General features: G+C 34.7%; 22 protein-coding genes across 22 annotated transcripts; all 22 read left to right on the top strand.

The window, feature by feature from the left end:
* Positions 1 to 2840: 2840 nt before the first annotated feature.
* LOC130408217 (somatostatin receptor type 5-like) lies at positions 2841 to 3695 on the top strand. Its single transcript, XM_056731698.1, has one exon. The coding sequence runs from the start codon at positions 2841 to 2843 to the stop codon at positions 3693 to 3695; it is 855 nt and encodes a 284-aa protein (XP_056587676.1).
* A 5329-nt stretch (positions 3696 to 9024) lies between these two features.
* LOC130408216 (somatostatin receptor type 5-like) lies at positions 9025 to 9879 on the top strand. Its single transcript, XM_056731697.1, has one exon. The coding sequence runs from the start codon at positions 9025 to 9027 to the stop codon at positions 9877 to 9879; it is 855 nt and encodes a 284-aa protein (XP_056587675.1).
* Positions 9880 to 11602: 1723 nt separating this feature from the next.
* On the top strand, positions 11603 to 12448 carry LOC130408215 (G-protein coupled receptor 4-like). Its single transcript, XM_056731696.1, has one exon. It carries the CDS (start codon positions 11603 to 11605, stop codon positions 12446 to 12448), a length of 846 nt encoding a protein of 281 aa, XP_056587674.1.
* Positions 12449 to 13671: 1223 nt separating this feature from the next.
* LOC130408214 (somatostatin receptor type 1-like) lies at positions 13672 to 14493 on the top strand. The gene has a single exon (XM_056731694.1). It carries the CDS (start codon positions 13672 to 13674, stop codon positions 14491 to 14493), a length of 822 nt encoding a protein of 273 aa, XP_056587672.1.
* Positions 14494 to 17196: 2703 nt separating this feature from the next.
* On the top strand, positions 17197 to 17853 carry LOC130408213 (C-C chemokine receptor type 8-like). Its single transcript, XM_056731693.1, has one exon. It carries the CDS (start codon positions 17197 to 17199, stop codon positions 17851 to 17853), a length of 657 nt encoding a protein of 218 aa, XP_056587671.1.
* Positions 17854 to 19027: 1174 nt separating this feature from the next.
* Positions 19028 to 19873, top strand: LOC130408212 (chemokine XC receptor 1-like). Its single transcript, XM_056731692.1, has one exon. It carries the CDS (start codon positions 19028 to 19030, stop codon positions 19871 to 19873), a length of 846 nt encoding a protein of 281 aa, XP_056587670.1.
* Positions 19874 to 24384: 4511 nt separating this feature from the next.
* Positions 24385 to 25227, top strand: LOC130408210 (C-C chemokine receptor type 8-like). Its single transcript, XM_056731691.1, has one exon. The coding sequence runs from the start codon at positions 24385 to 24387 to the stop codon at positions 25225 to 25227; it is 843 nt and encodes a 280-aa protein (XP_056587669.1).
* Positions 25228 to 26769: 1542 nt separating this feature from the next.
* LOC130408209 (chemokine XC receptor 1-like) lies at positions 26770 to 27585 on the top strand. The gene has a single exon (XM_056731690.1). The coding sequence runs from the start codon at positions 26770 to 26772 to the stop codon at positions 27583 to 27585; it is 816 nt and encodes a 271-aa protein (XP_056587668.1).
* A 2254-nt stretch (positions 27586 to 29839) lies between these two features.
* On the top strand, positions 29840 to 30820 carry LOC130408208 (chemokine XC receptor 1-like). Its single transcript, XM_056731689.1, has 2 exons — positions 29840 to 30534; positions 30805 to 30820. The coding sequence occupies exons 1-2, from the start codon at positions 29840 to 29842 to the stop codon at positions 30818 to 30820; spliced, it is 711 nt and encodes a 236-aa protein (XP_056587667.1).
* Positions 30821 to 33550: 2730 nt separating this feature from the next.
* Positions 33551 to 34387, top strand: LOC130408207 (chemokine XC receptor 1-like). Its single transcript, XM_056731688.1, has one exon. It carries the CDS (start codon positions 33551 to 33553, stop codon positions 34385 to 34387), a length of 837 nt encoding a protein of 278 aa, XP_056587666.1.
* Positions 34388 to 35632: 1245 nt separating this feature from the next.
* On the top strand, positions 35633 to 36924 carry LOC130408206 (C-C chemokine receptor type 8-like). Its single transcript, XM_056731687.1, has one exon. The coding sequence runs from the start codon at positions 35633 to 35635 to the stop codon at positions 36455 to 36457; it is 825 nt and encodes a 274-aa protein (XP_056587665.1). The 3' UTR covers positions 36458 to 36924.
* Positions 36925 to 38584: 1660 nt separating this feature from the next.
* Positions 38585 to 41885, top strand: LOC130408205 (somatostatin receptor type 5-like). Its single transcript, XM_056731686.1, has 2 exons — positions 38585 to 39298; positions 41865 to 41885. The coding sequence occupies exons 1-2, from the start codon at positions 38585 to 38587 to the stop codon at positions 41883 to 41885; spliced, it is 735 nt and encodes a 244-aa protein (XP_056587664.1).
* A 1360-nt stretch (positions 41886 to 43245) lies between these two features.
* LOC130408204 (C-C chemokine receptor type 8-like) lies at positions 43246 to 44025 on the top strand. The gene has a single exon (XM_056731685.1). It carries the CDS (start codon positions 43246 to 43248, stop codon positions 44023 to 44025), a length of 780 nt encoding a protein of 259 aa, XP_056587663.1.
* Positions 44026 to 45502: 1477 nt separating this feature from the next.
* Positions 45503 to 46357, top strand: LOC130408202 (chemokine XC receptor 1-like). Its single transcript, XM_056731683.1, has one exon. The coding sequence runs from the start codon at positions 45503 to 45505 to the stop codon at positions 46355 to 46357; it is 855 nt and encodes a 284-aa protein (XP_056587661.1).
* A 7946-nt stretch (positions 46358 to 54303) lies between these two features.
* On the top strand, positions 54304 to 56536 carry LOC130408199 (chemokine XC receptor 1-like). The gene is made up of 2 exons (XM_056731682.1): positions 54304 to 54993; positions 56375 to 56536. The coding sequence occupies exons 1-2, from the start codon at positions 54304 to 54306 to the stop codon at positions 56534 to 56536; spliced, it is 852 nt and encodes a 283-aa protein (XP_056587660.1).
* Positions 56537 to 59968: 3432 nt separating this feature from the next.
* On the top strand, positions 59969 to 68115 carry LOC130408198 (proteinase-activated receptor 3-like). The gene is made up of 2 exons (XM_056731681.1): positions 59969 to 60696; positions 68091 to 68115. Exons 1-2 carry the CDS (start codon positions 59969 to 59971, stop codon positions 68113 to 68115), a joined length of 753 nt encoding a protein of 250 aa, XP_056587659.1.
* Positions 68116 to 70361: 2246 nt separating this feature from the next.
* Positions 70362 to 71165, top strand: LOC130408197 (somatostatin receptor type 4-like). The gene has a single exon (XM_056731680.1). The coding sequence runs from the start codon at positions 70362 to 70364 to the stop codon at positions 71163 to 71165; it is 804 nt and encodes a 267-aa protein (XP_056587658.1).
* A 1331-nt stretch (positions 71166 to 72496) lies between these two features.
* LOC130408196 (G-protein coupled receptor 4-like) lies at positions 72497 to 73336 on the top strand. The gene has a single exon (XM_056731679.1). It carries the CDS (start codon positions 72497 to 72499, stop codon positions 73334 to 73336), a length of 840 nt encoding a protein of 279 aa, XP_056587657.1.
* A 15264-nt stretch (positions 73337 to 88600) lies between these two features.
* Positions 88601 to 89443, top strand: LOC130408194 (C-C chemokine receptor type 8-like). The gene has a single exon (XM_056731676.1). It carries the CDS (start codon positions 88601 to 88603, stop codon positions 89441 to 89443), a length of 843 nt encoding a protein of 280 aa, XP_056587654.1.
* A 1319-nt stretch (positions 89444 to 90762) lies between these two features.
* Positions 90763 to 92064, top strand: LOC130408192 (C-C chemokine receptor type 8-like). Its single transcript, XM_056731675.1, has 2 exons — positions 90763 to 91507; positions 92027 to 92064. The coding sequence occupies exons 1-2, from the start codon at positions 90763 to 90765 to the stop codon at positions 92062 to 92064; spliced, it is 783 nt and encodes a 260-aa protein (XP_056587653.1).
* Positions 92065 to 94358: 2294 nt separating this feature from the next.
* Positions 94359 to 95198, top strand: LOC130408191 (somatostatin receptor type 1-like). Its single transcript, XM_056731673.1, has one exon. The coding sequence runs from the start codon at positions 94359 to 94361 to the stop codon at positions 95196 to 95198; it is 840 nt and encodes a 279-aa protein (XP_056587651.1).
* Positions 95199 to 99877: 4679 nt separating this feature from the next.
* Positions 99878 to 100720, top strand: LOC130408189 (C-C chemokine receptor type 8-like). The gene has a single exon (XM_056731671.1). It carries the CDS (start codon positions 99878 to 99880, stop codon positions 100718 to 100720), a length of 843 nt encoding a protein of 280 aa, XP_056587649.1.
* The last annotated feature ends 21176 nt before the right edge of the window (positions 100721 to 121896 follow it).

Genomic DNA, 121896 nt, shown 5'->3' with positions numbered 1-121896 from the left:
ATCTTGCGAATGTAATTCTTCTCTGTTAGAGATTCAGCTTGGGTTTGCGAGCGATTTGAGAAGTGTGTGATACAGAAGACTCTTTAGGAACGGAAAGTTCCGTGTCCTTACGGATGAAATTGGATTGAACTATGAGTAAAGGATTAAGACCTGTGATGTGCATTTTCAGCGTACAGTAGCTGTGTGCTGTCAATGAATGACTGCAATGATCTTTTGCGTACGTTACTATTGGGAGAATCAAATAAACTTATTTGATAAAATAATAAAAATGGTATCCCCATCCCTCCAAAACAATCTATTTTTTGTGTCTCATTTCACAGGTTTGCGTCTGAAATGAAAGAGTTAAGTTTTATAAATCTCAATAGTTGGTTCATCTTTACTCCAAGTATAAACTGCATTTATTTTGCATAGGCTTTCATATCAATCAATTGAACTTATTTGTATGTTAATGCAAGTAATTTATAATGATTATAAATCTTCCTTATTTTCCAGGTAAAGTGCACATTTCTGTTCAAATGTTGATTCATTCTGTTTTTCTTAACCTCATTTTTTTACTTGATATTTACATTCATGATTTGAGGTTTTAAGTGACGTGTAGTATTTCATGTCCTAATGCAATTTGAAATCAGCATCAAAACGCAGCAGACTTCATACATCCAGTAAAACTGGACTTCAACTCTTCAGTTAATGACAACTATTTTTATTTCCAATATATTTATGTTTGATTATTAAGTGTTTAAAAGATGTGTTGATGTTGTTTCACATGCACAGTATGGATTAGCTGACAATAAACATTTCTTTTTATAGAAAACTGTTGACCGTCTGAGCGGAGAAGAACATGAACATCTCAACAGCGAACTACAAACTCCACGGCTCCTTACCCTGGACCACTGGCCTGTCTGGAAATGACATTTTACATTATCAATGTGGTTTTTGGTCTTCCTACACACTCTTGTATTCTCTGGCTCATCATCACGAGCGGTGGAGTCACATCAGAGTTTTTTATTCTCAATCTCTCTATCTGTGAGATCGGTAACTGTGTCAGCTCTATCTTTGCTATACTGATACATTGGATTTTAAGTCTCAAGACATTAGCAATGATTTTTTTGGACTGTTCTTCACCAGTCGTCCTCTGTTTCAGTGTCTGATGTGTGTCGAGCGTTACCTGGCGGTGGTTCATCCTGTAACCTTTCTGAAGTACAAACCTCTCAGATATAAATTGATCTCCTCCGCCGCTGCCTGGATCGTGTGTCTTGGATCCTGTTTGTCCTTCCTTCTCTTATTCGAATATTATATGGTAACGTATGTGGTGTTGTTCTCTACGACGTTCATTCTCTTTCTCTCCGTCCAGTTGTTTTGTTGTCTGGCTGTTCTCAGAGCTCTGAAGCGGTCAGGACCGGGAGAGAGAGGGAGAGAGGAGGGAAATAACATGAAGAGAAGAGCTTTTCATCTTATTCTCATAACTGTTGTCACCATGGTTATGGCATATGTCCCGTATAATTTCTTGAGATTTTTTGCTGTTATGACAACACAGTTTATTGAGGCATTTTGGCACATTGGTTTGATTTGTTTTGTTCTGTGTGGTTTTGTTCAGCCGGTGCTTTATCTGAACCGAGGTGGAAAACTCATCTGCTTATGTTCAACATAAAACATAAAACCTGCATTGTGATGTTTCGTTTAGAACATTGTGTTTTACTTTGTTTTTTTATCTTAAGGGACCCCTTACTTAAACTGAACTGACAATAAAATATTTAATGTTGTCATTTGCATTAGTATGTGTGCTTGTGTCTTGTTTTAAAAGATGTTTATCATATTTCCATCATCATTTTGAAATGATCACTCCGGACATTTGCATTTCAGGTGTTTAAAGAACAGGTGCTTGCCAGTTTACATGAAGAGATTGATTCGGAGTTTACTTATGTGATAAATCCTTCATAAAAGATTTGATAGACCATTTTTACAGTGTTTCATACGTGTTCCCGCCTATACGATATTTAGGAGGTTAAATGAATTGATCAAAACAGAGGCTCGAGGGAGATATTTATTTCAGCACCCCACACAGGACTATGGGAGAGAGACAATAAGATACCCAAGATAACAGGTGAGATGATCCTCCTAAACCTGCAGAACTTTATGTAAAGAATTAACATTATGAAATAAAAAATGATGCTGGTGTTTCTACCACTGTATTTTCTTAACTTAAATGTTTACATATTTTATGTTTTCTGTGATGTGAGGAATTTCGTATTTTGACAAATACACAGTCAAGCTCCAGGGATTTTCATGAAATCAGAAAGTCTCTTCCTTTCGCAAGCACCATAAAAAAAATATTTCACATTGTTTTTTGTTTCTGCTAATATCTGTAGATACAATTTAGGGTTTAAAGAAAGTTCATATGTTTTAGCAATTGAGTCAAATGGGACTGAGATATTTGCTGTTTTATTGAACCAAATTAAAGTAAAGTTAGGAGAAATATTAATAAATATGATTTTTATATGGATGTATGAATTGATATGTTCCTAAAAAAATTGTGTTCATTCGACATCAGAAATTGTTTTATTAGGTATAATTTCAATATCACATATAGTATTGTACATAATGTCATATGATATTTAAACGTAGTGGCTGATATTTTGGTATTGAAATGAAAACTGTTAAGAACCACAAACAAGATTTTAAAACAAACAAAAAAAACGTTGGGTTGTTTTACCCATAGCTGCGGGTAAAGTTGCTTTAAATGAAGGTTAAAAATGAATGCATGTTAACATTGATCTGTTTTAACTTCATACAGCATAAACCACCAGATAACTCTTTCTTCAGGTGAATCAACCTATGAGAAGATGAACGAGGAGAAGATAAACGTTACAGTGAACTTCACATCATTTCAAGCGTACACTAACTCCTCCTTTCCTTTCGGACTAATAGAAAGTCTGGAGATTTGTGTGCATATCTTCAGTTTATTCTTTGGACTTCCTACACACTTCTATGTTATGTGGCTTATCATAACAGGATCTAGAACGATGCCCCCATCCGAGTTCTTCATCCTCAATTTCTCTGTTTGTGAGATTGTTAGCTGTCTAAATTATTTGGCTATAATACTGTCGGCCTGGGTTTTAAGTCTCAGAAAAGTTACACGGTTTATAACAGAACTAGTCATGACCGGCCGTCCTCTGTTTCAGTGTCTGATCTGTGTCGAGCGTTACCTGGCAGTGGTTTATCCTGTAACCTTTCTGAAGTACAAACTTATCAGATATCGAGTGATCTTTGCAGCCGCTGCCTGGATCATGAGTCTTGGATCTTGTTTGTTCTGCATGTTCATTGCAGTTTTACAAGTCTTTGTTGGACATTCGTGGTTTTTGTCGGTTCAGTTTCTCGTCTTTCTCTCCATCCAGTTGTTCTGTTGTCTGGCTGTTCTCAGAGCTCTGAAGCAGTCAGGACCAGGAGAGAGAGGGAGAGAGAGAGAGGAGGAAAACCACATGAAGAGAAAAGCGTTTCATCTCATTCTAATAACTACTGTGAGCATGGTTATTGCGTATATCTCATATGCTGTTTTGGGATTTTTTGCTGTAATGACAACACAGGTTATTAATGCATTCTGGCTGATTGGTTTGATTTGTTTTGTTCTGTGTGGTTTTGTTCAGCCTGTGCTGTATCTGAAGAGAGCTGGAAAACTCAACCGCTTCTTTTCAACATAAACCTGTTGAACAATTACACTACACAGTAACTTTAGAGAAGTTTAGAGAACTTTTTGCTTACAGGACTGACCTGCATGTCGATAAAATATGAAATGGTGTCAGTTAAATACATTTTAGGTTTAGAGATTTTTCCTTTTTTAACATCATGGATGTTTATCATAATTCCAATTATCAATCCAAACATTTGCATTTCAGGTGTTTAATGGGCAGGTGCTGGACACTTTACATGACAAGATTGATTAGGACGGCTTGATTTTGTTTAACTACCTAGTAAAACATTTGACAGGCCATTTTTAAGCGTTTTATTAGTTTTTCCACCTATACAGTATTTGAGAGGTAAATGTAAATTCATTTGAGATATTTAACTAATGAAGCTATTTGCTGTTTTATTAAACCAAATTCACGCGTATTTAAAATCCATTCAGGTGAAATATTAATAAACATGATTTTTATAGCCCAATCTTAAAATAAACAAATGAAAACAACTACATTTGACATTAAAGAGCATTTTTGTGGTATGATTTCAATATAACTTACCGTATATAAAGATATATAATGTTTAAATATAAAGGCTGTTATTTTGGTTTTGAAATGAAAACTGTAAAGAACCACAAGCAGGATTTTTTGTAAATGTTCATTCATGGATATTTTCAACCTTTCTCTTTCTCTGTCCATCGTACCCACATGCATGTCTTGTTACTCTGACCCCCATCATCAGCAAATGCTTCAAGAGGTTAAAGATTAGCATGTTGCCATGGAGATTCTGGCCTTAACTTGAAGTCCTATCATAACACAGATGTATGGTGTTTTCTTTCACACAATTTACAAATGTTGACTGAATTTGACTCTTTGTAAATTTGAATATCCGTGTGCCACCTGTCAAAGCTCACCCATAGTTTAATAAACACACATTCAAAAAGACACATAGTCACTGAACATTCACGTGATTACATGCTACTCTATTACATGTTAATATTTAAAATACATTTCAAACCTTTCCATATAATTTCAAAGAACCTCCTCATGGTCCACAAGAAAATCATTTTTGCATGATTAAAAAACATAATGTACAAGCAAATAAAAATATCTACTTTAATATTCTTCACATAACGTTGTCTGTCTTTTTTTTACCTAATTTGTCTTCAAATATTTGCATATCTGGTTTTAAAATGCACATGATGTCACGCACAAGTTCATGTGACACATTTGAAGTCAGTCAGTCACAGCACAAAGAATAATACATACATCAATTGAGACCGGACATGTACTCTTTAGGTAAACTTCTCTTTCAAAACGACATAACTTTTTCTGCTGATATCAGTTTATTCTTTGATAGCATAACTAATTATTTTATACTTTGTTTCTAAAAGTTATAGGATGTTTGTGCAACATATATGTATTGAATGTTTAGAACATTAGGATTTCAAACGGAAACTGTATAGATGACCTGTGTAGTTATAATGGATTACAAAATGGCTTATTTAGTTTTTTAATGCATTCCGAATGACACCAATCAGTTCACAAATGTCTCATCTGCAATGTTATTGATGTTTTTGTAATAGAGTATCTGAGCTGAGAAAACAATCCAGGAGAGATGAATCACTCCACGGGGAACTTCACATCTGAAGCGTACGCTAACTCCACGACTCTATACTTTGGACTAATAGAATGTGTGGAGATTTGTGTGCTAAGCTTGGGTTTTTTGTTTGGTCTTCCTACACACTTCTGTGTTACATGGCTCATCTTCACAAAATCAAGAACGATACCTCCATCAGAGTTCTTCATCCTCAATCTCTCTTTCTGTGAGATTGTTAACTGTCTGACTTGTTTGGCTTTAATACTGTCGACCTGGTTTTTGAGTCTTAACAATATAACACAGTTTTTATCAGGACTGGGCCTCACAGGCCGTCCTCTGTTTCAGTGTCTGATCTGTGTGGAGCGTTACCTGGCAGTGGTTCATCCTGTAACCTTTCTGAAGTACAAGCCTCTCAGATACAGACTGATGTGTTCTGCCGCTGCCTGGATCATAAGTCTTGGATCTTGTTTATTCTGCATGTTCATTGCAATCTTACAAGACATTGTTGGACATTCGTGGTTCTTCTCTGTTCAGTTCCTCATCCTCCTCTCAGTCCAGATGTTCTGTTGTCTGGCTGTTCTAAGAGCTCTGAGGCAGTCAGGACCAGGAGAGAGAGGGAGAGAGAGAGAGGAGGAAAACCACATGAAGAAAAGAGCGTTTCATCTCATTCTCATAACTACTGTGAGCACTGTTCTCTCATATGGTCCAGTTATTGTGACTGGGCTGTTTTTCATTATCTTACGTCAGCCATTTACTCGGGCAGCTTGGCTTCCTTGTTTGTTTTTGTATATTCTCTCTGGTTTTATGCAGTCTGCTCTTTATATATACAGGGCTGAAAAACACCCCTGATTCTGTTCCTCAAAACCAGGAGGAAAATGTTAGAGAATTACTTTTTCTGCTTTTATTACTGCGCTCAAAAACACATTGTTTTCCTGGTGCAGATAGCTGCTCTGTCCTTTCCAATAAAGGTGTAAAAAAACCCATAAAAAAATTGCCCATGGTTTGAACAGTTTTTATTTTTACATTTGTGCTGTTGACTTAAACATAACATCCTTTCACGACACAGACATATAGCCTAATGTTAACTAAATAAAAATAAAGGCGTTTCACAATATCATAGATCTTTCATTGTCTAAATTGTTCCATGTTTTCTTGCATACTTTTGACAAATGTTGACTCTCTGTATATTTCACTTTCTGTACAATGTGAATTTCTGTGTGACGTCTGTGAAAACGAGAAGATTAAACATCAACTTTAAGAGCTATATGTAAAAATTCAGTTTAATATTTTTCATATATGCATCAATAATCCTTATTTATTTTTTCATTAGTAGAATCATAAGAGTTTAAATAAATAATGTTAAATAATAATTGCTGTTCAAAATTCTTTAAGCAAACTTTAAAAAACTTTAAACGTCATTTAAGTTTACGGTTTTACATTACGGTTGGATTCAGATAGCCTAACTCAATCTGTCTTTCTTACATTCGTTTAATTTGACATATTACACAATTCTGTCACATGGTTCATTAGCATCAGGAAGTCAGGAGTACTTCGTTCTCAATCGGTCTGTTTGTGAGGTTATTATTTTTCGGAACTGTTTGACTTCTATACTGTCTGTCTGGTTATCGGGTTGTCTTAAAACAGCACAAATCAGGGCTTAGCATCACTGGTCACCCTCTGTTTGAGTGTCTGATCTGAGCGCAGTGTTGGGCAAGTTACTCTAAAAAAGTAATTAATACTACTTACTTATTACATATTCAATAGTGTATTTCGATTACTACAAAAGTATTTAATTACTATTAATATTGACTTTCAATATCCAAAATCAACCTTGGTTAAGTGATTTGAGGATAGACATGTAAACGGCTCGTATTGACTTTAAATCAGCACCACTTTAAAAGATCTCAAAACTCCAGACTTTTGATAACACCTAGAATAACTAAATCAACCAAAGGTGGCAGAGCTTTCTCATATTATTCGAGGGTCAGACATACTCTCCCAATTTCAATCTAGATTTAAGACACATCTATTCAGCCAAGTATTCACCTTATGCATAACATGCTAAATAAATACTAATTAATGTAATGAACAGCAGCTGTGCTAATTATTCTCTTTCTGCCCTTCTCCTCCGCCTCGGGATACACATCTAGGACAGATAACCCCAGGCCCAGATGAACATCATATGCAGCAGTCAGGTCTAGGAGAGAGAGGGAGAGGGGAGGAAAACCACATGAAGAGGTGTTTTTCCTATCTCATAACTACTGTAAACATGATTTTCATGTATACTCCTCTTATTATAACTGGATTCGTTACTATTCTGACACAACAGAAGTTTCGGGGACTTTGGTTTCTTTACGTTACTTTTTACACTCTGCCTGGTTTTGTGCAGCCTGATCTTTATCTGCAAAAAGCTGGAAAACTCTCCAGCATTGTATATGAACATGGATCACATGTCAGTAAGAGGGTCGTAGGACAATCCATTGCCTATGGTTTGTGCATAAAATCAATTGTCCTTTTTTAATGGCCAGGTCATGTTGGTTTTGAGTGTGTTCAATGATATGTTTGTTTTGTTTATATGTCCAATAAAATACTTTGTTAAAACCCAGCATCGCATTTTTTCATTGAGGAGATTATTTATACCTCGACGTCCTGTTATGACAGAGATACAGTATATTAACAGAGTTCTAGATGCTATAAATATTTATTTCTTCTGGACTCATTTGTTTTTCCATCAACAAAATGCAAACATTTCACCGAAGCAACAAAGAGCAGTTTCATGTAAAGATTTACAATAATAACAACTTACAAAGTAATTTTTCCTGAACACTGCTGTCTGTGAGACTTTTATCTAAATGGTTTATTGCCACAGAAATTCAAACTTCATGTCCGGCTGTATATATTTCCTAAAATAATTCTCAATTGTCAGTCCAAACATTTGCATTTCAGGCGATTAATGTGCAGGTGCTAACCTGTTTAAATGAAGAGATGGATTTGGAAGTCTGCTTATTGTTAGTTCTTGCATTTTTTATTTTGCCTTTCATGAATTAGCCCGTCAATACAATCTTTTGGGTTAAATGCAAATTCATTCATCCAAACAGGGCCTTGAGAGAGATATTGAACTCAAGCACTATTTTACCCCTACATGAGACATGTTGAAGGGAGACAATTAGAGCAAGAAAGATGACAGATATGTATGTTCCTCCCAAATCTTTATGAACTTTATGTATAAAATTAACATTATAAAATAGGAATTGTTTTTTTTAAATGTTGATACAGACTGTTCGTCCCTAATTTTTTACCCCAAATATTTACATATGTGACGTGTAGCATAGGAAGTATTTTGCATTGTGAATATTTCAAAGTCGATCTCTATAGGGTTTATAAAGATTCTGCTTGGCTCTTTCTGTCGCAAGTAGCTACAGCTACAAATGTACCTTCATTCGTTGTTTCTTCTAAATGATAATTAATATTGTTACTGTGGTTGTTGTAGGGGTTAAAGAAATAAATAAATGAAGCGATTTAGTCAAATGGTACTGTGTTATTTGCTGTTCTATTAAACCATATGAATGTTTATTTAAAATCAAGAGAGGTAATCATGGATATGATTTTTATGTGCATGTGTTGTGAATTTAAACATCGTGTTTACATTCATATGTCCATCTGTATTACATTTCTTTTATATGAATTTTCTCATATATAAACACTTTTTGTGGTGATTGTTTTTTCCTTGGCATCCAGGCAAACCAGGAAAAGATGCAAAACTCAACAGTAAACTTCAGCACATCTGGAGCATCTACCAACATCATAACTTATTCATTCGGACAAATAGGCAATCTGGAGATTTGTGTCTACAGCTTAAGTCTATTGTTTGGTCTTCCGACACACTCCTATGTGATCTGGCTCATCATGACGGGATCTAAAAGTCGAATTGCATCCGAGTGTTTCTTCCTCAACTTGTCTGCCTGTGAGATTGGAATCTGTCTGGATGGTCTTTTCTTTGTACTGACAAAATGTGTTTCAGTTCTCTCCCATTTATCAGTGTTTTTACAAGGATTAGCTATCACCGGCCGTCCTCTGTTTGAGTGTCTGATCTGTCTCGAGCGTTACCTGGCAGTGGTTCATCCTGTAACCTTTCTGAAGTACAAACCTCTCAGATACAGACTCATGTGTTCAGCCGCTGCCTGGTTCATTTGTCTCTGCTCCTGTTTGTGCTGCACACTCATTTTAACCTTATATACTACTGAGATTTATACATGTTTCTACTTGCAACAGTTTTTTTTCATCCTCTCCATAAACCTGTTCTGTTGTGTGGCTGTTCTCAGAGCTCTAAAGCAGTCAGGACCAGGAGAGAGAGGGAGAGAGAGAGAGAGAGAGGAGGAAAACCACATGAAGAAAAGAGCGTTTTATCTTATTTTTATAACTACCGTGAGCATGATCATCACCTACGTACCATATATCATTTTGGGAATCTCTTTTATTTTGAAAACACCGTTTATTTATGGATTCTGGTTTGCTGGTTTGATTTGTTTTTTTGTGGGTGGTTTTGTACACCCTGTTCTTTATCTGCACCGTGCTGGAAAACTCTCTCGCATCTGTCCTCCCATGTAACATGTGCATATGTTAGTGAAGTTAGTGAACACTCTATTTTGCGTATCATTAGGATCATGAACTGTTATTGTCTTCAATTAATCCCGGAACCATACATGTTTAATTTTGATGGTTGCTATGCTGTTGCCTTAAACGTCCTATCACGATACCGATGTGTAGTGCTTTCTTTCACACTATTTTCAAGTGTTGACTTTCTCGGTGCAAATTTAAATATTTCCTACACATTTATGTTATTTTGTTCATTGTGATACCTTCATCTGAGTTCTTTGTCCTCAATCTGTCACTGAATTGTTTGGCTTTTATACTGTCAACCTGGTATTGCACTTTATATGTATATGCTCTTTGTTCGCTATTTTGTTTTATGTAGTGACCTGTATATTGCTTATGAGGTGACCTTGGGTGTTCTGAAAGGCGCCATGACATAAAATGCATTATTATTATTATTTTGCGCAAGGCATGACCGCCAATAAAATAATTGGAAAGATTTAATTAAATGACATTATTGGAAACATTTTTGATTTAAGCATAAAATCTCATGCTCTGTATCATTTTTAAAACACAGATTGTGTTTTTTCTGAGAGTGTTATGATGCTATGACTTTGTTAGTTAGTTAATACATATAACTCATTTAATTTTCACAGTTGCCACAAAGATACAAAGACCTTTTACTTGACATCCCATTATGACAAATTTTATGTAGTGTTTTCCCAGACACAAGTTTTAACGTTTATCTAAAGTGGGAATTGTAATATCTGTGTGCCACCTGTAAAAGCAAGACGACTGAACATTCAGGCATCACTCACTTGAGAATTTATTTCAAACATTTATTTTAAAAATATATATAATAATAAAATATTCTATTGAAATACCTTTGTCACATTTTTTTTATTCTCAATGAATTTTATTTGTGTGCATCATTCCATCCCTTTTTTCCATTAATAAAAAAGACCATAAACTGTGTTAAATTACAAACATAAGTCAATATCATTTTCTGTTCTTTTTGACACACATCATAGGGAGGCACTAATACAAAAAGTGCTAAACCAAGTTACCAGGTTTCACAATGCTGCAACTAAACCTCTCAGGAAGTCTTTTTTGTACATTATTTTCAGAAGAACAGCCGGCATGTTTTCTGTCATGTTTCACTAAATTTGAAAGATCATTCAACACGACTGTATGGGAATTTGTACTTGTTTTACTAGGTGGCTAGTTGGTAGAAATAGGTATGGTCTTATTCATACAACACAGAATGATTTGATTTCGCACTAGTGACGGAGTGGGGTTAGTGGAGGGGCTTCAGTATGGTGTTTTTTTAAATAAACCTATGTTTTTGGATTATTAATATCGTACAAATTCCAACAAATTGGCAACCTTGTGATGGTTACCAATGAGATCATGTTGATACGTTTCATCAGTAAGCAAGTGTGAAGAAGAATGAGCGGAATGTGAATTATTTGCATTTGTGGTTAGCTGATGAACTGGTTCACATATATTTCACTAAAAGCTTTGAAATCAGTCTGCAAGACACAGCACAGAGATTTAAAAACATCCACAGAGACCGGACATTCACTCTTTAGGTAAAGAAATCCTCTTTAAAAATGAATGAAGGAATTCTCAGCTGATGATTATGTGTATGTAAAAGAATGTTACTGTGCTTGTATAGTAAAGGACTCATTTCATTTATTTTGTTATAGTGTCTGAGCTGAAATCAAACACGGAGGAGATGAATAACTCCACAGCGATCTTCACTACATCTGAAGTATTTTCTGACTCCATGACTCCTTTCATTGGACTAATAGAAATTCTGCAGATTTGTGTGTACAGTTTCGGTTTATTGTTTGGACTTCCTACACAATTCTATGTTGTATGGCTGATTGTCAAAGAATCAGGAACGATACTTCCATCAGAGTTTTTCAGTCTCAATCTGTCTGTTTGTGAGATTGTTAATTTTCTGAATTGTTTGCTTTTTATGCTGTCAGTTTTATTTTCAAGTTTCATAAAAATAGCCCATTCCCTATCAGGGCTAGGCATCACTGGTCGTCCTCTGTTTGAGTGTCTGATCTGTGTGGAGCGTTACCTGGCGGTGGTTCATCCTGTAACCTTTCTGAAGTACAAACCTCTCAGATATCGCTTGATCTGCTCCACCGCTGCCTGGATCATAAGTCTTGGATCCTGTTCCGCGACCAGGTTTCTCGGAGGCACGCAAAACTTTACTGGGCATTCGTGGTTCTTCTCGGTGCAGTTTGTCGTCTTTCTCTCTGTACAGTTGTTTTGTTGTCTGGCTGTTCTGAGAGCTCTGAAGCAGTCTGGACCAGGAGAGAGAGGGAGAGAGAGAGAGGAGGAAAACCACATGAAGAGAAGAGCCTTTAATCTCATTCTAATAATTACAGTAAACATGATTATCATAAATGTTCCAATGATTGTAAGTGGAGTCATTACCATTTTCATGCAACAGAATATTCCGGCACTTTGGATACCGTCTAATATTTGTTATGTTCTGGCTGGTTTTGTGCACCCTGCTCTTTATCTCTACAGAGCTGGAAAACTCTCCCGCCTCTTTTGCGCATAAATGTTTTTAATCTTCAGATGAAATGAAAAGTGATAGTTCACATTCACCAAAAAACATTTTTTTTAACTAAAGAAATAATTTACTCATCCTCATTTGAAACGTGTATGACTTTTTGTCTTCCTCAGAAAACAAAAAGATATTTTGAAGAATGTTGGTAAATAAATAGTAAATAATTCAAAGGATCATCAGTTATTGCTTGCGAATGAAATCCTTTGTTGTTATGTTTTATTTAAAACACGATTTAGTCTGTTCTGAGTGTGTTTATAAGATATAGTTGAATGCTAATGATAAAAATCTTCATCAAAGACCAAACGTCACATGTGTGAGTTGCTGTCTTAAATTTGACCTCCTACATGACACAGATCTATAGTGTTGGTTTTCACACATTGTTTTTAAATGTTGAGTTTTTCTGAACAGTAAAAACATTGAAATATCCATGTGCCTCCTGCGAAAGGTCACTTCGAGATTTATAAACAATGTCAGAAGACAAAAAAATTCATAATTATTGCTGCAAATATAAAAATACTCTTTACCATTTAAAAAAAACTACTTCTTTAAATGGCCTCTTGCATAGGTTAAAAAAATAAAAATGAATTACAATATACCATTAATGCAAATTCTATAAACAAGAATTATGAGCTGTCAAATGAAGAAATCCCGGTTGCAGTAAATGTCATTTTTTACCTTAAATGTGATTCTCTATCTGTCTTTTTGAAGCTTATTTATCATTTACAAATATTTGCATTTCAGTTTTATATGACTTTGAAATCAGTCTACAAAACCGCAGCTCAGAGATTTATCTACACTCACAGAGACTTAATATTTGCTCCACAGGTGATAAACTTCTCTTTTAAAATGAATGTTTTGGATATTTGAAGTATTTGCATATCTTGTTTTGCACTATATATGTCCTCAGGTTGATGAAATCAGGAACGTTTATTGTTGGGACAGACCGGCCTACGAAACACAACCAAAATATTACAGTAAATACATTCAAAGAGACCCCATATTCATTCTTCAGGTGATACACATTTATTTTGTCATTAATTAGAAAACTTTCAATAGAAAAATAGAACCGTTTAATACATTTATGTTTTAAATGTTGTATTTAAATTGGAAATAACAAGCAGAAATATTTTTGTGTGTGTCATTTAATATCACAGCAGAAATCACAGCAGAAATATTACATGAACTTCTGAACTGAAAAGACAAACAAGAAGAAGATGAATAACTCCACAGTGGATTTCATCACACCTCCTTTAAATAAGGATGTAAACACTATGGAAATTAGCATGATGAGCATACAAATCTTGTTTGGTTTTCCTACACAATCCTATGTGATATGGCTCATCATCAAAGGAACAGGAAATGGAATTACAATGGAGTTCTTTCTCCTCAATTCTGCTGTCTGTGAGATTTTGGTCTGTCTTTATTGTTTAATGCTCATACTGTCAAAATTGTGGTTGAGTTTCATTCTGTTTGGGCTATTTTTGCAAGGATTATTATTTGCCGGCCGAGCTTTGTTCCAGTGTTTGATCTGTGTCGAGCGTTACCTGGCAGTGGTTCATCCTGTTATCTTTCTAAAGTACAAACCTCTCAGATACAGAGTGATGTGTTGCACCTCTGTTTGGTTATTTTGTCTCGGATCTTGTTTCTTCTGCGTGTTTTCTTTAATGTCATTCAACACAAATGCACAGGCATGGTTTTTCTCAATTCTCTTCCTCGTTCTACTCCCCATTCAGTTGTTTTGCCTTTCGGCTGTTCTCAGAGCTCTGAAGCAGTCAGGACCAGGGGAGAAAGGCAGTGAAAGAGAGAAGGAAAATCAAATGAAGAGAAGAGCATTTTATCTCATTCTAATTACTACTGTAAATATGGTTTTCATGTACGCTCCATTTATTTTCACTGGATTCTTTACTATTGTGACACAAGCGTATGTTCAAGCAGTTTGGATACCTGCCATGGTGTCTTATGGAGTGGGTGGTTATTTACAGCCCGTTCTTTACTTACACAGATGTGGTAAACTCGCCTGCTGTGCTTCAACCTAAAACATATTTCAGTTTCTTGAAAAATACATGTTTCTTTTCTCTCTTTCTGCAACTTTTCGGCTTGTTTTTGCACTTCAGTGGTGTGTTTTGAAAGCCTTATGTAAGTTTTATCTATGATGGGAACAGGGTGAGTCTTATTAAACTAAACTTATATTTAAACATGTGCTCTTTAAAGACTTAGTTTTAAAAAAAGTAAGTAAAATAAATATTTCTATCAGAGTTCACCAAAACGATGAAGTACATATAAATACATAATTAATTAATTACAAAAATACTTTTTTATTTTCATCAAATAAATTTAAATGTTAGCTAGAGAAATTTAAAAAAACACTTAAGCGATTTTAAAAGATTTATTTGAGGTAATATATACAGTATGTTTATTTTTGTGATATTTACTTAGCCTTTAGATTATTGACTTAACCTGTTTTCTTCGTTAACCTTATTTTGATCCGTTAATTTGTTACATTTCTCTCTTCCCATATATATATATACAGCACAAATATTACATGAGCTGAAAAGACGAAGATGAAAAACTCCACAGAGAACTACATCACACCTCAATTTAATAAGAATATAAACTGTCTAGAAATTTGAATAATAAGCCTACATATTGTAGGTAATGTAATAAAGCTTATCGTCCAAGTAAAAAGAGTAACTATGTAGTTCTTCCTCCTTTATACTGCTATCTGGGTGCTATCTGTGTGATTTTTGTCTTGATGCTTTATTGTTTATAGTCTTTGTTTTCTCACTTGTGCTGATGTTTTGTTTCGTGTTCGCACATGGCCTGGTTGACAGCCTACCATGTGCTTTCTTGTCACTGTGGTGTGACCCCGCCCCCTCTTTAATTGTCTTGTTATTGTTTCACTTTCCTCACCAGTTCCTGCTCATTGTCTTCTCTCTCTCCCATCCTGTTCCTTGTTTACATTCCCTGTGTTCTCTTGTCCTGTGTCGGATCATTTTAGATGTTTTACCACTCGACTACCCTGTGTCGTTACTACTGCCTAGTACTGACTGCCTTAGTCCTAGCCCGGTTTTTATTTAATTTTTTGTAACCACAGAGACTGCCCAGTCTGGAACGTCCTGTCTAGTTTTTGCTACATTCTCCCGAGAAACACCCTTGTCCTGTTTTGGTCCCCGAGCTGTTGCCAACTGCTCAGTGTCCTGCCCCTTCTGTGCCCTTAGTCTGCAGCTCCGACTATCACGCCTCCCAAGTAATCTCTGCTCCTGGCCTACAAGACCACCACTGGTTCAGCACCACCTTATCTTCACTCGCTACTGCAGACATATGTACCGCCAGATCCCTACGCTCTGCAAACGAACAGCGTCTTGTGGTGCCATCCCAAAAAGGTAAAGAATCTCTCGCGCGCACCTTCTCCGGATCTGTTCCACCTATGTGGAATGATCTGCCTGCTGCTACAAAATCTGCAGATTCTGTAACCATCTTTAAAAAACGTCTGAAAACACATCTCTTCCGTCAACATCTCACTGATCTGTTCTAACTCTATTTTCTTCTCTACTCCTTAAAAAAAAAAAAAAAATGAATGAATGAATGAATGAACGGTTCTGAATACTGTGTTAGGTTATATGAGACCAGTCCTCTTGATTTTTCACTTATGCTTTTGTTGTACTTATGCTGTCCCAATTGCTTCCATTGCCTACCCCACCTGTAAGTGACTTTGCTAAATGACTAAATGTAAATGTAAATGTAATCAACTGGTCGAACTTCCCTCCCCACAAACTATTCCCTGTTCATTTGTGATTAATAAAATTCCTTGTTACCCCGTAACTGCCATGAGACTCGAACTGGCTACCTTCTGGTCACGAGTCCGACTCTCTAAACATTAGGCCACAACGATTTGGTTGTTGTACCTAGATGCTCTCATTAGTTTGTTTAATTTTCAATAAACTTTTCATCAATTATTATGTTCAATTTGACAATCTATCATTTTCACACCTGTTGAAAAAATGCTTGGTCCCAAAATTTCCGTGATGGTGTGTTTGAAATGAATAAATTCGTTTTAACTACTTTGCATATCTAGATTTAAATATCACCTGTGACTGATGAAGTCAGTCCCATTCCTTATTAGAACTGGAGTCTACGAAAAAGGACAGAGATTTACGTCAACAGAGACCGAACTTACATTTTCAGGTGATAAACATTTATTTATTAATTTAATTGGTTTGCTATAAACGAAATGCCTATCAATAGTAAAATTGAGTGGCTTTATACATTCACATTTTGGAAGCGAATGATTGCAAATCTTTATTTTTTAATAAAGAAAAACACAAATTTATATTAATGAATAGAAATTTCCAACCCAGTTTAATTTTTGTAATGCAATTCCTTTCTGGGTAAATTGGAAATTAAGCAGAATTACTCATAGAGGCCCATTGAAAAAAAGTAGTTATATTGTTCTTCTCTTTCTGTAATTAATATGGAAGTTTTGGGATGTTTTAAACTTGTCTTGAACATCCACATTTCTCTCTTCCCATATATCGCAGCATAAATATTACATGAATTTCTGAGCTGAGAAGACGAAAAAGAAGAAGATGAATAACTCCACAGCGTACATCCCACCTTTTTTAAATAAGGAATTTAACAGTCTGGAAATTTGTTTAATGGGCATAAATATCCTGATTGGTTTTCCCACACAATCCTATGTGATATGGCTCATCATCAAAGGAACAGGAAATGGAATTACAATGGAGTTCTTCTTGCTTAATACTGCTATTTCTGATGTTTTATTTTTCCTTGATGGTTTATTCTTTCTACTGTCTAAATTGTGGTTAGGTTTCATTTTGTTGGCACTGTTTTTTCAAGGTTTACTATTTGCCGGTCGTCCTCTGTTTCAGTGTTTGATCTGTATGGAGCGTTATCTGGCAGTGGTTCATCCTGTAACCTTTCTGAAGTACAAACCTCTCAGATATAGAGTGATGTGTTGCACCGCTGCTTGGTTAATTTGTCTCGGATCATGTTTCTTCTGCTTGTTTACTTTAATGTCAGGCAACACAACTGCACATGTATTGCATTTCTCGATTCTTTTCCTTATCCTGCTCCCCATTCAGTTGTTCTGCCTTTCGGCCGTTCTCAGAGCTCTGAAGCAGTCCGGACCGGGAGCGAGAGAAAGAGAGGAAAACCTTATGAAGAAAAGAGCATTTTATCTTATTCTGTTGACAACTATAAACATGATTTTCATGTATGTTCCATTCATTATCAGTGGATTCATTACCATTGTGATACATGCATACATTCCAGAAGTTTGGATTCCTGCTATGTTATCATATGGACTGGGGGGGTTTTTACAGCCTGTTTTTTATCTACACAGATGTGGTAAACTCACCTGCTGTGCTTCAATCTAAAACATATTTAAGTTTTAGGAAAAATGTATGAAATACATGTTTTTATTGTCTCTTTTAGTAAACTGAATTTATTTAGGCTACTAATCCTGTCAAACGATTTAATTTGTGAATTTGTGGCGGAATATCTTAAACCAGGACTAAGCCTTAGTTTAAATAAACAATTTAAGTAGTTTTAACAAACAATGTATTTAATCATTCTTTTTAATGACACTGAAATGTTAGATCAAATTTGGTTGTTGTACATGGGTGTCAAAATCTTTGTTTGATTTTCAATAAAAGTTTCATCAATTATTCTGACATGACAACGTAGCCTATCATTTTTTTCCACTCTTTTAAAATAATGCTTGGTCCTAAGATTTTTTAATATAAGGTGTTGATTTGGTCAAGGCATGTTTGAATTGAATATCGATCATGTTTTCCATTAGTTTCCACTACTTTGCATATCTGGTTTTATATATGATCTGTGGCTGATGAAGTAAGGCACTTTTATTCTTGGACAAGCAGTCTACAAAACACAGCACAGAGATTAAAATACATCCACAGAGACAGGACATTCATTCTTCAGGTGATAAACGTTTATTCATTTTATTGTTCTGCCATAAACAAAATTAAATAATTTCACTGTCAATAGTATTAAAAAAGGATTTTGTGCAAATAACTTGAATTAGCTTTTAGGCAAATGGGCCGGATTGATATAAATATTGACAATTCATTTAGAATCCGATCAATTTAGAAGAGAAATGTGACAAATGATGAAATATTGTTTCATCCTGTAAGCATTTTACGACAAGCAAAATGTTATATAAAAGAAAAGCTATATTTTGTTTTCTAACTGCATTTAATATGAGAATGCAGTTTTCCTAAGGATGTTTTGGAGAATAAGCTGAACTAATCATGATGCTTTATTGTAAAAATCTGTAGTAATATTATACTTATACACTCCTAAAAACAACGGTTCCTAAAAGTGTTAAGGAGTGTTGTGATTGTTTATTATATAATAATTTACTATTGTTATTACAGAATGTAATGTATTAAACATTTCTCTTTAAATCATCCTTATGTTGACGTTTGACTGGTACATTTCCATTTCTTTCCTTCCTCCAAAAAAATCAATGTAGACGTATCATTTGAATATTTCTGAACAGCTGAGCTGAGAAGACAATCTAAAACGAAGATGGATATTGCTACAGTGAACTTCACCACTATGGAAGGATCTACTAACTTCACAAGTCTTTTATCTCAGAATTTAACCATTGTGGATATGTATATTTTCAGCATTATTGTGCTGTTTGGTTTTCCCACACAATCCTATATAATATGGCTCATCGTCACAGGAGCAGGAAGTGGAATTTCATCAGAGTTCTTCCTGTTTAATCTCTGTATCTGTGAGATGTTTAACTATCTGGTTTGTTTAATGTTTTTACTGTCAAAATGGTCTTTAGGTTTCATGATGTTTGGACTTCTTTTACAAGGATTACTCATCACCGGTCGTCCTCTGTTTCAGTGTCTGATCTGTGTGGAGCGTTACCTGGCAGTGGTTCATCCTGTAATCTTTCTGAAGTACAAACCTCTCAGATACAAAGTCATGTGCTCTTCCGCTGCCTGGATCATTTGTACCGCTTCCTGTTTGTTCTGCTTCTTCCTTTTTATCTCAAACACAGTTGCAGCACACTCATGTTTTTTCGTGATATTCTTTCTTACCATCCTCTCCATTCAGTTGTTTTGCCTTTTGGCTGTTCTCAGAGCACTTAAACAGTCAGGACCAGGAGAGAGAATGGGAGAGAGAGAGGATACAAGCCACATAAAGAGAAAAGCGTTTTATCTCATTCTCATAACTACAGTGAGCATGATTATCATATATGTGCCAATATCTGTCTCAGGATTTTTAACTGCTATGACAAACAAGTACATTGCAGAATTATGGTATCCTGCATTTCTGTCTTACATGCTGGGTGGTTTTTTACAGCCTGTTTTTTATTTACACAGATGTGGTAAACTTTTCTGCTATGCTTCTTCCTAAAACATTGCTGATATTTGTCTTTGACGTTTTTGAAATTCTTTGATTTAATCTTTGTTCATGCACTTTTGTCATGCAGACTGTTATTTTGTGACTCTTATGTTCCTGTTTTCAGACTTCTTCTTTTCTCACCTGTGTTTCTAACTCTCATTAGCTTCTGTGTATTTCAAGGGATAGTTCAGCCAAAACTCAAATTTCTCCGTCCATCTGAGATGTAGGTAACATTTTTCTTGAGTAGAACCATGAAGAAGATTGTTTGGTAAATCCGCAGCCCTCTCTGCTTCGTATGATGGGAGTCTATGGGGTCCATCTGACTAAGAGTTCCTAAAGCACATAATTCCAAAAAGCGGCTCCTGGTGACATGTTCACATTTCGTGAAGCGAATCGTTTGATATTTTCATAAAACTGAACATCATTTTTATAGTGTTTTTAGCAATAATGTGCAGCCTCTGAACAGAATAGCAATCTTTTTCTTGTAGTATTCGGTGGCGTATGGCATACCAGCGTCTGGTATGTTAAGCCCCACCTGCGAAAAGGGAGTGATGAGGCTGTTTAATATGGCTAATATTATTAAAAATGACGTTCAAATTAATGAAAAATATCCAGCGAGTCATTTCATCAAACGTCAACATGTCGGAGCCGCTTTTTGGAATTATGTGCTTTAGGAACTCAGGTGGACACCATAGACTCCCATTATATGAAGCAGAGAAGGCTGCAGATTTACCAAACAATCTTCTTTATGGTTCTACTCAAGAAAAAATGTCACCTACATCACAGATGGCCTGAGGGTGAGTCATTTCTAAATATGTTTATTTAGTAATCAATCAAATATTAAATGTAGTGAAGTTCTTTATTGCAATATGTTCAGTATTTTGGTTTCTACTAAGAATAACAAACCTCCATTTGGTAATCCATATCTTAAAATAAATATATTACAATATAAGATCTTTGATTGTGTGAAAATATTTTCATTTTATCAAAACAGCAGACAGACTGCCTTTCTGTACTGGAGTAAAACTAACAGCAGCAATTGTAATTGTTGTTTGACACATATGGGTCTTTCTGCTAAGTGGCAATTCAATATTTTGGCCATATATTATTCTTTTCTTAAATTTCTGTTACAGGGAATAATTGTCTGCACTGTAGTTACAAAGTCAATAAACCAGCACTTTAGTAACCATGAACTGTTTATGTTCTTTTGAAGACGCATAACAAGGCAACTGTTGGACAGTTGGGCCAGACCATGAATTCGGAGACGAATTCCAATGAAGTTACAAAATAAGAGATGGGAGACATAAGCTTGTTCCACATTCACATTTAATGGGACAGTTCACCCAAAAATTAAATGCTTTCATCCAATTACTCATCCCCATGTCATTTCAAACCTGTATGACTTTCTTCCTTCCGTAGAACACAAAAGAAGATATTTTGTAGAAAGTTTGTAACCGAACAGCACAGGACCCCATTCACTTCTAATGTATAGACATAAAACCAATGCAAGTGAAAGGGGTCCAGCTAAAAACTTTTTTTAAAATATCTTTTTTTTTTGTTCTGCAGAAGAAAGAAAGTCCTACAGGTTTATAATGAAAAGAGGTTGGATAAATGATAAATACATTTTGTTTTTAGGTGAACTATCCGTTCTCTTCGGTAGTATCTTAAGACCAAATGTAACTAATTTCTAACTTGCAGATTTTGGAAAAAATCCAAATTCCTAATTTTAAGACTTCCTCATTTTTACTTTAATAGTATTTCACAAGTGCTTTAGTGCTAAAATCAGTTACATGTGAGGCTGACAATTTACAGAACATATACTCAACATTCTTCAACATATTTATTTAAATTCTTGGTTGAATATGGCACCATAGTTCCTTGGTTTATATATTTCTATGATTAAAGCACTGAAACAAACCCTTATGAGCCAATTGCTGTGGCCATTGGTCTGCTGACATCCAAAGTTACGAGGTTAACCCTGCCCTTTCTCTATGCAAAATATATTTATTATTATTTTATATCAACCTATGTAACCATGGGAATTCATGGGAGAGAATCCTCATTTAATTTCGAAGTAACAGTAAAACAGTAAAAAAACAGTGACATGACCATTTGAGGAGGTGTGTACCTGCATCTTAGCTCATAAAAATAATATAGGAATAATAAATTAATAAATTGGGAATTGTAAAAGAACAAACAACTTTATATAACAAGATAAAGGAAAAACCTAACCGGTTTTACTGGTGTGCATTATATGCCAAAAAGGAGTATTAAAATGCAAGTTTTCATGGAAAGATAAAAAAGTAAATGTTTTGGTTGGTACTCCCCTTGTAGCTGTTTGTTTTTGATTTACCACTTATGTTTTTACTATTTTAAGCATTTCAATTTCTGACTTTATTTATGATGAGCAGTGGTAGAAGTCAGGCACATTTATTCTGGGGACAGCATTGAAGTTAGGCCAAATAAAACACAGCAAAGGAGATTTTAATATCCGCAGAGACCAGACATTCATTCTTCAGGTGATAAATGTTATTTTTATTCATTAAAATGTTTTTTATACGTTTTTAACTTTATTTTATGTATTTTTTTTACCTTTATGTAAATAATAGCATAATTTGGTTTTCTTTTCCATATTATGAGAATGATTTGGAAATTAATCTGAAATATTCATGATAAGTAATATTACTGTTCTTGTAAATACCTTTAATAATATTATTGTTTTTTTATTTTATAATTGTGGCATTACATAATTGGATGTATTAATCATTCCTTATAAATGTGCCTTATTTTGACTTTATGTTTGATTGCTACATTTGCATTTCTCTGACAACTTCAGCTTTTAACTCAAGTAAAAAAGTCTTATATGCATTTGCAAAGATGTTTTTTTTAATCAGATTTGGTTGTTGCAAGTCTTAGCTTTTAATTTGTTTAATAGTCAATATTCTTTAGTCACTTTCCCTATTTTACAAAGATTATCGTGTTGTTAAACATGACAGCCCATGACACAGTTTTTACTCTGTTTATTCAATGCTGGGTCTCAAAATTTCCATGACCGGTGTTGAATATGCGACAGCTGTGCTGAATTAGGATTTTGCTTGGAAGGCCAAATGGGTGAGTATTATTGTTTTTAGTAAATTATTTTGATTTTAATGCTGAAACAGTGTTGATGTTGTCGGTAAGAGAAACACAATTGCTAAGGGTCAATATTATATGAAAAAGTTGAATGTTCTTCACCTTAAAGAATTGTCAGTTGACTAATTTATTTGTATTTATTCATTAGCCATCACATTAAAATATTTCCATACAGAGTTGAACTAAAAATGTTTTGTTCAGATTTTCAAAACTGCCTTCTTTTGCTTAGTTAGCTCATAAGTTCATTGTTTTTCTAAGCATTAAATATTTGCATGTTTGATGACAACTTTAGAGTCAGTCAGCAAAACACGGAACAGCGACTCGACTTTCACACTAAATGTGACAAACCTTTTTGTGTCATTTCGTTCATTTGATTTTCTCTTAACAGTACACAACAATATTGTGATCATTTGCAGGTATATCTTGAGATTTGTGTGTTTGACTTTGTGTTGTTTGTGAACCCCATTCAGATGATTTATGTGTGTAAATTTGACATATATCACGACACAAACAAATCCATTTATCCAATCTGTCATCCTTTTGAAATGTGCGGTCAAAATGTTCATATCAGGTGATCAATAACACACCTGTAATGGCTGGAATGTGATGAATGGAGATTTTTTGAAGGCTAGTCATTTTTTATGTAGGCATTTTTTTAATGCTATGACATGACATGACATAACATTATATTTGATTTTCTTACTGTTATATTATTTTCAATTAAAAAATTTGTAATGTAAGATTTTCTGTTAAGAAAAAAAGACACACTTTTCTGTTTCAGTTTTTCATCCTTTTAAACCGTTTTCTATGTTGCACATATTTGCATATCTGGTGTTTAATATTAGGTGTAGCTTGTGGAGTCATGCACAAATGTCACTGTGAAGTGTTCGACGTCATTCTACAAAAGAAAGCGCAGAGATTTATATACATCTACAGGGACTCAACATTCACTTTTCAGGTAACAAACTCCTCTTTTTAATTCAAATTTTTGTTTTTGTGCAATTATGAATTGTAAAACGTTAATGGTAAACGAGAAAATGGGATTTTGCAAAAGAACAACAAAATAGCTTCTGACCCCATCGGTTTTTAATGTTTGGACACAAAACCACTCAAACATTTCTCAAAATATTAACTCATATGAATCAAACGTAAAAATCATTTACAGGTTTAAATGAATTTGGGGTAAAGAAATCATAACAGAATGTATACATTTTAAAAGAACTGCTTTATCGCTGTAACATAATTTAACAATAGCGTGCTCATAAAATGGAGACTTTGTAGCAGGACAGACTGAACATGTTTTTAATATTAACTGTATGTTTTCGTCTAATACTGATAGTGAATCACGTACAGATCGTTCAAAGAAAATTTCTTATGAGAGAAAAAAGAACATGAATAACTCTGCAGTGAACTTCTCATCAAACGGAGATTCCAGAACTGTGTCCATTGGACTAGTGGACTGTCTTGAGATATGTGTGTACCTCATGAATCTCCTGTTTAGTCTTCCTACACACTCCTATGTGATGCGGCTCATCGTCACAGGAACAGGAACAGGAAGTGGAATTGTGTCTGAGTTCTTCATCCTCAATCTCTCTGCTTGTGAGATTGGTATCTGTCTGAACAGTTTGATCTTTGTACTGATGATGTGGTTTCAGAGTTTGTCAAGATTTGAACAGTTTTTAATAGGATTTTCCATCACCGGTCGTCCTCTGTTTCAGTGTCTGATGTGTGTCGAGCGTTACCTGGCTGTGATTCATCCTGTAACCTTCCTGAAGTACAAACCTCTCAGATACAGACTGATCTGCTGCACCGCTGCCTGGATCTTTTGTCTCAGCTCCTGTTTTCTCTGCATGTTTACTATAGATTGGCAATATGCTGTATATGTATGGTTTTTGACAATGCAGCTACTTTTTTTCCTCTTTGTCAAGTTATTTTGCCTTTCGGTTGTTCTCAGAACTCTGAAGCGGTCAGGACCAGGAGAGAGAGGGAGAGATAAGGAAAACCACATGAAGAGACGAGCGTTTAATCTCATCCTCATAACTACCGTGACAACAGTTCTCATGTTTGGTCCGATGACTATTACAGGATTCTATTACGTTGTGACAGACGATTACATAGATAGGCCAGAAGTTTGGCTTTCTGGTATTCTTTGCTTTATGCTGACTGGTTTTGTTCAGCCTGTTCTTTATCTGCAGCGTACTGGACAATTCTCCTGGTTCAGCTGTAAAATTTGACTAAACCAAGCTACATTATTTTAAAATTGTTATAGCTGTATTTAAACATTGTTTATCACTTCAATTGAATCCTTGTGTTTATGTTTTCAGTAGTTTGTTTTTATGATTCCAGGAATGACATTTACATTAAGGAGTTTAAATAGGATACGTTACCTCCAAAATCCTTGTGATTTCATTTTAAATTACAACCAGATTACATTTATGTATTTATAATGTATCATTTTTTCTCAATAAAATACTTTATCGACCTATCATGTACCTAGTGTCATATTTTTCCATGATTTTGCATAGTTTTCGAGCACTTTATTTTATGATTTGCATATCACATAGTTATGCATTCATGGAAAAAATCCATCAATAAATCAGCGTTAGATGTAGATATCAAAACAGATGTCTAACATAGTTTTGCAGTGCATCTGAAAACACATCTCTTCCGTCAACACCTGACTGATCAGTTCTGACTTCTATTTCTTCTCTAATCTTCATAAAAAAAAAAAAACTCTAACTTACCTCTGTATACTGTGTTAGGTTATATGAGACTAGTCTTCTTTTTTGATTGCACTTATGCTTTTGTTGTTCTTATACTGTCCCAAATGCTTCCATTGCCTACCCCACCTGTAAGTCACTTTGGATAAAAGCGTCTGCTAAATGACTAAATGAAAATGTAAATGTTTGGGACGACTTCCCATCACTATTCCTGTGATCATTAATTTATTGAGAAATGTGATCATTCCAGTGATCATTTATTAATTTAATAAAATAAACTTTGATAATAACACTTTTTAACGACTTTTTTTTTCGCTAAGTACTGCATTTGTTTTTTTTCAATGTTTGCATATCCAATATGTTTGTGACATGTGTTAAGGGAGGCATACAAATCCCTGTGACAGTTTTCAAATCAGTCTTCAAATCTCAGGGATTGACTCACATCCAGAGAGACAAAATCCACTCCTCAGGTGACGATATATAACCTATCTTAAAAAGATCATTGTTGACCATAGAAATTTTTAAGAACTAAGTATTTTTCAAAACTGTTCTAGTTTGAAGAATTTGTGTTTTTACTTAAATTGTAGATTAATAGTAAAATTTCTTATTTTTGTTGTCTTATTTTGACTTTTATTCTACATGTGATCCAAAATATGAGGCATTTTCCTATAATTGCCTTTAAATGTCATATCATTAGTATACATTTGTATAAATTTAGTTCAGAAACGATGTGCACATTTAACTTTATGTTGCTTCGATTTCTTTTCTAAAGTACAGAAAACCCTACAGTATTAGAACTCAATTTGTGAATAGTGTGCATGCAAAATAATTTTATTCTTTAAATTGTATTAAATTGATTAATCAAATAATCTATATTCCTATAATTCCATTTAAAAATACAAGTATGAAACACTAGCTGAATGTTGAGTAGTATGCATAAAATATATTGAATGATTCAGATCTTCACTATGTATGTCTTTTCTCACACAGATCACGATTACAAATCATTCATGTTTTGTTTGTGAGTTTCTGGGCTGAGACGAAAAGGAGAAAACTATGAACTCTACAGTGAACTCTACAGGGTCCAGTGACGTAATGCTGAGACTGCAGATGTCTCTGTACAGCATCAATGTTCTGTTCGGTCTTCCGACACACTCACTTATCATATGGCTCATCGTCACAGGAACGGGAAGTGGAATTGCATCAGACTTCTTCATTCTTAATCTTTCTGTTTGTGAGATTGGTATCTGTCTGAATAGTGTTTTAGCATTTTTTTATGCTCTTCGGTTTTCAAATTTCTCAGGATTAATGTACTTTTTATCAGGACTGGGCATCACCGGTCGTCCTGTGTTTCAGTGTCTGATGTGTGTGGAGCGTTACCTGGCAGTGATTCATCCTGTAACCTTTCTGAAGTACAAACCTCTCAGATACAGACTGATCTGCTCCTCCGCTGCCTGGTTCATTACTCTTGTCTCATGTTCATGCTGCATGTTTAGTACAATCTCACTGAAACATGCTTTTTTTGTAGGGTTTTACTCAGTTCAGTTCCCCGTCTTTCTCTCCATTCAGTTGTTCTGTTGTCTGGCTGTTCTCAGAGCTCTGAAGCAGTCAGGACCAGGAGAGAGAGGGAGAGAGAGAGAGGAGGAAAACCACAGGAAGAGAAGAGCGTTTAATATCATTTTTATAACTACTGTGAACTTCATTGTCATTTATCTCCCATTTGCAACGTCAGGATTTTGTTTTATTCTGTCAAACCATCATATTGTTGAACTTGATTTAGCTTTTTTTTTTCTTTTTTCTTTTGCTGGCTTTGTTCAACCTGTTCTCTATCTGCATCGTGCTGGAAAACTCCGCTACCTGTGTTCACCATAAAATCTGCAAATGTTTTTGAATATCTTTTATCGTGTCGCATACGGCCCATTAACTGTTTCAAGATTGTTAGCATTTTGCCACTCCTGTGGATATTATGACAGTTTGGGTTTTAGTTTTGATCTGTTTATTTGATCTGTTTTCATTCAGTGTGTTCTTTATCTGCAGCGCACTGGAAAATATAAATCTCCTGTTTATCAAAAAATCTGTAAATGTAAAATTTCCACTGGACCAAGACCCTCTGTGCTGTATATATTTGCATATCTGGTGTTCAATATTAGGTGTAGAAAGTGGAGTCACGCAAAAATGTCTGTCGGACGTCTTTGAAGTCATTCTACAAAAGAAAGCGCATAGATTTATATACATCTACATGGACTTAACATTCACTTTTCAGGTGACAAACTTTGTTTTATGCTCAACAACGCATTGTAAAACGTAAAGGGTAAATGAGAAACTTAGATTTTGTATGTGAATTTATACGCCATTGAATCTATAGAATGAAAGGCATGGTTCACAAAAAAATAAACTTATGTCATTTCAAACATGTACGACTTGCACAAGAAGATATTTTTAAAAATAATAAAGTTTTCAAACAGCACTGGACCCCATTGATTTCTGTTTTATGGACACAAACCGCTGATACATTTCTCAAAATATCTCTTTTGATAAAACAAAACGGCATTTTAAGAAATGAAAATAATTTACAGGTTTTTAATGAATTTAGGGTTAATAAAAGATACCAGAATGTATATTTTTGTGGGAATTGCTTAATCCCTTTAAAATGATTTAATAATCGCTCTAAAAATGTGAAATGTTTATAGGCATTTTTCGAAAAGGATATGTTTTATGTTTTCATGTCATACTTATAGTGAATCAGATATCTTTCAAAGACAAAATCTTATGTATGCACTAAGAAGAGAATCAAGAACATGAATAAATAGTAATTTTCACCGTTAATAATTTTAAACTCTCCACAAATCCAGTTTCAATCTCTGCCTTGTTCACGAAGGAATCTTTGGAGAAATGAATAATTTAAATGGCATAAGTTAACTCTGAAATCCTTGTGATATTCCTTTTAAATTACAACCAGATTACATTTATGAGGTTCATAATATACTTATTTTTCAATAAAATACTTTATCGACCTATCAATAACCTAGTGTCATATTTTTCCACGATTTTGCATAGTTTTTGAGCACTTTATTTTATGATTTGCATAGATCACATAGTCATGAATTCATGGAAAAAATCCATCAATAAGTCAGCGTTAGATGTAGATATCAAAACAGATGTCTATCAAAGTTTTGCAGTGCTTCATTTTTAAATGTGTATATCTGGTGAATGTGATGTGTGCCAATTTGGAAGTTTATTAGATTTATAATGATTGTTTGGGACGACTTCCCATCACTATTCCTGTGATCGTTTATTAATTGAGAAATGAAAATAAAATAAACTTTGATAATAACAAAGAAATTGTTTTACTCATGAAATGGAAGCGTGTTGACTGTGTTAACTGCCTTTCACGTAAATACTATTTGCTTTGCTAAACACTAACTTTTGTTTGCATATTCAATATGTTTGTGACATGTGTTAAGCATATAAATCCCTGTGACAGTTTTCAAATCAGTCTTCAAATCTCAGGGATTGACTCACATCCAGAGAGACAAAATCCACTCCTCAGGTGATGATATATAACCTATCTTAAAAAGATCATTGTTGACCATAGAAATTTTTAAGAACTAAGTATTTTTCAAAACTGTACTAGTTTGAAGAATTTGTGTTTTTTCTTAAATTGTAGATTAATAGTAAAATTTCTCATTTTTGTTGTCTTATTTTGACTTTTATTCTACATGTGATCCAAAATATGAGGCATTTTCCTATAATTGCCTTTAAATGTCATATCATTAGTATACATTTGTATAAATTTAGTTCAGAAACGATGTGCACATTTAACTTTATGTTGCTTTGATTTCTTTTCTAAAGTACAGAAAACCCTACAGTATTAGAACTCAATTTGTGAATAGTGTGCATGCAAAATAATTGTATTTTTTAAATTGTAGATTAATCAAATAATCTATATTCCTATAATTCCATTTAAAAAACAAGTATGAAACACTAGCTGAATGTTAAGTAGTATGCAAAAAATATATTGAATGATTCAAATCTTCACTATGTATGTCTTTTCTCACACAGATCACGATTACAATATCATTCATGTTTTGTTTGTGAGTTTCTGGCATTAGAAGACAAATAGAAAATGAAGAACTCTACAGTGAACTCCACCACATCTAAAGGTCTACTTGAGTCCAATGACGTAATGCTGAGACTGCAGATGTCTCTGTACAGCATCAATGTTCTGTTCAGTCTTCCTACACACTCCTTTATCATATGGCTCATCATCACAGGAACGGGAAGTGGAATTGCATCAGACTTCTTCATTCTTAATCTCTCTGTTTGTGAAATTGGTTACTGTCTGAATAATGTGATTGCATTATTTGATTATTCTCTTTGGTTTTCAAATTTCTCAGGATTAATATACTTTTTATCAGGACTGGGCATCACTGGTCGTCCTGTGTTTCAGTGTCTGATGTGTGTGGAGCGTTACCTGGCAGTGATTCATCCTGTAACCTTTCTGAAGTACAAACCTCTCAGATACAGACTGATCTGCTCCTCCGCTGCCTGGTTCATTACTCTTGTCTCATGTTCATGCTGCATGTTTAGTACAATCTCACTGAAACATGCTTTTTTTGTAGAGTTCTACTCAGTTCAGTTCCTCGTCTTTCTCTCCATCCAGTTGTTCTGTTGTCTGGCTGTTCTCAGAGCTCTGAAGCAGTCAGGACCAGGTGAGAGAGGGAGAGAGAGAGAGGAGGAAAACCACATGAAGAAAAGAGCGTTTAATATCATTTTTATAACTAGTGTGAACTTCATTGTCATTTATCTCCCATTTGCAACGTCAGGATTTTATTTTATTCTGTCAAACCATTATATTTTTGAACTTGATTCAGCTTGTTTTTTTCTTTTTTCTTTTGCTGGCTTTGTTCAACCTGTTCTCTATCTGCATCGTGCTGGAAAACTCCGCTACCTCTGTTCACCATAAAATCTGCAAATGTTTTTGAAAATAAACTGTTTCAAGATTGTTAGCATTTTGCCACTCCTGTGGATATTATGATAGTTTGGGTTTTAGTTTTGATCTGTTTATTTTTGGTGGCTGGTTTTATTCAGCCTGTTCTTCATCTGAAGCGCACTGGATCCCAAAAAAATCTGTAAATGTAAAATTCCCACTAGACCAAGACTCTCTGTGCTGTATATATTTGCATATCTGGTGTTTAATATTAGGTGTATCTTGAGGAGTCATGCACAAATGTCCTTGAAGTCAGTCTACAAAAGAAAGCGCATAGATTTATATGCTGTACATCTACATGTCTGAATGTGTAGAATTAAAGGTATAGTTCAATCAAATTAAATAACCCTCATGTCATTCCAAACATGTAGACCTAAAAAAGAAGATGTTTTGAAAAACATTTAATTGCCAAAAGGCACAAGGCCCCATTGATTTCTGCTGTATGCTAACAAAACCACTTAGACATTTCTCATAATACCTCGTTTGATAAAACAAAACGTCATTTTAAGAAAGGAAAATCATTTACAGGTTTGTAATGAATTTAGGGTTAATAAATGATAACAGAATGAATATTTTTGCGTGAACTACTTTATCTCTTATTAAGATCATTGAATAATCGTTCTAAGGATGTGAAATGTTTGGATATGGATATGTTTTCAACAATGTTTTCATATCATACTTATAGTGAATCAATTATCTTTCGAAGACAAGACTTCAGGTCGTCTTTGTTTTGTGCTGGCTGGTTTTGTTTAGCCTGTTCTTTATCTGCAGCGCACTGGAAAATTATTTTGAGTCATCTGTAAAATTTGACTAAATGAAGCTACCGCATTTGACTCTTTTGACCAATATTATAACTATTTTTGAACATTATTAATCACTATAACTGTATCTTTGCTCTAAGTTTGGAATTATTAGTAGTCCAGGAATATCATGTATATTTAATATCTTAAATGGCATAATTTACCTCCGAAATCAATTATAGACTTGAGTTTGTCCTGTTTATTCACGACCAGATGACATTTATGAGGTTTATTATAGGCTGTATGATTATTGTCAGATGTTTTCAATAAAATGCTTTAATAACCTATCAATTTCCTAGTGTCATATTTTTGGACATGTTTTTGTCCACATTTACATCATCAACCACAGAATTTGGTAATATCACAAGTTTTGAACGCTTAGTTTATGATTTGCGGGGGACATAGTCATGCATGCATGCATGGTAATACAATGGCTTTTCCAAAAAAATCCATCAACAAGTCAGTGTGACATGTAGATATCAAAACAGATGTCTATCATAGTTTTGCAATGCTTCATTTTAAAATTTGTATATCTGGTGATGTGAGCAAATTTGGAAGTTTGTTAGATTCATAATGATTGTTTGGGATGATTTCCCACATTCCTGTGATTATTTATTATTTAAAAAATGAATATTACATAAGCCTTGTGTAAGAATATTACTTTTTGTCCCCTGGTCTAGGTATTAATATTCTAAGGTTGAAGAGTCTAGTCGATGGAACACACAGAGTTTCAGATCTGGGAACCAAGAATGATACAGACACAGATGTGCAGTTCAATATGAGTTCAATATTTATATTCATAAAACAGGAAGTATGTCATTGAAACTATGTCATTGACCTATTAATATTATTCACGTGGGTTAGTTCCTTGTTCTTAGAACTTCTTAGAAGTACATTAGTATTTTTAGCAAAAGGCAGCACGATCTGCTGAACATTCTGTTAACTTGGTCAGTGCTTGAACACAAGTAAGGTTAGACATAATTCATGTACAATAATCATTGAAATACATTTCTCATAATATGATTTGTGAACAATAATAATTGCAATACATTTCACACAATATGTGTGGGACACAGGCAAAACCCAAATTCTCACATTATGATAACATACTATCCAAAAAAAAGTCCGTAAAAATAGGGCACAATATATTGTATTAACATGAAGGAATTTTCGATATTCATTTTTTAAGATTGTTTTACGTGTACTCACATTTTGCTATGCATTAAATGACATTTTAGCATTAATGGAAATGTGCATATAATAAAGGAAAATGTACTCGTCATTTTCTGCCAGTACATTATCCGTTTTTTACTGAGATTTTTTTACAGCGCAAAACCTGCTTTTTCATTTACTCGTATAAGACTATTTATCTTGATTAGCACTACATTTGTTTTCTTTAAATGTTTGCATATCCAATATGTTTTTTGACATATTGTGACATGTGTAAAGTCAGGCATATAAATCCCTTTGACAGGTATCAAATCAGTCAAGGAATTATTCACATCCAGAGAGACAAAATCCACATCTCAGGTGATAAAATATAACATACCTTTAAAAAATCATTGTTGACAATGGAAATTTGTTAGAATCAAGTAGTTTCAATTTTGAACAGATTTTTTAAATGTGCTACTTTTTACAAAACTTATGTTGCTTTATTTTGACATTTATTAATGTGATCCAAATTATGATATTGCTTCAATGGCTCCTTATAATTGTATCTTCTTCAATTTAAGGAAAAAATCATTAGTAAAAATTATTATAGATTTAATTGAGAAACTATAGGTGCAAATTTGGATTATGTTGGTTTGATTTCTGGTCCAAACTTCAAAAAAACCTACATTACAACATGTCACTAATCCGATATACCCATTTGTGAAAAGTGTACATACAATAATGTTTTATATTAAAAATGTTGTGTAGATGAAACAGATGCTATATTCCTAAAAAAGTGGTTGAATAATACAAATTTGTTTTCTTGCACAGACCACGATTACAATACAATTTCGATTTTGTTTGTGAGTTTCTGGCCTTAGACGAAAAGAAGGAAATGAAGAACTCTACAGTGAACTTCACCACATCTGAAGCTTCATTTGAGTCCAGTGATGTACTGCTGAGACTGCAGATGTCTGTGTACAGCATCAATGTTCTATTCGGTCTTCCGACACACTCCTTTATTATATGGCTCATCATCACAGGAACGGGAAGTGGAATTCCTTCGGACTTCTTCATTCTTAATCTCTCTGTTTGTGAGATTGGTATCTGTTTAAATAGTGTGATCACATTATTTTTGTATTATTTTTCGATTTCAAATCTATTAGGATTAATAAACTTTTTAATAGGACTGAGCATCACCGGTCGTCCTCTGTTTCAGTGTCTGATCTGTGTCGAGCGTTACCTGGCAGTGGTTCATCCTGTAACCTTTCTGAAGTACAAACCTCTCAGATATAGAATCATGTGCTGCACTGCTGCGTGGATCATAAATCTTGCCTCCTGTTTGTGCATGTTTGGTATAATCTCATCGAATATTGTTTTTTTTGTAAAGTGTTACTCTATTCAGTTCCTCATCTTTCTCTCTATCCAGTTGTTCTGTTGTCTGGCTGTTCTCAGAGCTCTGAAGCAGTCAGGACCAGGAGAGAAAGGGAGAGAGAGAGAGGAGGAAAACCACATGAAGAGAAGAGCGTTTCATCTCATTCTCATTACTGCTGTGAATTTGGTTGTCACTTATCTCCCATTTACAATATCCGGATTCTATTATGGTCTTTCAAAACAGTATATTTTAGAACTTTTCACCTTTTCTTTTCATTTGTTCATTTTTGGTGGCTTTGTTCAGCCTTTTCTTTATCTGCATCGTGCTGGAAAACTCTGCTTCTTGTGTTCACCATAAAATCAGCATGTGTTCTCATTTTTTTAAATATTTTATCAAACCACATATTTTCCTGAGCTGGATGTGTTCATAAGTTTGTTTTTTCAATAAAACACTTATTAATGAACCCACTGTCATCTGTTTGCATATTGAGTGTTGCCACAGATCTTATTGTTTTAAACCTGACATAATGTCATGACTCAAATTGCGCTAATATTGCTTGAAATTTTTACATATCAGGTGTTGAATGTGTGACACACCTGTGCTGACCACAAACTCTGACATGTGTTTTTTGACAAATATAGATTGCTTTGAAAAGCTTATAAAAGCAGAATATCACGTTTTTTTATTTTTGGCTAAATAACACTGCATTAAGAGCAATACTACATAATTGTGGTATAAAAAAACACAATCACAATTTATAAATCAAGATTGTTCATTAGGTTGTAAAAGTATACTTTAAATTGGTCAAATTTCATATTTTCCTTTAAACATTTGCATATCTGGTGTGTATTCTAACACAGCACCATTTGAAGTCTGCACAAAATTCCCCTGGACAGCCTTTAAATCAGTCTACTAAACACTGCATTGAGATTTATATAGACCCACGGAGATCAAGAATTCACGCTGCAGGTATTACCTCTCTTATTTGATATATTTTCTGCTAAACAGTCTCAAAAGTGTATTTTTGAAGGGAGGGGTGTGTTAATATTTAGCTATGTAGTTAAAACTAAAGGGTATTGTTGAACAAGGAACACATTTATTGTTATGCAGTAATAGTAAATCCAATGAGAACAAAGGATATTATCTGACACTGGCACATGCCAGGCCCGAAGTTAACTTCCGGTCTATGTTTGTTGATCTGCCTTGCTGGGCTATAATATATAATATAACAATATATTTTTATTTTATTCATATTTATACATATTTATATCATATTTTATTGTATAATAACTGTACTAAATAAACAATTGGTTGAATTTTATTGTATATACATTTTATCAAATAAACAATTTGTCAAATGGGTGGTTTAACTTTGTTGCAATTAAGTTTAGTGAAGTATTGGTGCTTTTACTGGTAAGCCAAAATAATACTAGCTAGACATACTTTTAACTTGCTAACTAATGTCATTTACTTGTTTAGATTTTGCTTTGTTTTCAGAATTAATCTACACAGTTTGGGCAACACAAATCTTTCTACCAATCGATCACTTTTGTGTTTTGCCAACACAGATCTCAAAGAAACATTGAAATGAACAACTCTGCAATGAATGTCACTACGTTTTCCACAACAAATTCAACTGGACTACACAATAGTCTGCAAGTGGGAATTTATATCATCAACCTCTTGTTTAGTTTTCCTGCTCACTCCTATGTGATACGACTCATCATCACCGGAGCCGGAAGTGGAATTGCAGCGGAGTTCTTCGTCCTCACTTCCTCGGTTTGCGAGATCGCTATCTGTCTGAAAACTTTGATCTTTGTACTGTCAGTGTGGCTTCAGAGTTTGTCAATATTGGATCAGTTTTTTGTAGGCTTTACCACTACTGGTCGTCCTCTGTTTCAGTGTCTGATCTGTGTGGAGCGTTACCTGGCAGTGGTTCATCCTGTAACCTTTCTGAAGTACAAGCCTCTCAGATACAGACTGATCTGCTGCACTGCTGCCTGGATATTTTGTTTTGGATCTTGTGTGTTTTGTATGTTTACTTTAAGCTCGTACCAAAGCGCCTATTTATTGTTGTTTATCATGCAGCTAACAGTCTTCCTCTCCATCAAGTATTTTTGCCTTTCGGCTGTTCTCAGAGCTCTGAAGCAGTCAGGACCAGGAGAGAGAGGGAGAGAGAGAGAGGAGGAAAACCCCATGAAGAGAAGAGCGTTTCATCTCATTCTAATAACTACTGTAAGCACAATTATCGCATATGGCCCATTTACTATTGCATCAATCATAAGCATTGTGCAAATCCCTTATTTGAATATTATGACAGTTTGGGTTTCAGCTTTGATCTGTTTTTTTCTGGCTGGTTTTGTTCAGCCGGTTCTATATCTGCAACGCACTGGAAAAATACCTTTCTTCTATTCCCCAAAAGTTTAAAATTCCACTAACTATTATTACTTTGTGGAAAAAGGGCAATATAAATATAATAGTCCTGTCAGTTTTGCCATTGACTGTCATATAAAACCATTTGTTGTGTTAAACTTTACATTTGTCTTTAAAAGTTTTTGCATATGATGTTTTGGTGTATGAATTCAAACATATATATTCCTTGTGACTGAAATCAGATTAGAAAAAGTATTTACATCTCCAGTCATTGTAAAAAATACAAGCTTTCAACATGCTTGCTATATCGTTAGAACGCTTGAAAGTTCCCGGATGTGTTCTTGACATCAAGGATGTAAGGAATGCATAATCCTTAGAACATTACATCAACCTCACCACAAATGAAGATTCAGTTCTGTCTGGTCTGACGTACAACAGTCTGACTATTTGTTTTTCAAGCATCAAATTACCGGTCTTTCAACATACTGCTATGTTGAATTGTATATTGTGACAGAGGGAGGAATTGCATCAGAGTTCTTTATTCTAAATCTCTCTGTTTGTGAAATCGAGTATGAATAGTTTGTTCTCATTATTACTTCATTGTCCTTTGTTTGCAAGTGTCGCCGTATTAAAACTTTATCTGCACATTGCCTGGAAATTGTTCTGCTTTTTTTCACCATAAAACTTGCAGTTGGGTTTATTTCACAAAGATAAATTTCTATATTATTTATGGTTATTTTAATATTCACTTTTCCTTTCATGTGTAAAATATTCCTGTTTTGTTGTTCATTTCTGTATTGATGTCATTCTGGTCTCAGACATGTTAAACTGTCATGAAGACTGTTGTTTAATTTCTGTGCCACTAGCATCACCAAATTGCAAAAATAGACGTTTGGTTGTTTTTTTTATGTTGATTGTTCTGTTTCCGAACAGATCTTGACCCCACACACATTATTGGTCAAAACAAAGTTGCTTATATTTTTTAGTGGCAGGACTGAATTGTTGACTTATATACTGTACATATTTTTGCATATTAAGCTGGGATGTATATGTAAATGAATTAAAGGAAAAAAATACTGCTTTTGGTTAGGTTGGCATCTCAACTTTGCATGTTCAATTATTATATTTCTCATTGTGGATTCTACTTCTTCGTCTTGCGCTTATTTAATACAGCCAAATCCATTACACGTGAACACATTGGATTTGTAAGACACAAATTGCAGAGTCATTTTTGTGTGTTTGTATTTTTCAGATTTTCCTATTTCAAGTTATGAAAATTGGCAAAGCAAGTGTTTATGTGTGCCATAGATGCAAAACCAGTTTCTAAATGATTAACTTTTCAATTAAATGACAGCAAAACCATGGTTGTGGTATTTTTTATTGGTAACTTTTCCATCTCTGGAAGTGTAACCCTTATGCATTAGGATATTTTATTTAGCACTGGTTTCAAATTTTAGCGAAGAAGCGGTGGAAAAGAACAATTATTATCGACTAAGGAAGCCAAACAACTTTCAGGAGAAAACTCAAAACTCAATGAACATTGAATGCATTGAACCAATCAAATAGAAGATGATGGCAATAACTCTGAGGGTGTTTCTTTTTTCAGTAAAAAATAAGTTGATACTTGTGTTGCTTGATGAACAATTTCAATGTTAATTCAAGACAAGCTTAACCTTCAAATCCAAAATGCAAGAGGCCAAAACGTTCCACTTAAAAGTTTCCACATATAAAAAGCATTTTCCATTTCAATGTTTATTCAAATGAGACTATTTTTATTAAAACAATTCTAAAGATATTTGCATAAATATGTGGTGTTTAATACAATATTTAAAATGAAGTCATGCACATATTCTTGTGACAGGTTTTGAGTCAGTCTACAAAACACACAGAGACTAAGGTCCCAAACTCTTTTTCCCGTTTTATCCATGTTGAAAAGTCATGAGCACGTTAATGCAGTACCTTAACAATTGAGTATTTATTGTACATTTATTACACCAAGAATTTGTATGAACCCAATTTGAAGTAAGTTTTTTTATATAATAAAATAGATTTGTTTCACACTCAGTCAGCATGTTAAAATAACGAATTGCCATTGGAGAAATAAATCGGTAAGGTTTATCATAATGATAAATATTTGTATATTTTCAGCTTCTGAGCTAAAAGACGGCATACAAGGAGAAGATGAATAACTCTTTTGTGAACTTCACCACAACTGAAGAATCTACATACTCAACAAAGTTCATTAATCTTATGGATCGTCTGGACATTTGTGTTTCATGCATCAATTTCCTATTTGGTCTTCCAACACATATCTACATTGTATGGCTTATAGTAAAAGGAACAAAAAGTGCAATTGCGTCAGAGTTCTTAATCCTCAATCTCTCTGTTTGTGAAATTGGCAACTGTCTGAATAGTTTGCTTTCATTATTTATCTATTGTACTTTGTTTAAAAGTCTTGAAGCATTTACAGACTTTTTATTAGTACTATCCATCACCGGTCGTCCTCTATTTCAGTGTCTGATCTGTGTCGAGCGTTACCTGGCAGTGATTCATCCTGTAACTTTTCTGAAGTACAAACCTCTCAGATATCGAGTGATCTGCTCCACAGCTGCCTGGCTCAATTGTCTCAGCTTTGGATTACTCTACATGGTATGTTTAACTTTCAGGGACAACTTTTATAAAATTACTTTCTACTTGGTGCAGTTCCTTGTCTTCCTCTCCATCCAATCGTTTTGTTGTCTGGCTGTTCTCAGAGCTCTGAATCAGTCAGGACCAGGAGAGAGAGGGAGAGAGAGAGAAAAGGAAAACCACATGAAAAGAAAAGCATTTTATCTCATTCTAGTAACTGCTGTGAGCATGCTTTTTGCATATATGCCTTTTACAGTTGCAGGATTTGTTGGTTTTATGACGAAACACTTTATTCAGGAGCTGTTTTTCATTGGTTTTGCCTGTTTTATTTTGGCTGGTTTCGTTCAGCCTTTTCTTTATCTATATCGGGTTGGAATTCTTTCCTGCTTATGTTTACCATAAAATTTGCAATTGTGGAAGTTTCCCACGTACTCTGTTATTGTTTTATTTAATATGTTATGTTTCTAAATTTAAAAGAATGATTCTCATTGTGCAGTTCATTTTGTATTTTTTATTCATCATACGTGACCCTGGATAACAAAACCAGTATAATGGGTCAATTTTTCGAAATTGAGATTTTTACATCATCTGAAGGCTGAATAAACAATATGCATATTGATATGTGAGTTGTTAGAATATGACGATATCTGGCTGAGATACAACCGTTTAAAACTCAGTAATCTGAGAGTGCAAAAAATGAAAATATTGAGAAAATTACATTTGAAGTTATAAATCAGAGGCTCCGTTACAGGCCATCGACTCAAAAAAAAATTATACATATTTTAGGTTGGAAATTCACAAAATATCTTCATGGAACATGATATTTAATTATTATCCTAATGATTTTTGGCATTAAAGAAAAATGTATAGTTTTGACCCATACAATGTTTTTTTGTCTTTTACTAAAAATGTTCCCGTGCTAGACTGGTTTCACTTTGAGGGTCCCAATATTATATAGCGTTTGCACTTACAACCTTCAGATTGTTTTACAGAAATTGGTCGTGATGGTTGTAAAACACGCAATTTTGATTTGCAAAAAATGCATAAGTAATAAACAATTCATCTCTGATTTAAGTGTTGCAACAGAAGTTATTTTCTATTGTATTTGAAATCACATCGAAATACAGATACCGTTGACTAGGCCTACATTCAGTTGTCGATGCAGCTTTTGCATGTCTGGTGTTTAAAGTCGGCATGAAATTAAAAAAGATCATTCTAAACGTTTTACACAGTGATGAAGTAATTGTAACAAATTATTTATCCGTGCAAATATTTTTTTTAATTAATTTGCACTTTAATCAAAAACAATGACCTCTTCCCCTCTTAACCGCATCTCTTAACCTCTGGTCACGAGGAATCGCGACAGGGCGGGCTACAGTGACTGACAGATTGCAAATTGTCGTTCAAAACTTTTCACCTTTTAACTATCTAATTAGTTGTCAGTGGATGAAATCGAGTCCCGCCCAACATTTTTTCTCATTTCAGAAGTCTTTTCACTTGGCTATCCGTCACGATACGAAATAAAAGACAGTTTCTAATGGAAAGTTCTAATATTAAACGACAACCTTAGAAGTTTGTAGCCCCCAAATTGGGACACAGTTTGCAAAGAGATCTGTGATTGACAGTCTCAAATTTCTCTTGCTGTATTTTGATGTCACACAAATTAAATTACATATTAAACAATGTGCCCAACTCTTCTTAATGTGACCTTGAATAATATTTCGGGAATGAGATGCAATTTGTAATGGCGTTCTAAACTAAAGGTATCGCTAATGGTGTAAAAATCACAGAATCCATTCGCAAAAGGCCCTTTTAGCTAAATTACGTGCGATCAGTGATGCATGCAAGGATTATTTAATGCAATTTCTGTTTATGACTGGATTAGAGTTCTCCTAAGGAACTTCCAAGCAAATATGTCAGGGAATTTCAACTTGACTAGATTGTAAGTAACTTGATTGATATAATTTGCTATAATTTTAATGTAATACACAATATCATTAATCAGAAGTAGGAACCCCTGCAGTTAAAAATAATTGAGCTCTTCAAAACACAGTAGAAATTTATGGATTTAATGAATAAACGGGAATAGTTTGTTTTTTAATCAAAACTATAACTGTGTCTTCTGCAGAACTAGTGATGGTGAAATCATTTAATTCTATGGGAATAAGGCCCAAAACACAGTACAAAAGGGAATTTTGTAATGGCTTCAATGGAAAAAGATATAATTCATAATGCTATTTCAATGAAAACCAACAGAATTTCTGAAACGGTTTCTATTCTTATAAAAAATGTTAGCATGCACTGCTGTCGTATAATGTTGTGAAAACTATTAATCGTATTAATTCTTCATCTTATTTATAAAATTGGTGTGTCATTTTTATACTGCTGATGTGAATTGGTGCAAAAAGCTAAAGTTGATATTGAACAGTATAACCATGTTTACGCTTTTCAGAAAAAAAATATATTAATAGAAAAAAAGTTGTTTAATCGTTATTATGTATATTTTGTTGTTTTGGTGAACACAAAGAAAGATTTTGGAAGAATGTTCATAACTCTGAGGCACTATAAAGTACCATAATAGGAAAACTTTTAACGTAATCGATATTAAAGATTGCAAGAATATTTTCACATACTGTTTGTTTTGAAAGCTATAAAATTACGCCTTTTGAGTTTTGAGTTTCAATTGAGTTTCTGTCTACTACAATGACCATCCAACTTAAATTATACATGCTCTGTTGTGTTTGTGGGCTTGTTTGTAGATGATTACCTCTAAATGTTTGTAAATTTGCACACTGAGTACACCTGGTACTCCTTTTTTGCTTTAATACTTCAGGTGGATCCACGTAGCATCTGAATAGGGTTCAAAAGAAAGTGTTTTATTATTTTTAATAAATCAATAACATAGGTTTTGTCATTTTCATATTCTCCGAAGAGAAATTTAGTGCATTTTCTTATTCAAATCGTTTCACTATTTGAATAGGAGACAATCAATACGTCATTTTTTCCTTATTTACATGTGTTTCTTTTAGCATGGAACATGCAGGACAATACATATTCAGGTTCATGCACTGGAAAAAAACATCAGATGTATTAACATGCAGACAGTCTGGACCGAATTCACTTTTCAGGTGACAAACGCTTTTTTCAGTTGTTTATTTTGCTATTATGTTATGCGAAAATGCTCTTTGTGATTGACACCATATATTAATTTAATGGATGGGGGAGTTTAATCGTCTATTTAGAAAGATGTAAATCAATTTGAAATAAATGAACATGCTCGAAACGTAAACTACTTTACTGATCAAATTGAACAAAATATATTAGAAGATTGTATCATAAATGTATCATGTCTTCATGGATAAATATGCCGCAACAGGAATTGTTCTCCCAGTGAACAAAATTATATTCATTGTTTTTTTGACCATCATTCAGAAACCTGTGAAAGAGAAAAAGCAATACTGTACATATTAATACATTTGTAAACCAAGTATTCTGAATCCAAATGTGAGCTATATGGTAGCTTTCAACAGACAATAAACTTTTGATGACTAAAATATTGATATCTGCCCAAGCACGTTAATAAACTAGAAACAAGTTCTTTTTGATAAATGGACCACAAAATAGTTTGAGATGTTTTGTTTTTCAAGTAAAGGGCTAAATGAGGATTATGAGTAAAAATTTATTTTTTGCAACTCCTTATTTCCTCTTTTATATCGCATGTTGCATGGAAAACTGTTTGATTTAATAATTTGAGTAAAAAATAAAAAAGAAATGTATTACCTATTGCATGTTTGTATTTTCAAATAATTAACAATTGATTATTTTAAATATTTGCTTTTATGTTGTATGATTGGAGCATACAACATCTTGCGCATGTTATACCCATCTACCAAACACAACAAAGAGTTTTACATACATCCACAAATGTTGACGTTCATTGTTCAGGTGAGAAACATTCAATTAATTTTTGAAATACCCATTTCCTGTTCAAAAGGTTATGGAAACTCACTTATGATATTTGACGGTAAACCCAGGATGATTCTACTTAAATACAAAGATGTGTTAAAAATGCACCATATATCTTAAAATTATTTATTGTTCCCTAGATAACATCGCCAGTATTTATTCTGCAGTGAAAAGACAAAAAGAAGATGGATAACTCTACTTTGAACATAACTACACTTGAAGCATCTACAAACTTTACAATTGGGTCTATGACACTTAGTGATAGTTCGAACATTTTTCTTTGCTGCATCAATGTCCTGTTCGGTTTTCCAACAAACTCCTATATTATTTGGCTTATCGTCACAGGAACAAAAAGTTCAATTATATCGAAATTTTTCCACCTCAATCTTTCAGTTTGTGAGATTGGTAACTGTCTGAATTCGTTATTTGTTATTCTGTTACTTTTGTCATCAAGTCTTGCACCACTCTCCAATTTTTTTCAAGGACTTGGCATCACTGGTCGTCCTCTTTTTCAGTGTCTGATCTCTGTTGAGCGTTACATTGCAGTGGTTCATCCTGTAACCTTTCTGAAGTACAAGAGTCTCAGATATAGATGCATGTTCTCAACATGTGCCTGGATAACTTGTCTTGCTTCTTGTTGTTGGTGCATCTTTATTTTTTCTGTATTAAACGGTATTTTTACATTGTTCTTTTTGGTTCAGTTCCTCGTCTTCCTTTCAATTCAGTTGTTTAGCCTTATGGCTGTTCTCAGAGCTCTAAAGAAGCCAGGACCAGGAGAGAGAGGGAAAGGGAGAGAAGAGGAAAACCACATGAAGAGAAGAGCGTTTTATCTTATACTAATAACTACTTTCAACATGGTTATTCTTTATGTCCCATTTATTGTCTCAGGATTTGTTTTTATTTTCACAAACCTTACATCTTTTGGATTTTGGTTTTCTTCTGTGTTTTGTTATGTTTTGGCAGGTTTTGTACAGCCTGTTCTTTTTCTGCAGAGAGCCGGAAAACTCTCCTGCTTCTGCTCTGCATAAAGTATACTATGGTTCATTTAAGAAATGCAATAATATTTGTTATTATATTTTAAGTAAGTAAATGCATGTTTTATTGATGAATTGTTGATCTGTATATCAAATTCTCTTTGGAGATACTGTGAGTTTGATCAATTCTGCACCAGTTCAAAGAAAATAGTTGATTTGTTTTGTTGGATAAATGTAAAATGTCACTGAGTTTACTAAACCAGGAAATATGAGGTGTCAGGGTTTAAGATGATGATTCAAGCACAAGAACCGTGTCTGAACTAAACTCTTTCATTTAACAATAAATTTAAAAATTGTTTGAATTTCATGGCTACTTTTATTTACTACTTTTATTGTTTTATCTTCTTGCTTAAAAACGGACCTTCCTTTTTATCAAGTTAAGCAGGAAAACTTAATTTGTACAACTCTTAAGGGTTTTGGCTACTACTTATATGAGCTGTAACAGTGCACTTCAATGACAACCAGAGGAAAAGGACTGTGAAATGAAAGATCTAAAGGCCTACTTAAAATACTGTAAATAGCTCCAAAATGTTTGAATTTTAATTCAAATCAGCTATTGATTTATTTGAATATAGTAATATCTGTTAAGACTTTTTTGCATTTGTACTTTTTGCATATGCAGCGTAATGCAGACCATGACATGAGACCATTTTGTGTACTTGTGACTCTAAAAAGAAACTTGTTAGGTCAGGAGTGCACAGCCATAGAATGTAGACGACTCTGTTGTCGCACAAATCTGATCATCTCTATGTTAAAGTGGATTGTGGAGACATATCTGTAAATTCAACACATCTTAATATCGACAATCCACTTGTAATAAAGTTTGTACTTTGTTTTTAATAAATTGCTTTATTATCACCACTCTCGAGGTTTGACACTGATTCTTTTATTGGACTCATTATACAGATTACTTGAAATCATCATTCTTTCTAAGATTTGTCAAATATTTGGCCTCAAAATTTAATATCAGTATTCAAAAAATTGCATAGCCGGGGTTTATTACTTGAGACATTTTGAAGCCCAATTTCGAAATCCTGGCAGACAGTAAGGTATGAAGTCCCGGCCATCACATGAAACACATTTTCCTTCTTTTTATTTCGATCATATTACATTTAAAATAGTTTTCTATTTGACTGGTTCGACACAGAACTGAAAAGTTTTTTTTCCTGTTTTAGTGTTTACTCAGAGAATCTAATTTTTCATTTGAAATATTTGCATCTGTCACATACAACACCTAGCACATATATCTTTGCTTCTGTTCTGACGTGTCACTATAAAACACACCTCAGGGATTTATGAAGATCTATAGCAGTTGGCCACCTGTTTTATTTCACTGCGACAGTGTTTCTAATTCTAGGTATTGTAAAGGGTAAGTTTGTAAGTTTTTTTAGAATGACTTTACACTTCTTCGCTTTAGATAACATCTGCAATATTTATTTAACTAGTTTCTGAGCTGTGAAGACAAAGGAATATGGATAACGCAACAGAGAACTTCACTACACCTCAAGCATCCACAAACTCCACATCTCCTTCGTCTGGGCCGGCAACACTTGAAGACGGATTCGAAATGTTTATCTGCTGTTTGAATGTCCTGTTTGGTGTTCCCATACACTCCTATGTAATCTGGCTCATCGTCACAGAAAGAGGAAGTTCCTTTATTTCCAGATTTTTTATTCTCAATCTTTCAGTGTGTGAGATTGGTAACTGTCTGCATGGTTTGGTTGTTCTTCCAGCATTTATGTTTTCAAGTCTCACAGCAGTAAGCCATTTTTTGCTAGGACTAAGCATCACCGGTCGTCCTCTGTTTCAGTGTCTGATGTGTGTCGAGCGTTACCTGGCGGTGGTTCATCCTGTAACCTTTCTGAAGTACAAACCTCTCAGATACAGACTGATCTGCTCCGCCGCTGCCTGGATCATTAGTCTTGGCTCCTGTTTGAGCTGCTTCTTCATTTTGATCTCATTTGATTTCTTTATTTTTACATGGTTCTTCTCAGTTCAGTTCCTCATCTTCCTCTCTATTCAATTGTTTTGCCTTACTGCTGTTCTCAGAGCTCTGAAGCAGTCAGGACCAGGAGAGAGAGGGAGAGAGAGAGAGGAGGAAAACCACATGAAGAGAAGAGCGTTTCATCTCATTTTGATAACTACTGTGAACACGCTTATTCTTTTTGTGCCCTTTGTTATCTTTGGATTTGTTATTATTTTGACAAAACGGTATCTTATTGCATTTTATTTTCCTGCTTTGTTTTGTTATGTTGTTGCTGGTTTCATACAACCTGTTGTTTATCTACGCAGTGCTGGAAAACTCTCCTGCCTCTGTTTAGCATAAAGTCTGCTACTGCAACATAAATCCTATTTTGCTCTTTCATTACAAAATTGTTCATTTATAAAATCTTTGTCACTTTTTTATTGTTTCCATACTAGCCAGTGTATTCAGGTAACCTAGGTGCATGTGTTTGGCAAGCATCCTTTTCCTTGTAACATGTAAATGATTTGATACACTAAATAAATATTTTTTTTCTGACGATTTATGTAATATTTTAGTCTGTTTGGATCTATGGATGTTAAGTTTATGTTGTGTTACAGAAATTCAGAAAAAAATTAATTTGTTAATGTATAGCCAAATTTGAAAATATTGTATTTAACTGTGAAATTGTAAGATTTGCATATTAATCCAGTGATATTTGGAGATGTTTAAATAAACCAAATCTATAGAATACACATTATTGAATATATATACATAACGTTTAACAATAACATCTTACATTATTTTATTTAAAGATTATTTCTATATAAAATGTTAAATTATAATGTTAATAATAAAATTAGCTGTGCATGCTAAATTGCGATGGGTGAGATTGGAAATGTAATTGTTATATTGCTGTAAAATGATAATATATTATACATGTTCTGTGCTTTCACGTCTACTTGACACTCATCAAAAACGCTCACATGTCCAGACAACCCCTAAAGCTCGGTAACATTTCTTAAAAATGATCTAACCCTGCAACAAAACTTGCTCCGGTGCAGGTTATCTTCAGAGAGTAAGTTCCTATGGTCACTTACATACCCTGAAAGTTAACTCTGTTTTTGGAACCGAAAGTTATCAGCTCTTTCCCTTAAATTGACCAATGTCACATAACCAGCTTTCTGAATTCCCCCCTGAACCCATCAAAACAATCACTTAATACACATCCTAACCTGAATATGCAGTCTTTGTACACAGAACATCCCTAGACCATTGAACAAGTTTAAGATTAGTAAGATTTAGAATTGAAAGTTTATTTATGACAATCTGTAGTAATTTACATATATAATAATTTAGTTCTGAGTTGCTTTTGAGTTTTGAGTTATCTTATTACATTTTATGTGTTAAAACAATAATGTTATTTCAAGGGTCTGGCAAATGAAGGCAAGTTGTAAAATTACAGTTTTTTGCAAAGAGAGCAATAAATGAGGATTAAAAAGGATGCGACCAAATTGTAAATTGGTGCGACCGACTGGGAAAGTGAGCCCTGAAATGTACTGACCGTTCACCTCTCACATTATTTTTTGACCCTAAACAAACTTTGTAACACAACAGACTTCACAGAACACATTCTGATTATTTACTAACTGAGATTGAGCAAACAATTTAAAGGATGTTAATAGTGAAGTATTTTAACTTCAGAGCAATTGCATTTCTTTACTCTTGTCCACTTATTCAGCCTCCTCCCACAGTTTAACATTGAAATGTCTTTCTCCAAATTACAATTAGAATTTCAGGATAGGCCGTTTCCACCTCTTTTAACATTAGGAAAGCCAAGCGTTTTTAGCAATAAAGTCAAAAGAATCAAACAAAAATAAAATGTATATGTAGTTGAAAGGGATATATATACTAGGCTACATGATATCTTGGACTTGTTACTGGGCCTAACATTTTAAACCTCCATCACAGCATCCATTCATCCTCTGCTGCATATTAATTACATACATGAAGAATTACACCATTTTTTCTAAAATTATGACCAATGTAGTAGTTTCTAGAATTAAAAGAGCTCCATCAATACGACTTTATCATTAATTGTGGCAAACAAAGCTGATTCAATGAAATGTCCGTTTTCAGATAACCAAACAAAGGTAGATTTCTTTAAGGAACATACAGAGAAAGAACAAAAAAGAGGTTTTATACTGCCTTCAAAAAAAGCAATGTGATCGAATACATATACACAACCAGGGGCGTAGTTTATGGGGGGGACGGGGGGAGGTAACCCCCCCAATATTCAAATGCATCAGTTACAACCCCTCCAATATTTCAACATGAAAATCACAGTAGATCAAATGAAAAATATGTAGAATTACTTCGTGACAATAATTTTGTTCCTAAACAAATGTGAGTGTGTCATAATAAATTAGGCAAAAAACACTCCCCCTCCATTGAACTGATTGGTAACGCCCAACCAATGAGTCGCACTTTCACCAAAAAAAAAACGCGGTGTTTGTTTGAATGGGAGAGCACACGGGTAACTTAACGTACGCCAAAAATGAAGAGAAGCGCTGCACAGCGGACTATATTTAACTGCTGGTCAGAGAGGGATGCAAAATAAAAAATGTACTTAGAATGAGGTATGAGAATATTGTGTAATAATTGCTAAGTACACACCATATATGTTAGCTAGCTAATCCATTGAAATGTATTTAAGTATAACTATCATTATAACAAGTTACCAAAGCAGCCATCTGTTTTGCTAGTTCATTTTTCAATAGTGTCTGTAATTATCAATGACAAAAGCATTCACAATGATGTTTGTTTTCTTCCTAAAATAATCTGATTTTTTAACGAATTGGATGAATGAATAATTTAAGTGTCTCACTCATTAAAACAGTGAATCGCTGCCGCCTACTGGCGCTTTCAATACTTAATTTCTTTCTTTTTATAATCTCTTCTATGTTAGACCATGAATGAAGATTGTACACGAATTTCATAACGTTATGAGGTGTATAATCTCTAACCAAGATTTTTTTACATATTTGAGGTAAATATAGCAGCAGGGTAGAAAAGTCACAGTATTTTGAGCTTTCATTTATCCTGTGTAATTATAATCACTGTTCTGTGCCTTTGAGTAAGTGGTGTATCTAAATTTCACGTTTACAGTCGTTCAAGAGCCGATGTGTTTCCCTTTTAAAAAAAATGAATTAGGGTAGAATGTAAAAATCTTAAAATATATATCGTAATGTTGTCTCTTTCATATTTGTTTATGTTGAATTTGTAATCAGTTAAAGCATATAGATGGATGGATGGATGGATATAGAAATAAATTATCCAATGACAATACACATTAAAAAAATAAAATAAAATAACAGGCAGCATACAACCCCAGAAAGCACACGTACGTCTGCAAGATGTCTTTTAAAGATCACTTCATCCGGAAAGCATCTGCTGTTTACTAACATCTGATAGACATCTATAAGATGTCAGTTTAACATACATTCTAAATTATTACATCTTAAAGAGTTCTTCTAACAGGAAACGTCCTATAGACGTATTGCAGATGAGCAAACACTCTAAAAAATACGTCGTCCAGATGTAAACACACACATCAAATAGACGTCTCCGTGATGTTCGTGTGCTATTTGGGACGTTCAACCCCCCCAATGTTCAAACCAAATCTACGCCCTTGTACACAACACAATTTGGGTAAAATACCACGGAAGACACGTTAAAATAACAGTTACAAACATCTCAACAAATCTACACTTACTGTAACAAAGATAGCCATCATGTATATATTTAAAATATTATAGTATAAAAGTAGTGCATATATTAAAATAAATTATATACTTCATTAATTAATTGTTTTAGCGTTTATCGTTTCATAAACACATAACTTCAGTCATTTAATTTTATAATTTTTATCCCGCACCTTATAGCCACTTTACTCTCATTGGTTAGTGAGATTGGGATTGACAGCTCCCTGACCGGGAAGTCATTCATTTTTATTGACACAAAAGTAATCCCATAACTCTCCGTATGACGTCATCCACAAGACAGCAAATCCTGTGGCACTTTCAACCTTAAAAAGAGTAACGACATTCCATTGAGAGAACATTTGGCACCCATGTTAGAGTAGATATTAGTCAGACCGTCTTGGATGTCGAAGACTTTTCTGTTTCGTGTTTTTGTTTATATTGAGATTAGAATCATTATTTTATAAAGTAGAGTGTGTTTTATTATATTGAGTTCTTTGTTTTGGTACCCCTTAATGTCCCCATTTTTGTATGTTTTTGACATATGTTTCTGATGTAAATATTGTATAAATTAAGTATTAGTAATTTACCCTAAACACTTGTAAACAAAATATTTTAATTGTATCCCTCTTTTGGTCATCATTTGTCTCTTCTTGGTCCTTATTACTATTCCCCCTGAAAACAGTTTGTTTACCATACTAGTTACCTTACCGGTTTCTGCGGGACGTAACATCCTTAAATAAAAAAGTAACTCTGGGGTATTTTCACATTCTATGCAAAAAACAGTAAGTTCTAAAAAACTATTTTCACACATTTTTCTTTTTTCACATACTGTTTGTTTGAAAGCTATAAAATTACGCCTGCATTGATAAATTATAACTATATTTTAACTGCATTTAATTTATTTAATAAACATGCTTCGAATAGTTTGTGCATTGTTTTTTTTTGCTAATAAATTGCTTTGAAATTACTACCTTCACCTTTTCTGTTTTGAGTTTTTTAACATTAAACACATTTATTACAGATATTATTATTATTCTCTTTGATGTTGGCACCATATTAGTGCCCAAACATCTGCATACAGTAGCAGACTTTAAAATTGTCCCGTATATTTGACCAGAGTTTCTGTCTACTCTACTTGGTCAGCTACGATGACCATCCAACTTAAATTCTACATGCTCTGTTGTGTTTGAGGGCTTGTTTGTAGATGATTACCTCTAAATGTTTGCACACTGAGTACACGTGGTACTTCTATTTTGCCTTAATACTTCAGGTGCATCCACGTAGCATCTGAATAGGGTTCAAAAGAAAGTGTTTTATCATTTTTAATAAATCAATAACATATGTTTTCTCATTTTCATATTCTCCGAAGAGAAATTTAGTGCATTTTCTTATTCAAATTGTTTCACTATTTGAATAGGAGACAATCAATACGTAATTTTTTCCTTATTTACATGTGTTTCTTTTAGCATGGAACATGCAGGACAATACATATTCAGGTTCATGCACTGGACAAAAACATCAGATGTATTAACATGCAGACAGTCTGGACCGAATTCACTTTTCAGGTGACAAACGCTTTTTTCAGTTGTTTATTTTGCTATTATGTTATGCGAAAATGTTCTTTGTGATTGACACCATATATTAATTTAATGGATGGGGGAGTTTAATCGTCTATTTAGAAAGATGTAAATCAATTTGAAATAAATGAACATGCTCGAAAGTACCTAAAGTAAACTACTTTACTGATCAAAATGAACAAAATATATTATAAGATTGTGTGTATCATGCCGTCATGGATAAATATGCCGAATCACAGATTATAGTGCAATAGGAATTGTTCTCCATTCCATACCATTCCATTTTCTACCGCTTATCCGAACTACCTTGGGTCACGGGGAGCCTGTGCCTAGAATTGTTCTCAACTCAACTCAACTTTATTTATATAGCGCTTTTTACAATTTTATTGTAACAAAGCAGCTGTACATGAGACACATTTAATACAAGTCTGAATTCTAAAGCAGCCCCCCCGGCCAGGCAGATAGTGCAAAACAATATGCAAACGGTGGTGAGGAACCCAAAACTCCCATCGAGAAAAAAAACCTCAGGGGAACCCAGGCCCAACCAGGGGATTCCAGTTCCCCTCTGGCAAAAGCTGCTGCCTCTGCACAAGCTCATCAGTGCTTGCACAACAAGGCTTAATAAAAATATAAAAATTAAAGATTATCATTAACAATCTAATAGCATTTGAAATGTTGTAGGAAAAACAAAGTTGTCGCGTGCTTTATCCAGCTCTATCCTCTTAGCACTTGTCAGGTAACCGCTTCCCATTCTCAGCTCTGCCATCAGGTCTGGGCATGAACTGCATCCTGCGGTAACCTTGGAACAAAGAGACAAGACTGGCTGAGAGTAGAGTACTGTTCTGAACTCTTTGATGCAACAAGTACATCATTTGTTGTTGGATGTGTTCCTGGTTCCGGTTGATCTAAATAATGCAGCCTAAATCCTCTGAGGATTAATATTATGGGGGTGTAGTGTATGCAAGATTAAAAAGATGAGTCTTTAGTCTAGATTTAAACTGACAGAGTGTGTCTGCCTCCAGGACCGTGCAGGGAAGAATATTCCAAAGTTTAGGCGCTAGATAAGAAAAGGATCTACCACCTGCACTTGATTTTGAAATTCTAGGTATTACCAACTGACAGGACCCCTTAGAGCGTAATGTTACCTTCAGGTAACCTTAAGGCTGTTCTCAGAGCTCTGAAGAAGTCAGGACCAGGAGAGAGAGGGAAAGGGAGAGAGAGGAAAACCACATGAAGAGAAAAGCGTTTTATCTTATACGTTATAATTTCTTATATCTTAAACTACTTTCAGCATGGTTATTCTTTATGTCCCATTTATTGTCTCAGGATTTGTTTTTATTTTCACAAACCTTAGATCTTTTGGATTTTGGTTTTCTTCTGTGTTTTGTTATGTTTTGGCATGTACAGCCTGTACTTTTTCTGCAGAGAGCTGGAAAACTCTTCTGCCTCGGCTCTGCATAAAGTATTCTATTGTTCATTTAAGAAATGCAATAATATTTGTAATTATATTTTAAGTAAGTAAATGCATGTATATGATGTTTTATTGATGAATTGTTGATCTGTATATATAATTCTCTTTGGAGATACTGTGAGTTTTATCAATTCTGCACCAGTTCAAAGAAAATAGTTGATTTGTTTTGTTGGATAAATGTAATATGTCACTGAGTTTACTCAACCCGGAAATATGAGGTGTCCGGGTTTAAGATGACGATTCAAGCACAAGAACCGTGTCTGAACTAAACTCTTTCATTTAACAATATCAAAGGACAATTCGTTGCATTGTTTGAATTTCATGGCTACTTTTATTTACTACTTTTATTGTTTTATCTTCTTGCTTAAAAACGGACCTTCCTTTTTATCAAGTTAAGCAGGAAAACTTAATTTGTACAACTCTTTAGGTTTTGACTACTACTTATATGAGCTGTAACAGTGCACTTCAATGACAACCAGAGGAAAAGGACTGTGAAATGAAAGATCTAAAGGCCTACTTAAAATACTGTAAATAGCTCCAAAATGTTTGAATTTTAATTCAAATCAGCTATTGATTTGATTGATTTGAATATAGTAATATCTGTTAAAACTTTTTAGCATTTGTACTTTTTGCATATGCAGCGTAATGCAGACCATGACATGAGACCATTTTGTGTACTTGTGACGCTAAAAAGAAACTTGTTAGGTCAGGAGTGCACAGCCATAGAATGTAGACGACTCTGTTGTCGCACAAATCTGATCATCTCTATGTGAAAGTGGATTGTGGAGACATCTCTGTAAATTCAACACATCTTAATATCGTCAATCCACTTGTAATAAAGTTTGTATTTTGTTTTTTAATAAATTGCTTTATTATCACCACTCTCGAGGTTTGACACTGTCTCTTTTATTAGACTTTAAATCATCATACAGATTACTTGAAATCATCATTCTTTCTAAGATTTGTCAAATGTTTGGCCACAAAATGTAATATCAGTATTCAACAAAATGCGTAGCCGGGGTTTATTACTTGAGACATTTTGAAGCCCAATTTCGAAATCCTGGCAGACAGTAAGGTATGAAGTCCCGTCCATCACATGAAACACATTTTCCTTCTTTTTACTTCGATCATATTACATTTAAAATAGTTTTCTATTTGACTGGTTCGACACAGAACTGAAAAGGTTTTTTTCCTGCTTAAGTGTTTACTTAGAGAATCTAATTTTTCATTTGAAATATTGGCATCTGTCACATACAACACCTAGCACATATATCTTTGCTTCTGTTCTGACGTGTCACTATAAAACACACCTCAGGGATTTATGAAGATCTATAGCAGTTGGCCACCTGTTTTATTTCACTGCGACAGTGTTTCTAATTCTAGGTATTGTAAAGGGTAAGTTTGTAAGTTTTTTTAGAATGACTTTACACTTCTTCGCTTTAGATAACATCTGCAATATTTATTTAACTAGTTTCTGAGCTGTGAAGACAAAGGAATATGGATAACGCAACAGAGAACTTCACTACACCTCAAGCATCCACAAACTCCACATCTCCTTCGTCTGGGCCGGCAACACTTGAAGACGGATTCGAAATGTTTATCTGCTGTTTGAATGTCCTGTTTGGTGTTCCCATACACTCCTATGTAATCTGGCTCATCGTCACAGAAAGAGGAAGTTCCTTTATTTCCAGATTTTTTATTCTCAATCTTTCAGTGTGTGAGATTGGTAACTGTCTGCATGCTTTGGTTGTTCTTCCAGCATTTATGTTTTCAGGTCTCACAGCAGTAAGCCATTTTTTGCAAGGACTAGGCATCACTGGTCGTCCTCTGTTTCAGTGTCTGATGTGTGTGGAGCGTTACCTGGCGGTGGTTCATCCTGTAACCTTTCTGAAGTACAAACCTCTCAGATACAGACTGATCTGCTCCGCCGCTGCCTGGATCATTACTCTTGGCTCCTGTTTGAGCTCCTTCTTCATTTTGATCTCATTTGATTTCTTTATTTTTACATGGTTCTTCTCAGTTCAGTTCCTCATCTTCCTCTCTATTCAATTGTTTTGCCTTACTGCTGTTCTCAGAGCTCTGAAGCAGTCAGGACCAGGAGAGAGAGAGAGAGAGGAGGAAAACCACATGAAGAGAAGAGCGTTTCATCTTATTCTGATAACTACTGTGAACACGCTTATTCTTTATGTGCCCTTTGTCATCTTAGGATTTGTTATTATTTCGACAAAAAAGTATCTTATTGCAATTTGGTTTCCTGCTGCGTTTTGTTATGTTGTTGCTAGTTTTATACAACCTGTTGTTTATCTACGCAGCGCTGGAAAACTCTCCTGCCTCTGTTTAGCATAAAGCCTGCTACTGCAACATAAATCTTATTTTGCTCTTTCATTACAAAATTGTTCATTGTTCAGTGAATTCAGGTAACCTAGGTGCATGTGTAGTCAAGTACAGGACCTGCCATTTTTGGAGACCGTTGGGTCCTAACCATCATTACATTTGCATAGGGTCCAGAGGAACTTTGCAGATACTAATCCACCGGTGACAACGGATGCCATTTAAATGACCTTTTTTATTATTTGTAAAGTACTGTGATTTTAACACGTTTTCAAATGTAGTGACAATCTGTACATGAAACAAATTCACAATTTAAAACATGCATGGTTTTATCAAACATGTTTAAATAAATGTAACATTTTTGTCATATTGCTATAATAGTGAACCCTCTTTTAAAAGTTGTATGAACTAATCAGACGAAGGCAAGCAAGTAGAGTGTCGAGAAGAAAGAGAAACAGGTCAGTCAGTCTGAGGAGAGATTTTTACACTACCGTAATTTATGAAGAAATACTTATTTGATATGATTTATTTGCTAAATGTTATTTGTGACTTACTAATTACCCTTAACAGGGAGATTGAAATGAGTAGATTTATTAGCTGGATTTTGAATTACGCTACTCTACCTGGATTCAAGTCAAGATGGCGCTCTGCTCAAAGCAAAATACTTTAGACTTGACTGGTAGGAAATTTCTCCAAATCTGTTACGTTTTCAAGTTGTTTGTATAACATGGCTGGACTACACTTTTCTTTTTATTCTTACTTATTGGATGATTAAATCTCGATGTAGCAATGCAAGGTTTTGATAAACAGCTCTGCTGAATGTAGCCAGGCAGGGATGTTGAGGTGGGTGATGCAGGGGTGCTAAACTTCCACAAAATGACCAAGATAGAAGCTTATATACACTATATTGATATATATTTCAAGAATACGCTATTGACAAAAACATCAGACAGTTATTTGAACTGGTCCAATATACTCACTGAGCAGCAGTTTCAATAGTTTTAGTTTTGTCCAATGTTACTGCTGTTTACTGAAATTGTTTGAGTAATATTTTGTGTAGCTTAATATTGTAATGCCCTCGTTAGGTAACGTTAATTAAGAAATTCAATTGGAAAGCGACCTTTCCCTTGTGACATGTAAATGATTTGATTCACTAAATAAATAGTTTTTTCTGACGATTTATGTAATATTGGAGTCTGTTTGGATCTATGGATGTTAAATTCATGTTGTGTAATAGAAATTCCAAAAAAAAATAGTCCGGTTCCGCGACATGCTGCCGCTCGTTCCTCAACCAGCCGAGAGGCTCTTCCTCGCGGTGCTATGCGGTGGTGCTGGACGTCCGGTGGACGGCCCGATCCTCCTTCGCCTCCTGGTGGTTGGCGATGGCTCCTCCGTGTGAGGGCATCGGCAGCGAGTCAGTCCGCCGTTTCCTGCTCCTCACCATCATGGCTGTTGGCAGCAGGATTCCTCGCTCCAGAACCACCGCCTCGGGCAGCCACTGGCGGACGCCCTTCGTCCGCGCTGCCCGAACTCCTCAGGCCTGCGATGCCCCTCAGCAGCGAGGGCTTTTCCGACAGCATGTCTCTCCTTCCTCCCGGGTTTCGGCACCAATGTAATACATTTCATTAAAAGGAAGGAAGTCGGGAACCGAAAGACATTCAAAACATTTAATAACAGCAATAAAAACAGCGGTCGGCCCCTCACGGACGACCGCCGGCGAACAAAATATAAATACAAATCACAAGACCATAACTATAAACTTCACATAAGTTCGGGCCCGGACCTCTCTCTTCGGCGGTCCGGTCGCTCGTTCCTTTTATATGCTCCCAATCTCCTACGTGATTCGAGCCCGGTGTGCGCACAGCTGGCGCTAATTCACAATTACTCACCGGACTCGAACCACGGTCTCGCCACGCCTACTCTACTACATTAGAATATACATTATTTAATATAAATACATAAATATTAACAATAACATCTTACATTATTTTATTTAATGATTATTTCTATATAAAATGTTAAATTATAATGTTAATAATAAAATTAGCTGTGCATGCTAAATTGCGATGGGTGAGATTGGAAATGTAATTGTTATATTGCTGTAAAATGATTATACATGTTCTGTGCTTTCACGTCCACTTGACACTCATCAAAAACGCACACATGTGCAGACAACCCCTAAAGCTCAGTAACATTTCTTTAAAATGAAATAACCCTGCAACAAAACCTGCTCCGGTGCAGGTTATCTTCAGAGATTAAGTTCCTATGGTCACTTACATACCCTGAAAGTTAACTCTGTTTTTGGAACCGAAAGTTATCAGCTCTTTCCCTTAAATTGACCAATGTCACATAACCAGCTTTCTGAATTCCCCCCTGAACCCATCAAAACAATCACTTAATACACATCCTAACCTGAATATGCAGTCTTTGTACACAGAACATCCCTAGACCATTGAACAAGTTTAAGATTAGTAAGATTTAGAATTGAAAGTTTATTTATGACAATCTGTAGTAAATTACATTTTAGTTCTGAGTTGCTTTTGAGTTTTGCTTATTACATTTTATGTGTTAAAACAATAATGTTATTTCAAGGGTCTGCCTAATGAAGGCAAGTTGTAAAATTACAGTTTTTTGAAAAGAGGGCAATAAATGAGGATTAAAAAGGATGCGACCAAATTGTAAATTGGTGCGACCGACTGGGAAAGTGAGCCCTGAAATGTACTGACCCTTCACCTCTCACATTATTTTTGACCCCAAACAAACTTTGTAACACACCAGACTTCACAGAACACATTCTGATTATTTACTTACTGAAATTGAGCAAACAATTTAAAGGATGTTGATAGTGAAGTATTTTAACTTCAGAGCAATTGCATTTCTTTACTCTTGTCCACTTATTTAGCCTCCTCCCACAGTTTAACATTGAAATGTCTTTCTCCAAATTACAATTAGAATTTCAGGATAGGCCGTTTCCACCTCTTTTAACATTATGAAAGCCAAGCATTTTAGCAAAAAAAGTTAATAGAATCAAACACAAATAATATGTATATGTAGTTGAAAGGGATATATATATACATATACTGTATATAGGCTACATGATATCTTGGACTTGTTACTGGGCCTAACATTTTAAACCTCCATCACAGCATCCATTCATCCTCTGCTGTATATTAATTACATACATGAAGAATTACACCATTTTTTCTAAAATTATGACCAATGTAGTAGTTTCTAGAATTAAAAGAGCTCCATCAATACGACTTTATCAGCAATTGTGGCAAATAAAGCTGATTCAATGCAATGTCCGTTTTCAGATAACCAAACAAAGGTAGATTTCTTTAAGGAACATACAGAGAAATAACAAAAAAGAGGTTTTATACTGCCTTCAAAAAAAGCAATGTGATCGAATACATATACACAACACAATTTGGGAAAAATACAATGGTAGACACGTTAAAATAACAGTTACAAACATCTCAACAAAACTACACTTTCTGTAACAGAGAAAGCCATCATGAGTATTTAAAATATTATAGTATAAAAGTAGTGCATATATTAAAATAAATTATATACTTAAGTAAATAATAAATTTATAGCGTTTATCGTTTTATAAACACATAACTTGAGTCATTTAATATTATGATTTTTATCCCGCACTTTATGCACCGATGCAGATTTCTGGATCTATCACTGGATAGGATTTTCCTTGATGTTATCTGCATGTGTGGCACACTTGTTAGGGAAGAAAGGGCAACATGTTTTTGAGCACATTCACACACAGCTGTAATTCAAGTGAAACATATTTCCAGAATGCACCACATGAAACATGGATTTTGTCTTCTAACCTTGCTTTTGATTAACATGTTGAGAGAGACAGATCAGAAACCGACGTGTTCAACTTCATTAAGCGACCCTGTGAAATTTGACTTTGCACGATATAAAAAATGTATCACCCTGCATTTTTCATAAGGCAGCATGTCAGATTAGATTGCATTCTCTTTGCCATGGCAACCATTTCTTTCTGTGTGTGATCCCTAACATTTTTACACACGCATGAACTTGACTGTTGTACATGTAACATGACCTGGATGTGTGATTTTCACAATATTTTGTGCAGAAGACAAACATAATGTTTTTTATTCAAATTACGTTATTGGCATATGATTTGTTTGCATAGCACTGCTGTCCTTCTGAAACCTCAAATCTCCATATTTCATGATTTATTATTTTTTGCCATAAATCATTATCATTAGTCATTGTGTATGTTTGTTGCTGGGTTTTTACATTTCCTGAAAAACAGCGAACTTGGACATCCAAGGTTTCAGAAGGACAGTGACAACATGCCGCATTATACAGAACAACACATACATAGGAGAGAATGTTTGTGTAGATGACACAAATACTGTACATCACAGAGACTCATCTGCATGCAGAGATACTGGGCCAGATTCACAATTCAGGTAACAATCTATTTTTCTTTCATTCATTTTTTCTCCTTTTATTATTATGTGAAAATATCTATTGCCATCATCAATCAATTAATGTGTAATAAAATTGCTTTTCCCGAAAATAGAAACTCTATTTCACACAAATGCAAAGAAACCTGAACTTATTTTATTAAAACGATTATTCTATTTCTCAGTCTGATGTTAAAAAAGTTGATCACTTCTCTACGATACTTACATTTATTTTTAAAAAAGGAACACTTATTTTCTTTTTAATTTGGTGTACTGTATGATTAGATTCTGCAATGTTTCGACAATTCTCGGATTTGTTTTGATTTCTGCATTTACTCTTTCAATAGATCACAGATAAAGAAGATATAAAGGACATGAATAACTCCACATTGATCCTCAGCATAAATGAGACGTCTATGAATGCTACGACTCCTTTTATTGGGCTCGTGAACATAATAGAAATATGTGTCCTCAGCATCAATATCTTGTTTGCTTTTCCAACAAACTCCTATGTTATATGGCTCATCATCAAAGGATCAGAAAGTTTTGCATCTGAGTTTATCAACGTTAATCTCTCTGTTTGTGAGATTTTGATCTGTCTGTATTGTTTCTTTAAAATCCTGGCGTTTTGGTTTTTAAGTCTCCTGCCAGTTGCCATCTATTTCCATGGGCTGCTAAACGCCGGTCGTCCTCTGTTTCAGTGTCTGATGTGTGTCGAGCGTTACCTGGCGGTGGTTCATCCTGTAACCTTTCTGAAGTACAAACCTCTCAGATATAAAGTGATCTGCTGCACTGTTGCCTGGATCATTTGTCTTGGATCCTGTTTCGGCAGCATGTGCATTTTATTCTTATCTACTGTTAATGTTTTTGTATGGTTTCTTTCAGTGCAGTTCCTCGTCTTTCTCTCCATTCAGATGTTCTGTTGTCTTGCTGTTCTCAGAGCTCTGAAGCAGTCAGGACCAGGAGAGAGAGCGAGAGACAGAGAGCAGGAAAACCACATGAAGAGAAAAGCGTTTTATCTCATTCTATTAACTACTGTAAGCATGCTGATCGGATATTTTCCTGCTTCATTTCTTGGATTTATTTATTTATTTGAAGATCGGTATCCTCTGGAACCATTCTTAATAAGTTTTGTTGGTTTTGTTTTTGCTGGTTTTGTTCATCCCGTCCTTTATCTTTACCGGGCGGGATGCCTTCCTTCTTAAAACCTGCAGCTGTGAAGTTGAATTCCACAATCAGATTTTTCTTCATGATTACTTTTGCAATTTAGGCTTGTTATCTTAATTTTAAATGAATTGTCACAATCCTCTGTATCAATTTTTTGTTTATTACTTGTGATTCGGTCATGCGAGATACATACAGTACACAATGCTTTTTAGACTTGCTTGATTTTGTTTAGTAAAATTCAGTCTTAGTAGTGTTCAGTTTTCACTACCAGGTAATTGTACCAGATTATTAGCTTTGCATTCGTATCCATCAGATTCAGCTTCTTCATTCTTCTATCACAAAACAATATAGGCGAACTTTGGACTTTTAGTTATATTTGTTTTGTGTTGAATGGTTTTGTGCTGCCTGTCCAATATCTACACAGGACTGGAAAACTCTTCTGCATCCTTTATTTTTAACCAACCAATTGTTTTAAAACACAAATTATAATTTAAGTGTACATACGTAAACATTATTTACAGTATGACATGATTGTCAATTTACAGTTTATTGGGAAGGGTCCATCACCTTTAAAATGTCATGATATTTTTTTTTATATACAGTAATTCTACTCATTTGAATTATTTATTTATTTGCATGACTCTTGTATTGACAAACCCCTGCCATAAATGCACTTGAAATTATTATCTCCACACAAGAAACTTTAGGCAGGATACTTTGTCATCTTAGAATGTTTATCTAGCATTTTTTAAAAAAGCATTTTTTGAGTTCTTATTCTGTGACAACTCATTTACATTATGTGCTATTTTTCTCTTTACTTTTTGTATATTCAGGGACGTTTTTTTTTAAAAAGGTTTGAAAAACTTTGAAGTTTTAAAACTGCTCAGAATGCAGAAGGCAATGACTTGTTGTTATACTGAAACGTGTATAAACTGAACGGTTCACTTAAAACTTTGTTTAATTTGTACTGTTTGTGTCCTTGAATGTTAACTTTTGACCAACTAAATCAAAATGTTTAGCAACTTTTGCAAACATCCTCTGTAGTTGTATTGAAAAAGGTATAAGCTAACCTAATAAAATATACCTTGAATGTACTAAAATGTTCAAAAGGATCTGTCATATCGAGTTTCTATACATTTGTTCACATTTAATATACCTACGACTTTTGAAAGTATACAATTGCTTGCAAAAGTAAAAACCTTAATGAATTACTCTACTACTTTTTTGTTTTGTTATTGTAATAGAATCATCAGTTTTTCAAAAAATTTGATCATTTAGTGAATTTCAATTATTTTTTACCTTATAAATATAACACCGTCTGTTATGAGCATTTTCAATTTGTATTTTTATTGTTTACATTTGCAACAACCCATATTGAACAAAATACACAAGATAATGTTCATCACATTACAAAACATCACATAGATGAATTTACTTTATTTACTGTAGATCTATTTGTCTGTATTCAAATGAATTTTCTTTAAATGCCTACATTTTTGCAAAGTTTTAAGAAAAAACATCACAGAGATTCATTTAGATGCAGAGAGACTGGACCAGATTAACTCTTCAGGTGACAAACTCTTTTTCTTTCACTTGTTTATTACAGTATTTAATAGTATGTGAAAATGTGTGATTGCCATAGTCATACTGCAAGGGATGCTAGCAGGTTAGTTAACATTTACATTTATTCATTTGGCAGTTAAAACTCGAACATAGACAAGAAATGTTACTTTAAAGTGAAATAAACAAACTTGCACAGTTTTATGATTTTCTCAAACTGTTCTTGATGATTGTATGACGCATTTATCCTATGTTTAAATGTTATTCTCTGATAAGATAAATATAAAAATAAGGGCTCAACGTTTTAAATGCAGACTTGAAATTCTAAAGACAATCCACAACATACTGTATATTGACAGTAATATAAAAAATCATTGTTGAATACAAATTTTATCTGTTCACTTCTGTTAAAATGTTGTTTGTTTAATATTCACTCATTCTGGATCCCCTGCACATTTAATCTTTCCATAGATTACAGTTAAAGAACATCAAGAAGACATGAATAACTCTACCGTGGACTTCAACATAACTGAAGAATTCACAGATTTCGCTTCCATCAAGCTAACAAATCTTTTGAGCTTTTGTTTTTCATGCCTCAGTGGCGTGTTTGGTCTTCCTGCACACTCCGGCTTATTGTCAGAGGATCAGAAAGAATCATTGAATTAGAGTTTTTCGTCTTGAATCTATCCGTTTGTGTGATTGGATTCTGTATTGTGTCTTGGAAATTCTGGCAATGTACTTTTCAAGTCTCCAAGGATTGGCCTATTTTTTAAAAGGACTTGGTATCACCACTTATCCTCTGTTTCAGTGTCTGATCCGTGTCGAGCATTACCTGGCAGTGGTAGAGGTCAGATATCGAGCGATCCGCTCCACTGTTGCCTGGGTCATAAGACTCGGATCCTGTTTTTGCTGTATGTTTATTTGCCTTTTACATGGATTTGATGTTTTTGCCTGGTTTTTCTAAGTGCAGTTCCTCGTCTTTCTCTCCATTCAGTTGTTTTGTTGTCTGGCAGTTCTCAGAGCTCTGAAGGAGTCAGGACCAGGAGAGAGAGAGAGAGAGGAGGAAAACCACATGAAGATTCTTATTCTTATTCTTATAACTACTTTTAGCATGCTTATCGCTTATTTTTCAGCTATTTTTTTAGGATTTTTAATTTTAGCAAACCATTATGTTCTGGCACCATTGTTAATTGGTTTTAAATGTTTTCCTTTTGCTGGTTTTGTTCACCCTGTTCTTTATCTTTATCGGGCTTGAAAAATCTGCTGCTTTTCTTCATCCTAAAACCATCCCATAATCTTTGCATTGCTGTTTTTTTAAGAGCCCTGTCACCTTGATTTAACTTACTGCTGTTTATTAGTATGCTTGTAAACATTATTTGCATTTAATAAATTGCCTGAATGCAAATTGGGATCCAGGCAGGTGAACATTCACTCCACTTTGACTGGAAATCACATATACTTTTACATCCATTAATACGCAGTCCCCATGTAGACATTATAAAACACCTAATGTGGGTTAATGCATTTCGACCATATTCATTGTACATATTCACAGTGAATACTCTTCTTTCTTTTCAATAATGTATCATACTTTATAGATACTTATGCAGGAACTAATTGAGAACAAATGGTTCATGTTGCAGTGAAACACAATAGTCACTACTGATAGCTAATAAGGAAGAAAGATGAACTAATCAGTAGGTAACAGCATAGTGATGTTTAGAAACGTATTACTTATTTAATAGTGAGTACTATTAAAAATAAAATTTTACCTAATTTTGTTTACTTACACCAATTTTTATTGTTTTATATCACCAAAATATTGTCCAAAATTGTCCTCATCAAGATTTTATTTTTCATATCAATCATATCAATGAAATAAATTGAATGCATCTTTATTCTTTCTTCTATTTTATTTATTTAAAAGGAAAGAAACTTAAGAAATACACCTAATCACTAGAGCACTAGCCAACTTACCTTAAACATCTGACATCTTTCCTTGTTGCTTATTATAAGTCTGGTGGGCAATAGCTGGAGAGTTGGATTTCATTATTAACTAAGAAATTCTTGACAGCCCATTAGTAGCCTAGCTATAAAAAAAAAATATTACCCTGTTCTTACAGAATTGTTTTTTTAAAATCTTACTAACTTTTTAGTAATTACTCAGGTCTTACCACATCAATATTCCATTGTTGAATTTCTGAATAATGATGGAACCTCCTCTTGCCATTGGTTCCGCTGCGGGGAATCTCTATGGGGTTAGCTTTGTGTCAATAGCTTTCCTGTAGCTTAGTGGTAAGAGCATTGCGTTAACAACGCAAGATTGTGGGTTTGATCCCAGGGGATTGCAAATACCTATGTAAAATGTATAGGATAAACCAATGTAAGTCGCTTTGGATAAAAGCGTCTGCCAAATGCATAAATGTAAATGTCAATAGAAATGAATGCAGACTTAAAAAAACCTGACGACTTTTCCGTCGAGAGAACTGTTGGCACCCACGTTAGAGTAGATATTAGTCAGACCGTGTTGGATGTCGAAGACTTTTCTGTTTCTTGTTTCTGTTTATATTGAGATTAGAATCATTATTTTATAAAGTAGAGTGTGTTTTATTATATTGAGTTCTTTGTTTTGGCACCCCTAAATGTCCCAATTTTTGTATGTTTTTGACATATGTTTCTGATGTAAATATTGTATAAATTAAGTATTAGTAATTTACCCTAAACACTTGTAAACAAAATATTTTAATTGTATCCCTCTTTTGGTCATCATTTGTCTCTTCTTGGTCCTTATTACTATTCCCCCTGAAAACAGTTTGTTTACCATACTAGTTACCTTACCGGTTTCTGCGGGACGTAAAATCCTTAAATAAAAAAGTAATTCTGGGGTATATTAAATTAAAAAGTAAGACCGAGGATCATGTTCATTGTACACAACAACAATATTACGTGTATAATGAGTTTGATTTTATGCAATAACGGACTATCACGAATGAGGTGAGACATGAACAGAGGACCCAGACGCAGACAGCGGGTAGACATTTTAATCACGAAAGGTAAAAAACATGGCGGAAAGACATGAAGACGGACTAACTACACTAGACAAGACTAAAGATAAACATTGACATTAAGTACAAATGACTGGACTGGACTGGACTGGACTGGACCGGACCGGACTGGACTGGACTAGGCTAGACTACACTAGACTAGACTAGACTAGACTAGGCTAGTCTATGATAGGCTACACTGAACTTAACACAGGAACTCACCACATGAATCGAAATTAACCACGACAGAAAACACAGAGGCATTAAATAAGGGATAAAATCAAGAGGGAACAGCTGTGGATCATGAAATAATTAACAGTCAATAATGAGGAAACAAGAGGTTAGGAACAGAGAAGAGACCGAAGAGAGTGTATGGAAGGCCATAAGGGCCATAATTGCCTCTCTCCACATAAAACACGAGGTTCGGTCATGGTTCTGTCCCATCTTGTCTTGCTTTTCTTGAACTAGTGGCAGAGCAATGACGCCTAACATATGTGGTTAGTGTTTTCCTTAAATTACTTAATATGTCTTTTCGTAATTGTTAATTTAAATCTGGATAGGGTTTATGATATTGGAAGTGCATAAATTGAAAAACAAACAGCATATTAAAAAACAAATCGAATTGAATCCAAACATAAGTTTAGACGATGATTATCCATGTATGCAACGCATATAGGCAGAGCTCAATAAATCATATAGCGCAATATATAATTTTATAGTTATTGTAGACAAAAGCTTCTCCTGCTGCCGGTAGAAGCGCCGAATTAGGAAACGGTCCACGGGGTCGTATTTGGGAAGCTTTTGAAAAGACCAATGTGGTTGTATGAGCTGAAGGACTTGTTGCATTTTTCACGTTAATGTGAAAATGAATCAGGAGCTATCTGGTTACCGTTTCCAGGTGTAAGATGTATTTTTCATTCAAATTATTTTAACAATTTGAATAGACGATATGATGTTTGTAAATCTCCATTTTACCTCTAATAAAACATTTGCATAATTATTGTTCTGTGATGGATTACATATTTTGCACATACCCATGGTTGTGAAACAAATTTACAGATTTATTTGAGGAGAGACTGGACATTTTGTTTTCAGATAAGGAACTCTTAGTGTTTATCATTGTGTAAGAGTAAAGTTAAGCTTTTAAGATGGGTTCATTTTTAAAGCTCAGCACCATTTAGCTCATTAAATAACCAATTTTGTAGGGTTCAACAATATTTCCCCCCTGTCTGTTTCAGCTTGCAGCAGACCCTCAACACTTTATGATAAGGTTGAATTTGTTAACATTGGAAAATGTATTAACTAACATGAACTAGCAATGAGTAATATACGTTTCAGCATGTGTAAATCTTTGATAATGATAATTTATGTTAATACAGTTGCTCATGATCGTCCACTGTGCGTGAACTAATGTTAACAATAGAATACATGTCTACATACATCACACCATTTATATATTCTGGTTTCTTAATTCTCCTTAAAGAAAGAATAGTCAAACTCTGGGCTTTCAGTTTTATTTTTGTTTGTCGGGTGGTTTTGTGATGCCTGTTCTTTACCTACAGAGAACTGCAAAACTCTTCGTTCTCTTTTCTTTTTAAAGTCTTTAAAGTAGCATGCCAAAATATCCAAACACTTACCATAATGTGAGAGCTATGGTTGAATTAGCTATTAAAACGCATTTACGGGAAACATTATGTATTAAGATTTGCAGATGATCCAACCCAGTATCACGCCAAAGCATGACGTTAACATGCTTAACCTTAGATTAAGGGTTCAAATATTATGTTTGGATTTCTGTCTGTCTAACCTGGTATATTCATTCTTCTTTAGATCATACACAGTAAAATCGCCAGTGTTAAAGGAGGTCAAATAACACTCACACTGTTTACTGTTTATAATCCACACTCTCAATCATTCACTACTTTATACCATCCGGCTTATTGTCAGAGGAACAGAATAGCTTCAGAGTCAACTTGAATCAGTTTGTGAGATTGGATTTTGTCTGTATTGTTTATTGGAAAATGTACTTTTAATTTCATAGACTAAACTGATTCTTTTTAACTTTTCAAAAATAAATTGATATATTTATCGTCGTAATTAAAGTCGTAATTTAATCATTCTTTAAAAAATATGTTTTTAAAGTTATAGCTCTGTTAATTTTGTGTTTTTAGAAAAAATATTGTAAGACAAGATATGGTGTTAAATATTTGCATATGACTTGCACACAACATCATGCACGTATAATCTTGTGTCTGTTCTGAAGTCAGTGCACAAAACACAGCACACGGATGTATATCCACAAAAGCTGGACATTCAGACTATGTGATAACTTTTTGAATTCATTTCACTGCAACAGGTTCGCTGCAATTACATTATCATTTACGGATTTGGCAGACGATTTTATCCAAAGTGACCTACATTGCATTATCCTATACATTTGTTTCCAAGTATATTTAATCCCCTGCTATCGAACCCACGACCTTGGCGTTGTTAGCGCCATGCTCTAACCCCTGAGCCACAGGAATGTGCATCACTGGTCGTCCTCTGTTTCAGTGTCTGATGTGTGTTGAGCGTTACCTGGCATTGGTTCATCCTTTAACCTTTGTGAAGTACAAACCTCTATGATATGGAGTAATCTGCTCTGCCACTGCCTGGATCATTTGTCTCGGATCCTGTTTCTGCTGCATGTTTTTGTTGGTCTCATTCTACTTTTACTTCTTCTCAGAGCTCTAAAGCAGTCAGGACCATGAAAGAGAGAGAGAGAGAGAGAGAGAGAGGAGGAAAACCACATGAGGACAAGAGCGTTTCATCTGATTCTTATAGCGAGCATGATTATCACATATGATCCATGTACCCCCACTGGATGCTTCCTTGTGACCTAACAAAATAGATGGACTATCGAGGACCCTTGATCCTTTATTTTGTTTTCTTCTGGCTGGTTTTGTTCTGGATGTTCTTTAGTCCTTTTCCATTTAAAAGTATGCAATGAAACAGCTTGTGATTGACATCTATTAACTATTCCTGCCGTATTTCCAAAGTGGCATTTTCTGGCTCAGGTGTTAAGATGTTTTTTTTTTCCAAAATCTTGTTCTTCCAGCATGGCCCATTTTTTTCACAAGTCCAGGAAGTATATATGAGCCAGTGTACCTTTAGCAGCTTTACTTTTGTTTTATGTAGAGGATACATCTGGACAAATCCCATGAAGTTTGGCCGTTGAGTTATGAAACGTGATTGTTTGCTTTGCCTGTCTCTTGGGTCGGGCCTTGGCCATTGAAAGCAAAGTTCCCAGACCTTCTGGCAATGCTGGATTAGTTGTACAGTAAATATATTTTTGTGAAATGAATTATTGTTATGTAGTTAGTTCAAATATTTCTCTACATAATGCTGTTTGTTTTAGGAGATCAAAATGAAATCATCATTCATAACTTCATATTTTTTAAATTCATAATTTTATTTGAAATAAATGTTGAAGCGGCAGTCGACGCCTGGGAAGCAGACGGGGTGGTGGCGGCATTCACAAAGAACGCCACCAGCCGTGACCGCAACACCTTGATCACCATGTTCTCGCAGACAGAACGTGCCGGATCAACAAAACGTATGTACAGGGCGGAGACTGGCGTGCACGGGCCATTAGCCAAGCCCATTGGTGTTTTAAATTTATCTCGGAGATGATAGGTTCTCAAGATCAAACCCCAGTGTGTCTTTCAACACAACGTCGAGAGACCGAATGAAGGGGAACTGCTGTTGCATTGATTGTTGAAGGGGAGGAGTTACCACATGCTTCGGTTAAGCCGTCTAATATACGTCATTTGAGATGGTTAGTCATTTCAAGGCGGAAGTGCATTTTCAGATTTTAACTAAAGATTATGAGGGTACTGGAATTTTCAATAGAAAATGACCCACGTTGAAAAGCTTTTTACTATAAACGCTGCAATATTTCATGACAGAATAAGAATTGTCATTTTTAATTTCACTGGGACTTTAAGACTCATTTAATGATCACAGTGTATTTGTTTGGGTCATAATGTAACATGTGTTCGCTCAACAAAGAGATTTTGAAACGTGTGAAATATGAGCTGGACACAATGGCATCCACAAAATCATAACTGTGTTAATCAATAATATTTGTGATTTAGAGCATATAGTACAGTAAAGATACAACACAGGATGTCAAGTGTAATTTACATTGCTTTCACATAACATATGTTATACATTAACATGAAAACGAATCAGTAGCTATCCTATTACAGTTTTCCACATACGCTCTTATTTTTTATTCAAATAGTTGAAACAATTTGAATAGAACACCTGACGTTTATAAATCTTCATTCTTTTACTCAAAACATTTGCATAATTACCAATTTTTGATAAATTGCATGTGATGTTCATATAACCCTTAGACGGGGTATAAAACAGATGAAAGATTTATATCAGGGGAGAAAGGACATTCTCTATACAGGTGAGAAACTCTTTTTGAATTTGTCACAAATTGTGTAAGGGTCAAGTTAAGATTTTCAGATGGATTATTATAAAGCTAGCCCTTACCAGCTCTGTTATTGATCATTTCTGATGCTTTTAACAATTTTACCTTACATCTATTGGGGAGCAGTATTTTAAATACAGTATATATTTGAAGTTTCCTCGTTGAACGTTTTGTATTTGTATGATTAGTTGATATTTGCTGATATGAGTTTGTTGTGAATTTCCCAATCATTTTTAATCTGAACATGGCAAGCTGTGCAAAATATTTTGCCTAAACCACATGTTTAGCAAGGCTGATATATCAATAAATGTAGGTTTGTTTTATCAACTTTCTTTACTGACTCAGATTGCACTTTATATTCTTCATTTTTGAGCACTGTTTCAAAGCTGTTTCTTGAAAGACATCATGTACTGATAGTAAATGAACAGCTCTTTTTTTTCCTTTACACGACAGTTGCAACTGTTTGTCTGAGAAGAGGAAAATATGAACTTTACAGCAAACATTACCACAGATATGTCCGGAATCTTCACAACTCATTTATTTGACGTAGTGGATATTTGTTTGTACAGCGTCAGTTTCTTGTTTGGTCTTCCTTTGCACTCCTACATTATTTGGTTCATCGTCAAAAGAACAGGAAGTGGAATTGTATCAGAGTTCTTCTTCCTCAGTTCATCTGTTTGTGAAATTAGTCTCTGTGTTAAAAGTTTGTTGATGGTATTTTGTCATTTTCTTTTCTTTCAATTTGTCATGGATTCTGTGCTGTTTTTACAAGGTCTTGCAATCACCGGTCGTCCTCTGTTTCAGTGTCTGATTTGTGTGGAGCGTTACCTGGCGGTGGTTCATCCTGTAACCTTTCTGAAGTACAAACCTCTCAGATACAGACTTGTGTGTTCTGCTGTCGCCTTGTTGACGGTTCTTGGCCTCTCTGTGCTATCTTTTTTTTTTTTTAGATCATCTAACATTTTATTTTGTACTTTTTTCTTCTTGCTGCCGTTCCTCCTCTTTCTCTCCATCCAGTTGTTCTGTTGTCTTGCTGTTCTCAGAGCTCTGAAGCAGTCAGGACCAGGAGAGAGAGCGAGAGAGAGAGAGGAGAAAAATCACATGAAGAGAAGAGTGTTTCATCTCATTCTAATAGCCACCGTGAGCATGATTATCACATATGTCCCTTATATTGTTTATGGTTTCTTTACTCTTTTCTCACAAAACAATATGAGGATACTTTGGTCTTTTAGTTTTGGTTGTTTTGTGTTGGGTGGTTTTGTGCAGCCGGTTCTTTATCTGCGGAGGACTGGAAAACTCTTTTGTGTATCTTTGTAAAGTATTATTATTATTTTTTATTCCAAACCTTTATTTTGTAAATTGTTTTAAAATATTTCACAATGACTGACTTTTTATATATATTATTGATATTACATAAACATCATAACGTTAACCAATTGTATATCATTTAAAAGGGTCCACCATTCTTACCTGTTTTTTCTTTTTATATAGCACTACTTTTAATGTTCTTGAGCGTGACACTCGTTTTGGTCAAGCATGTTTAAACTTGTTTTCATAATATTGTAATTTATGTCATTGAATAGACTGTCTGTTCTAAAATGTCCATTGATGTATGTTGTTCACGTAATGCATGAAACTGTGCTTTATACCAATATCAACATGTTGTTAATGTCTTACAAACTGGTCTATACATTTAGATTAAATTCACTTTACATGTGGTTTTAAAAGCCGCAGAGTTGTCTATCATAGTAAATATGCTGAATGTACGCATTTTGTCAAAATTTCACAATTTATTCAATAGAAATGTATACATTTGCTTTGAAAACGTTAAAGACCTTTGTCTTATGTGGGTAGTTACTATCTATTGCTATTATTTCCCACTGAAGTTCAATTTTGTGCATTTTATTCAAAATTGTAAGCGTTTGAATAGAAAACAATCTGTTATGAACATCTTTTTTGACATTATTTGCATATGTAATGTTTGCATAGAGAGCGATATATACGAGGTCATGTTCATGTACATAACAAAAAATTCACAGAAATTCCTTTTTTGCAGACAGACTGGATCAGATTCATTATTCAGGTAACAAGAAATGTTTCTTTCATTAGTTTTTTCACTAATTTGTCCATTTGATTGCATATGGTTCAGACTTCTGAGGTTTATAATATTACGGCTTTGCATTTTTATAGGTCTAGAATGTGAAATAGAAATTTGAAGAAAGTAGAGTGACCGTTGAATGATTCACTTCAAACAATTTAAACCAGTTCTTGTCAATTCATTTGTTTGTCTTATAATGTTTTATTTGTCAAGATACAACCTTATCAGTAAAATGATACACTATCCTTATCTTTAAATAATACTTTAAGTCATTTTAGAAGCTTAGAAGGTCCAGTCTTATTTGAAATTTCTCCTGGTGTTACATGGTACAAAGAGTACTTCATTTTATTACCTGATTTTATTACCTGATTTTATTACCTGATTTTCTGTACATAAAATTATATAATTATTTTATTTATTGATTAATTTTTTGCATTAACATGTGGTCTGTTTCCTTAATTAAATGTTTTAAAGTATTCAAAATTCTTTTGATTTTCTCTTTTCTAGTCTTACACTCTTTCAATAAAAAGAAAATCAAAGGGACGAGGACATGAATAACTCTACAGTGAACCTCAACATAACTGAATCACCCACAAACTCTTTGACTCATTTCTTGGGGTTAATGAGTCCTCCACACATTTGTTTTTTATGCATAAATGTCTTGCTTGGTCTTCCTGCACACTCTTATGTCATATGGCTCATCATAGGATCAGAAAGTAGAATAAAATCAGATTTTTTCATCCTCACTCTCTCGTTTTGTGAGATTGGAATCTGTCTGAGTTGGTTACTTGACGTTCTGTCAATATGGTTTCTAAACCTCATGGAACTAGTCTTTTTTTCGAAAGGACTCATCATCACCGGTCGTCCTCTGTTTCAGTGTCTGATCTGTGTTGAGCGTTATCTGGCAGTGGTTCATCCCGTAACCTTCCTGAAGTACAAACCTCTCAGATACAGACTCATGTGTTCTGCTGTCACCTGGATTATGAGTTTTGGATCCTGTTTGTGTAGCATGTTCATTTTGAATTTATCTGCGTATGATAATTTTATTTGGTTTATTTCAGTTCAGCTCATTGTCTTCTTATCCATTCAGTTCTTCTGTTGTCTGGCTGTTCTCAGAGCTCTGAAGCAGTCAGGACCAGGAGAGAGAGGGAGAGAGAGGGAGGAAAACCACATGAAAAGAAAAGCATTTTATCTCATTCTAATAACTACCGTTAGCATGCTTATCGCATATATTCCGTCTATTTTTGTAGGATTGTTTATTTTACTGGCAGAACAGTTTCTTCCAGAACCATTTTTAACTGGTTTTGTTTGTTTTGTTCTGGCTGGTTATGTTCATCCTGTCCTTTACTTTCACCGGACTGGAAAACTCTGCTGCCTTTCTTCATCCTAATTCCTTCATTTGTGAAGTAAAAACTTTCTTTTTGATAACTTTTGTTTATATATGTGCAAATTCTAAATTGCTAGATCATTTTAATTTGATGAATACCTAATTTTTAAGTGGCTTTGGATGTAAGCGTCTGCTAAATTACTAAATGTAAATGTAATGAAGGAATTGTCATTTTCTCCTAAAGTATATAAGGATTAATGTTTTAAAAATAATGATGTGAGACGTTAATATGTTGTTAAGAGATCTGTTTCTCACTCATAAAATTGCTTGACTGCTTAATTTCCATTTACATCAACTTGATTTATTTGTATTTATTTTGTTGAAAAATATGCTTTTAAAATATTTGTTTGTGGATTCATTTTATGTGAGATTAATAAATTAATACGTTTTAACCAGCATCACCTGTTTTTCAATTTTGAGGTTTGTTCTCTTTTTAGGCATTAAATCCTCACAGAGATAAATTAAGATAAATAAATACACTTTTCCTATGTTGACCGTTCATCTCACTACAGCACTCAAAACTTTGCATATCAAACCTTTACCGTGTTACACCTGTCAAAATCCCCTTTCAGATTCTTGAAGATGTTTTATAGATATTAAAACACATAAACAACACATGCACATGCTGTTCCTGTAGGCCTATTTAATACGTAACTAGGCCTATTTACATTTACAATAGACCAAGATGGCGGCGCGTGAACATCGCGAGGCTCAGCGAGGCTCAGCGTCTCTCCAGTTTTAGCAAATATATAGTGTTTTTCTTGCTCATCTCGGGCCTGTTCGTTAAGAACAGTTTTGCATTCACAACGTACACCCGGCATGAGCTTTTGGATATCGGTTTGCGCATTCCCGGAAGTTATATCAGCAACATTCAACTCGTCCCTGAGATCGTCAAAACCTCCGATGCTACGCACCCCACACGGCCCGGCGGAAGTGCTCGCCGGCGGCGTCGAGATCGTAAACAGAGGCGGGGAAAACGCGGCGGGCTAAGAGCTAAGCTAACGCTAACACCACACCGGCTCTCTTTACCCAGCATTTTCCTTGCTAATGTACGATCATTAGTGAACAAAATGGATGAGATTCGACTCCGCATCATCAACAACAAAAGACTTTTGAACTGCAATGTCATAATCTTCACGGAAACATGGCTACACAGCGGCATACCGGACAACGCTATTGAGTTAGCGGGCTACAACACACACCGCGCGGATAGAACGGCAGAGGAATCCGGTAAGACAAGAGGAGGTGGATTGTGCATTTATATTAATAAAGCTTGGTGCACGAACTCTGTTATTGTCGGGAGACACTGCTCGGCTAACCTTGAGTTTCTCATGGTTAAATGTAGACCGTTTTATCTGCCACGGGAATTCACTTCAACCATTATAACGGCAGCTTATATTCCACCGGATGCTGATGCCAAGCTTGCTATGAAAGAACTTCATGCAGCCATCAGTAAACAACAGACTGCTCACCCGGAGGCTGCATTTATTGTTGCGGGAGATTTTAATAACTCAAACTTAAAGACAGTGCTCCCTAAATTTCAACAGCATGTTTCCTGCCACACAAGAGGAAACAAAACTTTAGACCATGTCTATACAAACATGGCTGAAGCTTACACCGCAACCCCCCTCCCCCACCTTGGTCAATCTGATCACCTCTCTTTGTTGCTCACCCCCAAGTATTCACCTCTCATTAATCGTGTGAAGCCATCAATGAAGACCATCAAGGTGTGGCCTGCGGGGGCAGACTTCACACTCCAGGAAAGGTTTCTACACACAGACTGGAGTATGTTTGCTTCTCAGGCCACCAGTGGCTCTCACACGGACATTGACACCTACACCTCCTCTGTATTGGACTACATCAATACCACCATTGATAGTGTCACAACTCAAAAGCAGATCACCATATACCCTAATCAGAAGCCATGGATGAACAAGGAAGTGCGCCTCCTGTTGAAAGCACGCAACACCGCCTTCAGATCAGGTGATGCACAGGCCTATAGTACTTCCAGGGCAAATCTGAAGAGGGGCATCAAAAAGGCCAAGCACTGCTACAAGTTGAAGCTAGAGGAGCATTTTACCAATTCTGACCCTCGACGCATGTGGCAGGGCATCCGGGCCATTAGTGACTATAAACCCAACCACTCCATCCCCATAACCACAGATGCTGCCTTTCTGAACGAGCTTAATGACTTTTATGCACGCTTTGAGAGAGACAATAAGGAACCCGCCACCAGGCTCACACCTTCCACCGACCACCCAATCATCACAGTAAATTCCACAGATGTTTTCACTGCACTAAGCCGGATAAATGCGCGCAAGGCTGCTGGCCCTGATGGCATCCCTGGTCGCGTACTCCGGGCATGTGCGAAGCAGCTCGCTGGGGTCTTCACGGACATCTTCAACCTGTCCCTCGCCCAAGCAGTGGTTCCAGCATGTTTCAAATCCACCTCCATTGTGCCCATTCCAAAACATTCCAGCCCGACATGCCTGAACGATTACCGCCCTGTAGCACTCACACCCATTGTTATGAAGTGCTTTGAGCGGCTGGTCCTGTCACACCTAAAAGACTCTTTACCATCCACACTGGACCCATACCAATTTGCCTACCGTAGCAATAGGAGCACAGATGATGCAGTGTCCATGGCGCTGCACTCCGTGCTCACACACCTGGACAATAAGGACACTTATGCACGCATGCTGTTTGTAGACTTCAGCTCTGCATTCAATACCGTAATCCCTTCCAAGCTAATCATCAAACTTGGAAACCTAGGCATTAACAATACAACCTGCAACTGGATTATGGATTTCCTGACGAACAGGCCTCAGCTTGTTAGGCTAGGCAACATCTGCTCCACCACAACCACCCTCAACACTGGTGTACCACAGGGCTGCGTACTGAGCCCCTTTCTCTACTCCCTTTTCACACTCGACTGCAGGCCTGTGAATGGATCTAACTCCCTCATCAAGTTTGCAGACGATACAACAGTGATTGGTCTCATCAGCAACAACGATGAGACTGCTTACAGGGAGGAGGTACGGCACCTGGCCACATGGTGCTCAAACAACAACCTGCTCCTTAACACTTCAAAGACAAAGGAGATCATCGTGGACTTCAGGAAGGCGAAAGGAGGCACACACGACCCCATCCACATTAACGGGATGGCTGTTGAACGTGTTTCCAGTTTTAAGTTCCTGGGGACCCACATTTCGGAGGACCTGTCCTGGACCACCAACACCTCATGCCTGGTCAAGAAGGCTCACCAGCGTCTCTTCTTTCTGAGGACACTGAAGAAGAACCAACTGTCTTCAACTATCCTGGTGAACTTCTATCGCTGCACGATAGAGAGCATCCTGACCAACTGTGTCACAGTCTGGTACGGGAACTGTTCTGTTGCTGAGCGCAAGGCACTGCAGCGGGTGGTGAAAACAGCCCAGCGCATCACAGGAACTACACTCCCTTCCATTGAGGACATCCAGAAGAAACGCTGTCTGCGTCGAGCTCGCAGCATTCTCAAGGACTCCTCTCACCCCGCTCATAGACTGTTTACTCTCCTGCCTTCCGGTAGGCGCTTCAGGTGCCTCCGGGCAAGAACCAGCAGACTAGGAAACAGCTTTTTTCCCCAGAGCTGTTTCATTATTGAACTCTGCTCCCCACTGATTTCACTACCCTCATAACTTTAACTTAATGCTGCTATTACAATGTTTACATTGCACTACAGGGCTGCCATGCATGACGGAACTGTACACACCAGTACTTCATGTATCTGCTCTACCGGACTGTTTACACGCATCATTTGCACTCTATACTGCTCACTTGCACACCAGGAACATTACACTGAATGCTCATTTGCACTAATGGACTACTCTCATAACTGCATTAACTCATCTACTGCACTGTAACTTTCATAACTGCATTAACTCATCTACTTCACTGTAACCTTAATAACTGCATTAACTCATCTACTGCACTGTAACTTTAATAACTGCACTAACTCACCTACTGCACTGTAACTCATCTATTGCATTATTGCATCTATCGCATAACTAACTAGATCTACTCATCTATTGCACTATAACTTCAATAACTGCATTAACTCATCTACTGCACTGTGACTGTATATCTGCATCTACTCATGTATTGCACCGTACCTTTAATAACCACATTAACTCATCTACTGCACTGTAACTTTAATAACTGCATTAACTCATCTACTGCACTGTGACTGTATATCTGCATCTACTCATGTATTGCACCGTACCTTTAATAACCACATTAACTCATCTACTGCACTGTAACTTTAATAGCTAATGTCTGTAACTAATGCACACTCAAGTCTCTTGCACTATTGTATAGTCTATATTGTTATCTGTTCATAACCTCCTGTACATTAATGTTCACAGTATATAGCCTTCTGTATATATTGTTCATAGTACATACCGATTGTCATATTTTCATAGTACATGCCCAACGTAAATTATTTTCCTAATATTGTATTCTGTAATTATTCACACTGTATATCTGCACTTGCTAATTGCACTTCTGGTTAGACCTAAACTACATTTCGTTACACTGTACCTGTATATGTGTAATGACAATAAAGTTGAATCTAATCTAATCTAATATTAAAGGGGTAATATGACACGTCTAAAACGAATATTATTGTTTGTTTTAGCTGTAATGTAATGTGTTCACACGATTTACGGTTCAAAAACGCTGTAATTTCCTCATACAGTGCATGTTTGTATCTCCTTTTTCCCCGGCTCTCTGAAACGGCCAGATTTTTTTCAGATCGCTCTGAAAAGTGAGGTGTGCTATGATTGGCCAGTTAGCCTACGTAGTGATTGGTCGAATACTGTAAGCGAGTGACGGAAATGTAATGCCTCGAACCATATTTGGAACATCAGGTTCCAAAGCAATTGTACTGACGGGTACCTTACTTGCCCCTTGCTTGCATATACATTTGGGCCGTCATTGTCAAATCATACCATGAATTGACATAGATTTGTGGGGATGTGGTTACACAAGGCGTTTCAGGCAGGTCTGGGTGAGCCTTCGCTTTTAGATAGTTAAGGAACTATTTATGTGTATTTAGTTATTTATATTTACCAATAATTTAAAATATATATATAATATGATAATTTGACTGATTTGATTAAATTATTTGGGTATTTATTTTTCTTTGGAAGACAGCTGCTAATATTTTTTTAATCGAGAACAGGAATTCTTCATCAGAATTATTTCTTCCTCATTTTTTGTGTTTGTGAGATTGTCCTCTGTTTTAATAGTTTCTTCTTTGTATTTTGTTTTTTTTCCAATATTCTTTAGATTATCTGATGGCAATCTCACAGTTTTTAAGAGATTTTACCTTTACCTATCGTCCTCAGCTTCAGTGTCTGATCTGTGTCGAGCGGAGGAAAACAACACGAAGAGAAGATCATATCATCTCATTCTCATAAGTACTGTGAGCCTGATTGTTATTAATGTTCGACTTGTTTTTCTGTTTCGTAAGACCTCTCTCAGAACACAATATGCGGCTTTGGTCTTTTGGTTTTGGTTGTTTTGTGTTGGGTGGTTTTGTGCAGCCGGTTCTTTATCTGCAGAGGATTGGAATAATGCTCGAGGGCTACTCCTTGTGGCTTTCTGGTTGTACTTTTCAGATAAACAAGTTGGTATTCAAATGTATATTTTAATAAACAAAGCTAAATTGACGTACGAATTACAACTTTTGTAGTGAAGTCCATGATTCACAAAACATATATTCCTAAATGTTGTGTGATATCATTCATTGCAGCCATGGTCTAGCCCCAAATCAAATGTTAAATGATGTAACGTAGTATATTAAGTTGATGTACTTTAGTAAGCATTAGTTTTAGCATCTCATTCACAGCATTTAGCATACCATCACTATCTATACTTCTGCTGCTTCTGTTGTTCCGGTGCTGCCTACAGTTCAAATTTACATAAATTTGAAAATGTTCCTCTTTGTCATGTTGTCAGCGGTCTCTCTCATTTGTGTTGCCAGAATTGCCACAGTCTAATAATTAATGTAAGACCATAGCAGGTTGCCGAAGGTGTGAATGGGGTTTAGCGACTGACACTGTTCATGTTTGACTCTTTTCCATAGTTTTACGCATTTTGCATTCAAATGTTTAACCATTTGAATAAAAAAAACACTTATAAATAATGTTTTTTATTTGCATTTGTTGTTTGCATATGCAACATGCAATACTAAACGATACATCGAAAATCTATAAAGTTTCATTTTGACGCCTTTTGTGACAGAATAGCGCAGAGACTCATTTACATCACAGACATGATATTCACTCTTTTGCTTTCCTTTTTTGTTTTTCTGTTAATAGTAGAAATATCCCATTGCAATAGGCAGCTTGTAAGAATGATAAAGATTCTCGTATGAGTTACCTGTTATATTTTATGATGGTGTCTAAGGCTTGCAAGGCTTGATAGGTTCAATCTTATTGTACAACAAAAGAAACGCGTCACAGCTTGGGTTTGATCTAAGCATGAGTAAGAGTGACATAATATTATTTCTGGGGTGAGTAATTGTTCTATTTATGACCTGTATTAAAATGAAATGTATGAAAGTGGTTTCAATTGAAGTTTTATTGTAATTTTCTTTTATATTGTATTGTGTTTATTTATTTTGATTTCTTTCATTTAGTCTGGACTACCTGGCACATTAACTTTTTCAATCGATCAGGAAAAGAGGGCATGAGCTCCATAGTGAACCCCACCATACCTGAAGCATCCACAAACTCTACATACCCTTTTCCTGAGCTCATGAGCGTTACAGAAATATGTGTGTGCAGTGTAAGTGTCCTGATCGGTCTTCTTACACACTTCTATGTCATATGGCTCATCACAGGAACTGGAAATAAAATTGAATCAGAGTTTTTCAACCTAAATCTCTCTGTTTGTGAAATTGGAAACAGTTTGAATTGCTCTTTGGATGTTTTCATAATTTGGTTTTCAAGTCTCCAGGAATTGGCATATTTTTCCAAAGGATTATCCATCACTGGTCGTCCTCTGTTTCAGTGTCTGATCTGTATCGAGCGTTACCTGGCAGTGGTTCATCCTGTAACCTTTATGAAGTACAAAGCTTTCAGATATCGAGTGATCTGCTGCACCGCTGCCTGGTTTATTACTCTCGGCTCTTGTATGTGCTGCATGATTCTGTTGGTCTTCTGCACCCTTGATATTTATACGTATTTCTTCTCTGTTCAGTTCCTCGTCTTTCTCACCATCCAGTTGTTTTGTTGTCTGGCTGTTCTCAGAGCTTTAAAGCAGCCAGGACCAGGAGAGAGAGGGAGAGACGAGGAAGACCAAATCAAGAAAAGAGCGTTCCATCTGATTCTCATAAGTACTGTAAACATAGTTGTTATATACCTGCCATATTGTATATTAGGTTTCATTGACATTTTCTTACATCTGCATGTTTCAGCTCTTTGGTTTATAGTTTTATTGTGTTATTTTATGGCTGGTTTTGTTCACCCGATTCTGTTTTTGCAAAGAGCCGGAAAACTGTCCTGCCTCTGTTCTCTGTGAATCTTGCATATGTAATTTGTTGCTAAATGAATATATGATATTAAGATAACTTTATTTCAATGTTGCTTTGGAGGACAACGTCTGTCCAGCTGTATTTTATGGTGGGATTTAACAACATTTTAAAATTTTGTTGCGGTTTGCATTTGATTTGAGTTAATGTAACAAAGTTTGATGTAAAAGTAATATTGAAATATATATTGAGCTATGTGTTAACTTATTCGGATATCCTTGATTGCAATCAAGCAGTCTTATAATTGATGCATTAATGTAGGTGAATTTAGATTAATGTAAGAATGACTGACATCCAGTTTCAGCAGTCAGGTGTATATTTTTTGCAATTTGAATAGAATGCCTGATGCTTTTGAACTTCCTATGTTGTATCTATAACATAATTTTTGTTTTGTACTGTTTTACATGTGACATGCATGTATCCATGCGACAGCTTTGAAGTAAGGGAATTAAACAGTTAAGCTTCATAGAGATTTGTATAAGGAGTTTTCAGGTGAGAAACTTACATTTTCACACATTATTTTAGGGGGAAGTTGGGATTTTAAGAAGGTCTCTAATCCTTATTTCTATTCTGTTTTACCAGAGTAAATATGACTGTATAATTTATATTTAGTCAAGCAAAAAGCTTTTTTTCTTCCAACATTGGACCCAGAAGAAAAGAGAACAAATTTTTGAGAATATAAATTATTTTATTTAAATACACTGCAGGTGTTTTTCACATTACTCAATAAAACAGTTTTTTTAAATTGCCTAAAACAAAAAAATATTTTGTTTTAAGTATAATACTTTTTATATTTTAAACGACTATGTGCATTACCATGCTATTTACACCAGCTCAAAATGCATCAAAGCAACCTTCGTTTTTTATTCTTGTGGCCATAGGCATGAACGATTTGTAAACTGTATATGCAGATGTATGATTATCATATGGAACATGCAATATACAGTATAACAATGTACATACGCATGTTCGTATTCTTGTGACAGCTGTGTATCAGAAACAGCACAGAGATTAATTTATATGCAGAGAGAGTGGGACAGGTTCACTCTTTAGATGACAAACTATTTTCTTTTCATTTCCTTTTATTGTACTGTAGTAATATGCAAAAATATCAATATAGTCAGGCATAGTGTATGAATGTAATAAATACGATAAATAGGGCTAGAACCATCAAGCTGTCAAAATACTGTAAATACAATTGGTGCACTAAAAGTATTCTTATAGTATATCCATACTCTGTACGTAAGCCATAGAACAGACAATATAATTTCTTACGAGTTTTCCTATGTGTTCTACTTTTGTGCTGCATGGAGGAGGTCATCTTGATCAAAAAATAACAGAATATTAACTTTTAGGCATTTTTGTATTTCACGTTTCACATGAAATTAATTTAGGAAAGGAACTTCATTGTTATTTTCTTTTTTTTGGTATCTGTATACAATAAGAGTCTGGATTCTGGAATGTCTGGTAATGACATACTTTTTATTAGGATTAGGCATCACCGGTCGTCCACTTTTTCAGTAGTAATACTGGTATCAGTACATGATTCTAGTTTGAATTTGTAAATTTCACTCCTTTTGCATAAATATTAAGCTTTTGTGTGCTCTCAGATTTCACTGTTATTTGTTTTTTGGTTAGAATTTCGAATAAAACACTTAAACACGTGTGACATGGTCATGGTTCTGTTCATAAACCTAATTTCCTGCTCCCAGATTTTTTGACAATGTTATAGCAAGAAAAGTGTCTGAAAAAAACACCTGTGAATGACCTCCGGAAGCCAGTCAGCATATAAAGTGGTTGTATGCATGATTTATTTGTCACTAGCAGAGCGAGTTCTGTCTGCATTTGACTGTGTGGTGACATGAGCCAGGATGAGGTTTAAAGCCAGAAATCATAGAGCCTACAGATCAGGATGATGGAAGACTACCAGTATTGCTGCTTGACATTTAAATGTGGGGTGCCATGGCAGGCCGACCTCTAAAATTTTTTTTTTTATAACCAACATGTTTTATAAGTAATATTAATATAAAGTCCCCATAATGATAGGACTCTGAGTAAAACGTTTTTGTTGTTCTAGTGAAATGCTGAAGAAAACATGAATGTCTTACTATCCTGAAAATGACTGATGTTTATAATTCAAATCTTTTAAATGATTTGACTAGAAGACCATCTATCACTTAAAACCTATTTTTGTACTTTATTTGCATATGTTTTTTCATTGTTTCCATAGGTATTGTTTCATTTGGCATGTCGCATAAGTCATATGTCCTCATGACTGCTTTACTCCGAATCTATAAAAACAGCACATAGACATATTACAAGAGGAGAGACTGTTTACACTTTTCTCTTCCTACAGATCACGTTGGAGTTAGTTGTTGTTGTTTTATCTGAGAAGATAAGAAGACATGAATATCTCCACAGTGAACCTCGCCATAAGTGAATCATCCATAAACTCTACGACTCTTTTCATTGGGCAGATAAGCTTTCTGGAAGTGTCCTTGTCATGAATCTTCTGTTTGGTCTTCCTTTACACTCCTATGTCATATGGCGTATTGTCACAGAAGCTGGAATTTCAACAGACTTCTTCAGCCTCAATTTCTCTGTCTGTGAGATCGGTGTCTGCATAGATTGACTATATTGTCGATTTGGATTTCAAGACTGGAGATGTTGGCGCTACTTTTATCAGGACTATGCATGACCGGCCGTCCACTGTTTCAGTGTATGATCTGTGTTGAGCGTTAACTGGCAGTGGTTCATCCCGTAACCTTTCTGAAGTTCAGACCTCTGAGATATAGAGATTGTTTGTTTATTTATATAGCACAGTTTAATGCAACACCAGGTTGCCCAAATTGCTTCACAAGATCACATTTAAATTTCATACACAAAAATAAAAACACATGACACCATATAAATAGTAAAAATAGGCTAAAACCCACATCACAACAACTCTTCAATTGGATTTTAAAAGATGTGCTTTCAACCTAGATTTGAAGACCAGTAAAGAGTTTACAGATCTGATGTCAAGTGTTTCGTTTTCCCTTGTTTGAGTTCCTGTTTTCCCCATCGTAGGCTTATTATTTAAATAAATGTTTTGTTGTCTACCTTGCTGCCTGTAATTGGGTTCTTCCCTCCCCGTACCTGACAGAAGCAGTAAGGACCGTGTTAAATAGGGAAGTGACAAGAGAAAAACCTAGAGAAGAAAAGTGTGTTTCATCACATTCTAATAATCGCTGTTACAATTTTTTTTCATTTTCACAAATCAGTGTGTTCTGACTCTTTGGCTCATTGGTATGATTTCTTACACCCTGGCTGCTTTTGGTCATCCTGTGCTTTATATGCTTCGGTATGGAAAAATCCCCTGCTTTCCTAAACCATGAAAAATTAATGTGCTATAGTATTAGAGATCAATGGTAATAATGAAGTTTTTTAAACAATATGAGTGATATTTTGCACTTTCTTTAATATGCAACATCATATTTAATTTTGTTAAATTATACTAATCAAATATTAAATGTTCACAATTCAAATGTATATTGTTTTGTCATAAATCTTGTTCCATATTTGCTTATAGACCACTTTGCAAGATGTAAATTAATTTGAACAATATTTACTTATATTAACAATATTTATAATATTTACTGTAAGTATATTTACTTACATGTTCAATATTTATTTGAACATATTGTATTTACATCTTGCAAAGTGGTCTATAAGCAAATATGGAACAAGATTTATGACAAAACAATATACATTTGAATTGTGAACATTTAATATTTGAATAGTATAATTGTTGAATTAGTATAATCCAAAAGCACTTCCGGTTTAAGGTTTTATTCATTTAATGTTAATTCTGTTTGTATTTTGTTCAAACGTTTGTGCGGTTTTAAAAAACTGAAAGTTCTTCTAGTTGTTTACATCTTCTGAAGGGGTCTATATGATATGATAATTTCAGATTTAAAAAGGTCCATATATATACAATAAAAGAACAGCATACAGCATGAATAACAACATCTACAAACAACAAGAAGATAATTAACATCTAATGCCATATAAGCACTTTCTCCATGCCTCTAATGTGGAGAGGTGTACCTAACAGTGCTCTTCTCTTAGATCACAATAATTTCATTTTTCAAGTCACTTTATAAATTTATAAAATAAATGTACGCAAAATTTACGATAAGTATGTTATCTTGTGCACATAATTTACAATACTTTCTCTGATGATAAATGCAGAACCCTGACAATGTATAGGGAACGGGGAACCCCTAGCTGCTGTAATTTTAAATGTATTTAAAAGAAATATACAATATATACAATTTGAAGTTTAGTGGCATAGTTTACTACCACTAGCTTGACAACAAGGGGCATAATGGGTCAATGGAACGTCGCAGTTTGGCAGAAATGGAAAATAAAAAAGTCTGTATTTTTTTATGAAACACTGTGTCGTCAAATTTTTATTGTTGTTTTACTGTATATATCAGAAACATGCATGTGCCGTTACATTATGAACATTTACCAAAACCAAGCTTGAATGCAGTTTGACCAGAAAATGTAACAGTTAGTGCTTCCAACCTGATCTCAAGGGTATTCGTAACTATTTTACGAGGTGGCTAATTTTAAAGATGAAAGATTATTAAAAAAAGCAGTTCTGAACCTCCCCTAACCCCAACCCTAAACCTAACATGCGAATTCCACACAATAATGATAATAGTGTCAGCACATGTATTGTCTAGAAGCATGTTTAATTTTTTCCCCATTTCCACTTTCCATGTCATTTCACTTTTTACTATCAAAAAATTAAAAACAACTTGAAAAGAAAATAATAACTCTGGATCATGATTCATAGCTGTAATTGTGTAATTGTAAAAGTGTAATTTTGGCACAATATTCAATTCAAATATTTGCATAGCTGGTATAAAGCAAACACTCAATCTGTCCTTGTGACAGCTGGGATGTCAAGCTATAAAATGACACAGAAATGCCTGTAAATCAACAGAGACTGAGCATTCACTCCTCAGGTGACAAACTCTTTTCACTTTGATACATTTTCCTTATCTTTTTCACATTAATAATATTTAGTTATTTTTGCATTATTAGTTTTGTAATATATATCTTCGATTTATTTTAAAATGAGGTTGTATTAATAGTGAGATTGTAATGACTTTGCTCTTTTTTATTTATTACAGAAACACTCTGCAGTATGTACATTTTTTGATATGAAGTTTTTTATACAATTTTTCCCATAGATTTTTCGTTATTAATTTATTGATTTGGGAGATTCTTGCCTGACAAGAGGAAATGAATGACTCCACCACACTTCATCCATCTGCCAATTTCACAGCAGCTGCAGTTTGGACTATTCAGATACCAGAAATATGTATGTTGTCCTTTAGTATTGTGTCTAGTCTTCCCATTCACTCATATGTTTTGTATCTGATTTGGAAAAGTGGAATCGCATCACAGTTTTTATTTTTCAATTTTTCTATCTGTGAGATCTTCTTCTCTTTGAATTCTTTATTGCTTCTTTTGGCCAACTGGTTTCTGAGTTTGTTCCCGTTGGCCGTGTTTCTGTTGGGACTGACCATCACCGGTCGTCCTCTGTTTCACTGTCTGATGTGTGTCGAACGTTACCTGGCAGTGGTTCATCCCGTAACCTTCCTGAAGTACAAACCTCTCAGATACAGACTGATGTGTTGTGCTGTTGCCTGGATCATTTGTCTTGTGTCCTGTGTGATCTGTTTGCTTCTTTTGATCTGTTTTGACTTTTTTAGTTACTCATGGTACTACTGTATGCAGATTCTCCTCTATCTCTCCATCAAGATGTTTTGCCTCTTAGCTGTTCTCAGAGCTCTGAAGCAGTCAGGACCAGGAGAGAGAGGGAGAGAGAGAGAGGATGAAAACTACATGAAGAGAAAAGCGTTTCTTATCATTTTAATAACTACTGTCAGCATGTTTGTCACATATGTCTCATGTACCGCTTTTGGATTACTTACCATTTTTTTCCCAAATTCAGTCCAGGTTCTCTGGATGTTTGGTTACATCAGTTTTATGCTGGCTGGTTTTGTTCAGCCTATTCTATATCTGCACCGAACAGAGAAAATCGGACAATTCACAAACCATTAACCACATTTAGAGCTTGTGAAAATGATGGCTTTGTGTTTGGCATCAAACAGCGTATTCTGTTGAAAAACTGTAATTTAGATTTATTTGTTGCATGTACTATAATTTATTGTAGGCTTTAAGTCCTTAATACACAAATATTAACCAGCATGTTAAAGCACAAATTATTTTTGCCTGTCCATGATTTCTGAATTGCTTGAACTCTGTGTTGTTCGTATGTGTAACTGATTTATAATTTCATGAAGGAATACAATGAATCCAAATTTGTTAAAATAATATAGTTAGCTTAATAGCCTGTATAATAAATGACTGTTTAGTCTCTAGGTAATGCATCCTGTAGTGATTTTAGTGATATTAACTGCATTTCGCCTCTCGACCAGAGGCTGGCGCTATTATACGAGTTGCATTTTGAAATCTTTTCACTTTCTAAAACATGTTTCAAGTGGCTCATGATTTCACTGTTGCACATTTACAGTGTTTTTATTTTTTACAGTATTGTTTGGTTACTCAAAGTTAAAGTAAAAATCAATTAATTTAGTTGAGTAGGGGGGTTCAGTCACCAGCATATAAATATGGATTCCGTGTCTGAAAAACTAATATTTAAAAAAAATATACTGAAAACTAATCGATATTGTATTGAATCAAAATCAAAATTGAATCAAATTGAAACCATATAAATAAGAATTGAATTGAATCGTCAAAATGGTCTCACAACTCAGCCATAACATTTATGCATTTAGCAGCCAGTTTTATACAAAGCAACTTTTTAATCAGTATCCCCGGTGGTCAAACTACTTATGTTGCAAACCCAATGCCCCACCACTTATGGGAGCACTTTACATTTTTACATCTCTACACAATGTAAACAAATTCACTGTGGTTATATAACACAGTTGTTTATTGGCATGATACACTGTATGAGTTGGATTAAATGGTACTGAGCTCCATTTGATTAAAGTAACATAATATCCAATATTTGAATTCATGGTTCTGTGGAACTGTTTGTGATCAGATATTCTGATTATTGGAAACGAAAAGATTAGAAATATCTCAGGTGCTTTGCAAGAAACTCATTTTGCTGTTCAGAATTTTGTTAAAGGCTTTAACCAAATCATTTTCACTTGAAATATTTGCATGGCTGGTCATCTATCCATTCTGAACCGTAAACATAAGTAGTTGCTCTGACAGCTGTGATGTCTTTTGAGAAGCACGGAGCATTGAGTGTTCAGGTGACAAACCTTTTTCAGTTGATTTGTTGTATTTTTTCTGGATGATACATAACACTGACTATTGTTTTCAGAGAGAAGGACTTGTTGTTAATGTTATCAGTGATTATAAGTGAGATTGGTTTCTGGGAGTAATTTTTAGGCAATTGAGAAGTTTGGTTAGAATCATGTAAGGATTATTTAAGATATGTGTCGTCTTAAATTATTTGCTCGGGATTTCATTGATTTCCATGCTCTTCATCACTCTAACTGTTTATTTATGCTTTTCTCTTTCTACAGATGACAATTGCAACATTATCCATATACATTATATATCTTTGATGTTCTAAACTGAGGAGAGTAAACATGGAGGAAATAAGTAACTTTACCACACCTGATCCATCTCCATTCTCAGCCTATGAATTTTGGCACAAAGGCGTTGTAGAAATGTGTTTGTTTGTATTCAGCTTTCTATCTGGCATTCCTACTCACGCCTATGTTATATATCTTATCGTCACAGGGAAAGGAAGTGGAATTGCTTCAGAGATTTTCATCCTCAATCTCTCTGTCTGTGAGATTCTTTTATCTGTGAATTCATTGTTCAATGTGCTGGCAGAAATATTTCAAAGTCTCATAATATTTACTTGGTTTATGTTGGGAGAAATCGTCACCGCTCATCCCATGTTTCAGTGTCTGATGTGTGTCGAGCGTTACCTGGCAGTGGTTCATCCGGTAATCTTTCTGAAGTTCAAACCTCTCAGATATCGAGTGATCTGCTGCACTGCTGCCTGGATGATTGGTTTTGGATCATGTTTGTGCTGCATGTTTTTGTTGATGTCCTTTAACTTTTATGTGTATGTGTGGTTCTACACGGTTCAGTTCCTCATCTTCCTCTCTACTCAGTTGTTTTGCCTTTTGGCTGTTCTCAGAGCTCTGAAGCAGTCAGGACCAGGAGAGAGAGGGAGAGAGAGAGAGGAGGAAAACCACATTAAGAAAAGAGCATTTTATCTCATTCTCATAACTACTGTGAGCATGATTATCAGATATGCCCCATATATCATCACTGGGTTCTTCATTGTGACACTACAGGATGATGAGAGTATTCAGGTTCTTTGGTCCTTTAGTTTTGTTTGTTTTGTGCTGTCTAGTTTTGTTCAGCCTGTTCTTTATCTGCACCGCATGGGGAAGCTCTCTTGCTTTTGTTTCTAAAAAAAACACTGAAAATACTGTGTTTTCCACGTATTCAAGTGTAATAGAGATGGTTTCTTTTAGTTCTTCAAAAAAAAGTGCATGTGTGGTATTCAAACCCCGTCTTTATTCATTATATTTTAATGGGAATACACATTTACAGGCATGACCTTCTTTTTCAGAACATTAAAGTTACTGCTAACTTAGTTACTCAAATAAGTAAACCCTGTATTACTACTGAACCACAATAAAAAGGCTATTCTGGCTTGATTATGACTTGAAATTGAACATCTGGAAAAGTTTTTGGAAAATGTACTGATAACTGTTGTAATATATTTTGCGTATGGTGCTTTTTTTCGAAGGATTAAAGAATGTGTTTTCCTCCAATCATTATGTTTTTTTTATCAGCCAGGAATGAATTGTCCTTTTAGCTCAGTGGTAAGAGCATTGCGTTAACAACGCAAGGTAGTGGGTTCGATCCCAGGGGATTGCAAATACCTATGTATAGGATAAAGCAATGTAAGACGCTTTGGATAAAAGCGTCTGCAAAATGCCTAAATGTAATGTAAATGTTTTGGCGATGAGTGCAGAATTTGTGTTTTATTCCAAATAAAAACAATGTATCTTTGCCAAAGGGCCGCCTGTTTCCATGTCAGTTGATAAAATAATTTCTTAAATTGAGTACGTGGAAAATGTGCCAAAATAAATGGAAAACAAAAGTTAGCACCTGCTCACAGGTTAAAGCATCTGAAATGATCTCGGAAAACCTCAAAGAGAGAATAAAAAGAAGCATAAAGAGTTTACTTAATACCAACCATGTTTTTCCCTGTTGGTTTATAATATGTTACAATAGGGGACACTGTGCTAGTTAATAGGAAAATAATGTTTTGAGACCGGTTGCTCAAATTCTTGTTGTTCCTGCAGTGGTTTTGTATGTTGCTTTTCAAGTATGCACTTTATTGAAACAATGATTATTCATTTTTATATATAAATATATTTATATTCATAACATTTTTCTTCATCGTCTTTCAGAATTAACTTTTCAACAGATAGATGATGAAAAAGCCATAAAAAATTTGCTGGTGTTTATCATCACAGATGACCTCATAGTGCCAACATGCAAATCAACTTTAAATACATAAACTGAATGACCCATACAGATTTATTCAGCGTAACCTACAGCAGATCGTGACCACGCAATCCTGTGTAGATATAGATCCTGTGTTTATAGCAATTTATTTACATAATTACAATTATTAACAGAGTTGCATTTGCACTGCTTGAAACATGTTTTTATTTTTAACAAAATTCACTTAGCTGAGAACACAAATCATAGAGAAATGAACGACTCTACAGCAATCTCAACCACACCCGCATCATCCTCCAACTTCACGACCAGTTTGGCGTTGCTGCTACGGAGCGATATGGATATTGTTGTATTTGGCATCAATATCCTGTTTGGTCTTCCTACACACTCCTATGTTATATGGCTTATTATCAAAGGGACGGGAAGTGGAATTGCATCCGAGTTCTTCAACCTAAATCTCTCTATCAGTGAAACAATTTATTGTTTGAATTGTGCGGTGTATGTGCTTTCGTTTGCATTTCCAAGTCTTTTACCATTCTGTCTGTTTTTTGTTGGATTAAGCATCGCTGGCCGTCCTCTGTTTCAGTGTCTGATCTGTGTGGAGCGTTATCTGGCGGTAGTTCATCCTGTAACCTTTCTGAACTACAAACCTCTCAGATATAGAGCCAGCTGCTGCATTGTTGTCTGGATCATGAATCTTGCTACCTGTTTTTTCTGCAGATTTCTCTTATGTTCACCAATCTTTTTACAAAACACATGGTTGGTCTCGGTGCAGTTTATTATTTTTTTCTCCATTCAGTTGTTCTGTTGTCTGGCTGTTCTCAGAGCTCTGAAGCAGTCAGGACCAGGAGAGAGAGGGAGAGAGAGAGAGGAGGAAAACCACATGAAGAGAAGAGCATTTCCTCTTATTCTGATAACTACTTTTAGCATGGTGATCATGTTTGTACCTTATATTGTCACAGGAATTCTCACTAATTTAAACCAATTCGTTCCTGTTAGTTGGTCCGTAAGTTTCTTTTGTTTTATTATGGGTGCATTTGTACATCCGTTTCTTTATCTGCATCGTAATGGAAAACTCAACCTCTGTTCTTCAAAAAAATGATTCTGATGTTTCACTTTAGTTAAGAACTACTGTAATACAATTTATGTGAGTAAGCTTGTTGTCTATACCTATGTATTTTGAACGAGTTGACCTCTTGTAAATTCATTGATTTCAATGCCGTATATTCACTGTCCTGCCATATTGTATCTCAGGATTCTTTGTCTTTTTCTCAGAACAGTATATTCCAGCTGTCTGGTTTATTGTTTTTTATGTTATATTATGGCTGGTTTCATTTTTGTTATTTTCTTTATAATAAAATTATTTTTTTCGTTGAGCCGGTAAACGGTCTTGCTTCTGTTCTGGGTGAATCTTGCTTTTGTATGTTACTAAATTGACTAGATTTTTTGTGTTTTGACTAGAATAGTGTTTGGAAAAGATGAACAACTTCAAACTGAGCTTCTTTTGGTAACTCTAGGGTTAAATGACCTTGTGCTGGTGCCTGAAGTGAAGTAAATTTAAATATAACTGTACATAGTATAATTAAAATGATTCTTTCATAAGGATATTATAAGCGTGTAACTAAGGTGATCGTTTGTACAGTTTTTAGGTCACTTTGACTATTAGTTTCTGGTTAGCACATGCCTCAAATAAACTTGATGTTGAAGTTATAATAATAATACTGTTATAAGTACATGATTCTATTTTGTGAATGTAAATTTCATTCCTTTTGCATAAATATCATGTGCTATTATTATAGTCCATCGGATTTCACTGGAATTTGTTTGTGGTTAGTTGTTCAAATAAAATCACACGTTGAAGCTTTTTCCATGTTGACTCTCACTGTTGGTCACTGTTCTGTTTATAAGCTTACAAAGAAAAGTGTCTGGAAAAAACACCTGTGATTGACCTCCGGAAGCCAGTCAGCATATAAAGTGGTTGTATGCATGATTTATTTGTCACTAGCAGAGCGAGTTCTGTCTGCATTTGACTGTGTGGTGACATGAGCCAGGATGAGGTTTAAAGCCAGAAATCATAGAGCCCACAGATCAGGATGATGGAAGATTACAAGTATTGCTGCTTTTAACCTGTTAAGGCACCCTATAAAGCAGTGGTTGTCAAACTTTTTCATTCTAAGCCCCCCGCTATGAGGGTTGCATTGCTTTGTGCCCCCCCAATAAAAGTCTTATGATGTTTAAACTCACAAACATTTTGACACATATCTATTTTTCATAAAATGCCACAAAAACTGTGGCCCCCTTGGACCCATCTTGGTGCCCCCATGCGGCCACGGCCCCCAGTTTGAGAACAACTGCTTTAAAAGGTCATGGTATCAGTAGTACTGGACGCACTCTATGCATTGTCTGGAAATGGGGAAGTACTGTTACATTAGAAATTGCGCCGAGGAAATATGCTGTAAGCGCTGTGTAAAGTCACTTTGGATTTAGTTGGTGTCATTTTTTTTTTTTTAAATGTGGCCTTTGACTGTTCAGGAGATATTCAGTGTGATCGTATATTTGACAAATAAATCTAACATGTGTCCTATTGTGTGATGGCAACATCACATTTCATGTACATTTCTGCTGTCACACTATAGGACACATTTACACATTTACGTGTCAAATACCCATATGTCTCCCCTTGAATTACAAAAAGGCCCGGTGTTAACAATTGCACACACTAGGGTCTGTTATCTGTGATGTAGTCTATCAGGGTGTCTGCGAAAACATAGTTAGTGTATATAAAGCTAAAAAGAAACGGCATGTGTACGACTGAGCTCTGTTGGTTGCTTTATTCAGTAAAAGTTTTCAATTATTCTGACTTAAACGAGTAATATACGCAAAATACAGGACAACATATGGAAGAAAATAATTAGAGATAAATTAATTAAGCTTTACTGTACCAAAACAATATACAAGGAACTTACAGTATGTAGCCCATTAAGGGCGTCATAATGAAAAATATGAGTCACACTTTTTCTGGGCATTTACATAGTGCTTTTATCCAAAACAATTACTTGGATGAACGGTGTTGAATTTACGTCAGCGGCCAGGAAGCATTTTTCCATTTGGGGTGCCAGTGCAGGGCAACTGCTGGAATTCACGTCTTTTTATAATCAAGCATGTTTTATAATTCATGTTCTTATAAATTCCTTATTATGAAAGGATTAGAACACATAAATACCTTTTATTATCCTGAAACTAAAATATCATTATTATTCAATTTTTGGGGATTTGACCATCTATCACTTTAAAACCACATTTTTTTGTAGTTTATTTGCATATGCATTGTTTGCATAGGTATTGTATCATGTGGCATATTGCACATGAAGTCATGCAGATATATCCTTATCAAAGCTTTTCTGTGAATCTACAAAAACAACACAGAGACCTATTTACATCATGAGAGACTGGAAATTCAACCTTCACAGGTGATGAATCCTTTATGGATTCTCTTTTTTGTCATCCGATAGCATGCAAAATCTCAGTGTTTGTCAGGTGTAGTAGTAAAAGATAGATTGTCATTTGTTTAATGAAATGGTGTGTATTATATAGTATTATAAATGTGAGAGTTTTGTCAGAATCTATTCAAGTGAGATGTAATTGAAAACAAGATGTTGGTTGTAAATGCGATGTTAAAAAAGTAAACACTACTTTATATTAGCAATTTGCCTTTATGGAGGTTCTGAAATGCGTTCTTGACGTTTTTCCTTATGCATTTCCAAAATTTCTTGTATGTTTACACTTTTCTCTTCCTACAGACCACTTTGGAGTTAGTTGTTGTTGTTTTATCTGAGAAGATAAGAAGACATGAATAACTCCACAGTGAACCTCCCCATAAGTGAATCATCCATAAACTCTACGACTCTTTTCATTGGGCAGATAAGCTTTCTGGAAGTGTCCTTGTGTAGCATCAATCTTCTGTTTGGTCTTCCTTTACACTCCTATGTTATATGGCTCATCGTTACACAAGCTGGAATTTCAACAGACTTCTTCAGCCTCAATCTCTCTGTCTGTGAGATCGGTGTCTGCATAGATAGTTTGTTCACTATATTGTCGCTTTGGTTTTCAAGTCTGGAGATGTTGGCGCTACTTTTATCAGGGCTAGGCATGACCGGCCGTCCTCTGTTTCAGTGTATGATCTGTGTTGAGCGTTACCTTGCAGTGGTTCATCCCGTAACCTTTCTGAAGTTCAGACCTCTGAGATATAGAGCCATCTTCTCCACTGCTGGCTGGGCCATTTGTCTTTGCTTCTGTTTCAGCTGCATATTTCTTTTGGTATCATATAAGATGTATGTTTATGCATGGTTCTTCTCTGTACCCATGATCCTCGTCCTCTCCATTAAGTTGTTTTGTTGTCTGGCTGTTCTAAGAGCTTTGAAGCAGTCAGGACCAGGAGAGAGAGGGAGAGAGAGAGAGGATGAGAACCTAAGAAAGAAAAGAGTGTTTCAACATATTCTAATAATTACAGTGACAATGATAATCATATATATTCCATTTACTCTTGCAGGGTTTATTTTCATTTTCACAAATCAGTATATTCCGGCTCTTTGGCTTATTGGTGTGATTTCCTACACCCTGGCTGCTTTTGTTCAGCCTGTGCTTTATCTGCTTCGGTATGGAAAAATCCCCTGCTTTCCTAAACCATGAAACATTGTTATAAAAACTTAAATAAGTTAATGTCCTAGAAGTAGAGATCAAGGGTAATTATGACCTTTAAACAATGTTAGTGACATTTTGCACACCTCTATAGTGCACCTCATAATATATATTTTTTTAAATTACACTTGTCAAATACAAAAATGTTCACAATTCAAATGTATTTTTTTTTAATAAATCTTGTTCCATATTTGCCTAGAGACCACTTTGCAAGGTGTACATACAGGCATAAAAGCACTTCCGGTTCAAGTTTTAATTTATTTAATATTAACATAATTTTTTTTAATCATACCTAAATTAATAAAAGCGTTTTAAAAATGTTTTTTTTACATTTTGATTCGGTTATCGCTTAAATGTTCTGTTTGTTGTATTTTGTTCAAACGTTTTGCAGTGTTAAAAAAATGAAAGTTTTTCTTGTCAACCATTGTTAACGTCTTCAGACGGAGTCTATATTTCCAATATTAAGTGAGGTTATTGTTGGTTTGCTGTATGTGGTCAGAAATGTGTCATTAAATGATCAACATTGCACCAAAACCAAGCTTAAATGGAGTTTGACCAGCGTCTTCCTAAATTTACAATATTAAGATATGTGACATATTTTTTTGCCACTAGCTTGTCAACATGTTGCAGAATGGTATGGAATATTGTCGCAGTCAGGCAGAAATTGAAAATTAAAAAGCCTTTTTATATTAAGGACTGTGTGGTCAATTTTTGTATTGTTCTTTAACTGTATTTGGTCAGAAATGTGTTATTGAAATATTAATTTTGCAACAAAACCAAGCTTAAATGGAGTTTGACCAGTGAATGACGTTGGCAGCAGTAAGTACATTCAACCTGATCTCATGGGAATTCGTAAATTCTTCACGAGGCGGCTAATTTGCATGAATTCATAAGATTATTAGGAAAAAGCATTTCATGATGGCCCTCCCCTGTCATGAAAGTCATGATAGAATCCGTTGTTTTATTGTAGAGAGAGAGGTTTTATGGCCTCGTTGAATGCCATACTCTCTCTGAGACTCTCTGAGTCTCGTCTGTGTTTCCTGCCCTTTCGTCTCATTATTGCCTGTAATTAGTTCATGCCCTGCACCTGTCCCCTCTTCATTTCGGTCCCTATATATTGACCAAATGTTTCATTGTCCTGTGCTGCTCCTGTTTGCTTGTGTCATGTGGGTGAGTTCCTTGTCAGTAAGTTTAGTTTATTTCTAGTTAACGCAACGCAACGCAACGCAACGTTTTGTTGGTCTAGTCCTGTTAGTCTTCGTTTCTGTCTGCACTGTATGTTATGTTGTTTTACCCCTTCGTGGGTTTTTGTTTTATTTATTATTAAAGTTAACCCCTGACCTGGTGTCTGCACCTGTGTCCTCTGTCCTTGTCTCACCCAGCCACGTTTCATGACATCCCCTGCCCCTAAACCTGACGTAATTGGTGCCAAAGCAGATTGTACTGCAACGTATACATATTCATACAAATTAGCCACTTTGAAAAAATATAATTCCCAAGAGGTTGTGTTTGTGCATCTCAATACATTTTCTTCAGCTTATGTGAGTGCTCAGCTTTTTCTGCAAAACACAGACAGATTCGAGGGGAAACATAATAAAAGAAAAGATAAAAATTAAATGTTAAAGTATGAGATTTTCAAACAACAACGATACTGACATGTCTTTATTACAGCTTTTGATTTTCTCATTTTTTTTCTACTATTTCTTTTTTTTTCATAAAATTGAGAAAGATAACCCTGATCTTAGGAACATGATGCTCAATGAAATTTCTAAAGTGTAATTTTGTCTTTTTTAACCTAATAATATTCACTTCAAAATATTTGCATAGCTGGTGCTCGTTGTTTAAATAATAAAGCAAACACTCTATCTGTCCTTGTGACAGCTGGGATGTCAAGCTATAAAATGACACAGAAATGCCTGTAAATCAAGAGAGACTGAGCATTCACTCCTCAGGTGACAAACTCTTTTCACTTTGATTAATTTTCTTTCGGATGAATAACATTCAGTCATTGTTGTGGGCTATGGACATATGAGTTGAGGCTAATTTCAAAACATTATTTAAATGACCAAAGCCATTATATTTTGTAAAATCTCTTTTTTTCAATTGGTTGGAATTCAAATCATTCACATTGAGGTTGTATTAAAAATGGGATTGTGATCACTTTGCCCCTTTATTTATTAAAACAACCCTTACTCTGCTATATGTATTGATATGTAAGTTTTTATACATTTTTCCTACAGATTTTTCATCATTCATTTATATGATTTGGGAGCTCTTTGCCTGACCACAGGAAATGATTTACTCTGTTGTGAATTCCTCCAATCTTCATCCATCCGCTAATTTCACAGCAGCTGCATTTTGGACTATTCGGATACCAGAAATGTGTATGTTGTCCTTTAGTTTTGTGTCTGGTCTTCCTATTCACTCTTATGTTTTGTATCTGATTTGGAAAAGTGGAATCACATCACAGTTTTTATTTTTCAATCTGTCTATCTGTGAGATCTTCTTCTCTTTGAATTCTTTATTGCTTCTATTGGCCAACTGGTTTCTAAGGTTAGTGCCGTCGACCGAGTTTCTGTTGGGACTGACCATCACCGGTCGTCCTCTGTTTCAGTGTCTGATCTGTGTCGAGCGTTACCTGGCAGTGGTTCATCCCGTAACCTTCCTGAAGTACAAACCTCTCAGATACAGACTGATGTGTTGTGCTGTTGCCTGGATCATTTGTCTTGTGTCCTGTGTGATCTGTTTGCTTCTTTTGATCTCTTTGAACTATTTTAGTTACTCATGTTACTACTGTGTGCAATTTCTCCTCTATCTCTCCATCAAGATGTTTTGCCTCTTAGCTGTTCTCAGAGCTCTGAAGCAGTCAGGACCAGGAGAGATAGGGAGAGAGAGAGAGGATGAAAACTACATGAAGAGAAAAGCGTTTCTTATCATTTTAATTACTACTGTCAGCATGTTTGTCACATACTGTATGTCCCATTTATCACTACTGGATTATTTATCATAGTGTCCCAAAATTCAGTCCAGGTTCTCTGGACGTTTAGTTTCATCTGTTTAGTACTTGCTGGTTTTGTTCAGCCCATTCTATATCTGCAGCAAACAAAGAAAATCGTACAATCCACAAACCGGTGACATATTGATTCATTAACACACATTTATTAGAGCTTGTGAAAATGATTGCTGTGTGTTTGGCATCAAACATCATATTCTGTTGAAAACGTGTAATATAGATTTATAATTGTTCTATAATTCATTGTATTTAAGTCCTATAAATAAACAAATATTAACACCCATGTTGAAGCACAAATTATTTTAGCACACAGCCTCATTTCTGAATTCCCTGAATTTGTTTAGTTTATGTGTTTGTGTTTTTAATTGCATGAAGGAAAACAATAAATCCAAAGTTGTTTCAAATAAATTAGTTATCTTAATAACATTTTTAATGTCATAAATGATTGTTTAAGTGATGCATCCTGTAGCTATTTTAGGCTTTGATGCCTTGATGCTTTAGTATAAGCAAACAAACAGGATTGCCTGTCAGACTTAAATTATAATCTTTTTTAACGTCATGATTGTCACAAGATAGCTTCATAGGCATTTCCGTAACGTTTAGAATTTGTAGAACAACACACACACATCACAAATCTGTCTAGAAACACTTGAGAATCATTTCTCCGGTGATAAACCTTTTCAATTTCATCCATGTACGTAACATTTATTAGGGATGGTTAAAAAATAAAGATGCTTCGATTTTAATCAATCTTCAATTTAAAGAAACAATATTGATTCAGGAAAACTTAATGCATGTGCCTCAGAGAATATTATCTGTATTTTGCCTTTAACAGTTGAGTCATATGGGAGCACCTTACATTACTATATGTCTACACAATGAAATACAAATTCACTGTGGTTATATAACACAGAGGTTTATTGGCATGAAATACAGCATGAGTTGGTTTAAATGGTACTGAGCTCCGTTTAATTCTTCAAATTAAAAATAAATGTTTTCCAATATTTAAATTCATGGTTTTGTAGAATTATTTGTGATCAGATATTCTGATTATTGGAAACGAGAAGATAAGAAATATTTTGCAAAAAAAACGCATTTTGCTGATAAGAATTTTGTTAAAGGCTTTAACCAAATCATTTTCACTTGATAGATTTGCATGACTGGTCATCTGTCCATTCTGAACTGTAAACATAAGTAGTTGCTCTGACAGCTGTGATGTCTTTTGAGAAGCACGGAGCATTGAGTGTTCAGGTGACAAACTTTTTCAACTTGTTTTTTTTTGTGTTTTTTTCTGGATCATATATAACATTGACTATGTTTTTTTGAGGAAGACTGTTGGCATGTTAGATGGAATAGTTGCTAGAATGGAACGGATATTAATGTTATCTGTGATTTAAAGTGAGATTGTTTTCTGGGAGAATTTTTTTAGTTTATTGAGTAGACTGTGTAGAATTATGCATGGATTATATTACAGTTGTTCTGCATTATTCTCTGTAGTCTATACCTGAAATGAATTGACCGCTTGCGATTTCATTGATTTCCATGCTCTTCATCACTCTAACTGTTTATTTATGCTTTTCTCTTTCTACAGATGACAATTGCAACATTATCCATATACATTATATATCTTTGATGTTCTAAGCTGAGGAGAGTAAACATGGAGGAAATAAGTAACTTTACCACACCTGTTCCATCTCCATTCTCAGCCTATGGATTTTGGCACAAAGGCGTTGTAGAAATGTGTTTGTTTGTATTCAGCTTTCTATCTGGCATTCCTACTCACGCCTATGTTATATATCTTATCGTCACGGGGAAAGGAAATGGAATTGCTTCAGAGATTTTCATCCTCAATCTCTCTGTCTGTGAGATCCTTTTTTCTGTGAATTCATTGTTCAATGCGCTGGCAGAAACATTTCAAAGTCTCATAATATTTACTTGGTTTTTAATTGGAGAAATCATCACTGGTCATCCCATGTTTCAGTGTCTGATGTGTGTCGAGCGTTACCTGGCAGTGGTTCATCCGGTAATCTTTCTGAAGTTCAAACCTCTCAGATATCGAGTGATCTGCTGCACTGCTGCCTGGATGATTGGTTTTGGATCCGGTTTGTTCTGCATGTTTTTGTTGATGTCGCCTAACTTTTATCTGTATGTGTGGTTCTACACGGTTCAGTTCCTCATCTTCCTCTCTACTCAGTTGTTTTGCCTTTTGGCTGTTCTCAGAGCTCTGAAGCAGTCAGGACCAGGAGAGAGAGGGAGAGAGAGAGAGGAGGAAAACCACATTAAGAAAAGAGCATTTCATCTCATTCTAATAGCTACTGTGAGCATGATTATCAGATATGCCCCATATATCATCACTGGGTTCTTCATTGTGACACTACAGGATGATGAGAGTATTCAGGTTCTTTGGTCCGTTAGTTATGTTTGTTTTATGCTGGCTGGTTTTGTTCAGCCTGTTCTTTATCTGCACCGCATGGGGAAGCTCTCCTGCTTTTGTTTCTAAAAAAAACACTGACAATTTGGTGTATTATAAAAAAAGTTAAATTTTATAATTTCAGGTGTCATAGAGATGGTTTCTTTTAATACTTCCAAAACCACCTGCTTATTTTGCATTGAAACCCTGTTTTTATTTTTTATATGGATCTAATGGTAATACACATTTAGAGGCTTGACCTTTAAATGTGATTAAATAAAACCTACTGTTGTATGTGATTTTCAAATAACTATGCCATGTATTACAACCGAACCACAATGGCAATTCTGGTTTGTGTATGACTTAAAATTCAACGTCTGGAAAAGTTTTCGCAAAATGTACTGATCACTGTTGTAAAATATGTTGCATATGCTGAATTTCTATGAAGTATTAAAGAACATGTTTTTCTCAAAGCTCTATGTTTGTTTTTTCAGGCAGGGATGTGTTTTTGCGGTGAGCACGGAGGGTGTGTTTTTTTCAGAATACAAACTATTTATCTTTGTCACAGGGCCAAAGAACACCTGACATGTTTCCATGTCAGGAACTTAAATCATTTGTTGAATTGAGTAAATGGAAAATCTGCCAAAATAAATGGATAACAAAATGAATACCTGTTCACACCTGCTCACAGGTTATAGCATCTGAAATGATCACGGAAAACCGCTGACCTAAAATAAATAAGCATAAAGAATTATGTTAATTTCAACCATATTTTTTCCCTGTTGGTTTTAAACATGTTACCATAGAAGACAATGTGCTAGCTAACAGGAAGATAATGTTTTAAGTCATATAAGCGATTGCACAAATACTTGTTTTTTCCTTTGCAGTGGTTTTGTATGTTGGCTTTTAACATCTGGCTCTTTAACAATTATAAGTATAAATATAGATTTCTTGACAGATTGAAAACAGACAGCACAGAGTATTCTTCAATAATATCAGTAATTATAAACTAAGGTTCAAATTATTTGCATTTTATTCATTAACAATGATTCTTTTAATTCGCATGAGATTTGCTTCATGAATCATCTTTCATAATGAACCTTTTTGCCGATAGATGATCAGAAAGCCATAAAAAATTTGCTGGTGTTTATCATCACAGATGACCTCATAGTGCCAACATGCAAATCAACTTTAAATACATAAAATGAATGACCCATACAGATTTTTTCAGAGTAACCCTACAGCAGATCGTGACCACGCAATCCTGTGTAGAGTGTGACATTCAGCCTGGTATTGCAATTTATTTACATAATTACAATTATTAACAGAGTTGCATTTGCTCTGCTTGTAACATTTTTTTATTTTTAACAAAATTCACTTAGCTGAGAACACAATTCATAGAGAAATGAACGACTCTACAGCAATCTCAACCACACCCGCATCATCCACCAACTTCACGACCACTTTGGCGTTCCTGCTACGGAGCGATATGGATATTGTTGTATTTGGCATCAATTTCCTGTTTGGTCTTCCTACGCACTGCTATGTTATATGGCTTATTATCAAAGGGACGGGAAGTGGAATTGCATCCGAGTTCTTCAACCTAAATCTCAGTGAAACAATTAATTGTTTGAATTGTGCTTTCGTTTTCATTTACAAGACTTATACCATTCTGTCTGTTTTTTGTTGGATAAACCCTCTGTCGAGTGTTACCTGGCAGTGGTTCATCCTGTAACCTTTCTTAAATACAAACCTCTCAGCCATCTGCTGCATTGTTGTCTGGATCATGAATCTTCCCATCGTTTTTTTTTCTCAGTTTTCTCTTAAATTCACCATTCTTTACAAAAATTACATTGTTGGTCTCAGTGCAGTTTATTTTTTTTTTCTCCATTCAGTTGTTCTGTTGTCTGGCTGTTCTCAGAGCTCTGAAGCAGTCTGGACCAGGAGAGAGAGGGAGAGAGAGGGAGAGGAGGAAAATCGCATGAAGAGTATTTTATCTCATTCTTATGTTAACATTGGGATCATGTTTGTACCTTATTTTGCAACAGGAAGTTTCTCTTATCTGGTTAATCAGTTTTGTTTCTTTTGTACATTGTACATTTTTGTACATTGTCAAAATTATCATACACTTTACACAGACAAATATTATGTATACACCATTATTCTGGATGAGATTAATCGTGAATAATTGTTGGACAGCCTTTGCTTTGTTAATTAGGTCATTATTATTTTAGCAGTTTAGTTATTATGTGACATTTAGTGTTTGGCAAAATAACATTTTAAGTGGCAGTATACTGAATTTAGTTGTTATTGTTTTGCGTGTACAGTTTTTTTGTGTGTTTGAATTAACCACAGCTGTCAAAGATAAAATACAAATTCTACAGAAACATCTACCGGATTTTTTTTGTGATGAGGCCTAGACATTGACATGATTTAAAGTTTTGACAAATGCTTTTATTGTAATTTGTTTGTGATTTGCTTTTCCAACACTTGATCAATGGCTCATTGTTACCTTCCTTAGTGAGTAATGTACGCCTGTGGAAATCTCATTTCATAAACACAAATTGTTTGGATGAATAGAGTATATTGGGTTTCAGAGTTGTTTGGTTCTTTACAAATGAAAATGTTTTTATCTTACAGTACACAACAGATGTTTGAGATCGGTGTGTATGGGACCTAATAAAAAACGATTGACTTCAAAGCAATCAATGAAGAATCCACTTTTTTGTGTTTATTTGTTTACTCCTGATGACGATTTTAAAGTAAACCAATGTGTATTCTTATGTTTCGATTAAGCATGAAAGAGGAATTTGATCTTCCCCTTTTACTATTGATAAATATTTAGATTTCGGCACATCTTACAAACGTTGGAACAAACATTTGCAATGTAAATATTTGTGTTGACGGATGAAGGTGTATTCTGCATTGTTGTTGTTGTTGTTGGATGTGGGCATTTGTGTTGATTTAATGTTGATGTATTCTTGACGTTTTGATTGCTGGACTCTTCATTGTTGTCTTTGGGGTGGAGTTGTGGAGTTGTGTCCTATGTCAATGCAAATATCTTTGACGGTGGTTGTGATTTATGTGTCTGTGGATGGTGCTTGAGTGTTCGATGAGGATTTCTGCCAAATGATATTTAATAAAAATTCGCTTAACGTGTTAATTGATTGTGATGAGATATTAGATTACCATGCAAACTGAAGAAGGCTTTGTATATTCTCCAGTTGTAAAATAAAATAGTAAAAGACTTTTAATTCAGTCTCAACTGGAACTCAACACTTTTCGACAACATAATCTGTCCTTTCAGGCAGATGTCATGCAACTTCGTTTATTTGGAATCACACCAGCTGCTTCCTCATAGTCAAATAGTCAACTTGTAAGTATCTATGTCTGTTGTTATGTATTTTTATTATTATCAAAATTGCAGAGGTTCAGAGAAAAATAATGTACTTATGTTTGGGTCATTTTTTATATTTTGGCTGGTTTGGTGCAGCCTTTGTTCATTCTCTACCGGGTAGGGCAACTAAACTTCATCAAATGCCAATAATGTCATTTTGTATTTTGAATAAGTAATTTTTTGGGTAACACTTTATAATAACTGCACGCTATGAATCATTAGTTAAGCATCAGTACATAGTTAATTAATCATTTATGAAGCATTGGCCCCACATTAATAGACATTAGTAAGCAGTTTATAAATACAGCTATAAATGCTTTGTTCTTAATTTATTAGCATGTATATAATATGCTTAATAATCAAATTTTCATACTTTATTAAGGATGAATTCATCATCTCTAAATTAAGGATTACATTACTTACTAACCAGTTAGTTAGGAGTTCAGTGGTTCATGAGATCATTTAGAAAGTGTAAGTAAATGATTAATAAACTCTTTGAATGCACATTTATACATCTTATTATTCTGACATATAGTAACAGTTACTTAATTTGTTAATAAATGCTTTTTTAACACACATTCCTGCTGTAATTCATGATTAATTAAGATAGTTATAAAACATTTACTAGTTGTCAGTTATCTATTTTTTGTGAGCTCATCTAAAGTGAGGACTATGTATGTCTTGTAGAGCATTTACAAATGAGAGTTAAAGGCTCAGTTAACTTCTACACAGAAATAGGAAAAACACAACACCGAGGGATAAAGAACATATAAATATTTATTTCAAGATGCAAAAGAAATTAATCTGTACAACTGTACATATTAATGAATATAAAACGATTTAATATAAAATAAAAAATAAACCTCTGCAAAATTAAAATTGTACATCCGAACATATAAATTAACATTAAATGAATTGATATAAGATAAAAAATAAACTTCTGAATTTTTTTAATTCCTGCACACCCCCAGAAAAAATATAACTGTGAAGTGATATGCAACTCTCATTTGTAAACGCTTTACAAGGCATACATAGTCCTCACTTTAGATGAGCTCACAAAAAATAGTTATCTATCAACTAGTAAATGTTTTATAACTACCTTAATTAATCATGAATTACAGCAGGAATGTGTGTTAAAAAAGCATTTATTATCAAATTAAGTAACTGTTACTATATGTCAGAATAATAAGATGCATAAATGTGCATTCAAAGAGTTTATTAATCATTTACTTACACTTTCTAAATGATCTCATGAACCACTGACAACTCCTCACTAACTGGTTTGTAAGTAATGTAATCCTTAGTTTAGAAATGATGAATTCATCCTTAATAAAGTATGAAAATTTGATTATTAAGCATATTATATACATGCTTATAAATCAAGAACAAAGCATTTATAGCTGTATTTATAAACTGCTTACTAATGTCTATTAATGTGGGGCCAATGCTTCATAAATGATTAATTAACTATGTACTGATGCTTAACTAATGATTCATAGCGTGCAGTTATTATAAAGTGTTAACATTTTTTGCTTATGGCTTGTGGTTTTGTTGATTTGTTTCAGCACACAGTGAAGAGATGAATATCTCCAGTGACATCTCCTTCAGTCCTGAATCAAATTCTTCAAATTCTTCTGATGACCCTTTGTCCAATGACACTGAGTTGGAAACTGATTTAATGTTCACAGTTGGATATACAATTAGTGTTCTGATGAGTTTGCCAATCAACTCTTATGTGATATGGCTTATTGTGAAAGGAACTGGAAATGGACTTGCAGCAGAATTCTTCACTCTCAACCTCTCTGTCTGTAATATCATCTTGTGTGATGAAGTAATTGTGGTTTATCTCGCCTTTTGTCAGATTCCCTGGATTCCCCTGGGATTTTTAGATGGATTGTCTTTAATTGGATATCATTTATTTGAATGTCTGATTTGTGTCGAGCGTTACCTGGCAGTGGTCTATCCTCTAACTTTTCTGAAGTACAAACCTCTCAGATACAGACTCATGTGTTCAGCAGCCGCCTGGGGAACAACATTTGTTTTTGGTGGATTTAATGTTATAATCTTGTCATTGGACAAAGATGTGTACTTTATTGTCTTGATCACACTGTTCCTCGTCTTTCTCTCCATCCAGTTGTTCTGTTGTCTGGCTGTTCTCAGAGCTCTGAAGCAGTCAGGACCAGGAGAGAGAGGGAGAGAGAGAGAGGAGGAAAACCACATGAAGAAAAGAGCGTTTAATCTCATTCTAATAGCTACTGTGAGCATGCTTATCATACATTCTCCGAATATTATACTTTTTTCTCTTATAACATCAGTGGGTAATGTCATGATCATATTTGTAGATCAAATTTGTTTTATTCTGGCTGGTTTGGTGCAGCCTGTTCTCTTTCTCTATCGGGTGGGGAAACTGAACTTTATCAAATGTCAATAATTTCAATCATCAAAATCTCAACAATTCAGGCTTCTTTTAGCAAATGCAATCTAAAAATATAATGGAATGCAATTAATCAACAAAAATTTGTTTAAAATATGTTTAAATCAAGCACGTAGCATAATCCGATTGTCTTGAAGTTCAAACAGGCATGTCATAATGTCAGTCAGTTGCCGTATATTTGTATTGAGAAAGCAAATAAAACTCTTGGAAGAAGTGATTTGAAGATGTTGTCATTATCAAGGGAATGTTTATGTTGTTTCATCTGAGACCGTCTATAGTTGTCAATGTGGTTTATTTCCCTTATCTGTCTTTAAAAAAAAAAATTGTAAGTCTGAGTTGTGTTTAGTCACAACTTTATACTCGTTTCTTGTCAACTACCCATAATCAGATACGTGTTTCTTGAGTGTGTTATAGAATTATATTTTTATACATATAATATTGACTTACATTTCTGTTGACTACATATATGGTCTTCTTTCTTGTCATGAAAATAGTGAAATGAAACAGTTATAAGTGCATGAATAAAAAGAGAGATTCTAACGAAATACCTGCCAAATTGTGGACCATTTTTAACTGAAATGTTATAAATGTTTAAGAAATGTATTTATTCATTTTTTGACTTGAAAGCAGATTCATCATGAAGTTGTTTGCAATGTAGGCTGTCAAACTGTAGGCTATAGGGTGTTATGTTTTGTTTTTATACCTGCTAACTATTTGCCTGGTATTTCGTAAGAATCCACCATTTTATTCATGCAGTTATAACTGCTTTATAACGCATTTGTAAAATTGCCAGAGTTAAAAAAGTCAAATTAACACTCAGAGTGTATCTATAATCCAAACTCTCAAAGTCTACCGGGTTTCTTAACCTCACACTGTTCAGAATTTGCATTAATTAAAGCAGCTGCACAGGACATATATCAATGTCTCAACAGGCCATTAAGAGACTGCCTAGCGTCAAGTCTGGCACAATCTCTTATTAAAAGGAAATTTGTGCAAAACTTGGAAAACAGCAATTGAATAATGTCTGGCTAATATATGTAGTTAATATCTGAAGTATGAAAGCCTTTTTGAGAAACTTTTTTACTACTGATCTGGTTTTAAAGGCTTTGATTTATGGACGTTTTGTCCACCTCCTCTCAGCCTGTCACATGCTTTTATTCACATGACATCACACTCTTCTGTGACGCGATGGTGTTGCACACGCAATTTAAATTACTTGTAGAAAAAGCTAATCTTCTATTTTCAATCATTTTAATTTGCTTTTGTGATTTTTGCACTCCCGACAATAGTGTTTTTCCATAAATATGTGTGACTTTGGGTTTATGATAAAATTTCATGAAATACAGGAATTTCAGGAGTGACAGGAATGAACATTTATTTACATGTTCAAAACAAACTCTCCTTGATGATTTCTGAATCAGAGCATAGCCTATATATAAATGAACATATAAATCTCATTTTGGAGTATGGGTATACATTTTCTTAACATATAAACATTCAGAGACCGATCGAAGGTATCGTTATGTGTGCAGTTGTGTTTAAAATAATAAAGAAAAAAATTTCTACTCTAATAAATATTGATACCCAGTCTCAAGGCAGTTCGTGGAATATGCACAAAATCAGTTATCTATTGATTTGTGTTCATGCACACAATGCGTTTTTTAAGCACAACTATTAATACACAGACAACAGTGTTTGTACAGTGTTTGTACATCATAACCTGATATCAAAGTCATACATATCGGGAGATGGCTAACCAACACCTTTCTCTTTATCCCAAACCCTAAAATCACAGCCACAAAGGAAAATTTAGCCAAAAACTTGAGTTTCACGAGATGTCAAAAATGAGAAAGGGGCACCCTTACCTCGCCCCTAAACCTTACGTCACGGGTTAAAGTCAAATAATAGGAATTCACACAAATGAGCTACCTTATAAAATAAGTGCAAATTCCCATCAGAACGCGCTGATATATATTTATACATATGAAAGATACCACATATTAAAATATGTTAGATTGGAAGTCGTGGTGGGTGACACAAAAAAAGAGGAATCAATAGATTTCATTTTGCTCGAATACCCGAGACTGTGTTGTTTATTGACCCTTTTGGCCATCCTGTTTTATTTTTGGTAGATGCTTTATAATAAATATATCTTAATCCAATCATAAATCATTTAAAAGAGGCAAACCACATCATGACATGGAATATAATCTTTATTTTAATATGCAAGAAAAAAGTGCACATGAAAGAAAAGATCAATTACAAAGAAATCATTTTGATACCTGACACTGTTGTTATTTAAGTTATTTTTTAAAAGACATGTAAATGTCTAGACATGATTATTATTTGCATCTGTTGTTTGGGATTGGATTTCTTTAGGGCTAATGTTTGAGGATCTGTTTTCAGTATTTTGAATAAGTTGATTTTGATTGTAACTCATTATTTGTGGCATCTGTTGGTTTCAGTTGACCGTAAATGATGATTGACAACATAACTTGGACTCTGTGTGCATGTGTGCCTAAATGTAAATAGTGTTGTCCATTTGTGGAGATGAATTACTCATTGAATCTTTATATAGTTCTGCCACTTCATTGAAGTAACACTCTTAAACAACACCGTCTGTCAAAGGGTACACCACAACTTCCAAGGGTACACCATCAGATTGCTGATTAATTTTTTGACTTGCACACAGTAAAGAGATGAACATCTCCAGTGAAATCTCCATTAACGAATCAAATTTTTCCGGTTACTTTTTCGAAAGCACTGATTTCCATGAGTCTTTAGTCGTGAATATCATCTGCAGTCTGCTGAGTTTTCTTCCCAACTCCTATGTGATGTGGCTTATTGTAACAGGAACTGGAAATGGATTTGCGGGAGAATTCTTCCTTTTTAACATCTCTGTCTGTGAGATTCTCCTGCAAGCGCTCTTGGTCATTGTAAATTGTGCATTTCCCTCTTTGACACTATTGATTGCTCTGTCTTTTTTGCATGGAGTCTTCATCACCACTCTACCTGTGTTTGAGTGTCTGATCTGTGTCGAGCGTTACCTGGCAGTGGTTCATCCTGTTACCTTTCTGAAGTACAAACCTCTCAGATACAAACTCATGTGTGCTGCTGTCGTCTGGATGTTATCATTTGCCTATGGAGGAATCAGTAATGTGGCTTGGATGTTTGTCCATAACCTGTTTTTGATTTTATATTGGGCACAGTTCCTCCTCTTCTTTTCCTTCCAGTTGTTCTGTTGTCTGGCTGTTCTCAGAGCTCTTAAGCAGTCAGGACCAGGAGAGAGAGGGCGAGAGAGAGAGGAGGAGAACCACATGAAAAGACGAGCGTTTTATTTCATTCTGATAACTACTGTGACCACAGCTATCCTGTATGTCAGCTTTTTAATTTTATTAATGCTTGCCGTAGCAGAAAATGGACTTGCAATACAATTGTACATTGCTCAGTTTTGTTTTATTTTGGGTGGTTTGGTGCAGCCTGTTCTATTTCTCTACCGGGTGGGGAAACTTAACCTCTTGAAATGTCAGTAGGAATGTTACTTCTATCTTCTACCAACCAGCTGCATTTGATGATTAAAATGATCACATGTATCGCCAATTTTTTTACACATGTACAACCTAATACTGTTTCCTTGTCTTGTCAAACATATTTTGTTATGTTAACCGTCAGCACACCTTGAAAGGGTGCATAGAATAACATATTTACATATGTATGCTTTGTTTGGATTTCTTCTGTCATGTTGTTTTGATATAATTTTGTATTTTACATATTGTTTTCATCTCAGGTGACTCTGAATGTCTGAAACAATTTGATTTAATTCGTTTAGTAGTCCAATAATAAACCTGTTCTTTTTGTGATGCCTTTATTTCATTTTTTGTGTGTGGTTTGTGCATGGTAGCCCCTCTAGAACTATTAAAACTTATTGAAGAATATGTTTACATTTGTGCACAAAATGAGTGAGAAAGTACGTATTCTTCAATAAAAACAAATTGCTATTCAAAGTCCTTAAAGAAAATGAACCATGGTTTTATTTCAGATAAAGTGTAGTTGTAATTTTTTCATCATTTATTCGTTAACCATTCATATTACCATAGTGATGCAAAGCATGCAAATAAGACATTATTAATTACTCACATCTGTTTTTTGGATCCGATTTCTTTACGGCTAATGTTTCTTCATTTGTCTGATGAGTATCTGTTTTCAGAATTTTGAATAAGTTAATTGTTTCTCATTATTTGTGATTTCTGTCGATGAGATGAATTACTCATTTAGTCTTTACATTTTTTACATTTTTAGTCATTTAGCAGACGCTTTTATCCAAAGCGACTTACAGTGCACTTATTACAGGGACAATCCCCCTGGAGTTAAGTGTCTTGCTCAAGGACGCACTGGTGGTGGATGCTGGGATTGAACCAGCAACCTTCTGATTACCAGTACAGTGTACAGGTTTAACCCACTAGACCACCATCTCCACCATCTCTTTATGTAGATCTTCCACTTTGTTGATAACACATACAGTCTTTCAAGGGCAAAATACTGATCAGATTCCTCATTCAGTTTCGGACGGTACACAGAAGGGATGAACATCTGCGGTGATTCCTCCGTTCTGTTTCAGGCTGGATTGGTGGAGCCTGTTCTCTTTCTTTACCGGGTGGGCAACTTAATCAAATGTCAGTAATTTCATTTCAGATCTCCAATATTTTACTATCCAGCATCAATAATGTTATGCAAAGCTATAAGTCTATGTATACGATAAACCTAATAAAGTTATTTTAGATTTAGGTTATGTTTTCTATAGATGAGGAACCAATGCCTTGCCCTCTTTGTCAAACTCACAGGACTGTTAAACATATTTTACAGGACTGCACTGTTTCATCCAAATAGATATGTGTTTATTCTGAGAGATGTTTATCAAGTTTTTTTTAATACATATTTTGTAAATGTATTTTAGAATTTTTATATTGTATTCTTTCTTCAGAAAATGTATGACTCTCTTTCTTACTCGTCATTAAGATAGTTCTGTGCATGCTTTAAAACATTCATTATGTATAATACAATGATTGCTAATTAAATTGAACATTGATGCATAAAATGTAATGCACTGTCATATATGTGAAGTCTGGCATTGATGTTGTGCAAAACATCCATGCTGAAAAAAACAATAAGATGTAAAAATCTGTAAACTGTGTTTAAGGTGTTGTCTGGGAGATTAATTTTATTGAAATTTTATTGCCTAAAACTCACTAAAAAAAGGAAAATTGTTATGTTTTTTTTAAGAAAATTTAATGGTTCTGGTATATTAATTGAAACCTGTATGTGGGTTTCTATTATATTTTGCAAATTTGTTTATGTTATTCACTAGCACTTGTACTATTTTATTTTTAGTAAATAAATCCACATTTCACACTCATAACTATTCAAATAAAAATGTTAGTCTTTCTGTAAAACAATCGTCCTCTCTCTGCTTTCCAAACCACCTTTTAACTGTAGTTTAGGTTATATTTTCTCATGGGTTGAACAAATTATGTGACCATAGAATTACTTGACCTTTCTGGACACCGTAGTGATGATTGGAGTTAGATTAGGGTGACAACAGCGACTTACACATACGTTGGTAAGGATTTTCTGAGCCTGTTCTAAGAGCTCTTAAGCAGTCACGACCAGAAGAAAGTGGAGGAAAAACACATGAAGAGAAGAGAGTTTTATTTCATTCTCATAATTTCCGTGACCACCGTTATGGGATATACGCCCTATACTGTTTTGCTTAGTTTTCCCACAGCAGCTAAAGATGACTTTTACTTATGTCTTGATCAGTTTTGTTTTATTTTGGATGGGCTAACCCTAACCCTAATCTCTACCAGGTGGGGAAACTGAATTTATATTCACATTCTTTACCATCCAGCTGCATTCAGCCAATGACATGTTATGTAAAAGATATTAACCTCACATTTTAGCATATGATAGTAAAATTGGTGGAAGGTGGTCATTTTTAATGTAGATTTTAGATTTGATGCTGAAATAGAGTATCTGGTAAATTTTAACATAATAAATTAATAAAGCAGTTATTGCACTTTGAGTAAAATGAGTATAATTATTATGTTTCTGTTTATTATTTCTATGTTTATTGTTAAATTATTCTTATGCAAAATAAATATGAGTTTAAAATGTATTGTTATAGGGTTTTGGTCTGGATTTGTATTCTGAAATATATGGGCGGTTTCCTGGGATTTGCTAAAACCAGGACTAGGTTTCAATTAAATATAGGATATTTAAATTATGTTAAAACATAATTTACAAAAATAAAACATTACTGTGTGGATCTTGAGAAAAAATAATCATACTGACATATTTTAAAATATGTCAGTGTAAGGGGTTTTATTACGACGATTCTAACATTGTAGTCTGGGATTAGGTTTAAATCCTGTAACTGCAAATGGTTTGGTTTACAATCCTAATATCAGTTTGGTTGCTTAAACATTTTAATAAACACAGAAAAACGTTTGAGCATTTAGGTTTCCTGACTGATTTTTTTTTGTCCAAATAGAACTGTTTGTTTATCGCTCGATAATTTGTAGTTACGCCACAAATCGCAAATCCCATTAAAATGCAAAAAACTACACCACGAGCTACTTTCATAATAAAAGAAACTAAATTAAAGATATTTAAAAGTGCTTATTAAAGCATATGGCGATAATTGCAAAAGGTGAGCCAAAAAAAGCAGCAGCAGCACACATCAACACAATATTAAATACTATATATTGAAATAAAATAGTGATACGCATTTACCCTTATGTCTATTTTGCTACAAAGAGAAAATATGAACCATCTGTTAAATGTTTGAGTGATGATTTCAAAGAGTCCGTGGAAAAGTGACACTTTTGTGATCAGAGCTGAGTTACTGGAATGTTATTGAAGTGCAAAGTGCAAAGAAAGCATTATTCATCCGTCACAGCGGTTTGTTTGGATTTGATTGTTTTTTTAACTAATGTTGTTTTAAACCCATTTGTCAGATGAGTGTCTGTTTTCTATATTTTGAACAAGCTGTTACTCATTGGATGCGATTTTGTTGTTTTCATTTGGAAACCCTGAATGATGTTTGACATCATTCATCATTTGACATCAAGTTTTGTGTATGTAAACTATCAACCACTTTGTTGTTGTAACAATCTTAGACAAAACAGTCATTCTTTTGAAATGATGCAAATCCGAAATTGAGTCATTATTTCGAGTGACACACAGTGTAGAGATGAACATCTCCAGTAAGAGCTTCTTCAATGGAACTGAAGCAAAAACTGATTTTGAAATGTCCTCTGTTGTACTTATCATCAACATTCTGATGAGTTTTCCTACCAATTCTTATGTGATATGGCTTATTCTTAGAGGAACTGGAAATGGACTTTGTTCAGAAATCTTCGTTCTCAACATCTCTGTCTGTGAGATTCTCTTCTCTTTGGAAAGTCTCTTGATTCTTCTCATCAACAAATTTGAGAGTATCCTCATAGGTTTGGGGTTTTTAGATGGAGTGCTCATCCTTGGACATCCTCTATTTGAATGCCTGATGTGTGTGGAGCGTTACCTGGCAGTGATTCATCCTGTAACCTTTCTGAAGTACAAACCTCTCAGATATAGACTCATGTGTTCTGCCGTCGTCTGGCTGGCAGGGTTTGCCTTTGGTGGATTTAGTGTTGTGATCTGGGTGGTCAGTTTTAGTTTGTGTCGTATTGTGTGGTTAGTATCGCTCTCCATCTTCCTTTCCATCCAGTTGTTTTGTTGCTTGGCTGTTCTCAGAGCTCTGAAGCAGTCGGGACCAGGAGAGAAATCGAGAGAGAGAGAGGAGGAAAACCACAGGAAAAGAAGAGCATTTCATCTCATTCTAATAAATACTTCGACCACTGTTATAATTTATTTGTCCTATGCAATTTTCCTATGTCTTCCTGCCACATCAAATAATGACCTATACTTTTGTTTGGCTCAGTTTTGTTTTGTCTTGGCTGGTTTGGTGCAGCCTGTTCTCTTTCTGTACAGGGGAAAGAAATTCAACTTCATCAAATGTCAATAGTTTTACTCTTTATAATACCATTATTACAAACAATTCTTTTCAACTTTAATCTGATGTAATGTAAGCTTTATGAAAATTGAGTTTTAGAAATTGTTTTTAAAGCAGGAATGCAAAAAAATTGGTAATGTTTTCCATCTATTTTTGATTTATGGTTTGGTGCAAACTGTTTGTCAGCAAAATCATTTGTTTTCAGCAGTCTGAATACGTTTTGAATCATTGTATGTGGCTGTTGAAAGTGATGGTAATTAAACAGGGGTGTTTTACTGATGTTTTAAAATTGTAAACGTGTGTGCTGTCAAATTGACAGAATCACCATAGAAAATTCAAAGTTTTGTTTATTTAATATCTAAAAAAGGTAACTCCGGAATGAATTGCTCTGTTGTTTCCACTTCAATAAAGGATTAAAAAATAAATATTTATTACGTTTAAAGCATATTAAATTATTAAAAAACGAATAAAATCTATATATGCAAGGATCGCCTGAGCAAAATGTGTAGGTTTAATGACTTTTATACTAAAGACATCTTATTATATACAGTAATGAGTTGTGCCGTGTTATGAGTTCTGGAAACCGAGTCCAAGTAAACCAGTTCTCGAAACAAAATAATCACAATATTGCAAAACGAGCACAGTAATACTACAAAACAATGCTGTTAAATTTGTTAGGCTTACAAAAAATGCAGAGAACTGTCTAAACTCACATAATTGATTGTTCACACCGTTTTTTTATATCATTTTTTATATGGTTGTTTTGATTTAAACCATCTGTTTTTAGGATTTCAAATAATTGTTTACTTAAGCCTACACGTGGTTATTAAAAGCAGGTGCTTATTACATTGGGGTGTCCTGATGTTTTCTTTTCGGTTGACAATAAATCATGTTGAACAATCTAACTTTGTCTTTTTTTAGGTAAATTTTATGTTTAAATAAATAAATGTACAACTCTGGTCCTGATTCATTTTGGACGACACAGTGAAGAGATGAACATCTCCAGAGTGATCTCCATTCATAAATACAATTATTCTGGTTACTTCTCTTCCAATAGCACTGAAGTGGAAAGCGAAATTGATATTATATTTATTTGCAGCAGTCTGTAAAGTTATCCTATCAACTCTTATGTGATATGGCAAATTGTAATAGGAACAGGAAATGGACTCTTGACTAGCGTTCCTCGTAATTCTCTCCATCCAGTTGTTCTTTTATTTGGCTGTTCTCAGAGATCTTAAGCAGTCAGGACCAGGGGTGCGTTTCCCAAAAGCATAGTTAGCCAACTATGGTCGCAAGTTCCATCAGTTCAGCATAGTTCAATTCCCGTAATCCAAATCTAAAGGTCTAGAGCTTTTTGTTATAGCATAGTTCCTTATTATTATGACATGTAGACTTACAAATACATCATGCTTTCGAGCAAGGTTAGCAAGCAACATGTATTGAAACAAAAATTCATTTGACATCTTTTTAATTTAAGAAAATGGAAGGCTTGTGTTTTTTAGGTGCGTATGCACTTGGGCCTACCTGCTCTATGACCCTGGGGAATCCCTGGGTGGTGTTACGTAGGAGGAAAATATTACGTTTTCAGATGCAGTGTACATTATTTACAGCAATAATATGACATGTAATCGATCTAAACGGGTTATTTAGAAGGCGGTATTGCTCCACCACCTATGTGAGGTCATCAACTATGTTGTTGAACCAACGTGGTTCAAACGACAGGTGTGCGACAAAGTCACTATGTTTTTAGGAAACAGTCATGGCAAATTAGTTTCTCAAATGATGCATCGTACTATGGTGGTTCACCAGCAAGTTATATCATTGTTTGGGAAACGCACCCCAGGAGAGAGAGGGAGAGAGGAGGAAAACCACATGAAGAGAAAAGTGTTTTAGATCATTCTCATATCTACTGTGACCTTGCTTATTACATACATTCCCTGTATTTTTTTTAGCTGTTCCAACCAAAAAATATTTTGAAGTATTCCTGTTGTCCAAATTTGTTTTCGTTCTCCTTAAAGAGTAAGTCAGAAATCGTAAAAAGAGACATACATTTGCTTACGATTCAATGTTTCTATCTCAGAATGTATATTTTTTCTCTTTTAAATGACAATTCAACAGTAGAGGTGAAGTATTCCTTGAGTTTGTATGCAATTCCCATTTTGATTTGCTATTGCTAACACTCTAAAACACACATGTCATGTCACACACTGTATGTCACATTGGATTTGAATAATTTTCAGACCTTCTGCTAGGTAATGTTGTGTTCACATTATAAAATGTTATTAAATTGCTTATTAAATATAATTGAACGATTATCTAAATGTGATTTTATAGAAAGTTCTTGAATTAGACAAGTATACACTATACAATATCAGACTATTTTGGTGTGACTAAGGGTGCATTCTTATTTGCAGTTCTTTTGGTTATTTTTGTCCGGACAATAAAACAAAAACATTTTAACCCCTGGTTCGCTTGGCGCTCAGACTGACATTTTAACAGCGAACCTAAAGTGTCAGGGTTTTAAGAAGGAGAAGCTTTAAAAAGTGATTTTTTCATGTGTGAAAACACCCTGCAGATTTCTTTAAGATCAGAGTTTGATATGTTACGAATACATTTGGACACTCTTTTCCTAACAACATCTTCCAAAAATTGTAGACTGTGTGAGTCATCAATTGAAATCAAACATTTTAAAAACTATTTTAAAAAGAGCAGTTCTACAGTGGTGTTGTGAAATAATTTAGTTCTATGATAATTTTAATAATTGTTAATTGTTGTTTTGTGTTGTCAATATAGTTTTGGAAATATACAACTTTTATTTTCGAATGAAGGAACAAAGAAATGATAATACATTGGGTACATCTGTTGTTTTTCCGTTTCGCTTTGTTGATTTAAGTAAACACCTATGTGTCAGAGTATATTTCAGTGATTTGAATGAGTATTTTTGTTGTTTTAGTTGTTTTAAAACTAGTTATTATTGAAAGCATGTGGTTATTATTTAGGGGTGGGGTGAAATTCATATTGGACGAGGTCTTGTTTTATACATTCTCCTGCTAGATTATGTTGTGAAACCTTTACACACCTATGTGCACATTTAATGGGAAGGCAAACAGCCCTGCTTAAGGTAATAACCTCAAGGATTTTATTTATACATTTCTTTAAGAATCACATCATATACATTTTCGTTTGACAGTGGTGAAAACTTGTCATTGGTGCAGAAATGTTATTTTTAATGTTTTGTGTTCACATTAAAATATTGAAAATACAATTTGAGACATTATGTATCTTGTGACATTTTAATAAAACATATTGAAAGTTTGTATTATAACATTCTTAAATATAGGCAAGGCAAGCAATGCAATTAAAACTTAAATGTTTCATTTTCTTTTTATTCTTTATTAGTTTTGATGGTGTGGACTTCATAGCAGAATGTTCTGCTGGACAAAGACTCCCTTGTATTGTCATTTATGTTTTACATTTCAATTTTATTGGATACACACATTGAAGAGATGAATATAACCTGTGAGATCACCTCCACAAATGAGTCAAATACTTCAGCTTGCACCAACACTGAGGACAATAATGTTTTTAAAATAGAATTAATGGTAAATGTATTGACTATTCTGATAAATTTTCCTACCAACTCTTATGTGATACGGCTTATTGTGACAGGAACTGGAAATGGACTTGAAGCAGAATTTTTTATCCTCAATTTCTCAATCTGTGAGATTTTCTATTGCATGGAATGTGTTTTGATTCCACTCTGCTATACATTTGACAGACTCTGGGGGGTTGTGTTTTTTATGGAAGGATTTCCAATCACTGGACGTTCTCTATTTGAGTCGTTAATGTGTGTCGAGCGTTACCTGGCAGTGGTTCATCCTGTAATCTTTCTGAAGTACAAACCTCTCAGATACAGACTAATGTGTTCTGCAGTTGCCTGGATAACAATTCTGTTCTCCTGTATATTTAATTTTATGCTCTGGTCGCACTCGCTTCATCATTTGTACTTAATTTTTGATTTGGTGCAGTTCTTCGTCTTTCTCTCCATCCAGTTGTTCTGTTGTCTTGCTGTTCTCAGAGCTCTGAAGCAGTCACGACCAGGAGAGAGAGGGAGAGAGAGAGAGGAGGAAAACCACATGAAAAGAAGAGCGTTTAATCTTATTCTAATAACTACTGTGTCCACGGTTATCATATCTGCTCCCCAGATTCCTTTAACACTTCTTGTCTTGAGTTCGAAACAATATGCCATACTTGTGCCTTTAAGTTATCTTTTCTTTCTTTTTGTTGGTTTGGTGCAGCCTCTTCTATTTCTTTATCGGGTGGGCAAACTGAACTTTATCAAAGAAGGGATGAAATGTAGATAAGCATTTTCTTTGTTTTATATCTACATTGGTTATGGTTACTGCATTTCATTTGAATTGTAATATATAAAATGTAAAATCTCATGTGTTTTATTTCTGTAATTTAATTGCTTGTATTATCAGAGAATGGAAACATATTGATAGTGTTCAGGTTTGGTCTCTGCAAACGCTGTCTCCAAAGATGCTGAATTGCAGTTAAGCAACAAGTCAGCTGCCTGAGTCATTACTTAACACTCATTTGTAATGTAATATTTTCTAAGAGGCCATGTTTTTCTCAATTATTTTTAAGTACATCCTTCATATATTGTACAAATAAAGAATCCCGAATTAGGGTTTGTGTACTATGAGATGTAGGCCTACCATATGTATGTACTCATGAGATTTAATAAGAACAGTGGATTATAAAAATATAGGAAATATTAAAAAATTCTAGATTTAATAAATTTGCCATCACAGAGGGAGGTTAACACCTCTTAATGGTTCGCAAACCTCCCATTATACCGAAAGATGAATCACCATTGTGTGTTTGGATGAATCTCATTGATTAGAGGAATTGATGGGTGTAGCCAAGACTCTTTCCAGCTATCCTTCTCATTACATCTTTTTTTAGTGACTCGACAATTGATTTTCAAATGTTCACAGTTGTTTTTATCCACAGCATTCTGTTGAGATTTCCTACCAACTTTTATGTAATATGGCTTATTTTAACAGGAACTTGATTTGCAACAGATTTTTTCATTATCATAATCAACCTTTTCATTATAAACCTTTCTGTATGTGCAGATTCTTCTGTTTTTTTACCATTATATTTAGTGGCTGTTGTGGATTAGGCATCAGCGGATAGGCAAGAGCATTTATTTTCATTCTAATGAGCACGCTTACCACATATGTAATTGTATTTTCTCTTATTCTTATTATATTAGAGAATGCAAATATGTTCATGCGAGTTGCACAGGTTTTTATACATTGGCTGGTTTGGTGGAGCATGTTCTCAATCTCGATCGGTGAAGAAACTGAAATGTTTATTTTTTCATGTAGCATCAATGTTTTGGTCTATATTTTGCTCAAATAAATTTTGATCTTATATCGTTCATTACAATATATCGGTATATTGCAAGTAAACAAAAACTGCACACATTTCCACATGTTTTCAAAGTTGTCCACTTTGTCACATTTCCAATTGTCACTTCCAGTAAATTCTAGAAATGTCTGTAGCACAGGGATGGTGGGATGAAAGGGTGACTACGTCTGGATCTTGGTTTGTAAGGACAGTATAAACCACAAAAGACAAACATGATCAAAATGGATGGCTCATTTTAAACTGTTATGTTAAACTGTTGTTTTCAGCTCAGTGCCAGCACCATGTCATTTCTGCAGACAAGTAACAACTAAAAAAAGCATGAATATATTTTTTTGATTTTGTGAGTTCCGTCGATGAAAACAAACATTTAGATTTTCTTATTCAGCATGTTAAACTTCATAAAGAAACAATAAAAAGAGTGAAAAACAACTTCTGAAGAACTTTGTTTGATTGTGTAATTTTACTTTAATGTAAAAATCCATCCATCAGCTGCAACTGAATAATAATTAGCTTTGAGAACTTAGTTAAGATACAAATATTTGATTGTCAAATAATCAATTCATTATCACTGTACTTTTTTTGTAATGCAGCATTTTTTTGTACGCTGTGTTTTTGTTAATTGTTTAAATGTTAATCATGCATATAGACATAAAAAAAACACAATTCTTATCTTAAACGTGTATTTGGGCTTTGTCTTGGGATTGTGAATCGAAATGCTGGATCATTTTACTGTCATGATAGGAGCTTGCTCAAGTATAAAAAAATGGTTCAGAATATTAAGGTTATATATAAGGTTTGCTGTTTTACTGTGTATGTGAACATATGTAAAGAAGATGGTTGTTTTGCTAAAGCACCTGGGTTTGTTGTCTTTATCTCAATGGTGACTGACTTTCTGTCATTTCTAGGTTAGAAGTAACAGATTTTTGCCTATTTAAAATGACATTGTAAAATATTCATATAAAATATTACATATATACTATACTGTGTAGATCTTCCGTTTACCTCTGTAACTAAAGTTCTGTAACTAAACTATACAAAACATGATGTCACACATTTGCATAAAAAGGTTTCAGGTTTTCTGATGTAAAATATAGAGTTTGCTTTATCCACACAAAACACATCATATGGAAAAGCAAGCAGCCCAGCTGAAGGTAATTAATCAAAAGAGATTATTTATCTTTAAAGATTTCATTTGTTGTCTGACAAGTAAACATAACATCTAAAGAGTTGTATTGAAAGCATTCTGAAAGTTTTCATTGAAGTTTGTTATAGTAGTTTTGATTATATGAATTACAGACAATACCAGAGTGTTTTGATCCTAATAATTAAATTCTACTCTCATTTATAGACCACAATTTGAAGAAGATGAATATAACCTGCGAGATATCCTATCCAGAAAAATCTATTTCCTTTAACTACTCAGCTTGTAACAAAACTGATGTGTATGATGATTTCAAAATGTCATTTTTGGAGTCAGTTGATCTAATGACTTTTCTGCTGAGTTTTCCTATCAACTCTTATGTGATATGGCTTATTGTAACAGGAACTGGAAATGGACTTGCGGCAGAAATACTCAATCTCAACTTCTCTATCTGTGAGATTTTCTATTGCATGGAATGTCTTTTGGCCTCTTTCTTCTATGATATTGAAACTGTCAAGATAGTTGTGGATTTTTTAGACGGATGTCCAATCACCGGCCGTCCTCTGTTTCAGTGTCTGATCTGTGTGGAGCGTTACCTGGCAGTGGTTCATCCTGTAACCTTTCTGAAGTACAAACCTCTCAGATTCAGACTCATTTGTTCTGCTATTGCCTGGGTCACCTGTTTTTGTTCTGGTATTTTCAATTTTATGACTGGATTCTTTGACTTATACCACTTGTTCTTCATTTCCTATTTTGCGCAGTTCTTCCTCTTTCTCTCCATCCAGTTGTTCTGTTGTCTGGC

Source organism: Triplophysa dalaica, chromosome 19 (assembly GCF_015846415.1).
Source record: "Triplophysa dalaica isolate WHDGS20190420 chromosome 19, ASM1584641v1, whole genome shotgun sequence".
NCBI classification, from domain to species: domain Eukaryota; kingdom Metazoa; phylum Chordata; class Actinopteri; order Cypriniformes; family Nemacheilidae; genus Triplophysa; species Triplophysa dalaica.
This window is presented reverse-complemented; position numbering and strand designations above follow the sequence as displayed.

Excerpts from the sequence above, each read along its gene's own strand:
- LOC130408197 (XM_056731680.1), top strand. The coding sequence starts at position 70,362 with ATGTCCGGAATCTTCACAACTCATTTATTTGACGTAGTGGATATTTGT.
- LOC130408209 (XM_056731690.1), top strand. The coding sequence starts at position 26,770 with ATGAACTCTACAGTGAACTCTACAGGGTCCAGTGACGTAATGCTGAGA.
- LOC130408208 (XM_056731689.1), top strand. The coding sequence starts at position 29,840 with ATGAAGAACTCTACAGTGAACTCCACCACATCTAAAGGTCTACTTGAG.
- LOC130408198 (XM_056731681.1), top strand. The coding sequence starts at position 59,969 with ATGAATAACTCCACATTGATCCTCAGCATAAATGAGACGTCTATGAAT. Across the intron at positions 60,697-68,090 it reads ATTTATTTATTTGAAGATCG|AGCTCTAAAGCAGTCAGGAC; the intron begins GTATCCTCTGGA and ends ACTTCTTCTCAG.
- LOC130408206 (XM_056731687.1), top strand. The coding sequence starts at position 35,633 with ATGAATGTCACTACGTTTTCCACAACAAATTCAACTGGACTACACAAT.
- LOC130408196 (XM_056731679.1), top strand. The coding sequence starts at position 72,497 with ATGAATAACTCTACAGTGAACCTCAACATAACTGAATCACCCACAAAC.
- LOC130408215 (XM_056731696.1), top strand. The coding sequence starts at position 11,603 with ATGAATAACTCCACAGCGATCTTCACTACATCTGAAGTATTTTCTGAC.
- LOC130408216 (XM_056731697.1), top strand. The coding sequence starts at position 9,025 with ATGCAAAACTCAACAGTAAACTTCAGCACATCTGGAGCATCTACCAAC.
- LOC130408207 (XM_056731688.1), top strand. The coding sequence starts at position 33,551 with ATGAAGAACTCTACAGTGAACTTCACCACATCTGAAGCTTCATTTGAG.
- LOC130408199 (XM_056731682.1), top strand. The coding sequence starts at position 54,304 with ATGGATAACGCAACAGAGAACTTCACTACACCTCAAGCATCCACAAAC. Across the intron at positions 54,994-56,374 it reads TGAACACGCTTATTCTTTAT|AAATTCCAAAAAAAAATAGT; the intron begins GTGCCCTTTGTC and ends GTTGTGTAATAG.
- LOC130408194 (XM_056731676.1), top strand. The coding sequence starts at position 88,601 with ATGGAGGAAATAAGTAACTTTACCACACCTGATCCATCTCCATTCTCA.
- LOC130408212 (XM_056731692.1), top strand. The coding sequence starts at position 19,028 with ATGGATATTGCTACAGTGAACTTCACCACTATGGAAGGATCTACTAAC.
- LOC130408204 (XM_056731685.1), top strand. The coding sequence starts at position 43,246 with ATGACACTTAGTGATAGTTCGAACATTTTTCTTTGCTGCATCAATGTC.
- LOC130408213 (XM_056731693.1), top strand. The coding sequence starts at position 17,197 with ATGGAGTTCTTCTTGCTTAATACTGCTATTTCTGATGTTTTATTTTTC.
- LOC130408202 (XM_056731683.1), top strand. The coding sequence starts at position 45,503 with ATGGATAACGCAACAGAGAACTTCACTACACCTCAAGCATCCACAAAC.
- LOC130408217 (XM_056731698.1), top strand. The coding sequence starts at position 2,841 with ATGAACGAGGAGAAGATAAACGTTACAGTGAACTTCACATCATTTCAA.
- LOC130408189 (XM_056731671.1), top strand. The coding sequence starts at position 99,878 with ATGGAGGAAATAAGTAACTTTACCACACCTGTTCCATCTCCATTCTCA.
- LOC130408214 (XM_056731694.1), top strand. The coding sequence starts at position 13,672 with ATGAATAACTCCACAGTGGATTTCATCACACCTCCTTTAAATAAGGAT.
- LOC130408191 (XM_056731673.1), top strand. The coding sequence starts at position 94,359 with ATGAATAACTCCACAGTGAACCTCCCCATAAGTGAATCATCCATAAAC.
- LOC130408192 (XM_056731675.1), top strand. The coding sequence starts at position 90,763 with ATGAACGACTCTACAGCAATCTCAACCACACCCGCATCATCCTCCAAC. Across the intron at positions 91,508-92,026 it reads AAACCAATTCGTTCCTGTTA|GGTTAAATGACCTTGTGCTG; the intron begins GTTGGTCCGTAA and ends TGGTAACTCTAG.
- LOC130408205 (XM_056731686.1), top strand. The coding sequence starts at position 38,585 with ATGAATAACTCTTTTGTGAACTTCACCACAACTGAAGAATCTACATAC. Across the intron at positions 39,299-41,864 it reads CTTTTACAGTTGCAGGATTT|GTGGATCCACGTAGCATCTG; the intron begins GTTGGTTTTATG and ends TTAATACTTCAG.
- LOC130408210 (XM_056731691.1), top strand. The coding sequence starts at position 24,385 with ATGAATAACTCTGCAGTGAACTTCTCATCAAACGGAGATTCCAGAACT.